We start from the raw sequence: 144,179 nt of genomic DNA on the forward strand, positions 1-144,179 counted from the left end.
TTAAAGTGTTTATTTTTTAAATTATTTTTGACCTTTTCATGATCTCTGATCATTCTGGAAAAAAAGTTTATGTTTTTGAATTGACGATGCATATTAACGTATATGAATTAGTTAAAGAGTTTCAAACGGTGTTGCCAATTGAATTTCATTTAGACTAGGCTACCTTTCGGTAGCGGCCTACAATGGGAATTCTTACCAGGTTGATGTTTTTGAAGCACAAAAGTATTTGCTTCGATTGTGCAAACCTCAGAATCGCATTAGTTAGCGTTCACACCCTTCAGCCCATTGCGAGCTGTCCTTGTTCCCCTTTCTTCATTGATTTTTTTTTGCTGCAGATTTAATGGTCTTAAGGCGAGTGTTCAGGCGATTTGTAAGCCATTCGGCTTATGTACAAGGGCAATTAATAGATGAGTCAGTGCGTGAATATTTCTACTATCTGGACCACCAGGGACAACTTTTTCTTGATGATGTGAAGTCGAAGAACTTTATAACTTGCTTTAAGGATCAGCAATTTTTGTCCTTTTTCTTCAGAATGCTGAAAAAAAATAAGTACGAGAGATACGATGAACATTTTCCATTTGTGTCTCTGTGCGGAAAAGAGCGAAATTTTTTACGATGTGATGATGTTCCAATTGTTTTTACTCACATTAAATGTGGCGATACTATATTAGAAAATCTGAATGACCTTGAGCCAAGTTCTGACTTCTATTTAATTCCAAACAATATTATAAAGCAAAATTTGTTGAATGTTCCTTTTAACCCCGCTGGCTTATGCATGCTTCCAAATTCTGGAAGATTGTACCATCCAAGCTCGGAACGGCATGGCGGAGTAGGACTAATAAAGTCATCACTTGCGATTGAATTAAGCAACCGGTTCATATATGATTCAAGTCAGCCTGAGATTGAGGTTGATCCCGGAAAAGGGCCAATTGCATTTGACTGGTTTGGAGAGCGAATTCGTTTGAATAATAGAATTCTTGATAAAATTAAAGAGACTGATGAAAGTTAGATGTATAAATATACTGAAATTAGTTGTTAGGTTGTTTGTACATAATATAGAGAAATACAAAACATGTTTTGATTGTTAGAGACTAGGTCGGATTGGATATAAAACGATCTGAGAATGCCTTTCTAACCTTAGTTAAATTCTTCGTAATAATACAAAATGAACTTATTTCAGATTGAAATGTCAGGGGAACGGAAAAGGTATGGCTTCACGCTTAGCAAAAATAACAAACCCATTCACGAGCTGCCTTCTTTTGAAGAAATAGACTCACAAGAGATCAACGTTGGCTACGCTGGAATCAAGGCCATGTCTTTCTTCTTTGCAAATTACTGCGACCGCGAAAGAAACGTGAGTTGATCGGTGTTCTTTCATCGATACTTCTTTACTTTTCTGACTTATAAGTTTTTGAAAAAAAAAGGAAGTTCGCAATTAAATTGTTTGTATCTATGATTACATCATTTAATTGACGTTTTCAATGACACATGTAAGAAGTCCCTATGTTAAAATGCTAAGATAATTCAACGTTTAAGAAGTTCACTGAAGTCAACGTTGTTAAAATATTCTAAACGAATGTTGCAGTAAGTTTATTGATCATACGAACAGTTCGATGTAAGTTTCCAAGGTTATATATGGTTTTTAGCATACGTCGATTGGAGGGCAAGTGCTTTGACTAAATTTTTCGTTTCAACGTTTAAATTCAAAAAAGTTAAAGGCGGAGTGAGTGGTGTCAGGGTTCGCCCAGGGGTTGCAAACTTGAACTTCAGTTAGAAGACTGACTATCTGACACCACCTCCAACACCCACCCGTTATCCGCCCTATGCTTTAATACACGAAGCCTCATTAATATAAATCGTAGAACTTCTTTCGCAAATTATATTCTCAAGAGCAATCATGACGTTATATGCCTAACCGAAACCTGGCTAACATCTGAGATAAGTGACTCTGAACTATTTCTTAATCAATACAATATTAACCGAACCGACTGTGAAATGAACGATCATGGTCACTCCAGTCATGGCGGCACTCTCATTGGAATAAAAAATGAACATAGTTCGGAACTAGTTCGCCTTCCTGATGAAATAGTCCACCATTGCACAGCTTGTACAGTCTCGTCCACTTCTGAAACCTTGCTATTTGTTTGTTGTTACTTTCCTCCTAGGACAAGTCCCTTTGCTATAGACCACCAATTCCTTGAACACTTCTTTATTTATCTTGAAAGTGTCTTCCCTTTATATTCAAACGTGGTTATATGTGAGGACTTCAACTTTGATATTGACTGGCGTGATTATTCTTCTACATTTCCCGACGAACAAAGATTCATTACTGGCATTGAAAAACTAAATCTCACCCAATCTGTTCAGTTTCCTACAACACGTGAAAAAACGTTAGATTTGGTTTTGGTGTCGCCTAGCACAGATGTTCTTGACATCAAACCTGTAACAGACAACATTAGTAAATTGTCAGATCATATACCTGTCGCCTTTGTTATATCTCCAGTTCTTTACTCGCCTAAGCGTACAACACCCGGAAAAGTTTTCAGCTACACCAAAGCTAATTATGAAGCTATGAGGCTCCAGATATCGCGAAATCCCTTCACAGGTCACTGTTGGTCAAACCCTAATGTTTTACTCTCGGAATGGTATGACTGGTTACAGCATATAATCTCCAAAACTGTCCCCATTCGAACGAAGCACCGCAGTGAGCTGCCTCCATGGATCACATCCTCAACATCGAACGAGATAAAGCGTTTGCATACTTTTGAGAAAAAGTTTGGTCGATCGAATCCGAAAACTACTAAACAGAATGAAAAGGTTACAGTCTTGACAGGAAAAGACAAGGAAAACTATGAGAATGAACTAGCCAGCAACAGGAGTAAAAATCAGCTTTTCAAGTATTTTCGAACATTTAAGACAACGACCATACCGTCATACGTTTATCTAGATAAACTATGTGCTTACTCAGATCAGTCTAAGGCTGATCTATTTGCTTCCTTCTTCTCTAGCGTGTTCATCTTATCATCATCATTAGATGATGAGGACTCAATTCAAAGCTACCAATTTTTAGCGCACGAATATCAAATCATTGAAACCTTTGATACTTCGGAAGAATCTATTCTTGAGATTTGCCTTGACCTCAACGTAACTAAGTCACGTGGACCCGACAATCTACCCCCAGCGCTGTTCAAAAATGTCGCCAGTGCACTATGCCACTCCCTGAGTCAAATTTTCAATAAGATCAAACAGACATGTGTCTTCCCACAGCAATGGAAAACCGCAATAGTAACACCAATTCACAAGAAAGGTGACAAGCGAAATGTAACCAACTGTAGACCCATTTCTCTTCTTGATATATCTTCCAAGATCCTCGAACGATGCATGTTTCGAAGTCTATACAATCATTTCAAGCCCTTGATACACAATGCACAATTTGGTTTTCGGAAAGGAAGATCTGTCGAAATTCAACTTTTGATATATCTCGATCACCTTTACAAAGAAATTGAGTATGAAAATTCCATTGATGTTATTTACACCGATTTTGAGAAAGCGTTCGATAAAGTGGACCACGGGATATTGTTATTCAAACTTCTTCAATATGGTGTACGTGGAAAATTTCTCAAATTGATCAAATCATATTTGAACAACCGCTCTCAGAGAATTAAAGTAGGAGACAAAATATCTGGCCCAATCGAAGTAACTAGCGGGGTTCCGCAAGGATCAGTACTTGGAGCTTTACTATTCCTGTTTTTCATTAATGACTTGCCATCAACGTGCGCTGACTCGAAGCCTCTTTTACTAGCTGACGACTCCAAGTTTATTCGGACTAATAGTTCGACTTCTTTCCAGTCTGAACTTTCTCTAATTTATAATTGGAGTGTTGCTAATAAAATGCCCTTCAACTTCGCAAAATGTACTCACATCCATTTTGGTAAAAACAACGATACTGCATATGACTTCAACGGCGAAGTGATTCCTCGAACAGATGTTCAAAAAGATCTTGGTATTCTTGTTCGTAGCGATCTTAAATGGAACAATCATTTCAAAGCAGTTGCCGCAAAATCCATCAAAGTTCTCCACATGCTCAAAAGAAACACGTCGAGTCTGTCAGTTTACAGCAAACTCAACCTCTACAAAAGCATGGTTGTTCCATCCTTGCTGTTTGGATCAAATTGTTGCGCCTTATCTAAGACAAACATATCAGTTCTAGAGAACGTACAGAAAAAATTCTGTAAGTGGTGTCTCCCTCACATGAGCTACACCAGTGCTCTAACCTTCCTAAACATTCTTCCAGTTGCTTATTACATCCAACTGAACACCTTTTTACTTCTGCGGAAAATTGTGACTGATTACTTCGATTGCAACTTCAGCGAGCATATTCAATTCTTCCATTCACCTCAGGACTCACGGGAAGGGCCTTCGCAAGGGTTTTCCCTGCAAGAACCTACCCAAACGAGACCTCGAGTATTGCGACATGGTCCTATAGTCAGTTTTACCAGCATTAGGCCCTTGAAAAGTTTATGTGAGCAAAATTTTTGGTTCCAAGCTACTAGAACAGCAAATCGCTTACCCGATGACATTGATATTTTCTCCTCCACCCTGAAATCGGACTTGTTGAAATGGTTCTGGGAATACTTCCATGCGTTTTACAATGAAAGCAATTCTTGCTCCTGGGTTACCTTTTGTGACTGCAATCGAAACAACTGTAGACTCGTTTTTAACAGAAATACCTTTGGGGGAAACCCCTTGTGATTTATCACTAAATCCAATATAATAATAATAATAATAATAATAATAATAATAATAATAATAATAAATCCTAATGTTAAAAACTGTCAGGGTACTCAGCTGAATCGCAAACCTGGTCGCTAAATATGGCTGCTGAATTCTGTTCCGTTTCCGAGGTATACCTCAGTTGAACAAGAACCTCATTTATAAAAAAAACTCTAAAAAGTAGCAATTCATTTTTCATTACGCTTGTGATTAGCAATCGTTATCAAATCGTAATAGACTTTTTTCTAGTTAACAACTAGTTTGACAAAATCATTTGAATCACTTCTCAATTTCAGCTGACATGCTCAATGCTGCTAACGTGCTCAACTTCATGAAATGTCAAATGCAGCTGACATGCTCCATTTCAAAAAAAACTCAATTTTAATCACTGTGTGGGTACTAGTTACTACAGGGCATTTTCAGGGGAATTTGAAACTTATTAAAGTGATTTACAAAATGATTTACAGCTCAACTGGCGTCTGCTCAAAAATTGTCGGCCTTGTTTTGGCTTCGTAAGTTTTGTTCAGTTGCTTATTTGAATTTAAAATTTCTTGCGTGGCATGTTTGCCTAGATCTCTTGTTCGATAAAAATAGGCTGTATAAAAATGTATGGGATTGGGCTTTGGAATTATTTATAATTTTTTTTCTATAAAAAACTACCGTTTTCAAAAAGGGGTGTGCAAAGAAAGACCGCCTACAGCCTTGTAAGACCTCATCTATAGGTTTAAAACATAGGGTAGGTGTAGGTACAATTTTTTACCGCAGTAGGCTGGGAGATTACAATTTTTACACAAAATTTAATGTTTTTTTTTTGAAGGATTTAGTTTATTTGACTGAAAGGCTCGATTATTTTGTAGCCAGATCATGCGTGTTGCTTTAAAAGCCACCCACTGCGGCGTTGCTCCTGGAGCATATTGAAGTGATTTACCTTTCTGCTTTTTGTTTTATTGAACTATTGATAAAAAAGTCAACTGTTCGATCGCTTTTTTCCTTGAATTTATTTAAATTGTTAGATGCTAATAGCTGTCATTTTGGAATTCCCTTCTGCAATTTAAAAAAGAAGCTTCACATCTTTGTATTCTAGGAGGAATTGCTTTTGAAACAGTTTTTTCCGAGTATCTCGAGAATGTTTTTTTTATTTGTTTTAGATATGGTTGTTTTTAGGGACTTTGGCTGCTTCAGCAAACGGCTCTTGGTTATCAAAGCGTATCTGAAAGAATTTTTTTGTTTCAACCAGTTGAAAAAAAGGAGGAGTTTTATATTCCTGTGTTTTTTTAGGTTTTTGTTTTCAACGCAAAATCAGGTATCCCTAAGACTTATTGAAATTGGCTGAGTAATTCATCACATTAAAGCTCTTGATTTGGACGAAATATAAAAGTTTGCAAAAAGTTGTCCTAGTATTGAGAGAAACAGGTTTGAAATTTTTTGATTCTGTCTTAGTTTGCAGAACGCAGCCATTGGTACCGCTCGTCGCTGCGCTCCCGGTTGAAATGTAAGTTTTTGCATACTTATCACCCCCGCTCGTAAGAAAGTGCAATTTTATACATTTCCTCCGGGGTTTTCGTGGCCCTACATAACTCGTTTTGAGCCTCTCAGTTTGTCATGTTGACGATGAACACTTCTCGTAGAACTCTTGCTTCCAGTGCGCCGAAGGAAGAACGCGCCGCCAGTCCACTGAGCATCGCGCGCACATGCTCTTTTGACTCCCCGATCCGTTGTTTCCTGGACAGTAGTTGGAAAACTTCGTATATTTCGTTGCGTTCCTTCTTGAAATCGATCACCCTGGATAACGTGTAGCCACCAGGTCCAGATATGGTTTCCCACTGTGAAGTTCGTCCTGTCCTTTATCACCCAGGCACAAGAACAGATTCGAAATCAGACGTTTTCCGGCAATGCGCTAATTGCGTGGCATTCAGCGTACTAGCAAAGTAAAAATTCGTCGGATTTATCGAATGTTTCGCAACCATTCCCCACTGGAAACGGTTCACCCAGATTTCCCATAATATTGGCGGATCTGAACATTTTTGCCACCAAAAAGATGTAATCCCAAGAGGGCTTTTCCCCCACTTTGTCTTGCTGGCTGCGCCATGTTATAATGCTATTTCGATACATGAATTAAAACTTTTTATAAAAACAACTTAACAGTATCTCAGATCATAAAGATAATGTTTCTGCGGTCAGCCGAAGGTGTCAGACATTTTGACGGCTAATACCTGTCAATGATGTCTGGCACCAGACAAAACCGAAATGATTGACAAGAGAAATTAAACAAGAACCAAATTACCACTCAAATGACTAATTTATCTTTGATAACTTTGTGGTAAAAAGTTCCGCTAGAGTCCATTCAAACGCATGCCCCCCCCCCCCTCAAAAAATTGTAGGTTGGAGAATGTTTTAGGGAGTGAGGTCTATGAAGAATTCGATTTTGTGCCGCTTGGGTCTCGACAATTATCTAGTGTAGAGTAGCATGGAAATTTCATACCATCTGTTCTCTGCTGCATATGTGGCGAGTGTTGCCGGTTATGAAATGTCCGTAGCTGAGACTCCAAATCTCGAGATTGAAATGTTGAATCCGACACAGTAAAGTTTTTACTAATTCGTGGCATTTTTCGACCTTTTCTTGTTAAACTTTACAGAGCTGCTTATTTGTCGTTTTTCGCTAGTGTTTGCAAAGCGCAGCAAACGTTCAGAAAGATTTTTGAGGCACCGCAGATGCGATTTATGCGCTAGTTAGTTTTGATTTAGTTTAGTTTAATTAAGTGTTTGTGTTTGATTGCTCTGAAGCTGAAGAAAACATTTAGATCTCCTTTTTAAAGAAACAATTGATGCCCAGCAGGGTTTGTGTTATTTCGCGAAGCACCTTTTTAGATACAATTAGTATCGCACAGACATGTGGATCAATTGAATTGTACTGGCGTGGTTTTGAATATATATTTTTATCATCTCCATGTTTTTAGTGTAGCAATAGGTTTCTCTAGATTGATAGTGTCTCAGAGCACCGCAGTTTTGCCGACGGTCATCAATCGTGCAAAAGTTTTTCCTAGTGGCTGAAAAAAGTGGAAACATGGTCAGGTTTACTGATATCTTGGAAGCATAGCTATGTAGAAATGTCGTGTTGTTTTTATCCTGAAAAGAATGAAATTCAAAAGTAAATATTGGACCGCGAATTTTCGGAAATTTTACATTTCGATTCGTTTGATGAGCAAAAAAAGATTGTTTTCTAAATGTTTTGAGGAGGCTTTATAAAGTTTTTACTTTCTTTCCGCATTCATTTTTTGTTTCCAGTGCTGTTCGTTCTTTCTATATTTCATTGGTATTTGTGAACTCCACTTTCCCTTAAATCCTTCTTCTTTGCTTAATCGAAATTTTCAAATTAGGAAGTGAAGAAGGACGGATATTCTGTTTGGCTTTAATTAAAAAGAAAAAAAGGGTTTCAGAACTGTTTTTGCTGCATCAGAAATTGTTCGAATTTCCGCTTAGCATCTGCGTAGTTTATAGGATTCCCTGCAGAAAAACCAAACTATTTGTACGATTTTACACAAGCCGACCCATGCTCGAAGTTTTTATGAGATTGGTTTTTACCGCTAAAAATGCACAACGCTTGAGTTAAGAGTCTGTGTTAAGTTAATGTTTGCTGTTGAGTCTCGAGTTTTCGTTTGTCTTGAATTTTTTGCCGTTGTTCGTTTGTGTTTTCCAAGAGGGTTTTTGCTTCGACGTTTCAATTGGTTAGTTTTATCATGAAGTGTCAAATATTATCCTTGTGATAAGCAAGGGTATTGAGTTCGGGCATTACAATTTTTTCAAGCAAATAATTTTGTTCCCGGGAATCTTTTCATCTGGACTCAATTCAGGGAAGCCTCTATTAGCGATAATTTTTAGCGCTGCAGGTATATATTGTGCTTATTGGTATTTTAAATTTAAGTCCAGTTCGACGTTTTTTTTATCTTGGATGTAATTTTATCAACTTTGTTTGTTTTTCATTAATTGTTTTTGATAGGTTTCGGCTTTTATTATATCGGCTTAGTGGCCTCATATTGCGTCGTTCACATATCGTTTGACGAGCGAATTTTTTGTGTTTGTTTAGAGGGAAAGGGTGATTTAATAGCTTTTAGCCTTAATTTTTTTTTAAGAACATTTGAAGGTTTTTTTTCAGTGATTTTATAGTGAATTTTTGAATTATGTGATTTTAAAAATGTTACACCCTCAGCTTAAAGCAAATGTTATTGTTCCATTAATTATTTTGTCGTTCCTCCTAACTCTCGAAAGGGTGAGGCGCAGGTTCGAATTTGTTTTTAAGGCTTTTTCCCCCTGAAACTGGAAAGTTGGCAAAATTCTGAGTTTTCTCTGCTCAAGCGACCACGACCGACGCAGTTTTTGATCATTTGACAGTTTTTTTAGAAACTTTTCTTAGAAAGTACCTTATCAAATCTGAAACAAAAGGTTCAATCGGTTCTAATTTTTTCCATGAAAAATGTTTTTTGTAAGATCCCAATTTCTCAAAAAATCATAATTATTTTAGTGGAGAAACGACTAAAATACCCATTTCATTGCGCATCAGTATAAAAAGTTCTGAAAATATCAAACAGCCACCTCCCCTAGTTATCTTTTATCGAGACATACGAACATTTCGCTTCATCCATCTTTTTTTTTCAACATTTTAATCCAGCTCATGTTTTTTGTTTATGTTGTATCGCAATTGGTGCAAAGTTCTGCTTCGCCTCTTTGTTTGTATTAATATGGCGGGGATTTTTGGTTTTTTGAACAGTAATGGGTTATCCTCTTTATCGTTTCGACGCAAATGTTTGCTGTTAAAAATTGTTTTCGGTTTTCCCAAAATTTAATTTATTTTGTTCTGGTTACTTAAGATGGGAACTTTGTCTTCGGGTGTTTTTTTTTTCGCAACATCTGGTACCACAATTAATAAAAAAAATGGGTCGAGTGATAGTGATATAGTAGCCTTTGCAGTCGTGAGTCGATCGGCATCAAAAAATTTTCCGTAAGTGTTCTGAGTGCTGAGAAAAAAGGTCGGGAAATTTTGGATTTGTCAAATTTGGAGCGAAAAGCTCATTATTCCGCTATTTTTTGTTTTTTAAAATTCCAATTTTACTTTGTTTTTGTGGCGGAAAGTTTGTTTTTGGAGCTTATTGAAGCGCTTGTCTAGCTCTAAGAGTTGAGATTTCTTATCAATTGATTTAAAAAAAAATTGGAAAGCAAATTGGTGTTTTTTTTTAATATTGATTTTCTAAAGATAACTGGAGTCAATTAAACTTTATTAAAGTTCTCGTGTGAAAAAATGTGAAAATGAAAATGTTTCTAAAATAGTTATGGTTGGAACTTGCTGTGCTACTTGCACAGCAATTAGCAATTATTCTTCAAAATTTTTAAGATGTTTTATGTCTCCTTCATTTGTTGAACTAGTTGCCGAGCTTCTGAGCGTCCTGCGTTGAGCTCATGACTATGCTCGTTGCTCTGTGAGATTATATCGCTCCCAGAAGTGATTAAAGTTTTCGGGCATTTATACGATCTCCATTTGCTGCAGCGCCAGTGTGTCGTTGTCTTCGTATCGCGTTTCTTTTGAAATTCATGGCCATCAAGAATAATAAAAGTTTGGCCTTTTTGTGAGGTTCCCCAAGTAAAAGAATTCATTTTTGACTTATCAATGAGTTAAAGAGGGAGATAATGAATGCAGAGTGTATACATTTTCAATTAAGTTGTTCTAATTCAATGCCATATTAACACTAAATTAAACACATGTTGGCACTATGTTAATCCCAAAAATGAGTCCAGTTTAAATTTAGTTATCTTAAATTTGCATTGTTTTTCAATAGCGCGAACCTAATTGAGGTATCATTACTCTAGATTTATTTCTGCTTACACTTTGATCATGATTTTTGTTCATAATTCATGGGATCTTTTTAATTGGCATGGGATTTTATGGTATGGGCGATTTTTATACAAGGGATCTTTTGGTATGGTATCTTTTGTCATGGGAGCTTTTGGTATGGTATCTTTTGTCCTGACACCATTTTTTTATCGACTTTTAAAATCAAAAGTTTTTTTTTCGATAATGACAACAGCTCGTCATAAATATTAATTAGTAAGTTAGAAATAATATACACTCCCCTGGTAAATTCTAAATTATAAAGGCATTTGTTGTGGTACTAAGCAGCAGTATTGTCCCGTTGAGTTTCTCACAATACACTCATTGACTAAATCGTAGTACAAGTTGGCCACCACTCCTGCGTTGACCGAATCTATCTGATGAAGACAACTTGTGAACTTCTCATTGCACTCGCAGGGGTGAATTGGGTAACTATGAGGGTTCACTATTCCGTATCTCTCCGAGTGGGACATGATTGCGAATTGCGAACACTTGTCGTGGTAATAACAGCAGTGATCTATTTCCGATTCGGGACTCCGATGCTCCGAAGAGGATTGTAAGCCACAGTAATGTGTGCCTGGATAAACAGTGAGCTCCAGATTTTTGGCCACTTCTATAAGCCAGTCCATAACGCTGCCAAAAACTCCTCCGCTCTCAACCGAAGGCATAAGTAAGACAAAGATTATCCCGAACAACAGAAATGAGTGCTTTGAACATGACAATGACATTGGACGCCTTCGTTTAATTGAGGAACTATAACTTGGCGTCAGGAACATGTGACTTTTTCGTTGTACTACAGATGCTAGCTTGAAAGAGCGCTGAAATTGAAGACCCATCTTCTCTTGGAAAAAGTTTCACCATAAGATCGAAAGCGTCTAATCTGTGTTCTAATTACTTGCGAACTTTTTTTTTGTATAAGTAGCCAATTTATACACGTTAAAAATGATTGTAAGTAATGAAACATTCAAAAAATTGCTCAATACTTGATATAAGAAAAAGTAAAAGAAGCGATGAAAGCAATGAGATGAAAACTATAAAAACGTTTGAATACCAACTTCATGTGGTCAATGGTACTTGCGCAACAGATGTATGTTTACATTGCACCAAGAACGGTTAAAACCAGACACCGTTTGAAAAATTGAAACTGTTTCAAAGTTCAGTACCGACCAAAGTAAGCGGGAGCCATTCAACTGTGATAGTGTTGATTCCTTAATTGGTGCAATATTACAATTCTCATTGACTAATTTCAACGCTTGAAAAGTATCAATGCAGTTTACTCGACTATAGAAAACCTCAAATCTGTTACATAAGCAAAATGCGTAGCATAAATCATTGTTCCATGAAGTGTGATCCATAAAGAAGTCGTCAAAACACGTTTGATTTTGCGCAAAACATTGTTTTCTGTTTGACTAAATTTAAACAGTTTAATCTAGTAAATAGTCGAATGAACTTCCCCTAAATTTTCTCGCTGATTTTCTAAATTGGCGGTTGATTTTTTGAAGCTTTTTATAGTTGGTTTAAGGAATGAAGGGCGAATAATGTTCTCTAAATACGAAAGTTGAAGTGATCTCGGAAGAATAATTTATTTACCTTTTGATCAAATTTTCTGTTCGTGTAAGCAGCTATTATTGCACTTGTGAGAGCAAATGTCTTATAATCGAGAATAAAATTGTGAAGTTGCTTTATTAGTGAACCTTAGCAACTTCGAGACTCCTTCTTTCGTAGCCTAGCAGTAACGTGAGTGCCTTTGTACCCTTAGGTCTGGGTTTGTGTCCCGGTCAGATCTTGTTGTTTTTCAGTATGCATGAAAGTGAAAAAAATTTTCCGGAAAAATTGAATTGTCGTAATTTCGTTTGTATGCTCATGTGTTGTCCATTTAGTTGCCACATCGGGGAGTTTTCATGTGCTGCCAGCAATTTTAATCGTATATGCAAGTTTTTTTATTTACTCCATTAAATTGTGTAATTAATAGCCTTGATGTCTTATGTTTTCCTTGATTTTCCTTTGTTTGTTCTTTTTTTCGATTAAAAACTTATTTTAATTATCAAATCAAAATTCAGACGTGCTTGCTTATAAAAATAAAGGTCAATGGTTCGAATTCGTTCAGGACGTGCTTTTTGTTAGCGTAAAAATAGCGAGTCAAAAAATTTTGTCGACTTCTGTTTGTCTGCTTTTTTGTCGGCTTAGTTGCCGGATCACCAAATCGACCTAAATTTTGAGCAGTTTTAACTCAAATTAAAAAACATTTCAGCGTTTTTCGGTTTAGGCCAACTAATTGAGTTCTAAGAAGTTACCTATTTTGTTTGCTATTTTTAGATTTTTTTCTCATGCAGTTCATTAAAAATTTATGTAAGTTGTTTTGGTAACAATAGAAACATCCATGCTTGAGACGAAAAAATTCAAAGTTTGAGTCTAGCCGGGGCTAGTTTTTTTGTGGAAACTGAAATATTTCGAATGTTTTAGACTTACTTGTCAGCTAATTTTTGTCGGCTTAGATCCTGAAAAGTTGTACGGTTTCTCTTTAGCATTTTGAAAGCTTTGCAAAGTTTCTAATGTTGCAGATAATTTTATTACAGGGATTTTTTGTCCTTTTTTACAATAAAAAATAAACATTTTTTCAAGGTTTTTTTTCTAAATTTTGATTTGTCTCTTCATTTGCTGGTAACCATAGTCATTCATTTTGCTATCGCCTCTGTGTTAATTACTTCAAAAAAGTTGAAGGCGTCTACTAGTGATGATATTTTAAATCTATTATATATTTAACTGCGGGTTTCAATATCTTGCCATGTTTAAGCTTTTTCAACGTATTTTTTTTGCATGTTTAACGAAACAATTTTAGCACGTTTAAGCTATATCGTAGGTTAAGATTTTTTTTTTCGATTTTCTAGTTTAATTATTTCACCGAGGTTAAAATAAGCAGCCCAATAATAAACTGCTGTCCGGATTCCCCAATTAGTTGCAAATTTGGCCTCCAATTTTGAATGCCCAAATCCTTTTAGTCAAGGAGATAAGACGATTTTTGTGATTTTTTCAAAAACTTTCGGAAAACTCAAATTACGAAATATTTTTAAAAAACACGAAGGTCCCAACCCTGTAGTTGGGTACTGTCAGAGTACTATCAAAGATTGCGAATGTTGCCTCCAAATATGACTGCTCAAATCTTTGTAGTTTTGGAGATATGACGTTTTATGTGATTTTATAAAAAAAAATTCGGAAAACAATATTTTTTTTCAAAATCTGAAATTCCCAACCCTGAAGTTGGTCCTGTCACAGTAGTCTCAAGGATTGAGAATCTTATCCAAATATGACTGCTCAAATCCTTATAGGTTTCGAGATATGCACGTTTTTTGTGATTTTTTCAAAAAATTTTAGAAAAATTAAAATTATTTTTCAAATTATTAATATTTTTAATATCAAATTATTATTATCAAATTAATAAATTTGAAATTCCCAACCCTGTAGTTGGGTGCTGTCAGAGTACTCTAAGGAGTTGCAAATCTTGCCTTCAAATATGACTGTTCCATTTCTAGCAGTTTTCGAGATGACGTTTTTTTGTGATTTTAAAAAAAAAAATTTCAGAAATTTCAAATATTATATTTTTTATAATTTGAAATTCTTAACTTTGTAGTTGAGTGCTGTCAGGGTACTCTTAGGAGTTACAAATCTTGTTAGATGCGACAGCTCAATTGCTTCGAATTTCCGAGTTGTGACGTTTTTTTTTTTTTTTGATTTTTTTTTCCAAATTTCTCAACTTATCTACAAAGAAATTCACAAAATTTAAAACTACCAACTTGATGAAGACACAACCTTATTGTCAGCGTACACCCAGGCGTGTCAAATTTTGGCTCTAAATATGAATGCTCAAATCCTTATAGTTTCCGAGATAAAAGGTTTTTTTATGATTTTTTCAATTTTTTTTCGGGAAACAGGTTTAAAAAAAATTCACGAAATTTGAATTTTGAACCCTATAGTAGGGTGCTCTCAGGGACTCTCAGTGGCTGCAAATCTGGCCTCCAAATTTCTCCAGAGACCCATTAAATTTTCGAGAGATCGCTTTTATGGTTTTTAAAAATGGGAATTAAAAAGTTTGAAATTACCAACCCTGTAAAAGTTTGCAGATCTTGTTTCCAATATATGCGGTTTTTCATAAGTTATCGAAAAAATTCGAAGCACCGGAGGTGCGTTAAACGCTAGATTGAATGAATTCAATATTTTAAACTGATTTAGGAGTTCATGTTGTGTCTGCGAGAAGAGAACGGAGACATGCGCCAGTGTCTACCAGAGGGCAGATCAGTCACAGCATGTGGAAAGGAACTACTGAGCAAGATCAAAGCACAGTGTGCGGATGAGTTCACAGAACACGCAGGTTGTCTGCACAGGGACAAGATGGGATTCCAGAGACATTGTAGGAAGACTCAGTGGCCGTTTGAAGAGTGCATGGTGAAGAAACTGGGCATTGAGAAGCTTGGTTTAGGCGAAGTGCAAAAGGTAAAAATGAATGTTTTTTTTTGGTGATATACTTTTAGTTATTACACTGGCGTCAACTTGGTGTATTGTTACGAACCTTCTTTTTTTCTAACCTAACTCGCAAATAAAAGTGTTCATTGAAAGTGTTCACTTATTTGGAATTTTAACTGTAGCATTGGAAATTGCATTACATCTGTTTTCTGCTTTATTTGTGACTAGTGTTTGGCTATTACTTATTAAGCTTCCGTGGCTGAGTGGTTAGGGTGTGAGGCTCTTAATCTCTAGGTCGCAGATTCGAATTTCAGGTGTTGACGAATATTTTACTAATTCGAGGTTTTTTTTTTTTACTTTTTTTTCATATCGCTTTTTATAGAGCTGCTTTTTGTCGTGTTCTGGCTAGTGTTTTAGAAGCGAAGCTTCGCCTCTGTGTATCGATTTTACTCAGTAACGCATACAGAAGTTATAACTTCAAAGCCATTCAGTTATAAATTCAAAGTAAATGCAGACGTGCCAACCAAGCTCAAATATCACTTATAGTCACGAATATATGGAAAGTTCGGAAAGAAAATTGAAGATCAAAACAGATATTGGTAAAATTAGTTTCACATCGCACGGTCATTTAGAAAAATAATGTTCATGCCAAAAAGAAACGAAAATGATCTACTGCTTTTGAAATATGTTTAGTACGCTTTTTGAGTCAATGAACCTTAAGAGTCCTATATAGGCCGTGATGATTTTTTTTCAAGAAAACGTTTCACGCTATTTTGAAATTTTGCGTTTTGACTTTTGATTTCTTTTTAAGATAAGTTCATTTCCTTTGTTGGATTGAAGGCAAACTCCACTATCGAACAGTGAAAATATAAAGTTTACGAAAAACGCGATCGACTTCTGTTTTTGAAAGTAGATTTCAATTTTCAGATTTCCCAGCGGAATAAAAAATTTACATTTTGATCAAGTTTTTTCAAATTGGGTTGTCAAAAAGTGTCAATCATATATTCTTTTTGAAATTGAAAGAGCTTAATGGTCATATATTTTTTTCTTTGAAGTTCGAAAATGAAGTTTTTTGCCAGTTTTTTTTTGTTTTCTGTTCTTTGACTGCTGACTGCTTCCAACTGTCTGTTGAATTTGTTTTGCAACAATCTATGCAACTTAGTTTCGAATTTAGTTTCATTACCCTTGCGATAAGCAAGGGTGTTGCAAGCGTGTGCTAGATTTTTTTGCTCCATAAATGTAACTATTTTTTTTTCACAAGTTTCATTCATCTTCGGACATGCTCAATATCTTGAAAGTTCAAAAAAAATACTATCATTTAAGTAGTAATTAGTTGAATCCTGTTTCAGGTTGTAATTGACTTTTCAAAATAATATCTCATTTTTTTTCGCGTTCGTAGTTTTCGTCCTAATTCTATAACTGAAAATTAGCAAATTTGTAAATTGACCAAGTCTGATTTTGAGTTTTTTGTTCTTTTTTTTTCTGTTTTTTTTCTAAAATATTTGATTAGTTTCAGTTTATGTTATATCGCCATAGTCAAGTTTTTGCTTAATTTCGACTGCAAATATATCCATATGCAATTGTGAGCTTCTCTTTGGATGAGTCGTAAAAACTTTTAAAACATGAATGTTTTTATGACAACAGTTTTGTTTTCGGCTCAACCGGTTTCGATCCGAAACAACATGAAGTTTTTCTAGCTGTAATTTTAAACTTTATACAGGTTATTTTTCCAAGTGATTTTTTCCAACTAAATTTTTCAGATTTTTTACCGCTGTCTTTTTTTCCATTCACTATCTCCTTTTGCTCTGTTTCGCCTCTGTGTTCCAATTTGACCTCTGAGAAATCTTAATGTGATTTAATATTAATTAGTTCGTATTGTGTTGTAGTATCGAGTGATGGACACAACTAGACCTCGTTTCGACCACGAATCCCTTCGGATAAATAAGAAGCCGCCTGCCCCACATGAGTCCAAATACGACCCAGACTACAAACCACCCGGAGGCTGGTGGGCCAACCCCTTTTTCAAAACCTAGTGCACAATCTAGTAGAATTTGTCTGAAACTGAACTCTAACTTGTTAACTGGGATTTATAAAGATATTAAAAACAAAACTGAACAATTTATTTTTAACAGATTTTTTTTTCAAGAAAGTTTTAAAGAGTGCGTGAAACTGAAACAGAATTAAAGTAGATATCAACGTTATCTACAATGGAATTGTCGAAGTTTCCAGGAAAGATAACGATTACAACTGCAAGAAACGTAAGTTTTTGCAAATTGATATTCTTTGTCATAATTTTTCTGAGAAGATGTTATTTACAGTCGATGAACGTAGTGAAGCTCTTTTATAAGATGTGATGATGTTGTTTTAAGAGTCGATGAACGTAGCGCAGACTCCTATTTAGGTTGTGATGATTTTTTTGTTTTTTCTAGAAAATTTTTTAAATTTTGCTCATGCTCAGTTTTACTTTTTCGCGGTTTGAAATTTGATTTTTTTAAGTTCCGTTCATTTCCTTTTTTAAAAAGAAGATAAACTCCACTATCGAACAGCGAAGGTGTAAAGGTCACGAAAAACGTGATCGACTTCTACTTTCGAAAATGGTTTTTATTAATCAGATTTCCCAGCGGCATAAAAATTTCACCTTTTGATCCAGTTTACTCAAATTGGGTTAATTTTATAAAAAAAGTGCCAATCATGAATTTTTCTTGAAATTCAAAGAGTTTTATTGCAAAATATTTTTTATTTTTTTCTCTTTGAATTTCAAAAGTTGAAGTTTTTTCAAAAAACAAGTCTTTCAAAAAACCAGTTGTTTCAAAAACTAAGTTATTTTTCTGTTTCCTTGCGTTCATTGACTCTTTTGCAACTGTCTGTTGGCTACCTTTGATTACGATGACTCTTATTGACGCATGCGACTTCATCAATTGCTAGCGGGATGTGTCTGCGGTTGTGAAATCACGATAGAAACATGGGTTTCAATGTTTGCGAGGTGGATACTGCTAGTCATACCAGGTATAGTGATAACGTCTTATTACCAGACCATAAACAATAAACGATTTATTCGGCTAGTGTTGACATAAATGAAGTGCACATGGCGGAGATGGGCAGATGCTAAGACTCCAGCAGATGCTAGACAGGTGTAGCTACCCTGACCATCAGCTTGGCCTCTGCTTAAATGAAGTGGTCAGAGACGTTTTTCGGAAAAGTGACCCGGAAAACAATCTGGAGGACTTGAGTGTGATCCAAGGATTCATGCTTCTCAGGAGGAATCAATGAGCAAAGAGACAAACTGAAGTTCTTCTTCTGAAGATAATTTGAACGCACGAAAGTGCTTGAGGGCGGCGGCAGACTGAGTTAGAACAAATTGTGGTAGGGGATTAAAACTATATGTTTGCTAGCATGGTGTGCTGTCATGCGAAAACAGTGGTGAGCTTGGCTTCAGTTATAGTAGCGGCGGAAAATGACTATTTGAATTGGCAGCAATTGTTTATTTTATTTTTGAGCCCGGAAAGTATATGCCAGATGGCCACAATAACCAAAGTTTAGAGCTCAGGCTGCTTTTTGAATAATCTGTTAATAGTGTAGAGACGCGTGAATTTCAATTTCCGGAGTAATTAATTTTTGCCTGAATTGAAAAGAGTAAGACCTATGATCTCGAGAGAAAACAGCCGAATCAGAAATTTTTGTGAGCAAAAAATTCTATGAGCGGTTGAATGTCCCACGTTTCGCCCCTCACACTTTTCGCCCCTCTTAAATCTAGTGGCACATTTCGCCGCTCACACATTTCGCTCCTAATATTTGCGTACATTTCGTCCTCGCACGTTTCGCCCCTAACTTATTGCACAGTTAATTAACGCCGCTTTCTTAATGTACATTTTAGGTGCGAAATATGGGGGACCGATCAATTAGCAGACCAATCTTTTAGCATAAAAAGTTAAAAATAATTCTTTTAGCAGACCAACGTAATAAAGTGATAGATGATTGATTGACAGACTCAAAAAGACGCTCAGTCTGGGGCCAAGCTTCCCCAATTAAGACAATTATCTCGCAATTTGTAAACAAAACTATCATCTTGAAAAACACAACAGTCTAATTTTGCGGGAAAACAAAGAGTTACGCGCATAATAATCCTCGTGTTGAGTTGAAGCGCAGCGGAGCAAGCGGTCGCTAATCGCCAATGCTGCGTTTGAAGTTAGCTATCACTTTTTATAATTGTTCTGAGTGGTGGGTATTCATTAGTACCAAAATGATAAATCAGTCCCATTTGCACCAAAATAAAAAATCAATCGCGATAGTACCAAAAATATTCAATTGGCCTAAGACTATTCAGCCGACTACTTAAAGCTCTTGGTTTAAGGTCGCCGGTGGGCGCGCTACGCGCGAGTCGTCGCTTCGCGGCGATAGTCGGCTCTAATTTTCATATAGAGTTCTACCCTCTGTTGGCAAGCTCGCCACACGTTGGCGCGACTGCGGGCGTCACTATTCTGCTGTTCAGGTTTCTTCCGTTTGAACAGTAGGCAATTATTGTAATAATTCGTTGGCTAACAATTCGACCAATCAGAAATCGAATTGAATATTTTTGGTACAAATGGGACCGATTTTCATTTTGGTACAAATGAACCTTGGTACAAATGGGACTTCACCGTTCTGAGCCTGCTAAAAAACCGGTCTGCTAAAATCCCTAGCACCCGAAATATGCCAGTAATTTATAAGGGGCGAAATGTGCCACTAGATTTAAGAGGGGCGAAATGTGTGAATACCGAGCGTTTACGAGTAGTTTTCATTGCTAAACTTGCGCTTGAACACACTAAACTTGCGCTTGAGTTAAATCTTGAACACACGTAGTCCATTTCTTTGATCTCTTAAACTATTGCAACCAGTTCAAAATGAGTAGATTCGTTACTAGGTACAAAATTCACTTATGCTTTACCAATGAATTAGTTCATTATAGGGGTGGAAAATTGTTACTAGGTTCCATAAGGGAGGATCTAGTTAAATATATCACATTTCTCTTGATTGATGTGATCGTTTTGGTCTTTTCCTCTTCAACTATGTGATCTTTTATTTAAGATTTTTATGCGACCCGAAAATGCGCTGCTCACCTCGCTTCAGCCTTGTGACATCGGGCTTAGACTCCAATTTTATAAGTTATTCTTTATGCACTGTGGCGAGTACTATCATGGGAAGTGTATTCAATTTTTATTACGTCTACTTTTTTCTTGACGTATACAAGGTTTCGCATTCCTGCTTCCAATTTTCCCAGATGATGTTTCTAGTCTGGAATGCAATCAACGATCCGCTGTTCGGATGGATTCAGGTGAGTAAAATACGAGAAAAGCGAGTCTTAGTTGCTACTACTGTTTGCATTGCTGTTGAAATAAGTTTTTTTCTCTAAAATTAACAGGTAAATTTGCAGCCTAAACGGTTAATGGGTGATGTCCCATTTGTACCAACGTTCATTTGTAACAAAATGAAAAATCGGTCCCATTTGTACCAAAATTATTCAACTCGTTCTCTGATTGGTCGAATTTGAGCCAACGAAATATTACATTAATTTTCTACTGTTCAAACAGAAGAAAACTAAGCAGCAGAGTAGTGACCGCCGCAGTCGCGCCAACGTGTTGCGAGCTTGCCATTAGAGGGTAGGACTCTAAACGAAAATTAGAGCCGACCTTAAACCAAGAGCTTACAATAGTCGGCTCACTAGTCTTTGGCCAACTGAATATTTTTGGTACTAATGCGATTGATTTTTTATTTTGGCACAAATGGGACTGATTTATCATTTTGGTACTTGTGAATACCCACCCGGTTCATGCCAGAACCTCGTTTGGTGAATGACGAAATAGGAGATAAAATAATAATTGTTTCACAGCTAGTTTGCCCTCGAAAAAAAACACCTTAATTACAAAATGATAGCTAATAACTATATTCAAGTGTAAGTTGTGCAAAATGAGTTTATTATTTTTAAACAGAATATAAGGATGTGATTAGAACAAATACTCGCAATTAAAATAAGTTTGAATTGTTTCCATGAAACTTTTCCATAGGTTGACATAGATGGATCTTCACTAAAATAGACAAAAAATGATTCTTAAGTTCAAATTTCAATGCTATATAAGTTAAGCTGCTTATGTTAATAAGATGAGAAGTTGAACTTTCTTCAGTCATCGCATGTTTTAATTGCCCATCTCTTTCAATTAATTTTATTAAGAGTAATGAACGTAGTGAAGACTCTTATATAGGTCGTGGTGATTTTTTTGTTTTTTTTTTGGAGAAAGTCTTAAAAAACTAATAACTAAAGATGTGCATCCATACGTATTAATGAATTTATGAATGCCTTATATATACATACATATATATGTATAAATATGCACTTTTTGAGCTCATTTGAAAAGTTACGTAAATAGCACTCTCCAAAAAAGAACGTGGAAATGGCGCGAAAAAAGAAAAAACGTGATTAATTTCTATTTTCGAAAGTAGTTAACTTTTTAAGATTTCCAGCTGAATAACAGCTTTAGCTAGTGATCCAGTTTTTCAAGCTGAGTTAATGTTATCAAAAAAGCGCCAATCATAATAAATTGTTCTAGAATTTCCAAAAGTTTTAAGGGCGTCTATTTTTTTATTCAAAAGTTTTTTTTTCTGTTTACTTGCGTTCATTACTCTTTCCCAACTGTCAGTTGGCTGTGTTTAGATTCGTTGTTATACAGCTTAAATTTATTGCGGGGTAGTATAAATGGCTTAAAACTAAAATGTTCTTTAATACTATACGAGTTTTGATTGTCAGCGGATTCTTTAACGATTGTTAAGTTTTGATTGCGCACGCCATTTTTTTCAAAGACTTTTGACTCTCACTTGAAAGTAAGAAACTGATAGAGAGTTACTCCTAAATATTTCACTGGTTTTTTTCTTATTTTAATATCGTCTAGTATAATGCTAATTTTTGGATCGTGCTTTTTTGATGTTTTAAACAGAATACGGTTAATTCAGTTTTGTTTGTATTGAGTTTAAAAAAGTGTCCTGTAAAATAAAGCGACAATTTTTAACAAGAGTCCCATAATCCTGTAATAGCTGTAAAGTTTTTCAACGTTGGTGTTATTGTAGAAATAATTTTATCGTCTGACTATTGCACCACTTTGTACATTTCCGCTAGATGTTCCTTCAAGTAATTTTTGTACAGGTTAAAAATCAAAGGTACCAAAATTATACCTTGCTGTACAACTTGGTGTAGTCAGATGACATAGCTTTCTGATTTAGTTACATCGGTTTTTTGTTGTTGCCTGTTGCTTTTAAAACTATTAATCATTTCTTTTGCTGTTTTAGAGAATCCTATTATGTTTCAATTCAGTCTTCAAATGTTCATGATTAAAATCATTGAACGCTGGTTATTAGATGATAGACTTCCATTGTTTTGTTTGCTTTTTCAAAAAATTTTCAAAAAGTTTTAGTTAGTGTGTCTGAAATGGAGATTGGTTTTTAATTCTCTGCCCTTTCTGGGTTATCTTTTTTGTTTTTGTAACCATAGCTTTTTAAGGTTAGATGGTAGTAGTATGCATATAGTGCGTTAGGATCGGGGGGGGGGGGGGGGGTTGTCATACATGGATGACCATTAGGTATAAATCATAATGGTCACCATGTATTAAATGATAAGCAATGGTCACCATGTAATAATCCTAATTGTTACCATGTATAATTTTATACCTAATGGTCACTATATAATAATCCTAATTGTCACCATGTATAATTTTATACCTAATAGTCCTCATGTAAAACTTCGGTATATTATTGAGTATTCCCACTGAACGTTGTGGAAACGGGAATGGAATTAGGTTTTGGTCGGTGCATGTTTTCCCTTCTAAAGTTTGGGGGTATTGGTTTGTTTACATGTAAAATGACGTTATATACCTATTATATGCGACCAAACTATATGGCATATAGGAAAGCACAAGATTTTGGCAGCGTAGCTTAACTGTTGGCTGCGGTGAACGATTTCCTTCAAAAATGCATGTTTTATTGCTGAATCTCGAAGAAATGAAAATTCGTCAAGTGCGGCGGCCGCCACCTCTATTTAGGCAAAAATTAATAATCAATTTGACCAAAATAAGAATGAAAAATTACTTTAAGCCAAATGAAGCTAAAAAATAAGGAAAAATTCTAAACACTGAAAACTCTAAAAAAATGAAATTGGCTTGAAAATTTCGACATTTCCATTTTCCGTGTCTACAGGAGACTAAAAAAACGTCTGAAATCTATGACAAAAGCTTTGATTTTATAGAAAGATTGAAAGAGCTAAAAGGTTGAAGTGGCTAAAGATCTTGAAAAACGAGAACACTGATGAAAGCCAAAAGTGCCCATTAATTTTGCTGCAACCATTTCTAAGACTTGTACCTAACTTGTTACTATAAAATTGAAGTGGAACAAAATTTCTTGGGGTCCGAGTAGAGGAAAACGCATGGCGCTCGACTCTCAGCCGAAAGGCGGCGTTTCGAAACCCGTCCGGAAATTGTACTGAAAGGAGGCAACAGTTGCTGGTATGGTGATATCCCCCCATAGATCGATTTTGTACTTTTTTTCTCACTTTGATAAAAAGCTTAACTTCTCGAATTACTGCTATTCAGTTAACAATTGGGTAAAATTTCAATTACTAAAAGAATGTATTGTTCAAAATTAAATTGTAAAATGTATAAATCAACTATATTAAATGGTTAGTTAATGGGTAAGCATGTGAGTTAGGAAACGTTTCAAAACATGATCAGTTATGTAAACAAAATCAGAAGCATCACCATTAAAGTTTTTATCAAAAATCAAATGTGCAATATAAATACAAAAAGAACCGCACATGGTAGAGTTTGAGTCTTGCATGGGAAAGTTTGTCATCAATTCAGTCACCTGATGAAAATTCTCGTTCAATCGTTTATACAGATTGGTGTACTGCCAAAGAGGAAGACCGAGAGGATCAGCGAAGTATAAAACATTTCTTCTGTTGCATATCACAATCCAATGTGTCCCCGGAGAATCTGATTTTGAAGTGTTCACAATCATAAAGATATTGTTTGGGATGTGGGGTGGAAAATTGTCGGCTGCAAATACTCCAAAAAACTTATATTTCAGATGTTTACAATTCTGAATGAGGTCCTGCAACTGGGTTTCATCCATTTTCAGACTATCGAAATGGGAAGGACGTTCTTTGTAACTTTGCGGTCGGAGGTAATAAATACATTGGATGAGCGTATACCCCAAACAAAAATTTCCAGGTTTGCTGTCAAAGCGTTTGAGAATTGAAGATCGAGTGAAACTGAGCAGTTAGTAAGTTCTGGATGCAAGAAGTCATGAGCTGCCTGCTGTGTGCTAGTGAGATCAAAACACATAATAAAGTGCTGTTGGTAGTTATCCAGAGTGATTCCCAGCCCGCAGTGCAACAAACCCAGCGCTGATAGTGTGTTGAAGAAGAGACGTTTATGATCTTGTGTACTGATTGGTGTACTTGCTATTGGTAAACCATTTCGTCTCAAAGTAACTTGCTCCAATCCAAATTTTTGATAATGAAAAGGATTCGTTCGGTTTGTTCCTAGAAATGCATTATTTGTGTTCAATGCTATGATAATTTGTCTCACCGGTTCACGAGCAAAAATATCTTCCTGTTGCCAGCTGCGCTGACCAGCTGTTGCAAGAAATGTTTTTGTAATTTCTTCTTGATATGGGTAGTTCGCAGGAGTTTTGAGCAAAGTTGATTCAATGGCAGAGAGCACATGGTCAGTCACAGTCATTTTTCTAACATATAGGTTCGCTTCGAGTATTTGCAGCTTGTAATGCTTGGCAGCATCTTCCGATATAATGAGAAAGTCTTCATGAGAACGTCTGTAGGAAAGTCTGAGGGTAACACCGCTCAACAAATGCTTGTCACATGTGAAAAAATCAACTCCAGCGGGTCCATAGAACCAAATTTCCCTCGATTCACGGACCAGTTCTCGTTGAGATGTGAAATCAGCTGCATCTATTGCAGCGGGATTGTTTTCAAAACGATATCCCTGACACTTAAGTCATGAGTCCGTGGCTCTTTGCTGTTAGAAAATTCTGTTCCAATAAAGCTTTTATGCGCAAAATTACTATTGGCATTTGAGATTTTGAGTCCATTAGCAGAGAGGGTACAGTCAGAGCAAAGGGAATACAGGGAGTTGTTTACGAGAAACGGTGAATCAGATACAGTAGGATCAGTGTTGTCGTATCGCAGATCAGCTCCATTTGTAGCCTAAATTAGTGAAGTTTTTTCGATGATTAGGTTCAATGCTGCAGGCACTACCGTTTTTGATGCGTCTATTTGAATCAATGACGCGTAACAATGGGGCCTTTGCATCATCAACAGTTTGGTATTGAATAATGTCAATATAGACAAAAATTAGACTTGTCCCACTTGATAAGTCATATAGGAAATGAGATTCGTACAGTTCGTTTCCCTCATAAGATGCATCGAAGGAGGGTATCATTTTGTAACCAATGTGATATTCACCGTTCTCATCAAGCTTTGTATTGTAGCCTAACAGACTGGGTATTTGGGGACTTGGGAATGAGATTCCTTCATTTGCGTTCATCCAAATGCTCATGCTATTCGTGATTTCTTGAGGTCTCGCATCGAAATGAATTTTGTCTTTGAGTTTTGTTTTTATCTCATTAATCAATTGTTCTATAAAAGTGTACTCTCCTGATTTGATAAAAAGTTTTTCGCCATAGTAAGGTCTGGAAATTGTATTCCGATTGCCAGCGATGGATTTACTTGCTACTACTTCGGATGCTCTGAAGTACGTAAATTCCTCATCAGTAACATTGTTTAATTTTGTGGGGAAAATTATTTCTGAGAGAGCAACTCTCCAATCTCCGTCTAAAGCTATTTCTTCTTTACAAAAATTTCTAAAACTGGCCAAAGTGTTGTCTGGGAAATAATCCATTGATGCTGTTGAAATCAAATGTACAGTAAACTCATCACTGCCCATTTTCGTTATAATCAGCTTTGTTTCCAATTAAACTAAGTTCTTTTTCATAAAATTTTCCGCTGATTTCTTCCTTTTCCGCATCAATGAGACTGTATGTTGGAGGGTTTACAGTAGGAATGGCAACTATTTCAAAAACTTCGTCTGTAAAAATCTGCTTGTAACCTTTTCTAAAAGGCAAGACAGTCTTCGCTATTCGCACATAGTCACCAACATAAAATTTTGGTTTCTGTACCAACTTCGATGAACTGTTTGCAATTAATGAAACTAAAGCAGGTACATGTTTTCTTGTGACCTTGTTTGGAGCCAATTTTGTTACTCTATTAACGCGTGAGTTAATCGTTTGAACAAAACTTTGTAATTTTTCAATATAACTGTAAGTCCATTCAAACTCCAAGTATTTGTACATAATACTTTTCAGCGATCGAATGTTTCTTTCGGCAAACGCAGATTTTTTTTCACTGTGAGTATTGTATTTGATGATTTCTCGTTTAGTACATAACTTTTCGAACTCTCCTTTAAACTCGGTGCCTTTGTCAACCCAAACTTTTTTTGGTTGTTTTGTTTTGATCATTTTTTTGAAAGCTTCGGTTGTTTCCTTAGCATATTTGGTCTTCAGGGGTTCCACTCGTAAGTAGCGAGAGAGACAATCGACAGCAACTAACAAATATCGTACCCCTCGGTTATATTTAGCCAATTTATCAACATAAGCCAAGTCAAGAGACCAAATTTCGTTGATATCGTTAACAATCACTTTTAGCCGAGGATATGTTTTACGAAACAATCCATACTTTGTATGTGATGATTGAGATCTCAGAAATTTTTTAACTTTTTTTGGTGAGAGTTGACTACCATTTGTTAAATTTTTAACGCTACCAAATGCAGCTGGACCTTTCGTGTAGAGTAATTTGAGTTTCTTTTCTTCACTGATAGTAGGATTTCCATTCTTTTGTTGACGTCGTCGCAGACGATTCTTTACTGCTTTCATAGTTTTTATCATCGTCGTCGTTGGTGGTGGGGAAAAATTCTTTTTTCTGGGTTTTTCTTTTGTCGGATTGCTTGGTTTTGGGTTTGAGAGTTGTCGATCGAGTCTTCGAAGAGGAGGGTTTAGATCTCTTCGAGTACTCAGTTGTCGGGTTGTCGTCGGAGACGAAGGAGGAAGAAGTTGAGGGCTTAGCTGCTTCGCTCTTAAGCGAGCGGAGAATCTGTTTGGCATAAGTGTTGGACACTAAGCTAGGATCAAGATTCAGTTCTTTCAAAATTTGTGGATAAAAAACACCCGCAAGTTTTTTTGTGTTTTGCTGTGTATCGTACAAAAAAGATTCAATTTTAACGAGTGTTGGTTTTCCTTGAATTAAAACATATCCGTCAACGTCTAAAGTCAAGGATTCAACTTTGAACAACTGCTTTAGCACGATGTTTGCCCTTTCCAATTTATTAGCTTCCAATAGCTCTTGAATGGATTCCATAACCTTTCGAAACACTTCAGCGGTTTTTCCATTACTTTTTTCATCGTTTTTTTCTGTTCTCTTTGAGCTTGTTTGCTGCAGTGAATTGTATGATTCAAAATTTTTTTCTGCTTCATCATCACCATCATCACTGAAATTAGTAAGTGCAGATAAATTTCTTTTTCGAAGATTTGGTACTACATTATTAGGGGTTAAAGGAATAGGAGATGTTGGGTTTATTGGTGGTGGAGAGTCACGGCTGATATTTCGTTCTCGAAATCGTTGTATGTAATTGAGTTGAGATGATTTGTCGTTAATTAATGGATTATGAAGGATTTGAGATTGTGGTGCAGTTTTTTCATCTGGAGCATATGTTTTTCGAGGAATGAGGATGAATTCTTCAGCATACATGCCTGAGGTTCTAGTTTTTCAGGTAAATGTAACACGATCTCCGATTGATTTAACCAGTGAAATATTGTTTGCCAAAACTTTTCGTTTTTCTCGGATACTAAACTTAGGGTCAACAATTTTTCCAAATGGTATTTTCTTACTCTCGATGAAACTTTTGTTAGCTGGAACATATCCCAGAAAAACATTCACAAAACAATCGCAAAGAAATCTAATAAAATTTGAATCAGCTCCTGTCAAAATTGATCTACAATGGCGACTATTCAGCATTTGCTTCAATATACATAATTCTTTCTCTTTCATTTTCAAGAGATGTGATAACTGCTTTTGAGGATGGTAAATAGAAAATGGTTGGTGATGGTGGAACTATGTTTGACGAATAACGAAGACATTCTGAAGTTTTGGGATCCAAGTCTATCAACAGATGACCGAAATCTTTTTTCGTTGCCAACTGATACGCATGACGGAGGAATTTTGCATTATTCAACTGTCTGCCTAAATAATCAATTTGTTGAATGTCTCGAGGTGATTTGAACAAAATCAAGTGAGTTGTATTCAAATCTATTGTACGTGATTGCTTACTTTGCTGAAATAAATTGTGCTTGACATAAATAACATGAACATTTTTATGTCGGCCTGCTGTAGCTAATTTAACAAAATCTTTTTCATTAAAAATTTCTTCACAGGTATCATCAAAGACAATCATACAATCCCGTAAGTTATTAACAATTTCAAAGCTGGACAATTTTATAAATTCAATATCAAATTTGTTGTGAGAAACAAAGGAACGGTATTTGGGTTGATCGTGAAGATAAAAATAAAATATCTTGTTATATGATGGATAGAATGTACCTTTGAGAAACATTTGAAAAATTAAATCAGTTTTGCCAGATCCCGAGGGACCTGAAACGGACATAAACAGACGATCTTTTGTTGAAATGATCTTATTCATTATTATAACTTGGGATTGGGTAACATGTAACCAACTGTACTGGATAGTATTGAAAGCCAAATGGCAGTCTCGTCACAACTAAGATTGTAAAAAGACAATTTTGAAATAGATAAAGAGAGCAAAATGAAAATGAAACAGACTTGTGTGAAAAAGACAACTTCTGCAGACGGAAGAGAAACAGAATTACAAAATTTCCAAGATCTGTTTTCGTGAGATAAAGACTGTTCGGCACCACCAATGTCTACAAAGTCGCAATCATTGTTCTCAACAGTGGTGGTTTCTTCAATTTCCATGTTTACTGGAAGTCTTTTTTTGCTTATTTGTATCAAGGTTGATAGTTAGAACTGCATACCAATCGCCTTTTTTTCTCTCTGATCTATTGCCGTTTGGTTTGTATTTTATTATATATCTTGCGATGTTTTTGTCTGTCAGAAGTATCCGAACAATTTTTTCTACGTTTCCGGTACTGATTTCGTCTAATAACTCTTTTGGTAAATTCTCACCTGTTAAACTCACATTTTGTGTGTTTTCTTTTGGCAAAAATATTTTTTTGAAATTTTGAATTTTCAAACACGACATGTTAGCAACTAGTAATCACACAAGATCAAAAGAAAATGAAGACAATCAATAAATATATTTATTATGATTCACAAAACTTGGTATATGTATGTGATTCGTCATTTCGGTTCAACAGGCAAATCAACTCCTCGTTCAATGAAGAAAAACTCATATTTTGTGAATTTGTCATGGTTACAATTAGATTTGAACTTTACAACAAAATGAGCAGCAACTCTGATAGTGGCTTGTACTAAATGTATTTCCTCAACGTTATCAGTTTTGACTAATTCTTTCAGTTCAGCTGGAAGCTGATGGTCATGCAAATGGATTTGTCTTCTCTCTCCCAGCTGAGGTTGCAGCCCTTCCAGGTTGAGATTGAACAACGGAATTGACTGGCGAAATTCCTGGAGTCTGGACATTGTACAGGTGAAAGTAGTCAAGAACTGTAAAAAAATTTCCGTAAATTGTCAATTTCGATATCGTTCAGTGTAATTTGTTCGAGTTTTTGCAGGAGAGGTTTTCCTCGACAATCTAATATGCCTGTCCGCGTAAGAGTAACTTTAAATCTTGGTGTTAAATTGTTTTCAGGACTCTGATTAGTCATTGAAGCGTAAACCAACAAATTTGGAGATAAGGTTGTTTGCATCATTGGACAGTTCATTTTGTAACCAATCGAAAAAAACAATGCTTTAATAATTGATGTGAGGGAAGTAAATGAGAATGTCGTTTGCAAAAATGTTTTTCTTGACCCAATAACTGTTCAATCTTTGGGCAGCCAAAATCTTCCAAATTTGTCACGGGTAATTTCAAGTATTCAGCTAATAAAACAGATTTTTGTGTACCTTTAGCAAAAAAATGGGAATTTGGGTTCCTCAAACGAATGCTGTCAAAAATTTGATCCAAGTATGAGTAAGGGTATTCACCTTCGTCCCAACGAAGCCCGTGTAGAAATTTAGATACCCAATTGTACGCTTTTTTCTCTTCTTTTGATAAATTGTTGAATTGGATTGGTGGCAGAAAATGAATTGTATCAATTGTATTAGCAGAGCAAACGGAAAGTTCCTTTATGATCAAAGGTTTCTTGCCACATTTAAATCCCTCAATATCTAAAATAATGAGATCGCTGAAAAACAATTTTTTAGTTTTCTTTCTTTGGGTTAACATGACTTCCACTCAATATTCCAACAAACGAAATAACTTTGGTTTGAATGCTTTAAGAAATAAGCAAAATCCATACCTGTCACGTGACCCAGGTAACAGTTTTTTATTGGACAAGGCAAAACATATGTGTACCCAGGACCGGTATGATTTTTTTCTTGCAAATATCCCGCTGCGTTATGCAATATAGCATGTATTCTAAGAAATTTGAAATGTTTCAAGTGTTTGTCGAGCGACGAATTGTCTATTCCAATTAAACCACCATATGGTCTGTTTTTCAAAACAAAATCCAAATTAATATCAGCATCCAAATACAAACAAGTGGCTAAAAAATACTGAAATCTGACTGATTTGTCTGGATATTGTGATTTTAAGTCTATAAAAATTTCATGAATGAGTTTTAAATCGAAAGTTGAAATCATGTTTACTGAACTCAATATAATAAAAAGGGAATAATGAAAAGTATCAATTAAAACTTAACTTTCTCTTCAACAATAAATTTCACAAATAGCACATCAGTATCTACATCAAGTTTTCCATATCCACTTTCAAAATATCCATTATTTTGCAAAAAGCGGCAGAATGGGGTCCATTAATTAAACTTTCAAATCTTTTCAAAGTTTCTGTATTCATCTCATCTGTTTGAACATGTCTGCTTTCTGTATGTTTCTTTGAAACTGAAGTCGAAATTCTTACGGATTTGTTTGACGTCGACGATGCAGCAGGCGTAACTGTATTATCAATTCGTTTCTGTCCCCCAACGGCCGGAGATTTCTTGCAAACGTTTTGATTTGGTGAAGTTTGTTTGTTAGATGATGTTGCAGAAAGCAATAAATTGGGTAAACGTTTTTTGATTGCAGTGAAATCTAACAAATCGAGATTGGCTGCAACAGGTTGTGCTGAATAAGTGAGAGCTATTTTAAGCTTGTCAAATAACTCACCGTTTCCTTTGACATCTTTAGCAGGAGAAACTAAGTATTTGAAGCAAGTGAAAATACAAGGAACACTGAAACATTTTTGGGAAGGAAAAAATTGGTTTAATTGTTCCTCTGAATCTACTTGAATCAATATATGGTAATGATTTTTTTTTTCATTCTCGACTGAAAAAGGGCAAAATTCAGATTTGAAGTGGCTTCCAAAAGCATAATTTTTAAAAGTAGATAAATTAGGAATTTTTTCAGTGATAACAAATTTGAAATTTGGTTGAAAATTTTTGAAATAATCAGGTAACACAACTTCGAACATAGCTTCTGCCATTTTGTAAAGGAAAATTAATTCGAGTCGTGCTTGAAATCGTTTGTGTTCGAGGAAAGTTGAGATTTCCTGGCTCGTTTACAGTTAGATTGTGGTTTGTCTTTGTTTTCAACAGTATCAGAAATTTCACTTGTTTGCGCTCGGATTGACTTTCCCGACTTAAGTAATTTTGAAAATTCTTCGCTGCTTAAGGAAAGTCTTTGTACACATTCAAATTCAGCGCCTTCAGTTGCTTTTTTGAAAACTTTCAGGAATACATAAGTTCCAGTTTGGTCATATGTTTTCAATGTAGCACGCACTAGTCTTTTACTGTTTTCCGAAATATCGAAATAGCAATCGCCAAAATCTTTATCTGCATTTGCTGTGTTGCTTGTTTTGGTTTTATTCATTGTAACGAGTAAATTTTCAAAGTAACTTGATTCAAAACTGAATAGAAAGAAATGAATGGTTCCGATTGATTGTATATGTCTGCAAAAGAAAGCGTTGTATCTATTTTAATTAATATACAAATGTACTTTATATCGCAAAGATATTGGATTGCAATTTAGTTCAAATGGATAAGTATTTTGTGCATGTACAACTGATAAGAATTTTAATGGGTGTTAAAGGTCACAATGTTTAAACGTTATTTTTGATACAAGCTATTTGTTTGAATGCAATTTAGATAAACAGAATACCACGCAAGGTAACATAAATACTTTACACGCCCTCCCTTATTAAACTGATTAAAAACTACATAGGAGGTCTTGAAATTTCTAATTTTAGAAGAACCAATCCCTATTTTAATCTCTTGAGGCGTTTTCACAATTCATTTCAGTTTCATTTCTCTCCGCGTTACGTTTGTCATTTTCTTCCAACTTTTCTTCAAAAATGCCTTGTTATATTATTGCCGGATATTCCAATCACGAAAGAACCATTTTTTATGAAACCGTTCACGGTAATTTTGTAGCAATAATTAACGAAGAAAAAAGTTTCAATTCTGATGAGTGGACTTGTACTCATCACGTTATGATTCCCAAAAATTTTTTACATTTATTCAGTAAACTTTCCTTAAAAATTTCAAAGAAAGACGAAGAACTGAATATAAAGTATTTGAGTTACCTTACAAATTCTGGTAAATATACGGATCCTGACGAGCCTCTTGCTCTTCAGGTTGATATTTCAACTTTATCAAAACCAGTAAAAAAAAATTTTGTATAAATACGATTGTGATTTTACTCCGATGTGTGAAAACCAGTTAGAATACTTTGAAGAAGTTGAACTTTTTGATCGTTTATGGGGAATGGAACAGATTGAATCACCATCAGTAGTTACCCCGAAAGCTGATCCTTCCCCTGTAGTATCACCATGGCTTGACGAACCGGGTTGCTCAACTCCAAAGCGTACCCCTGAGGCTACTGTGAGCAACCACATGGAAAACTTAACCCCTTCTCTCTGTCTAGCGCCAAAGAAAAAAAGGAAGTTAACAACACTAGAGAAAGCGCAGGAGTATTTGGACCTTATATAACTTTGAAACTGAGGTTGAGTTTTATTGATTTTTGTTTGTATTTATTGTGTATAATAATTTAACTTTAAAATTGAGTTTGAGTTTGTATCTTGTATTTGTTCATTAATTATCACACGATTGGGTTCTGATTAAAAATTTATTTCAAAAGCCTTTAAAAATTGAAGTTAAAAAAATCATTTATTTTTAATAAATTGACTATTTTTTTTCAATTAAAAACAAAAAAAAATCCGTAAAATTTTCATTTTTTCCACAATTAGGATTTAACTTATTAACATTGAAGTTCTTATTTACATTAGTGATCTTGAAAAAAAACTGAAAAGCATCCACATATATGCTAATTTTTAGAAAACAGATTAAAAAAACAATTTCGTTTTTTGAAAAAAGATAATTAACGTCAAAAAAAACTGTAAAAAAATAATTTTGGATGAAAACTTATGTTGTCATATGTTTATTCAAAGAGTTATCATACAAATTAAACATAATGAAAAATAGTATAAAAGATGTTTAAAACCAACTTTTTGATAAAATACTTATTTTTTTAATGTTTTTTAGTTAAAAATTTGATTTTTTAATTACAAAAAGGAAAAAAGCATCAATTTTTTTCTTTTTCTACAAATTGGAGTTACCATTTGATCATTGATACTGTTGTCTCCAAAAATGATCATGTTGAAAAAAATACAAGTATTCATCATCATGCTAAATATTTGAGAAAAATAATAAAAATCAAACTTTTTAATTGATGACTCATCGTTTTTTCATTTTTCCGAAAAAATGCGATTTTCAACCAGAAGACGCAATTTTTTATTATGAGCAAGTGGTGTTATTATGAAAGTGCATTGAGGGGCACGACTAATGAGATTGTGGGAGTAGATGTTTTTTCAATAGTCTTCGAGAAAAACGCTAATCCTCTCAATCCCCCCTAAAACAACAAACTCATTTCTCTTTACAGAAAAGTATTTTTTCGGACTTTTTTTTCAAATCGAAAGACAATTGAGACAAATTCATGATGACATGGACCGTGCAACCGCTCCGTGATTGACATCATTGATAGCAATGCGCCTGGAAAGTTAAAAAACTGTCATTTTTCAGTTTTTGCTTTACTTATTCATCATTTCAACTGTTTTTGATACTAATTTTGACATTTTTATAGGATATTCTGTCCCCATGACAACTGGGATATTTAGGATCTATCATGTGTTGTGACATGCTCAACTTTTATTCGCAATTTCGAAATTTTCATCAATTTATATTTTGAATTGATAAAATATAAAATTAAAACTTTTCTCTCTTGGCTCTAAAATCATTTTGGATTAAAATTTAGCCCAAACTTGGTTGGCTTAGATTAATTTCTATCGTTTGTAAACACTATTAACGTTTCAAACAACAATTTATCTGTTTCGTCCAATCGAATTTGAGTTTGCCAGTTATGGCGGGAAATTCAAATCTAATTCAAATTTTGGCGGGAACTTTAATTCAAATTCAAAATTACGCGCGCAAAACACAAACCGTTTTCTCTGCAATTGGTAGACGAACAGTTATGCTTCCCATTTACTGTTGTTTCTGAGTGTAATTTGAGATCACTTGATTCTTTTTCTTTCTTAAAATCAATAGCTTAACTTATTTCAAAAAATGTTCAAATGCAATTTTTGTCCACTGAAATATGCAAATAAGAGCAATAGAAGTCGCCATGAGCGTGACAAACATTTTGTTGAAAAAGGACTTATTGTTTATCGATGCAATGAGTGTTCATTCACGGCTCAAATGCTTTCAAATTTACAAAAACATATTCTTCTGACTCATGGTCAACTTGGAGGTGTTTGTGATTATTGTCATTTGGGATTTCATTCGCCCAAAAACTTATCAGCTCATTTACTAGCAACCCATGGTCTTCCTGTTATGAGAGCTGCCTCTGCTGATTTAGCCACTACAAGTGCCGCTGCTAATGCTGCTCTCGGTGATGTGCATGCTGTCGATGAAGACGAAATCAACGGCACCAATCTTCAAAAAAGTGAGTCTGCTTTTTTCGGCGTTCTTGAAACGTATGTGATCGGCGGAAACCAACCCATGGATGAAAATCAGCCGATTGACCTTTTGCAATTTATGCAAGAGAAAAAAGATGAAATTCAAAGTCTCATAATTGATCGAGTTGCAGAAGGACCTAGAAAAGTTCAGTTCAGCGCTAATTTAGGTTTGGTAAAACCTAAAGTAATAAATGATTCTAGTAAAACTGAGCACGACAAGCGGATTGACATTTATGCAAACTCTGATATGAAACCTGTGATGAGCTTAGGATTAGAAGATGATGAGTTTTTTGAAATGGTCGAAAAAATGCAAGCAGTTTTGGAGACTTTTGCATCTTATGGAAGCGGTTGGGTTTTGCAACACGTAATTCAAGTTTTTGTTAAACTTGCAAAGTTTTCACCAATCCGTGGGTCATCTTATATTGACGTGCCTTTTCGAATTCGAATGTCCCAGAATTTGATAAACATTAGAAATCACGAAGATAATAATTGCTTCGAACTTTGCTTTACCGCTGCTTATAGTCTGAAGCATGGTGTTGACCTACTTCTAACTGATCAACAAAAAGCGAACCCAGCAGCTGCGCGGACACAACCTGATACATACACTGCTGAAAGTGCACACAAAGCCCAAAGTAATTTTGATTCACCCATGAGTTTCGCTTCAATTGGAAAATTTGAACAACTTAACGACGTGCGGGTAAATGTGTTCCAGTACCACAAGGGAGATTTGTTGCCTATGTATATATCAAAACGAACAAACCAAGATAACAGCACCCAAACTGAAATATTTGACATGGACCTGCTTCTCTTGTATGAGCCTGCAAAGCATCACTATGTACTTATAATCGATTTGTTAAAGTTCATCTGCGAAATCAAAGGGTGTAAGTATCGCCCAATTGCACGTTTATGTAGAAACTGCTTTCACATTAGTTGGAGTGATGAAACTCACGAGCAACACATCCAGTGTTGTAAGGATCATGAACCTGCTCTAGTAGTCATGCCTTCAGCAGAAAAAGGTACCAACAGATACGAGTTCAAAAACCTCCAGGCCTTGTGGTTTGTACCACTTGTGATTTATTTTGATTTTGAATCATTTCTGAAACCTGTAGATTCTTGTCCTGATAATCCATCGCGATCATCTACCCGAGTTGTACAAAAACACGAAGCTTGTGGGTATTCATTGGCTGTAATTGAACACGGAAATTCACAGCCGTACTTCTTTGACTATGACAGCTCTGATCAATGCATGAAAAAGTTTCTCAATCAGTTGCATCAATTAGCGAGAGAGATATATGATCAAAAGCGACGGTTTCCTCAATTTCTAGAAAGCCAAGAATCGTTGAACAAAGAAAACACATCAACATGTTGGATTTGCTGTATACATTTTACCAATGAGCACGAAAAATGTCTTGACCATTGCCGTTTTTCTGGAAAATTTTTGGGATGGGCACATGAAAAATGCAACCTCGCAAGACGAACTGTAAATTTCACCCCAGTCATTGGACATAACATCCAGAACTATGACCTTCACCACATTTGTCTCGCATTGCATGAATGCGAGCCAACAAGTACAATGAGTGTTATACCTAGCACCGACGAAAAATATATATCGTTTAGCATTGGAGTCCTAATTAAAACTATAAAAAGGAAAAACGGATCTGAGCAAAAAGTTTTTGAATACCTCAGATTTATTGACTCATGCAAGTTTTTGAATTCTTCCCTGCAAAAATTGGTTGATAATCTACCAGCGGAAAAAATGTCAATTTTGAACAAGTATTTTGCAAACGAGACGGAGGAGCAACGGTGTCTGATACGACAAAAAGGTTTCTACCCTTATTCGTACATGACCAGAAGAGAAAAATTTGCAGAAAAAGAATTGCCTCCTTTGCAAAATTGGTCCGATGTTTTGAATGGAGGAAAAGTTGCAGTTTCACAAGCGGATCTGGAACATGCAAGGAAAGTTTATAGAGTGTTCAAATGTCAAAACTTGGAGGATTATCACAACTTGTATCTCAAGTGTGATACACTCCTTCTTGCTTGCGTCTTTGAAGAATTTCGACAAATTAGTCACCAAACTTATGGTCTGGACTGCGCGCACCATTTTAGTGCTTCAAACTTAGCTGGAGACGCCTTCAAACGTATCTGCAAAGACTCGAATGTTCAGCTTTTATCAGACCGCAGGCATCTCGAAATGGTCGAGAATATGATGCGAGGTGGTACTGCATCCGTGTTCCATAGTCGCTTTTTCAAAGCCAACAACAAAGAATGCCCCGACTTCAACCCAGATCAACCTAGCACCTACGGGTTTATGATCGATGCAAATAACCTCTATGGCGGCGTCATGCAAACGGAGAAATTACCGGTGCGTAACTTTGAGCTAATAGAGCATATAGAAGACGAGGTGATTGTGAACCAAATCCTCAACATGACTGAAGACTCTTTGATTGGATTTATATTGGAAGTTGATCTCGAGTATCCAGAAGAACTGCATGAGGATCATCAAGATTACCCTTTAGCTCCTACTAAAGAAAGTGTACCCCAGGATTGGTTGAGTCCCTACCAAACAAATTTACTCGAGCAGATGAAAAATCAAGACATTGCAAGACGTTCAATTGGAAAGACCAAAAAGTTACTGCAGACGCTGCATGACAAGTCAAACTATACAATTCATTACAAACTATTGCAATTGTTTGTTAGGTTGGGACTTAAAGTTAAAAAAGTGCACCGTGTGCTGAAGTTTGAACAAGAAGCATGGTTAGAACCATACATCACATTGAACACGACTAAACGACAACAAGCTAGAAATAAATTTGAGGAGGATTTGTACAAACTACTGAACAATTGTGCCTATGGGAAAACATGCGAGTCGAAGCGCAAACGGATGCTTGTTCGGATAGTTAGAGATTATCATGCCGCTTTGCGAGAAATTAGTGCATTCGAATTTAAATCCTACAAAATTTTTGGAGAAAACTTGGCAGCGTTCACTTCGAATCCAACAAAAATCTATTGGGATGTCCCAACAATTGTGGGAGCTAGTGTTCTTGAGTTAGCAAAGTTTCACATGTATAAATTTCATTACGATATAATGAAACCAAATTTTGAATGTCAACTATTGTATTCTGATACAGACAGTCTCCTGTACCAAGTCAAAAGTGAAGATTTATACCGAGAAATTTCCGAAAAAAGGAATATTTTGAATGAACTTGACTTGTCAAATTACCCGAAGAACCACCCTCTCTACGACCCGAAAAACAAAATGGTTGTTTTAAAATTCAAGGATGAATTTCCAGGAGACATTATAACCGAGTTTATATCCCTCAAACCCAAGCTTTTTTCCATTTTGTCCAGAGGTAATTAATTTCTATTTGCCTTATTTGTGAGCACGAATTTCAAAAAATTTTGATTTTTTGTGATTTTTTTTTTCGGAAGACAATTTTTATTTGTGGGCGAAAAAATGTAATTTTATCAAAAAAAAAAAAGAAAATTGGAAAAAACTTTTTAGGCCAAAAAAAATAATTTTTTCGAAAATTTTTGGTTTTTTTTTTGTGGGCGATTTTTTTTTTTGTGGGCGAAATTTTTTTTTTTTTGGAAAAAAAAATTTTTTTTGTTCGAAAAAAAATTTCGGGCGAAAAGTGTTTTTTGTTTTGAAAAAAAATTGGAAAAAACTTTTTAGGCCAAAAAAAAATAATTTTTTTGAAAATTTTTAGTTTTTTTTTGTGGGCGATTTTTTTTTTGTGGGCGAAAATTTAATTTTTTTGTCGGCAAAAAATTTTAAAAAAAAATTTTTTTTGTCGGGGATTTTTTTTTTGTGTTGGTCGATTGTTTTTTTTTAATGATGACTAATTTTTAAGGTCACACCTGGCCTTCATGTATTTTTTTTGTTGCACGTGGCCTTCAAGTTAACATGATCTAGCTCTTAAAAAAACATCGTATTTGGTTTTTTTTACCACCACACATTAGTGATCATCAAAAAATTGATTAGTAATCATTTAAATAAAATTTTAGACTGCAGAAAATTATCGGCGAAAGGTGTATCCAAAGCTGCTCAGAAGATGTTGAGTCATCAGCGATATCGAGACACCTTGACCTCTGGCTCGTTATTCAAAACTGAAAACAGTCGAATCGCATCCGAGTCACACAATCTGCAAACAGTGACTTCGACGAAAACATCGTTATCAGCTTTTGATGACAAACGCTACATCCTCGATGATGGTCAGCAGACTCTTCCCTACGGTCACAAAAACATCGTGGGTCAAACTGTGATTGGCATTGATGATAGTGATGACAACACAGCCGCTGTTAATTCTGACCCAACTGACGATGACGATTTGGAAAAATGGATGCCATTTTTTGAAGATCGTCAACAGCCAGTGTCGTGGGATTGTGACGATTTCCTAGATGGGGTGTCTGAAGAATTCGCTAACACTCAAAACGTTGATTGGGACCATCCGGAAATTGATGATTAATACTCTGAGGATAGTTTTGCTGTTGAGAACACACAACCACATCGCTCGCTTCGACAACTGATGGACCAGGTCAATAGCAGTTGGCAAACTCCAGACCCCGGTCTGATTCGGGCAGCAGAAACCAACGACAGTGATATTGATAGCGGGGATATCGCGGATCTGGAGGCCAATACTTCCGATGAGGACGAGTCGTCATTCTTCAACGATTCGTTTTTCGATTATGAAGCAGTTGAAGTAGAAGAACCACGGTCAAAAAATCGACGAATAGATTAAAACACAAAAAAACACCACATTAACTTTTGTATAGTAAATAAAATTCAGTTATTTAATATGAGAATTGTCTGTACATAAAATTTGACCTACCGCTATTCCGTGTTTAGTGTGTATTTAAGTGCGAGATTTTGTTCAGCTTTGGAACTCAATTAATCTGGGATATAAACAATTTCATTTAAGCGATAGTGCCTTTAGCATACTTTTGTATGTATTTGTATGTAATTTGAGTTTGAATCAAAGTTGTAAGAAGAATTGAGCAAACAGTCTATAGCGCAGTTAAACACTCCAGCTGGTTTCAGAACGAAGATTTGGCAAATCCTTTTCCGCACCAAACATGTAACCACAACGTTCAGTGGGAATACTCAATAATATACCGAAGTTTTACATGAGGACTATTAGGTATAAAATTATACATGGTGACAATTAGGATTATTACATGGTGACCATTGCTGATCATTTAATACATGGTGACCATTATGATTTATACCTAATGGTCATCCATGTATGACAACCCCCCCCCCCCCCCGATCCTAACGCACTATATGCATACTACTGATGGTAGTAGATTGATTTTTATAAAATCTTTTGTAAGAAACGTGAGGTGTGGGTATATTTCTTTGCATCCATTTTCGGAGCCCAGGCTGGAGGATCTGAAGTTAAGGGTGGCTTATTTTGCATTAAGTTTTTGGTTAGTTATTTTCCACCTTCAGCTTTGCTAACAAAGCGAAAATCAAACTCTTTTGTGCTAGTGTAACTGCTGGTTAAATTAACAGCGTTAATTGTATGTTTTTTTTTGAAAGAAACATCCATGTTTGAATAACTTGTAATTCTGTAAATTTGCTGTTTTGAAGTTGTTTGTTTCTGTTTCCCCAGAAGATTTTGCGAGGTGAGATTTTTGCAGCTGATTATTTTTTTTTTACAATTACTGGTTTCATTTATAATATTTAAATTCTATCCCTCAGTTGTTTTTGGGTTGAATAGTTTAGATATGGATTTGTCATCTTTTAGGTTGATTTTTGCCTCGTCGGTACGAATAAAGACTACTTTTATGGTACAATTTTTTTTTGGCAATTAATATATTTGAAGGAAAAAGTGATTATTTTTCACCGGGTTATTTTGCATGTACAAAAATCCCAGTTAATGCTTCAAGGCAGTTTGAAAATTAGTTTTCTGAATTTTTTAAACTGATTTAATAATTAGTGATTCAATTTTCGGCTGATATTTTTCTACTAATTGCGTGCCATGCTTTTGCTTTTTTTTGCTTTGCTGTCTTTCATAACTGGGGAACGGAAAAAACTTTTGAGTTGTTTCTGAAAATTGTCAAAAAAATAGAAAAGAAAGTAAGTGCAGAAAGCTTTATTTTTGATAGTATAAACACAAACAAATAATTCTGCCTTTTTCGATCAAAGTGTTTTGACAGCCTTTTAGTTGTCGCTTAAGCTGACTGAAAAGTCTTTGCATTTTGTTAATGGACCACAAACTCCAGGTCGGGGTTATGTTCTAAAAACTTTTGCAGTTGATCAGCTGCCTTTGTGCCAAACAAAGCTTCTTTGAACTTTTTGAGTGAATATGCTTCTCAATCATCGGCGCGTTCTTATAAACAATGAAGTGTTGACTGACTGGAGTTGAGCTTCGGGCAAACAAATTTCTGAATGGATACAATCACTCCATGAGAAATTCATATCGTAGTAGAGCTTTTTTTAACACACTGAGTGTTATTTCCATGTAGCATACCATAGTAGAGCTGTTTAAATTATATTGAATGTTATCTTTTATATGTATTGAGAGTCAGAATGCGCCATGGACAAATAGTTCATCTGAACACAGTGTTTTAACTTTGTCGAGCGCAACGTTTAGTAAGTTACTGTAGGCTAACGTTTAAGAAAATGGCAATGATATTCTAGATCTTTCAAAATTTCTCAGTCGGGGAACACTCTAGAATTCTTTTTTTTTGCAAAAGTCTATTCTTTAGACAAACTGGACTCAATTGAACTTCAACGCCAGAGAGTACATGTCCATTTTTGTCCAAGTTTCTTTGCAAGCACAGATTGATATCTGTCCAAAACGAAATAACTAGAAACAGAAACCTCCTTGCTTAAAAAGTTTATTTTTTTTTCGAATGGTTCATTCGATGAAATATTTTACAAAATAACTTTTTAAATAAATTGTCAGCTCTTGACTAGCTTGCTGAGAAAAACAGGCTTTTCGCGAGCCGATTCGCTATTTGAATTTTAATAAATCGAAGTTTCATTGCGTGATAAGCTTGCTTGGCACAAGTTTTTGTTCTTCACTGATTTGCTCTATGCAGTTATTTGAAATGTTTTTTATTTTTTTGCTTGAATGGCTTGCTAAGAAAAACTTAGTTTTTTTGCGAAGCGATTCGCGCATTACAATAACTAGAAAAAGTTGCAGTTTTATTTTTGAATCGTTTTCTCAGAAAAACCTACCTTTTGCACAATGATTCAGTAATTAAATTAACATGAAAAATTTGAAGGGCATCATCAGTTGAATGGCTTGAAGCATTAAAACACTTGACAATCTTATAATTTTTATAGCTAGATTGGCTTGCTCAAAAGTGTTGCGAACCGCTTCCAGCTGAAATACTTTGAAATTATTCTAAATTATATCGATTGAATGAATAGCTTACCGCAAAAAAAGTATGCAAGTTCATGAAAAAACTGGAATAACTTGAAATCTTTTAAGTTTTCTTTGCTTGAATAAGTTGCTAAGAACAACTTTGTTTTCGAGCCGATTGATTAATGCAGACATGCTTGCTAGTTTTTGAGAATTGCAAGGCCTCTATTATAAAGCAATTGAATGTGGATGGTTATTTTTGAGAATTAGAAATTGGATTTTTCACAAAAACGATGTTTTGAAAATTCTCTGCCGTAAATTTAAGGCAAATTTGTAGTTTCCTAGGAAAAAAAAGTATTTTCTTTTTTTTGAGCCTCCTGCTCATAATTGCCTATCACGTTCAGCCTGGATCATACCTGTCTTCTTGCAATTCATCCCTAGTTTCTGTTCCGACCATTTGAAAATTGTGGATGAACTTTGTAATCGGGTGTCTTTCAGTTTTTTCCTTTGTTTTCCACGCAAAATCAGGTACCACAAATAATCATCGAAATGGATAGAGTTGCATATCATATTAAAGCCATTTCAGTCGTGAGTTGAACTTCATTAGAGATTTTTGAAAAAAAATATTCTGTCGAGAAACACCGGTTTGAGATTTTTTGTTTTTTGGTATAATTTCGAGCGAATAAGGTTAGTTAGAATAAGGTTTGAAGTCTTACAATAACTGATTTAAGTTTAATTTAAGCCTTGAATAATTATTTTTATTGGAGCAAAGTTAGTTTTGAAGTTTTTAAGCTAAATTTGGCAATCATAAATTCAAAGATCTTCTGTAAAAAAAAATAGAAAAATATGGTAATTTTTTTCCCACAGAATCTAATTTTCAAGTGGCCTACTTGACTATGACTGTCGAATATACCTAGTTTCTTCTTTTTGGTTCAGATCTATTATCACACCACGCAGAAAAAAAGACACTAATTTGATTTTTTAAGACTATGGTTGGAACGTTCTGTGTTATTAGCTTATTAACCGGCTATCCTTGTTATAACTTAAATTGTTTTATACCCCTAGGACCATGCTTCTGCAAAATGGCTGCGTTCAAGACAACTAAATATACTATATGGTGCTCCGATTTTCGCTCTATCTTTTCTGTTTGGCTGGTTTCCCTTTTATAATTTACTATCTCTCGACAGCGAATACTGGAAGTGTGCACACCTGCTGATCACGCTGTGCTTCTGGGACACTATGTTTTCTTTTGTTCTTCTGGCGTACTGTTCGCTATTTACGGAAGTTACAACAGATCACACATCGCGAGTGCGGCTCACGCAGTACACTAGAGTGGCTGGAATTTGTGGCTGTTGGGCTGTCCCGTTGGTGGAATACGGCTATGAGGTTTATCATGATACAGGTATGATTTTTATAAAGTGTCAATGAACGCAATGAGATTTCATGCATTTAGGTCGCGTGGTTTTTGTTTTAATACAATAATCTCAGATTATGAAAAATTAAATGAAGCGAAAAACCTGAATGACTGAAAGTTTATTATAATCTCCCGGCTCTTACTTGGATGTAACTATTTTTAGTTATCTTTCAAATCTTTCTAAGTTTCATTTTTTCTTTTTTTAACTTTTTGGATGTTTTCAGTTTATTTCTGTTAATTCGCAGTTTGCTAATCCCAACTTTGCTAACCCTGACTCAATTTTGCGTCATTTGAGGGGGAAACATTTTTTTACACCCGCCTCAACTGAAATTCTCCGAGTTTCAAAATTTTTTTAACTCAACGTTTTCATGCCAAATTTTTATTTTCGACTGAAAGCTAACTGACTCAAAATCAACTTCAAAATTTTTGCACTTTTCATCAGTTTTGTTCAATTGTTTGTCTCAAATTATTTTTTTTTGTTTGATCTTAACTTTTTTTGAAATAGAAATTGGCTATTTTTTGGCATTTATTACGCTTTCGATGAGCAAGTGTTATCAAACCCGATTATAGACTTTTTTCGGGTTAACAACTAGTTATACAGAATCACTTGAATCATTTTACCTTTGGTTCATATGAAATCAAAAGTCAAACGTTAATTCGCGCATGTGGCGAAGTGTAATGCTCCTAATAAAGACAAAGGTCAGTGGTTCGAATCCGGCCAGGACCTGTTTTTTTTTTAAGCTGAAAAGTGTTTGCGTTTCAAAATTTTTTTGTCAGACTGCTGTTTGCCTGTTTTTTTTGTCGGCTTATTAGCCGAAGCCCCAAATCTACCCAAAATTTGGGCATTGCCAACTCAATTTTAAATAAATTTAGCGTATTTCAGTTTTGGGCAACCAATTGAGTTCCCAGAAATTTTGCCTTTTTTGCTTTTTTAAATTTATTTTATTGCTGCTCCTTAAAAATTTTAAAAGAAGTTTTCTCTATAATTTCAAGGATTGTTCCGTACATTTGATGGATTGGTAAACCATGCTTGAGATGACAAGTCCCGAAAGTTCGATTCCAATATCGAGATCTGTTTTTTTTTAAATGAAAATTTTCGAACATTTAAGCTATGTTCGTGTCTGCTACTTTTTGTCAGCTTAGGCCCTCTGAAAGCTTCATTTTTAAAGCATTTTGAAAGCTATTTGTAACGGTTCTTGTTTGAGAATATTTTTGTCCTTTTTTGCAATTTTTTTATTTAAAAAAATTTTTTTAAATGTTTTGTTTATAATTTTTGACTTGTCTTTTTTTGCTAGTAATCATAGTCATTCATTTTTGTATCGCAAGTGATGTGACGCTCCGCTTCGCTTCCGCGTGAAATGATCGATTTTTTCTTGTTTTCAATTGCCAGAATAATTGATTTGCCATTGCGAACTAGATTGGACCTCTTTAACTGCCCCCCACACTAGGGTACCTAACAACGAATTGCCACCCCAATAAAGAAGTAATTCAATGCATTTCGTACCTAGTAACGATTCTCCCGCTTTTGCAGAAGGGTAGGAAATAGTTAAAGAGATCTCTTAAGTTTTTCAGACGTAGTTCAGACTCTTATATAGGTCGTGATGATTTTTTAGGCTCAAATTTACTTTTTTTTGCTCAAATTTACTTTTTTTGCGGTTTGACTTTGATTTATTTCTTAGTTTAGTTCTTTTATTTCTTAAAAGGAAAGCAAAGTCGGCCATAGAATAGCAAAAGTATAAAAGTTACGAGAAACGCTATCGTCTTCTAATTTCGAAAATCCATTTCAATTATCAGATTCCCCTGTGAAATGAAAAATATACATATTGATCCAGTTTTCTCAAATTGGGTTAATATTATCAAAAAAGTGTGAATCGAAGTATTTACCAGAAATTCAAAGAGCTTCAGGGCTATTTATTGTTTGCTTTAAAATTCAAAAGTTGAGATTTTTTCAAAAGAAAAACAAGGCAGAATTTGTTTTCTGTTTACTTGCTTTCATTGAATCTTTTCCAACTATGTTTTCTTAAATTTATATAAATATGGTCCGATTTTATGTACCTTGATCTGATTCGGATTTTTTTTCAGTTTTCTGTCAGATTTAGAAATGGATCAATCGCTCATCTTCGGATCAATTGAATGAATTGTAAGGCAAGTTTAAAACGTCGAATAATACTGAACTTATTGTTTGTAAAATTTTCTTCGAATCTCAAATTACAGTTTTCTGAATCGTAAATGGTGCGAAGCCGAAATTTTGATACTGATATCTTTGCATTTTCTAATCAAAGAGCATTAAGCGCTATTTAGAAAATTTGGTCATCTGAGCTCTTCTCGTTTTAGATCATCACCTTTTTCGTATATTTAAAGTTAAACGTTATTTCTAGGTATTAGAGCTTGTCACATACCATTCCTCGACTTAAGGTAGCGCCTTTGGAACTGTCAAAAAAAATTTAAAATTTTCTAAAAGAAAGGGTAATGATTATTTCTCTGCCGATATTTTGCTTAAAAGTTATCTTAGAAATTAAAGTGTTTTTATATCTGGAGGAGAGGTTTCGAAAATGCAGCCGAAATAAGCGGCATTATGACCATTGGAGAAGAGAAAAATTTTAGAATTGTTTCAGGGTTCTACCTATGTCTATTCTTCATCGCGATTATGGCCACTGTTTTTATGTGCTTGACTGGTTTGTTCACGAGATCGATCGTCGACAGAAACGAAGAGAAGAACAAAACTTCATCGGATGAGCCGAACTTCTTTTCATGGCGCTTTGTGAAGATCAATTGTGAAATTATATTCAGTCGCAATTTCATGTCATTTGTCACCATGAACTTTCTCTCCGTTGGAATGTGTCACTTTGCATCCAACTTCACCAAGATTTTTACGGAAGATTTGAGTTTATTTCCGGACTCAAAATTGAGTAAACTTCTGTTTTTCCTCATTAATTCTGTAGGCGGTAGTTTGTTCATTCTTATCCTGTCACCTTTCATCAAGAGTTTCGGATCGCATATCATAGTATGTCTTTCATTTGTGCTGGTTCTTTTATCGAGTGTTACGCTGTACTTCTTCCGTGGCGCTGCAGTGATCATAACTCAAATTTTGGTGCTTAACATTGTACCCTCTGGCATGTTTGGAATCTACAATATTCTGGTCTCCAGTGTAATTGAAGAAGATCAAATCAATCATAAAAGAATTTTGCCTCTTTCCTCAATGGTGTTTGGCTTGAATGCACTCTTGACCAAACCTGCGCAGTCGATTTTCCCGATGGTGGCAGCTTACTTTCTGGACATGACAAAAATTGAAGTTCATTCTGAAGGCACGGAAATAACAGAAAGTAAGGGTTTTCAACTTGATATTTATACAAGTGAGCTAACGCGCGTATTATTATGGTACAAATTCAGTTTTTTAGAGTAATGAACGTAGTGAAGACTCTAATATGGGTCTTGCTGTTTTTTTTTTCGTTCTTTTTTCATGAAAAAGTCTTAAAATATTGATGCACTTAAGTATATATGCACTTTTCGAGTTCAATTGAAATTCATCTGCTGAAAGTGACTTAAATAGCGCTCTCCAAATGCGAACGTGGAAATGGCGCAAAAAAAAACGTGAACGATTTCTAGTTTTGAAAGAGGAATTTAATTTTTAGATTGCCAGCGGAATAAAAACTTACCTATTGATCCAGTTTTCTCTAGTTGGGTTCATGTTATCAATAAAGTGCCAATCATATATCGTTCTAGAAATTCAAAGAGCTTAAAGGGCATCTTTTTTTCTCCGAAACTCGAAAGTTGCGGATTTTTTTTTAACAGAGTCAATGTTTCTTTATGTTTACTTTCGTTCATTACTCGTTTCCAATCTTCGATTATGTTTTAACCTGACCCGCAAATAAAGTACTCATTTGGTGGCACTTTTACTGCATAGCATTGGCAACTTAATAGCATTTGTTCTATCTGCTTTATTGTTGGTTGGAAATTGCGTTATTTCAGGCGAAAAAAGCACAGACGGTTCAGTTCCCATACAAAGGAAAATTTTAGTTTTTCAAAGGCTTATTGTTCCGACCATTTGAAAAATAGGGAGGAACTTTGCATTCGGGTGTCTTTTAGTTTTTTGTTTTTGTTTCTTTTTTTCACGCAAAATCATGCACCACGAATATTCATCAGAATGGGTCGAGTGATATACCAAATTCAAGCCCTTTCAGTCGTGATTCAAACTACCTTAAAAATTTTCAACCAAAAGTTTTCTCAGTGTCGAGAAAAACTGGCATAAAGTTTTTGATTTTTATTTCAATTTCGAGCGAATTAAGCGAGCGAGCAGGCTACAAGAGCTTATAAAACAAGCAAAGCTTGTAGTGATAGTATGAACTCTCTTTGTTTTTTTCCAAACTAAGTCGCAAATATTAGTGTTTATTTTGAAAGTGTTCATTTATTGCAGTGTGTGCGTAAGATCAATAACCAGCTATTAATTAAAGCCAATGCTAAGGATAATATTACAGACTATTATGTTATAAATAGCACTCTAGATTCACGGTATCATAGATCTGTAGCGTAGAGGTAGGGAAGGAGACCCGCAACGAAATAAGAGGGTTCGAACCTGGGTGGGATGTTTTAATGAACTTTTTCCTATACTAGCTAAAATGCGTCCGCTCTATAAATTGAGGCATGTTAGTTGGTAAATTTCTTTGTTTATATTGACTGGTACTCCTAATGCGTCATAATTGGCTCGTGTCACTTAGCAATTTAGACTCATAACTGGCGTGCGCACCTTAAGAAATTATGTAGACTCAAGTTTCACCCATTCAGTTTTACCAGTAGCGTTATGGGTCATATTTTTGCTTGTGTATGTGAAGTGCAACTTCGCCTCTGTGTTTATGCTTAATTTAAGCACTGAAAACGTAGATTTAAGCAAAGCAAGTAAAATTAGTCTTCGGAGTTTTTAGCGCCATTTTGAGAACCAAAAACTTGCTAGAAAAGTTTACAAAAATTTCGTCTCTGCATGAAAAATTTATAAACAAAATTGAAATTATTTTTTTTTTTTGATTTTTTGTTTTTCTAGTCATTTTTCTAGTACATTTTACGTCCAATTTGTCTGTACTACTATGATTGTTGAATATGCCTACCTTATAGTTTTACGTCAGGTCTTTTTTATCACACCATACAGAAAAAAATACCCTAATTTGAAAAAAAATTTCTAGTTATTTAAAGACTGGTCAGAACATTCTCTGCTACTTGCACAGTAAACGGACAGGACATCCTTGTTTTTACCTGTTTTTTCTTTATTTCACTTTTGATCTCTTTGGGGCTACCTTTTGCCGTTTTCTCGCTTATGTTAGCGAATTTTGCCTCTCTTTCAGTACTTAATAGGAAGTCTTTTCAAGCAAATTTAGAATTTTTCATTTCAAGTTAACCAGCCAGAGGCCTAACCCGAAGTTTAATTATTTAAAATTAAAATGGTTATCTTTCGTGTTGAAAATTTCAGCTTTCAAATTCTTTGATTGAATAATTTCATCAATCTAATTTGTCTTCAAGTTCTAAAATTAGCAAAATAGTTTAGCTATCCAGAATGACAGAAAGCCAAATAAGCCAATCAAAATTCAATATTATTACCTGAGAAAGCAAATGTACTTGCAACCGCGATCTATTTTTTCCGTAAACAAATTTTCTTGCAAATCTGTAAGAAATTGGCCTTGTTTTCAACCTCGTCATCTTTTAGGTTTCTTCTCACTTGATCTAGAGGTAAAGAACGCGCCTTCGGAACACAAGGTCGAGGGTCCGAGCTTCGTCCGGACCTTGTTTTTCTTCGATATATGTAGAAATTGAATTTTTTGATGATTCTTATCGATTTTTTTTTCAAACTTTTCAAAAAGTGGAATGTTTTTCAATGCATCCATTTTTCAACCTAATTTTATCTAGAATGAAAAGCGCTCTGTAATTTGCAAGTTTACCAATTCTGTGATTTGTTAAAAAAATTTGTTTGGTTTTTCGCTTAAATAAGTGCGGGTGAAGAGTCCTCTTTCTAATCATGAACTCATTATAGACCACCCGTTCATGAAATCTTTATAAATTTATTATATACTTATATTGATCTCATTTTAACCACATTTTCCCTCTACCCTCGGTTATATTCGCGGCAACCTAATTGTTACTAATTTGAAGTTAGCGGTCTTTATTATGAGTTAATGTGATTGAACTACCAGGACAATGTTGGTAATTTAAACTCTTTCTTGTATTCTTGCCATATTGAGAAAAACTCCAAAGAGGGATCACTTTCTATTCTCGCGTTGAAACTTGCCTTAGTCGAACCAGGAAGGATTTCTAGACCTTACTACTAATTTGTAGAGCAAAATGCTACCCCTTTTTGGTTCTCAAATTTTTCCCCTCATCGTGGATATTCATGACATGAATGATCCTTTGAATGAATCGCTTAAAGAGGTGGTAAAATCGAAACTTGATAGATTGATTTACCAGATTTTATTCACAATAGTTTAATTGGCTTCCAAAAAACCAAAAAGCAACAGATTTGGAGACAAAAAAAGTTCATGCGTCAACCGTCTTGACCAACTTGAATCGGTCTCTAACTAAGCTTAGTGTCATTGTGTGGTCAAAACTAGACAAAGCTATACAAAAACTGCCAAAAAATGCTCTTTGACTTGTTTTGCTTTTAGAAACTTGCAGGCTGTGATTTCATATGCGTCGTTTGAAGTGAAATAGCAGATTGTTACGCTTTTGGGTGTTTTAGAGGGGATGGCCCTTAAATAATTCCAATTGCAAATTTTTTTTTGCTCAAAATGTTTTGTTTATGGCTCAATTATTATGGCTCAACCTTGCATTTGTAGATGTTTAGAATCGTACGCTGCGATAGTTTAATGTATCAATTGAGTGATTTTTAGCCTAATGTGAACGAATCAGGACAATCACATTTTGAAGAAAGTTAAGTTTTAACGTCATCATCGATGCTTACCGAAAAACTGACATTCAAGTCTTAATTTATGTGTAGCAACATCCTCGACCCTCACAGGAACCTAAGTAGCACTAATAAGGAGCTGCAAGAATTCGGTTCACTAGGAGTAAACAACTTCCCGAGATCTTGGAAAATCCACCTGTTGCCCATGTATTAAGATAGGCTGTTAAAAATCTAGCTAGCCCCGACAACACGGTGGTCGAATCTCAAAAACGTTGATGTCATCATCTTCCAGAGCCCTAATAATGAGCCTGTAAGAAGTCGGTGCTCTAGGAGGTTACAACTTCCCGAGATCGCGGAAAAATTTACCTGCTGCCCATGTATTACGATAGGTTATAAAAAATCTAGGGACGCAGCGAGATGTGATCAAAAATTTCAAAGCTGATCATCCTTATGGCTCGTTTAAGAAGCATATGCAACCTTAGTAGACCAGGAGATAAAAACTTCCAGATATACAGCGCTGACAAAAGCCCTTAGTAAATAGTCCCGTCCTGGACTTCCGAAAGTCGTTTCTGGGCCACTACTGAACTTAGGGAGCCAAAATTTTAGAATATGATAGATAGTGGCAAGATGCGTCGTATGTCAAAACGTGAACGGTTGGACCAGAATTCATTAGCACAATTTATTAACCTCCAGGTGCACCGACAAATGTAGTCCTGAAATTAAACATCATTAGTGACAAATCTTTGAAATTTTTGTTGATGTAGTTTTCTAGGTTTTTTTCTAATTAGTTTTTCTTATGGTTTTTGTCTCAATTGTTGTCGGCTAGCTTACAATGGTATGTTTGTAATGTATGGCAAGAATTGAAGAGTTGCGAAGCTTCGTTTAGCCTCTGTGTAAAATATTTGAAAGAAGTTTCGATATTTCATTCGAAGGATTCAACGATTTGAACTACGCGTTGGTTGGTTAACGATTTTCTGGCATTCGGACGTATTGTGATATGTATAGCCATAGATGTCCTGTTAAAAAAGTTACCCGGTTTCTAGAATGATAGAACCGATTATAATAGCGCTGCTATATATATTCTGCAAAGTGCATGCTTTCGAAATTTTATATACCTTAAGTCTCGCAAGAAAAAACACTATTAATCGGTTGCGAAAGTATTTTGAGTGAGCGGTGAGGAAAGCACGGTACGATTTTAACTCGATTAATTGAATTAGTTATTTGTTAAATTAGTTTAACAAACCATTTTATCATTCGCTAATAAACTAATTGTTAAACAAATGGTTATATTGGACATCACTGAGAGTAGTCCCCAATGTATTCAAACTGTTTTCTATTTTCAGCAGTGGAAACCCACGGACGATATCAGGATGCCATAGTGACTCTACTGTGTGTGTTGCCCATTGTAACTGCAGTACTGCAGCTACTTGTGTTTGCCCCCTTCAGAATGAGACACTACTCGATTAAGATCGGAAAAGAGAACGGCTCAAAGAGTTCTGTTCGAGGCGAGAGCAGTTTATGAAACTCTCTACAATTTAGCTACTAAGCAGGAATTAATTGTGCCATTTTGTTTTTCAATTGTTTGTATCGAATGTATATCCATATTTTACTCAGCTTACGGTGCTTAGATTTTGTAAAAATCAAATGTTAGTAGGATTACTTCATAATTAGATATGCATTTGAATTTTGTTTGTAAGTGGAAATCGGACAAAACTAAGATCGTGTAGTTGTATTTATCAAATATATTTTTATCAGTTTTATTTTTCAATGAAAGTCTGAGCTTAAACAAGAATAGCCGGTTGCTGTGCAACTAGCTCGTAATGCTCGATTTGTCCAGTTTTTGTCGTTTTTTTTGGGCATGTGAGGAGAAACTTTTAGCAAGCCTAGAAAAAACTCCCTACGGCCTCATCAGGGAATGATATTAAACTTTTATAAAACTAATGACTCTTCGCTCTACTTCCGTCTAAAAAGTGGTACCCTACCCGATTTTGCATGGAAGAAATGCAAAAAAAAAGAAAGACGTCGAACTGAAAGTTCCTTCCGATGTTCTTTTGTGCTTTTTTTGTGATGTTCAGTCGTGCAGTGGTCCAGTGTTACAGGAGAGTACTGTTTGAAGCAGAGCTCATGTGACCAAGTCAAATATTTTTGCGTTCCTGATCTTAGTTCAGTCTCTAGGCTGTGTCTATTTCAGGACCTAATGCCGCACACATTGGATTGGCAATAAAATCTCAGAAGAGTTAAATGCATTCATTTCTCTATTTAATTATTATACAAGAGACAGTATGGCCCCAGTCGTTAATTCATCCGAGTGATAAACATAAAGTTGTGGAAATGAATATAGAGCTTTTTAGTTTTGGAAGTCAATTGTATCTGCCAAAGGAGTAAAAAATTGAGACTAAATAGTTTTCAGTTTTTATTTCCCCAGTTTGCTTATTTTCTGGTGATCCTCATCTGGCTTATGTGACCTTTTCTTTGTTCATTAAGAGTCAATGAACGTAGTGATTACTTATATGGGTCGTGATGATTTTTCTTCAGGAAAAGTCTCAAAATTTGTTCACGCTCAAAAATGATTTTTTTTGCGGTTAAAATTTTGATTTCTAAATAAAATCAGTTCATTTCCTTTCTTGAAAAGGAAGCAAACCAATTTATCGAACAGAAAAAATGTAAAGTTTGCTCGAAACGTGATTGGGTTCTAGTTCCGAAAGTGGATTTTAATATGAAGATTTCCAAGCGTAATATAAAAAAATTACCTATTTATCATGTTTCTCAATTTTTCAATCATACATTGGTTTTAAAATTGAAAAAGCTTTAAAGGCGTATATTTTTTTTGTAAAATTGGAACGTTGATTTTTTTTTTCAAAAAAGTAATCATTTTTTATGTTACCTTGCGTTCCTTGATTTTTTTCCAATTGTGTTTTTGCTATGTTGTAATTCTTTTGCCTTTTCTCGCTTGTGTTCGCGCTCCTGTGTGAAAAACTTCATAGTTCTGTTTGGGCGTACTTAAAAAAACTTTTGGAATGGCATGATGCCAGAACAAAAACAGTTCTTTTCCAAAATGGACTTTCAAAATTGATTGAGATCGGCTTCTAATAGTTTTGCCAGGTGAAATCCTTTAAAATATTTCTGCAGAAAGAACATATACCTGGTGTATCTGCTTATAATGTTTCCAGCTGGCATTTTCAGCCCCGATTTTCTTGTTATCTAACTATTTTCTTGCGCTAATTAATCTATAAAGAACCTTAGTTACTTATTTTATGGATTTTATGCCCCCAAACCATTCGGTGTTGTAACATATCTCAGCTATTTTAAATGTTATTCTGAGTTCGTGTTTTTTCTTACAAATGGCACCAAGCAGAGCTTCGCACTACTTGCAAAACGAAAATTAAATATTTCGTCACCTGTGCGTTTATGTAAGTTCCATAACATTAGTCTGAGTTAGTCATTTGTAATTTCGATGCTTTGAAATAATATGGGTCGCAAGGTTTTGATATATTGCGGTGGGAGCTCGTTTTTTATTTCCACATAAATAAACTGTACTTTTGTAGCGATCTTCTCCGATGTACTCAAAATAATTGTCACAAACTTCCTTATTAGTCATGTTTTGAATTGTAAGAAAACCAGGCTTGAACTAGTAACAAGACTGCTCGTATGTCAGGTCAAAGCCCTGAATTCTCCGACTGTCCTCTTGTTCATATCGAATAGTTTTTGGGAAAAGAAAATATTGAAAACCTATGAATTTTGGACAATATCAAAGTCTGAAATGATGAGCCGAATGAAGTTAATACGACCTATCTGATTAGCTTGCCGCAATTCATTTTGGAAAAATATTTTTTGTGCGGGAAAAATCGCCACGCATAAATAATTCGCGTAACGCTCGCAGCAATATGAATAAATTCTTCAAAGCGCGCATAATTTAGTCCAGGACATAGCCAATTTAGCAATTTTCAAACCCGCGGAACTTCACAAAAACCAATCGGAGATTAAAAAAAATCTTTTTAAGTTTGAAATCAGGAGGTCGATATCTTCAATGGGGTTTGAAAATGTTATCGAAAACTATAATTTCGATCGGTGAAAATTGACTGTATAAAAAACACACCGAGCAAAAATTTTCGGTTTTCTTCGACAGTCGGAACAATAAGCCTTTGTTTTATCACGCATCATCATATCAGGCCACTCGTCGATTCAAAAGCCACTTACACTAGCTGTCAATCAAGTTAACATCTTGTTAATTGACCTTGTCCCTGGATTGGATGCTGAGTTTATAAAATAAACGAGCAGCGGCATACAATTTATCGTTACCAGCAATAGATATATCTGACGGGTGCCGGACATCAAGCCGAATCGTAAAATTAGGGACTTCAAGCCGAAAATGTTCTCATTAAGTCATGAAATAAGATTAATTTGAAAATTATTCTGAAGATATTTTCATTTTCATGATCTTTCTTCACTAATTATTGGCGTTTTCATAAAATTTATGCCTCCAAATGATGTTTCGAAAAGTTGAAAAGTAAAACATGGTTGAAGGCATTTTTCAAGTTTATAATTTATGCATTTCAAAAACCGGTTGATATTATTAACGGATGCCAATCCTAGGTAATTCAATGTCATAAATAACGCTTATTATGGACTAAACTAGCGTAAGATTTTGAAAAGCAACGTTTTACAGATGAAAAAAAACTGAATTGAGGTGCTTGTAAAGTTTAATTTTCGGCCTGAAGTCCCTTCGGCTTGAAGTCACGTCGGCTTGCTGTCCTAGACCCATATCTTACAATTATCTTTTGAGCACCCCTGTTTATCAGACTTACACTATTTTACCGCTAAGGGGTGCCGGACATCAAGCCGACGGGACTTCAAGCCGAATCGTAAAATCTGGGACTTCAAACCGAAAATTTTCTCATTAAGTAATTAAATATGATTAATTTAAAAACTTTTTTGAAGAATTTCTCAGTTTAATGATCTCTTTTCAGTAATTAATGGCTTTTTCATAATATTAAACCTCCAAATGATGTTGAGGAATTTTTAAACATAAAAAATGTTTGAAGGCAATTTTATAATTTATGCATTTCAAAAACCGTCTAATATTAGTAACGGATGCCAATCCTAAGCGATTCATTGTCATGTATAACGCTTATTATTGTTTGAACTTGCCTGAATTTTGGAGAAGCAACGTTTTACAGTTGAAAAAATAGTGATTTGAGCGCTTGTAAAGTTTAAAATTCGGCCTGAAGTACCTTCGGCAGTCCGGTCGGCTTGTTGACCTAGACCCACCGCCAAGTAGTGATTAATGGATGACAATTCAAGCAAGATGGCTCGTATCAGGGCGGGCGAAGCCCTGAATGTTCCGACTGTCTTTTATGATTTATTGAGCAGTAATAACATTAATTAAATGTATTAAATTAAAAAGAAAAAATGAGATTTTTTTTTGAAGATCATCAACCCACAAGCCATATAAAGTACAACAGGATAGTTTTCGCTCCTGGTAACAAATCAATTATGGCAAATAAATTTATTTCAATCAAGTTTGAACGATTTCTAAGTTGGATTAAATCTCCGCTTACGCGTTAATAGCGCGAAATTTATCGCGCGTTATTTGTCCCGAATTGGCCTAAATGGCAATCTTTAAACCCCCAGAACTTTACGAAAAATGATCACAGGTAAAATATTTTTTTTCTTCTTTAAGCTCAGGACAAATATACGTTTTGAATGATAAAAAAAAATTCCGTCAAAAAGGCTAGTTGAAAAGTCGAAATTTGTCTGAAGAAAAAAAGCCCACCCCGAGCACAAATATTCCGTTACTTTCCTTAGGAGAATCGAAACAATAAACAATTTTACTTATGCGGAATGCCTAACATCTTACTTGCACGGTCACACTAAATATAATTGTTCGATGGTTTCGCCTCAGCTTTTTTGTGGTTATGCTTGCGTTTAGCAAGGCTAATCAAACCGGATCATAATTTTTAAGCCGGAACTTAAATTTAAAACTTTTTCCGCACGCTAGTCGGTTAACGATATCTCTCAAGCGTTTGATATCTCAATTTTATTTAAATCAGTCGCAATGCCTGATTGTGCACATTTGGCTAAGAGGTAATGTTTACGCTTTAGTCGCCAGAGAAGAGGTCAGATTTGTATTTTTTGAGTACTGAAATTTACTGGTCGGACTATTGTTTGTCTACTCAATTTTGTCAGACTATGTGCCCGAATAGGGACTTTTCCATGGTTTTCCATTTTACTATATCTGAAAGTCGTTTTGATATTTTCTGCTACTGGCGTAGGTAATTGAAAAACAAGAGTCTTACCCGCATCGAGTGCCCATAGATTCTAATCGATTATAATGTATTCCCAAGACAAAAATAATTCATTAAAGATGTAAAATTCAGACCACGAAATCGATTATATTGCCATTATAATCAATTATTTTTGAAACAAAATAGTCCATTATAATCGATTATTTTTGAAACAAAATAGTCCGTTATAATCGATTATAATCCACTATTTTTGGCACTGAAATTGATTGTTTTTGCTAAGATAATCCACTATAATCGATTTGTTTTGAAATCAAAATCCATTATCACCAATTATAAACGATTATAATCCGTCTTTTTTTCAGAACTGAATTCGATTATTTTTGCAGAAATTTTGCAGAAAGTTTGCAAAAATTATGCCATGTCTTTTACTAAATGCTATGTCTCAACATCAACCCCTCAAGTTTTTTTAACCTCCCCCCAACTAAAGAGTTGGGCTGGTAAGATGGGGGTGTCACTCATTAGCCCCCTCCCCCAAAGTCTACCTATAAATAACCCCCCCATGTTCAACCATAAGCGGGAGAGGGCTAATGGCGGTTGCGGTAAACAGGCTGGGAGAGGGGGGAAACTGGCAGGGAGAGGGGTTAAAGTAAACTGGGGGGAGGGGGGGGGGGGTTAAAGCAAACTGGAGGGCTCAATCAGAATATATAAGACAAAAAATATATAATTTTCAATGTGAAATGTAATATTTTATGAAACGTAGTACGTAGCAACTGCGCTAAACAGGAAATGAGATAAATTTGAAGAAAGTTGTAAATTTCGTGAAAAAACTTCTAGAAAAAATCCATTATAATCAATTATAATCGACTATAATGAATTATACTGGCATAAAAATATCAGGGTTATAATCGATTATAATGGATTATATTGACATAAAAAATATTAGGATTATAATCCATGATAAATGGATTATAATCAATTATTTTGTAATTTTGTAGATACTGGCCATATTATGACATTATAATCGATTATGATCCATGGGCGCTCGGTGCGGGTAGCTAAATTTTTTTTCGAGCATTGGTTATCGAAAGGTTTTTTATTGCCCATTTTCCTCTAGATCAGACAAGCAATGAAAAGAGCCTTTATGTGAAGTATCTGAAATTTTGATTGAAACTGATAAATCGAACAAGGCAATTCAGTTTTCTAACGCAAATAGTGCAATTTTTCGTTTCGCCTGTGTGCAAAATTTTTAAAAAAAAAATGCGTTCTTAAGCTCAATAGTTAGAAGATCAATTAGATAGTCTCAGTTATATTGGAATGATTTCAGAGCCGGTATTATCGGGCTCTTAAGTTAAAAGCAAGTTTCGTCGCAGATGAATCATTTTTCAATTTTGAGATTAAGGCATCAATATCTGTCAGAATGCATAAAAAACTTTGATATTTTTGATTGTAGAACCAAGATGAACGGTTTGTTCGCTTAGCTATTACATCATTGTTGAAATGTTTTAATTGTCCCATCTAGTTACTTTGATGATTTGGTCTGCATATTGTTACGTTTTCTTTCGGACACGTAACGAAATATGGCGTAGGATGGGTTTCCTCCCGTCGATTTGACCTAGCTGAAAAACAGCTCGCGAAGAGATCAATGTGGTATCATACTGAAGCTTGAGGGTGATTCCGATTCCAAAATCACTGTGAAAAAGTAATAATATCGAGAAAAAAAACATGTCTGAAATTTTTGCTATGAAGGACAGTGCTGATTTAAATTATCCGGACAAAACGAACAAAACTTGAATTTTCAAACGCGTTTTTCTCAAATTGGGTTAAGATTAGACAAAAAGTGAAGAGAACAAAAGTTGCTTAGAATTTCACCAGAATTAATATGGTGCCATTTTTTCTCCAAAATTCTCAACCAAAATTTTACCCCAAAAATGGGTCATTTTGGCTTTTTTCAATTAATCAAGAATTACGCGGAAACAACTTTGTTAATTGATAAAACAAATTATATCACAGGAAGCTTCTTACGCAGTTCAACAAAGTTCAAGAAGGGTTAAATCTCCAAAAACCAGTATAAGAGAAAAAATTTTCTTTTGATAGTCAAGAAATGTGATTTTCACTATATAAAACCTAAAATCTCTGTTTAAAAATATACTTTAAACAATTTGCGCAAATTTTTGGAGATTTAACCCTTCTTGAACTTTGTTGAGCTGCGTAAGAAGCTTCCTGTGATATAAATTTTTTTATCAATTAACAAAGTAGTTTCCGCGTAATTCTTGATTAATTGAAAAAAGCCAAAATGACCCATTTTTTGGGGTAAAATTTTGGTTGAGAATTTTGGAGAAAAAATGGCACCATATTAATTCTGGTGAAAGTCTAAGCAACTTTTGTTCTCTTCACTTTTTGTCTAATCTTAACCCAATTTGAGAAAAACGCGTTTGAAAATTCAAGTTTTGTTCGTTTTGTCCGGATAATTTAAATCAGCACTGTATTTCTGTAGAGTTTTGGGTACTCGTTTAGAAGTATTCTCCCGTTAGAAATCTCGTTAAGAAGTATGGTCTCGTAAAACTATCAATGGTCCCATACTAAATTGAGACATATAGAAGATTTTAAATGTCGCTTCTAAGTTTTGCCAGGAAACTGATATTTTTGATAATTTCATTTCAAATGCAAAGTTAGCAGCTAATCAAACGAAGAGTTGTTTTAAAAGTGTTCCTTTTGTATTCATCCACTTGAAGTACCTCAAGTATTTTTCAAGTGGGCTGGCGGGACCACACTTCTGAACGAGCTTTTGAATGGGACTCATCAAAAACGGTGGGACCATACGTCTGAACGAGCGCCAATTTTTGATTTAATCAATTAACCGTTTTTCATTTATAGCTTAAAGTTTTTTTCGATTGTTCTTTTGCAACAAAAATTAGTTCTTGCACGGCAACTGGCTACTCTAGTTAAAAATTGAATTTTGCGGTTTGTTCCGGGATCTCGAAGGCCAGCATCAAAACCTTCACTCGTGGCCTTGAACGGGTGTCCTATTAATCCTGCTGATATCTTTGTAGAGATATTTATTGAATAAGTGAAATAAATGGATATTTAACTGGCCTTGTAATAATAATTGTGCCTATTATTCTGCGAATAAAAATTTCGTAAAAAAGATTAAGAATTTTGTCCAGTAGTTTAATAGTAATTCGGTCTCGCATCGCTGACGTATACAAGTCCTCCGTTTTCAGTTTCGACGAAGCTGTTCTTCAGAGCGCGTTCGATCATCTCTAGGTCTCTGTCAGCGGACCCGTATCTGTACCAGCCGGGCTCCCCCATCTCCTCGGGGTGGTCTCGGTTATACCTCTTCACAACTTTCCTCAAGAACTTCTCCCCCCTGTCTTGTGTGTCCTGACTCAGTATCTCAGATGGGTAGTTGAGTCCTGAAACATTTTTTAAATCAGAAAATGTAAACGAAAAGAAGGAAGAGAGACTTTGTCGGAAGTTGGTTCGCAGATTTGAAATAAGAACCCAGTCATAAAAGAGATGCATAAACAAGTCAATCATCATAAGTAGAACTCTAGTACAATAATTGGGAAAACAATTGTCCAGTATTGTAAGTAGCTACGCTACAACTACTTTTTGGCTTCGGAAATTCGAATCGAATTCCAAAAAAGTTATCTTGGACCAAACTCATCTTGGACCGAAAAAAAAATTAAATGGAAATCATACACATTGCTTTAAGAATCATCTGTGACAGAAACAGTGAATTCGGATCGGGCTATTGAACTCATCTGACCTCAGTCTAAATCTAAAGGCAATTTCGTAACGCTAACGCACCTCTGGTCCAGTCATATTCTTCGCTTTCTCTGAGTCGTCTTCCAATGTATACATCCTCATCTTGTGACGTCACCACATCAGTGGGCGACTGATTACTCTCTTCGTACAGTCTCGCAAACTCCTCGTCATAGTATTCATCGTCTCCAAAATCCACCTGCAATTTAAATTTTGAAATTAAACAATATATAAAAGGGCTGAAAATAACAAAGTTTAGATTTCACAACAGGTTCATTTGACAAGTAGTTTTTTAAGTCAGGCGGTATTTCTTTTATTGTATTTATGGAATTGATTTCTTTTATGGTATTTTTACTTTACTGGTTGATTTTGATGGATTAAATCAAAAGCCAAAGGACTGTCTTACCTTGACCAACGTCTTGTTCCATTGGGACACTAAGTTGAGGCTCCGGTTCGGTACCAACGAAGAGACCCCTTTCGGTTTCAGGATACCCTTTGGAACCCTGGATCCAGAATCCGGTAATCTCCTGGGAATTGTAAAACCATTAGTTCTCGCACCAGACTCAGGCCGAGAACTGAATATTGGTTTGGCAGACACTTTAGCTGGTTCGTAGGATGTGGATTTGGCTGTGAACAGAGAACGTGCGAACTTGTTCTGATCGCTCTTTAGTTTGATCAGCTCGCGTTGAATCTGTTCAAGCTGGGATGATTTCATAAGGTAAGCAGATCTGAAGCATAAGGTTTAACCACAGTTACCACAAGAAAAGCGCAGGTTCTTGGGCCTTTCAAAATCAAATAAAACATTCTTAAATGTTAAATCCTAATTCGTATCCTTTTTTTCTACTTTTCTTTCTTGATTTTGATTGAAATTCATTGAGACCAATAGTTCCAAATAGCTGCGTGGTAATGGTTTCTTGTGAATATCAGTAATGGTTTCTCGTGAACTTCAGTAATGGTTTCTCGTGAATGTTTTAACTTACTTGTAGTGGTCGGTTGGTTTGCGACTAGGCTCCCGCTTGAACTGCTCCCTCAAATTCGGCTCATAATTTTCCTTACTCCGCTTAGACTCAAAAGTTCCAAAGTCCATTTTTGGCTCCACTGGTTTGCTTGACTCCGAAGTGCTGTAATCTTGCAAGCCCGGAGAAGTGTAAGGGCTGGTCATATAAACACCTCTAGGAGCAAACTTTAGCATCGGTTCTTGATTTACCGAGCTCTCAATCACCGAAACTTTAGACTTCACGTCCTGGAGTTCTCTGACAAGAGTCGATAGCAAAACTGGAACATTGTTCAAATCTTCATCTCGGATTAAATCTTTGACATCTACTTGATTTTCGGAACTCGTTGAACTCTCTGTGTTGTCCTCCCCGTTTTCGTCTGATTTGGCCTCAGAGGTTTTGTTTTCATCTACCGCTGAAGGTATATCAAGTTGAACTGGGCTATCGTTCTCTTCTGTTTCTTCGAATGAAACATGCTTAACATCGTTTTCGATTGTTGGAGCGCTTTCTCGAGGTGATATAAGCGAGTTCTCAGGGGACCTTATGCTATCCAGTTGCTGCTTCAAATCAGCGATTTCTCGGTTTTTCTCGCCTTTGAGAGTCGCAAATTCGGATAGAAGAGCTTCCATTGTTTCGTAGTCCAATTGGAAAACAGGGAGAATCTCGTCTACTTTCTGTTTCACTTCATCTGGAGAAAGTTTTTCGAATTTTTTGCCCACTTCCAAAGTTTTTTCAGATTTGATCTGTTTCACTTTCGTCACTTCAGCCAAGCATTGGTCAAACAAAGATGTTTCTGATTCAATAATAATATTTATGGCTTCTTGCTCTCCTTTTTTCGGTTTCTTCTTTTTGGCTTCATTTAGTTGTTTCCGGAGCTTCGAAATAGCCTCCTCCTTCTCCTGGCATTGCTTTTTCCAGTATTTCTCCGAGTTTTGAAACATCTGGTGACTAGCAAACGCAAAACTTTCAGCTGCTTGGTCCAGTTTAATAATGACAAAAAGTGTTTTCTGTTTTTAAAGTTTACACTTGAGAGCTCGCGGCGAAACGAAACCTCTTTTTATGGTATGTTCAAGCTATCGATTTCTAGTCGTCAGAAAATAAAGCACATGTTTTGTATTAGTACTAGATGCGTTTCATCTGTAAGTTGGCTTCAAATTGCATTTGAAAAGTGAACAATCTCTGTTTTACGCTCTTTAGTTTTCACCAATTAATGAAAAATACATTGTTATTACACGCTCTTCTTTTGGATGCGTGACTTTAATATTTGATCACAAGTAGACCAAAACTTGCCTGTAAATATGTACAATTTTCATATTTTTGTTTTATATGCAAAGCAAAACCATGCAAATAATATAACTAAACTCCAATATTCTTAATGTTCATAATAAAATGTCAGTTGGCCCCGCAGGTCTCGTGGGCGCGTACTAGTTCAGCAAACACCGTCAAAAATTGACTTTTAATGGATCAGAATTACAAAGAATTTTCCTTGTTCGGCTCTATTGCTTGATTTTTTCCGCGGAAATGTGGCGCCAAAGTAAAAACGAGTCAGTGAATTGAAGTTGGTTTTCTCGAACTCATCAAAAGGGTTATTCTCTGAAGTGAGGCCAGAATATCCATCCCATTGTGAGAATACTGACACTTGGTTGGTGAATAGTTGCTTTCGCTACGTCATTCAATAGAGTTAGCTTCCATCATATCTAATCTTGCTTTTTTGAACACTTTAGTATTTGGAAAAACAATTTAAAAGACGAGGAGCAAGTCTAAGATGTGAGTTTCAAAATGAGAGTTTCAAAAAAAGAGTGATGAGACTTTAAAAAAAGCTTGTCGACTTTTTTAAGACATTTTTTTGGCGCGCGCTCCAAAATAATCTGTATCGTCGCCAATGCCGTCTTTAAAAAAATTTGAGGATCGATAAGCAAAAATTGACGGTGGTAAGGTAATACCAAAAAAGAAACTCCAAAATCTACATATTTGAATATAGAATTTTGATATGCTTTTTGTTTGCATTGAGGATATTAAATTGTTGCCACGTCGAAAAATTTTGTCAACTTTTTCAAAAAATTGTGCAAATCAAGTGGCTTAAAATTTTTTTGAGCATATTGAGTTATATCCTTTTGGTTATAACTCATAGAGTCATTTCAGATAAGGTACACCGTCTGCTCGTCACGCTATCTTATTTTCAGCCGGATAGATTCGTGAAACTTCTTAGTCTAATATCAATCTTAATCTTACTCTTATATCTCCTAGTCTCAATAGATCTAGTGTACACCGGTTTATGCGAGTTAGTTCCAGAATGAGAACAACTGTATTCTGAGTTTAATTCAAATTGCTCTGGTGTTGAAACTACAAGTATTTTCAACACTTACAAATAAGTGGGTTGTTAGTTTGATGGAGTATGATTGGTTAGTATTTAATATTTTAGAGAGATAAAATATCATAATAATAAACAATGATAAATACCAGTTTAGATCTGGTTCCACCAATCCGAGGTTTAGAGAGTTTTAGTTTTCAATGTTGTATTGTAGTAAAAGGATGGAAGATGGTGTTTTCCTTTAGAGGTTGCGAGCATATTCTTTTTTCTGGTTTGGAAGAAGAAATGTTATCACGATAGTGTCGGGAGATCGTTTATGATTTCTGATCGGTTGTGATGAGTGTTGATCTGGTTGATTTTAGAGAATAGGAAGGGTCTAATCACATTCGAGAGTGTCGTGTAGTTCGACTTTGGATGCAGTGCCTAGTGATTGGATCTGCACGGATTCCTTTGCTGCGATGCCAAGTCGTAGTTAAAATCCGTTGAGTGTAGTGACTGTAGGCAGCATATCGGGTGTATTTTGCCATTCCGTAGTTGGAGTGTGATTGGGTTGTCAAGTTCCTTGCTGCTCGTCTTTGGGCTATATGTAATCTATATACTGCATTGTATTATTTACATATACAAATCTTTGTTATATTTGTTTTTAGTTTTGATCTTGTATTAAATTTTATCGCAAAAGCGTTCTTGTTTAGTTCGGTTATTTTTCAGAGAATAATTTATCCAGTTCTAAGCTTCTTTTAATCCAGTTTGGGTACCGTGCGTTTTTTTTTCTGTGTCATGCTGTTAGGTTGTGGTTTGCGGTGTTTAGTAAGCTTGCGGTGGTTAGTTTGTATTATTATATAATTCCTTTCCAACCTGAAATGTGTTAAAACTGGTTAGAGTTGTTATCAGTGAAAGTTAAAAAATAAATTCATCATTTTAAACAATTCTTCGTGGGCGAGCTGTGCGATTGTGGATAGGATTGTGGGCGAGTGAATATTTAAAACTACAAAGAATTGTCTTTGAAAAGGTAAGTACTGCTTTAATTTTGTAGGCAACTTTTATTTATTTACTACTTTGAAATTATTAACTTTACGGCTTTATTTGGGGGGTTGAAATTATCAAATTATTTTCATTTTAAGAATATTTACTGCATATGGGAAAAGAGTTCATATATCAATTTATTGCTGTTTTGGGAGTAAGTTTCACTGCTTCATTTATTGTAATTGGTTAATCTGAATTTATGGTTCTAGAAAAAAGTTTTCTGTTTTTTGTTTCGCTTTTCTTTTTTGTAGATGATTGATGATCGTGCCTGTGAAGACTAAAGAAAAAGAGAAAACATTTATTAAGAATGGTTAGTTTTGTTTCGAATTTATTAGAATAATTTATTTAATTTGTACTTACCTTTTTCGTCGGGGAAGAATCCATGGGGAGAAACGTCGTGGATTATTTCTGATGAAGTTACTAGTTTAGCTAGTAAGCGAATGATGTATTAGTTTGGAGAAATGGCCCAAGCAATTCGAGTGTGGTCAGGTTATTTATTGGTTTTTTGGCAAGTAGGTTGGGCTTAAGGAAATTTTGGTGAGAGAAGTTTGGAGGGCTATTAAGGGACTTTCTAGTTTTGTTTTTATTTATTGGATGATCGGGGGTATTTGAGAGTTATTTGTACTTTAGGCTAAATGATCATGTCGATTTTGTTCTTTAGGCTTATTTAATATTTTAGCTTGAGGTTATTCCGAGGTCGAAGCCTGGACAATATTGTTGATTTTTGTTCTAGTTGATAGGCGAGGGTCGTAATATTGAGGTTTTGTTTATTTCAGTTGTCAAATATGAGCGGGTGGCTTATTTTTGACCTGGCGGTCTTAAAGGTATAGGTAGAGATACGCTTGAAGGTGATTGTTTGTCGGCTAAAAAAGTCAGGTCAAAAATACGGTGATGATTCGGAAAAGTTCTTATTGGCTGAAAGTGAACTAGTTTGTTCAAGTGCTTTCCAGCATGAATTTTGAGAAAATGTTCGGTCCATGAAATTATCTTCAAGAGATGAAAATGTTAACTAATTTCAAGTGGTTTTTAAAATTCAACTTTCTTTAAAATTTTAGATTGCGTGTTGAATGTTTTATAAACTTTTCGTGGCTGATTAGGAAGTCGCGATGATTGTCTATGTAGAGATTTTTCTATTTGATCTTGTGATATAATTTTTCTTTTAAATTTCGATTTTTTCTTTCTGTTTGAGTGATTTTTTTGTTGTCTAAGTTTTTTGATGTTTGTTTGGGAAGTTCTTTGTCCTTTTTTTCTAATTGTTTTTGGATGGATTTATTAAAAAAAAGTGTCACAACTAGGACACCGGAAACACTTGAAGAAAGAACCAATATCATTTGTATGAATGATATGATTGTTAAATCTCAGCTCAGTAGCTTTACTGTTTTATCGAATCTTCCGATACTTCGTCTTCGTACTCAAATTTGTTACTTGAAAAGTTTCCACACATTCGTTCAGCTGATCAAAGATCTTTTTCATTCTTTCATTCACAGCTACTTCAATATCTTGAATTTTTTTTCTCCTTTCTAGCTTACTTTGTTCAGCCAACAGCTCGAAGTTGGATGCAAAATCAATTATCAAGTTCTGTGGATCCTTGTTGTACAAAAAGATGGGTTCATCAACCAGATTCGATAATATAGAGACTGAAATAGGGACATGTTTTCCAATTCAGGTAGTAGTTTGCGTCTCTTTTAGTTCCTCTGTAGGAACACAAATCGACTCTAAGTCGAAATCTGCTAGATTAATGAAAAGCTTGTTGCCTTCAGAAACTGGAAGACTGAATCCTTCTAGCTTTTCAAACAAGGTTTCGCGAAGCTCATAGACGTTCTTTGGGTAAATATGTTTCACTCGGTCCTTGCATCTCAGAAGATGTTTGTTAAAATTGTCGGATTTATTAAAAAAAAGTGTCACAACTAGGACACCGGAAACACTTGAAGAAAGAATCAATATCCTTTGTATGAAAGATATGATTGTTAAATCTCAGTAGCTTAACTGTTTTTTCGATACTTCGTCGAGCTAGTTCTCCTACATATTCTTCTTCTTGGATATCGAAATCGTATATAAAAATGTTTCTTTGCACAATTTTCTCGACAACAGGTAAGTCTTCTACAGAAACTCCACGAAAACTTTTAGGATCATAACCAGATTTTGATATAAAATCTGTAAATTATCTAGAAGTGTGAGAGTCGAGATTATTATGTCCGTTCATGTACATGGCCAATGCGCGGAAAAGACACAACTGATCTTTGTAAGTTTCCTTGTTTTTGTTAGATAAAAGACAATTCACTTGCGTATGTCGTGATAAAGGTTCGGGTAAGACAGAGTCCGGACATCCCATGGGAATGTTTTTCAGCAAAGCAGCAAAAATTGTGACGTTAGTAATTAACTTGAATCTCCATTTTGTGTTTTGGCGTTATTGGGTACATTGCTCCACAATATCAAATTTTTCTACTTTTCCTTGGATTGTTATCAAATCCGCTTTCGTACAAAGTAAGTGGGATTTTTCACACAGAGTATTGTTTTCATGGGCGTAGAACTATCGAGATTCACCAGTCTCAATATTTCGAAGAACAAAACCCAGAGCAATGTTGATTTTGGCTGCAGAATCGAGCTTGTTGAAGACTTCTTTAAGTTTCTCGTTGATTATTTTAGTGTCTAATTTGGACATTTGGAAGTTAAATTCCTTATGTCTCCCATTTTCTATCTTTGTATCCACCAGAAAATGTTGACAAGCACTAAGTTCCTCCGTTAGTTTTTCACCATCTTCCTCTTCTTCCTCCACAATCTTGTTCAAGTCGGCCACCGTATCACTGGGTTTCCGTTGTTTTGCTCCATGTTCTTTACTCCGATGTTGTTGGAGAGAGTAGTAACTTGGGAACTCTTCAGAATGGATATGCTATTTAGCCTAGCTGAAATGAAAATCATCCAATCTAACCATGGAGTTTTCAAAAGTATCAACCACTCAGAATCGAGCATTAGTTACAAGGAAATTTTCATCTTTTCTGATATCAACTAATCAGAATTGAGCTTCAATAGTCATGTAATTTTCAACAAATTCAATGTCAACCAATCAGAATTGAGCTTCAAAAATCATGGAATTTTCGAGAAATTTAATGTCAACCAATCAGAATTGAGCTCTTCTTCGCATGATTATTTCAACAATTTTTTAAAATTTGTAGATTTTGCGGATACTTTCACAGGCATTATTTGTGTTAATAACCAATCAGAATGAAGTATTGACAGATTTTAAAAAACTTTGTAGATCAGAACCAAACTATGTTTATGAGACTTCTTAATCAATCAATTTTTTTGAATTTTTCCAATATAACTAAGACTTGAAATTTGAAACCTTAGTGGGATAAATGAGATTTCTTGTCTAGTTTATATTGTTTTTTTCGATATTCAATTCAAATTTCGAAATTTCGATCAAAATTTTTTCGATTTGTTCTATTTCTAACCAGTGAAAAAAGAAATTACCAAAATATACGTTTTTATCGTTTTCTTTTTGGTATATTGTAGTATAAACAACCGGAAGTCTATTAAATTTGGATAAACGATCAAAAGATATTCTGACAAATCTGGATTTTGTATTTGTATCAAATTCAAAACAGTAATCGAATTGATGTTCATTATCTCCATTTTTTGTTTCATAGGCTCTTCCGTTGTTTTGTTTTTTTTTTTCTGATCGACCACTCAATCTGAGTTAACTCTTCTAAATAAAAACATTGTTGATAAATCTGACAGTACTCTTCTTTTTTGTAATCTCCTCTCCATCTTTTTAACAAAACTATTGAAATTTCTGTGTTTCTATACAAGTTGAAACTAATACAGTCTCCATCAATTTCATCTGCCCACCACTCTTTTAATTTTTTGTAGTAGTTCAGCCTGAAAGTTTGATAAATATCCTTTTCAGACATTGAAAACGCTTTTGATTGAAACATAACTTTTACTGAAATATACGAAGAAACTTAAAAAACTCGAATTGTTTTATCGTTTTTGAAGTACTTTGTAATAACAATCACCGTAAATACATATTTTTTCCTTATTCAGAGTCTAATTATTTTTAAGGAAAATCATGTAGCCAATCAAAACCTCAAACTAAGGCAGAAAAAAATTAAAAACAACCAATGAAATTCAAAAAATTGATCTATAATGATAATGTTTTCAACTAAATATACGTTCTTGTTTGTAACTTTGATAAATTGAGGCAAAATTTCGCTAAATTTTGATGACAACAGTAATTAAAAAAATTTATCTGTAATTTCATAAACAAATACTGGAAAATCATTTGATAATTGGTTAGTGTTTTATGCCAATTTCGATTAAATTGTTTGTTTTGTCTGACTTTTCCTCAGATATTATAGCTCTAAATATACACTTCGGTGAGAAAAAATAGTTTTGAACCAATAATATCTCGATTACCAAACATGCAAAACATCACAAAGCTTTACTGAGGTTTAAAATTATCAACAAATATAAAGTCTCCCAATATTTGGGACAGTTCTTTGAATTCATTCAAAGTATATTTGGCATATGCAACTTGCTTCAAGTCTTCATTTTCCTTTGCAGTGAAGAGTCGAATCTGAATGTAGGGTGGCTTGCTCACGTTGTACTTCTTGATTGTGACACACACCCTCCTCATGTTGTACGTTGCTATTTCATTTACTCTCTTACAGATGTCGAGCTCCTGATCCATAGTTGATTCTTTACCAGATTTGGCTTCATATATAGGTACGAGTCCAAGATTTTCAGCATCGTGAATAACAGTATTCCGTATTGCGGATATTGCTTCGCCTTCTTTTTAACTAAGATAGACTTGTTGAGACTTTTCAAATTGTCCCAAATCATTTATTTTGAATAGTTGAAAGCACGGTTCCAAGTATATTTTCCCCTTGTAGGATTTTTGGAACCAAACAAATCTCCCAATTCTTTTTTGATTTTTGAAAATTCAATATAGTTGGGACTATCAGTTTTTCTCGAGTACCTTTTGAAGAACAAACTGCTTAGATGAGGAGAAATGAGAGAAATGATTTTGAGATTGAATGAAAATGTAAGTAAGCGGTATGAGTCATCGCGATTTCCATATATGGAAGTAGTACCAAATATGGAAGGATTTCCCTAAATGGAAACTGCGTAGGCGTTAATACTACTAATCAACTCCACAATTTTCTGAAAAAATCATTTTTCTCAATGGCAGCTGCTTTGTGTCAAGCTTTTATTCAGATCATTCCCAGCTTTTATTCAGATTATAATAGTAAATCATTGTTTATTTCTGTTTCCAACGAAATTTACGAAAAATACATAGTAACCCAAGGTTTTTGCGTGTCTACTCATGATTCTTTCTGTTCCTTTGGAATTTGCAAATTTCATATAATTTTGATTGGAACGTCTCTTAGCCAAATTCTTCAGAGATTAGACAAATATCAATACATATATCAAGAAATTGTTTGTCTTTACACTTTGTACAAACACAGATTCTTTTCGAGTATTGTCACATCAAGTGGGAAAGTCTTGAATCAGCTTAGTCGCGGAGTTCAGCATAATTTACGATGGAAAGGAGCAGAAAAAACAACAAGCGTATGAAGAAAAGATTCTTTTCGAGTATTGTCACATCAGGTGGGAAAGTCTTGAATCAGCTTAGTCGCGGAGTTCAGCATAATTTACGATGGAAAGGAGCAGAAAAAACAACAAGCGTATGAAGAAAACGACTTGTTCGGAAAAAGTTCAAAAAACATTATCTAAGTTCTAATCAAAAACTTGCAACTACGCAAACTCTTGGCTCAGTATTTTTAGACAGAATTCAAAAAGTTCAAAACTCAAAATATGAATCTGATTTGTTCAAATTAATTGATTGTTTTATTGATGGTTATGGTTCTGTAAATAGTGAGCGTGTCAGTTTTTCCTTTAATTTTTGATTCTTTCTTCATAAAAATCTAGTCAAGGTTAATTAAATTTCAATCCAAATGCTTTTCAACGAATAAATGCATGTTACTTTTTTACAAGATGCAAAAAACTATAACAAATATGCGTATTTTGTAGAAAGCTTGTTGCAGAACGCCAATTTTTTTCATTTTAAAATATATACAGTTGCAAAACCTAACATTTTTTCTTATTGTTTCGGAATTATCAGTATTGATGACTTCGAGTGCTTTTCCGTATCTTAATACACTGTTTTTCTGATATTTTTGATTTAATTATGTGCAAAAATAGATTTTTTTCTGATCAAACTTAAAAGAAAGAAACTCTTAAACTTTAATTTTTAACATTGCAAGAAAATCTTTTTACAGTTTTCTTTAAAATACAAAAGTATTTAATGAAAATTATTTTTGAGAAAATTTTCTGCACGATGCAATTTTTTTCATGATTTTTCAAAAAATATATGCAAAAACCAAACTTATTTTTTCTTATGCAAATGCGAAAATTGCAAAAGTTAATTGTAAAAAACTTGTTAAATTAATGCTAAATATTTTTCTTAATTGATAACTTTAAGTGCTATTCCCTATCATAATACATTGTTTTTCCAATATTTTTGATCAATCTACATGCAAAAAAGAGATTTCTTTATGATCAAAATTAAAACAAAGATTTTCATTTAGTTTATTTATTAACAGTGCAAGAAAATCCTCTTTCAGTTTTCTTTGAAATGCGAAAATATTAATAAAATTTTTCTTAATTTGCGAGATTTTCTTTGATTTTTTTAACAAGTGTGCAAAAAAATTATAAAAACTTTTGCATGGTGTAAAAATTAATATAAAGTTTTTAACATGCTTGCAAAAATTGGTTTAATTTTTTTGCCATCTTTCTAACAAAATTCTGTAAAAGTATTTACCAGATGCATAATTAGTTTCATTTTTAACGAAGGTTTACCATTGAAACTTCTTAATAAACTTTTCTATGATCTCTTTGTTGCTATCTCTTGAAATAAAAATTACTAGATGTAAAGAAATTAAATTACAAAGCACACGACGGTATTTTGCAAGTTCTCAATGGAGCGCAAAGCTGGTCTTGCCTCCATCACTGGTGGTTGTCTTGGTGGTTCGCTGACTGGAGTTCTTGGTTCAGAGAACCCCTCATCCTCTTCGATGGTAATTGGGTTGTCCATAGATCCCTCTTCCCAAGGAAAGAGGAAACCGTTGAATGGTTGAGCCACATATATAGAGTCAGGAGTTTCGGGGTAGTTCATTCCCACATGCTCGGCCACTTCCTCCATCATTTGCATTTCTCCAAGTTGGTTCTCTGTAGGGGGTATTCTGCGCATCACCTCCATCATTTGTCAGACTTGGATTGGGATGTCCATTCGTGCCAAAAAAACTCCACAAACTGTTTCTCGCACTTGGATTTGTACTAAATCAGCCGAAAATTCCACCGAGAACATAAGGTTGTTGTTTTGTACTGAGAAGATCATTTTGAGCAATAAGTTGAGTTAACGATAGAGTAAAAACCAGATTTACAGTTGAGAGTGAGAAAGTTGTCGGTAATTAAGTTGAAATGAATGTATTTAGAGCTGAGAGAGGAGGAAGTTGACGGTAGTTAAGTTGAAAATAAAATGATTTTTAGTTAAGAGAGAGGTGTACCTTCAACTAGAATGTGTGGGTTTAACCAATCAGAATGGATTTTCCTTATTTGGATTGTAGTCGTGTCCAAAAAGATTTTAGTTTTCTTTTATGGAATTTTATAGAAAACTCTTGTCCAATTGGAAACAAAGCTCCATTTTACACATTGTAGTTTCCAATCACAAAATTTTTGTTTTTGTTCCAGTTGTCGTATCTAATCAGAAAATCCTTTTAGGACTTAAGTCTTCCAAATAAGAAAAAAGTATACACAAAAGCAATTGGAAAAATAAATGACCAAAAGTTGTTTGAAGTAAAAATAAGAAATATTGCCGATATAAGTAACAAAAGAAGGGAAATAAATAAAAGTAGCATCTCTGCAAGTCTTCTCATCAAGTTAATTGAATTTTTTCTATATAATCGATGATAAATTGCTGATTTTTGAGCAGATAGTCAAATTCTTTGATTTTGATGTAGATTTGAGAGGATCACTCAAAGTTGATGAATTTTTCAAAGCAAATCTCTGGAAATCTGATTCCAAACCTGATCATGCAAGATTTTGAACTTTGAAAATCTTTTAAAAAAATGAAGGAATAAAAAACTTTGCTGGGGAGTTTTGACAAATTTGGGAGTTGGGTAGGGAATAAAAAGAGTCTTTGAAGTATTATCGTACGACTTTTTTATTAACTTCAAGTTTTCTAAAATAAATAAAATTTCTTTTCTAGTCAGATGTAACTCAGCAGTAAGTTTATAACTTTGATACGCAATATGTGGATCAAAAATAAACTCTTTGATTGAGTAAGTTTCCCTAAAGAGACCTTTACTTAGTCGGAGAACTCTATTTTGGATAACACAAACGTCCAAAAAATTATGAAAAAAGTAAGAATCTACATCTATTTCATCAATAAGGAAATCACACGGAATATATTTTTTTTTCTTGTAGAGTAATTCAAGGAAGTTTTTATGTTTTTTAGTTGACATTTTTCGAAAATGAATATTTTGGACACAAAGTTATGTCTAGAAACTGCTTAGTTCTGATTGGTTGAAAATTTTACTGGAAAATTCTTGAACTTTCTAATGAATGGCGTCATTACCATAAAAGGAAAATTGCGTGGGTGGTGACTTCACTTCTATTTATAGAATGACGTCATTATCATAAAAGGAACATTGCGTAGGCGGTGACGTCACTTCTATTTTGAGAATGACGTCATTACCTTAAAAGGATAATTGCGTAGGCGTGACTGCTAGTATAAATACGCTTATTTTTTCGGGTTAAATCATGCATTTTGTTAGCCAATCAGAAACCGTCAATTGAATTTTACTTCAAATTTTACATTTCGTTTCTTCACGAAAAGAAAAAAGTGAGTTTTTTTATTCAATTGGTACTTTAAATTTTTAATTTTGGAACATTTTTAAAGTCCCAATTTTTTTAGATAATGCCTACCCTTAATCGAAACGAGAAAGTAAAGTGTGGAGACTGTGAAAATATGTACATTGGTCAAAACGCAGCTCGACACCGGAAAAATTGTTCTAAGGGAGTTATTTCTTGCTCTGACTAAAAGTATTTTACTTATAATCAGCAAGAAATTAACTATCATATGGCCAAAAAGCATGCTCAACCAAGTTCGAAGCAGTCGACCGTTTGTCCTTCCTGTGAACAAGAGTTCCCAAGTTACTACTCTCTACAACAACATCGGAGAAAAGAACATGGAGCAAAACAACGGAAACCCAGTGATACGGTGGCCGACTTGAACAAGATTGTGGAGGAAGAAGGGGAAGATGGTGAAAAACTAACGGAGGAACTTAGTGCTTGTCAACATTTTCTGGTGGATACGAAGATAGAAAATGGGAGACATAAGGAATTCAACTTCCATATGTCCAAATAAGACACTAAAATAATCAACGAGAAACTTAAAGAAGTCTTCAACAAGCTCGATTCTGCAGCCAAAATCAACATTGCTCTGGGTTTTGTTCTTCGAAATACTGAGACTGGTGAATCTCGATATTTCTACGCCCATGGAAACAATACTCTGTGTGAAAAATCCCACTTACTTTGTACGAAAACGGATTAGATAACAATCCAAGGAAAAGTAGAAAAATTTGATATTGTGGAGCAATGTACCCAAGAACGCCAAAACACAAAATGGAGATTCAAGTTAATTACTAACGTCACAATTTTTGCTGCTTTGCTGAAAAACATTCCCATGGGATGTCCGGACTCTGTCTTACCCGAACCTTTATTACGACATACGCAAGTGAATTGTCTTTTATCTAACAAAAACAAGGAAACTTACAAAGATCAGTTGTGTCTTTTCCGCGCATTGGCCATGTACATGAACGGACATAATAATCTCGACTCTCACACTTCTAGATAATTTACAGATTTTATATCAAAATCTGGTTATGATCCTAAAAGTTTTCGTGGAGTTTCTGTAGAAGACTTACCTGTTGTCGAGAAAATTGTGCAAAGAAACATTTTTATATACGATTTCGATATCCAAGAAGAAGAATATGTAGGAGAACTAGCTCGACGAAGTATCGACAAAACAGTTAAGCTACTGAGATTTAACAATCATATCTTTCATACAAAGGATATTGATTCTTTCTTCAAGTGTTTCCGGTGTCCTAGTTGTGACACTTTTTTTAATAAATCCGACAATTTTAACAAACATCTTCTGAGATGCAAGGACCGAGTGAAACATATTTACCCAAAGAACGTCTATGAGCTTCGCGAAACCTTGTTTGAAAAGCTAGAAGGATTCAGTCTTCCAGTTTCTGAAGGCAACAAGCTTTTCATTAATCTAGCAGATTTCGACTTAGAGTCGATTTATGTTCCTACAGAGGAACTAAAAGAGACGCAAACTACTACCTGAATTGGAAAACATGTCCCTATTTCAGTCTCTATATTATCGAATCTGGTTGATGAACCCATCTTTTTCTACAACAAGGATCCACAGAACTTGATAATTGATTTTGCATCCAACTTCGAGCTGTTGGCTGAACAAAGTAAGCTAGAAATGAGAAAAAAATTTCAAGATATTGAAGTAGCTGTGAATGAAAGAATGAAAAAGATCTTTGATCAGCTGAACGAACGTGTGAAAATTTTTCAAGTAACAAATTTGAGTACGAAGACGAAAGCATTGAAGATTCGGAAGAAGCAGATATGTCAACACAATTCTTGCCAACTCAGAAAATTCAACTCATTGATTTGAAACAACATTTGGAGAGATATGTAAGTACTTTACCTGTTTTTGGAATTAAAAGTGGTAGATACGATTTGAGTTTGATCAAGTCCTAGTTAATCCCCTAATTTAATTGATTTGCGATAAAGAACAAGAAACATCAGTCATCAAAAAAGCAAACAATTATATACGATTTCGATATACAAGAGTTTCCACGAAGCCTAGAAATTCAAGGCTAGACATAATTGAGCTCGCAACTTTGAAAATATGGTCATGTTTTTCTATCAGGAAAAAAGACCAGCATGTAAAATTGAGAGCTTTTTCACATCTGGAAAACAGAAAAAAAATCGACTGTTTTAATGTGGACGGTTATTGTGATCACTGTAAGACAGTGTTTGAAGCAATGGGATGTTACTACCACTTCTGTTCCTGTCAAGAACTTTGTCCCTCCTTAACAGAACAGGATATTGAGCGAGGAAACAAGAAGAGAGACACGGATGATATGCGACGAGAATACATTGAAGAGAAAGGATACAAAGTGGAAGAAATGTGGGAGTGTGACTGGTGGGAAAATTTCAAAACCAATGACAAAATCAAAAATCACGTCAGAACCCACTTTCCCTATAAAAGACCTTTTTCTACAGCCTCCCTTCTAGCAGAAAAAAAATATGGATCTCTTTTTGGCTACGTTCAGTGCGACTTAGTAGTTCCAGATGAGCTAAAATCAAAATTTGCCAATTTTCCTCCAATTTTCAAAAACACTGAGGTTGGAAGAAACGATATTGGAGACTACATGAAAAACAATGCGATCGAGAACGAAATGTTAAAGCATCCTCAGAGAATGCTGATATCTAGTTTCAAGCTGGAAAATGGAACAGTTATAACTCCTCTGTTCAACTTTTATATGGAACTTGGATTGCAGTGCACCAAAATTTACCGTTTTGTTCAATATTCTCCTCGAAAATGCTTTAATAATTTCGTTCAGTCAGTGGTTGATGTGAGAAGAGAAGGAGATGAAAACCTTTTGTCAGGAGTTGTTGCAGAAACAATGAAACTTTTGGGTAATTCTTCGTATGGATAACAGATCATGGATAGATCCAGGCATATAGATCCAGGCAATCACCAAATATCTGAACGATGAAAAAACCCATAAGGCAATCAATGAGCCATTGTTCAAGACTGAATACAGTTGAAAAAGACTTGTATGAGGTGTGGAGTTGTTGAAATCAACCATTGAACACAGAGAACCCATCATCGTTGGACTTTTCATACTGCACTATGCGAAACTGAAAATGTTGGAACTCTACTATAACTTCTTTGACAAGTTCTGTGATGTGAATGAACTTGAAGAGTTAGAGATAGACACAGACTCATTTTACTTGGCACTTGCTGAAGAAAATTTATACGACTTTATCAAACCAGATGAGAGAGCTGCTTGGGAAAAAATGAGGGAAAATGACTGTAGAGACTCTTTCAAGGCGGAAGCAAAATCTAATTTCTTCCCTCGAACGTGTTGCAGTACGCATAAAAAGCATGATAAGCGGGAGCCGAGACTTTTTAAAGAAGAATTTAGATGTACAGAAATGCTATATTTGTGTAGCAAGACATTTTGCTGCTACGACAACAAGTCCGATAAGTTCAAATTTAGCAGTAAAGGATTAAATAAACGGGTTCTAGAAGATTCTGGAGACGGTCCCATGTCAAAATACAGGAGAGTACTTGATGAAGCCATTAATCTTAAATCTACTAACAGAGGATTCATAACTATAAATCATATGGTTGCTACATATGAACAGGCAAAGAAAGGACTAAGCTATTTTTGTCCAAAAAGACAAGTACAAGATGATGGAATTCATACAAAACCATTGAACTTATAAGAACTGATCTGGTGTAATAAAGTTATTCATGATGTCGGATTACATTGGTTTCTGATATAAAAATGTAAAACTTTGCGGTATACTTGTTATACAATGCAGTGATTTATATCAGTGATTTATATAATTTTTGTAATTTAATTTTTTTCTCAAAAAATTTGACTTTTTTCGAAGATTCAGTAGGTTTCAGAACAGATTCAGACAAATAGAAAAAGAAAGTATCTAATAAGTTTTTATTAGATCAAATTATAACAAATCTTATCGTGTTTTGGATATTTTGACAAATTTTTTTCATAAAAACTCCAAGTTTTTAACCAAAAACTCTTACCATTGACTTACCATGTATCGAAAAACTAATTAAAAGTCCTTCATTACACAACCTACACGTAAATAAGTTTTGATATTTACAATTTAGTTAACACGCGCCAACATTTTTGCGAAAAAACTGGACATTTCCACACAAAAACTTCGTTTTTCCTACCCTTATCTTACCATCACACAAACCATAAAACCTTACCATCGGTGTTCCCTATCTTAATGCATTGTAGACTCTATACCCAATCTTAATACATAGCTTGCAGACCAGATGCTCTATTCCCTATCTTAATACATGTGGGTCTGCAGGCCCCCCCCCCCCCCCCCCCCAACTTCAGCTCCAACATCTACTACTAAACTCAACTTGGAAACCCGGATGTTATGAGACAATTTCTTTGCATTTGTAGATAATAATGAATCTTTAAATAAGTTTGCTGTTTTGAGAGAAAAATTTTAGGAGCCGATGTGATGACTCTTATTGTTCACAAGAAATGCTGATTCGGAAATGCTCATTTCATAAGAAAAAATTGCACGCAAAATATACTTTTTTAGATCATGATAGGTTTTTTTTGAGAATTTAAAGCGATTGTTCCATGAATTGCTAATATTTGCAATATTTGTCGAAACTAAGAGCGAGCAGAGGCGAAGATAATACATTGTCCTTTTACAAGACTCGATCAACAATTATGATTGATAGATTATTTTCATCGAATTATTGTACTGTATTCTGGTAAAGGTCGTCCGGTAAAAGACTTGTACACAGAAAATAAGTATATATTTTTAATTATGTATAATAATTGACTGGTTTTATTTTAGGTGTTAGTATTAAGAGAAGGTGGATTCCGCGAAAACTTTACATTTATTAGACTGTTACTTCCACTACAAATCGCAAAGGGGAGAAAAACAGAAGAAAAGTTTCTTGTAAAAACCTCTACAAGCATTGCCTTCGCTTTGTATTCTATTGACCAAACTACGCCTGAAAATTTTCTATCAATTTTCTGCTAGGAAGGGGTAGTGGAAATGATAGTTAGTGAGTGAGGAAGAGCTCTCAGTTGACCTCCAGCTTCAGGTTTACCACAGCCTGGCCGATTTTGGCTGCAATAGTGGTATCAGTTCTAGACGCAAAAAAAAATTACCTTGAGTTGCAAAAAAGAGCGTCGCTCAATAAAAATACTCAGTCTGAATTTTGAAAAATAAGAAAAACGGACTATGCTTAGACAGGCTGCAAGGCCTTTCATAGATCCTCTGCGAATCGAAGGAACGGCAATTATTAAAAAAATTATTTAAGCGAAGCTGAAACATAACAATTAAGATATGATCAGGAAGATAAGATCACTCAATTGCTACTTAAGTATGTCACCCAAAGTTTTGTGGATCAGTTTTCGATGTAACAAAATGCTTCATAATTTTTCGAAACGAAAAGGAACCCTGTTTTCTCGAACATCATTTGCAAGATATGTAGTCGAACAATAACCGAGATCGGAGCGAGCATCGCTGAGACTATGTACGGACGTTTTCATAATAATTAAAGCAAAAAAGAGTACTGAGCCAAACCCAGCTGTCTAGAGCACATCAGCAAAATAAGTTGCAGCCCTTGAAAATTTTCCCCCAGTTTTGGACGGCTCAGCTTTCTGTGCACAATACTAGAAAGTGAATCAGTTTTTCCAAAGTTTCAATTTTGCATTGGTGCAGCTTCCTTAGGAAATTCACTCAATGTATCTTTTCAGCCACCCTGTCACTTTAGCTCCCAGAAGTGATTGTATTGGATAGATAAACCAATCATTTCAAAACGATACTTTAAACAAAGGAACATTTTATCAGAGCATTTGGTATTCGGTTGCATTGGCACCGAGATTCAAAAAAGGATTTTCAATTAGGTTTCAATAGAAGTGTCGCAATCCCGTTTCTTATAGTTGGAAACATTATCGAGCCTGGGTCATTTATGGCAAAAGAGTACTGAGAATTCTCAATGAATACCCTCTGAGAGTACTCTTTTGCACGCCGACTAGTAGGCGGTCTGAAATGGAATTGTTAATATTCAACAATTCACCTATGTTTGTATAGCAAGTTTTCTCTCATTCAGCGAACTCTGCGGAGAATCGAGTGTAAAAGTCGAGTGGTGTCGAGTAAGAATGCAAAAAAACTTAGGATGATGATGAGGTCAAAGTCGAAATATTTAAAGGAACTGATGAGACAACTGTCAACGTGCCGCGACATTTGACATTTGAACGATTTTATTTTGCGGCAAAGTATTTCACATGCAAAATTGTAAGACCGGATTTTGAATAAGGCAAGTTTTTTCATTTTTATGAAAAAACGTCATTTTCATTTTAAGGGACCAATTAAATTTCCTAGATCCTCGGCGTCATTTAGAGTTTATGGTTGGTTAAATGATGGGAAAAAATATCTTTTAGCTATATGAAACTTTCGAAGAAAAACTCGCTCATCAAAATACAAATTTAAGTACGAAAACCTTTTCCGGGACTTGAATGTTTATGAGTAAGTTTATCGATACACATGCGAATGGGCCGGTTCATGAAGAAAAACCTGAACCCAGATTGATGAAAAACTTAGGAGTGTGGTTAAATTTACCTCCGAGTTGTTAAAGAGCTGATTGCTGATTCGTGGTCGCAATTGCAATTAAAACATTTTATTCAAGCATGCAATATAAATCTAAAAGCTACAAATACAAAAAGACATTGGCTTTTCTCCAACAAACCACAGACAGGTGATTGAAGCTCTTTTATACTGCTATCCATTCTTATATGGTGAAAAGTTTACTATCTGATTAAATGTCCTTCATGCCAATCATCACCCCGCATCTACCACGCATGCTATAGTAGAATTGAATTTTGCTGAGAAAATGGAAAATTTGCATTCTGTGAAATTAAAAAGACCATTGAACTTTTTTTCGGTGAGCGTGCAAAGCATTGTCATTTTGAGTTACTAACTTGTTTTGGCTTGTCGGAGATAAGTTGGAAAATAATTATTTAGTTGAATTTTATAATAACTAAAAACGACTTCTGAACTTGCCAAATGGGCTAGGTTTGTTCATTGGCGGTGCATTTGGTCGATTTCCCATCTGACCGAAATTAGCACCGCCTGTTCCTGTCATTCCGGGAGGACGGAGTTGCGACTGTTTAAACTGCGAGAAATGATTGGCTGGCGATGCCTGATGATTTCCTGAAAAAGTGCTTCCAAGAAATGGACTTGGGTACCTCGGCTCTGTTGGGTTCTGCTGCTGGAACATTGACTGCTGTGTAGGGAAAGCTGAGTTGACTCCACTTGTTGGAAACATTCCACCGCCTGTCATTCCTGGCGATTGAAACATTGGGTTTCCGAAATTTCCAAGACTTCCAGAAGAAGGGTTATTCATACCTCCGCCTCCAAAACCGTTTCCCCAAAACTGACCCGCGTTTGGGTTTGGCATCATTGGTGGGGCACTGTTAGCTTGATAGTCCCCGAAAGCGGAAGGGAAGTTCAAACTTTTAGGAGGGGTTTGGTTGAGGCTTATTTGAGGGGGAGGGGTAGCTCCAGGATATAGCTCGTCTTCTTTTTGGTTCTGGCATGATGAACAATTGTAGTCGCATCGTTTCTGAGATATTAGCGTTGAAAATGCCTGTTTTTTGGAGCTGAAAATGCTGTTATTTAGGCTCGATGGTCGATTGTTTTGATGGCTGTTTCCATTTTGGCTACTGCGAGAATTTAGAAAGTTGTCGCCCGATTGTAATTTTTCTTCCATCACTATTCAATGGGCTTCTAACAAACCTTTTTAAACTTAAAAAAACTTAGTTGTTCAAAATTTACCCACACTTAATAAAAACAGTTTGATTAATCCTGTCTAGAAGCAAGTCAAAAGAAAAAATACAAAATATTACAAAAAGCCGCAACATCAGTATAGACAAATGAACTGCAAAACAGCAAAAAAGTCTCACCTTTCGAGGACATTTGTGGAGAATAACTCTGAGATTTCACGGTTTTCAAATGCAAGTTTCAAAGATATCTCAAGAAAGTATCAAAAATATAATCAAGTTTGCACCAATTTGAATTTGTTGTGAAAGTGTATGCAGTTTTTGGTGTGGCATACAACTGCTTTTAACTCAAGTTGATAAAATTTAGTGAGCAAAATGATTGAAAATAAAAAGAGCCCTTTGAGCACTCCATTGACAATGGTTTGTCCGGTGGATCCTAGCCTAGACTGTGGGTTGCTGTAGTCGCTGCCCCCCGACTGAATCTGACCTTGACCTCCACTAAGGTTGTTGTTGTTCAGTCCCGCAGCACTCATCACTTTCTGCTGCATCAGGGCTGCCTGCTGATTGCGATTCATTTTCTCCATCTCCAATCTAAAAAAAACGAGGATAATGCTCACAGGAAGAAGAAGCCCTGAAAATTCCGAATGCCATTTAACAAGTTTCATTTTTCGGTTGAAAAAATGATGAAAGTTCCCAAGTTTTTCGAAAAACCGCATCGTAAAGAATACTATTTATCAAGTAACTTCTGTTGAAGTTGATAAGGCATTGTTCTTTTATGTAAGCCCGGAGCAAATTGGAGGCCATTTGTTAATGCCGAGCATTTTGTTTTTTTTTTATTAGCCCCCGGCCCCCGGTCCTTAGCCCCCGGATGCCACTGGGACCCCTCCAACCTGACCGAAGTGGGATTCGACCGCATGACCTTCGTTTGGACACGTCAGCCTAACCCACTCGGCCACGGCTGCTCTCGCGCAAATTGTCGATCTCACTTGCGAGAGAAAGCGTTTCAGTAATCGAGAAGTAGACTTTTTTCATCTGAACAACTTTTCATACAAACTTGTAAGAAACATGGGGGCTTTCTCCTTCTCCCTGACCCCACAAAAGCTTCAATTTCAGGATGTAACGAGGGGTCTTGCAAGGTTAAGTATGAAGAACAATTATGTTTGGCATCGCGTGATGTGAGTCCGCGTGCCAACTTTTGTAACTATCGAACAATGTGAAAAAATAAATGTATTGCAAAAAAGTTGATTTTTTTTTCGATTCGTAGTTTTCGTTCTTTAAATTTCCATCGATTGATTTTTTAAATGCTGTCTACATTATAATGTACAGTTTTTCTATTAATGAAAATTTGTAAAAATACCCAAGTCCGATAAACTGCGTAATGTGGAAAAAATATATCCGTAAGCTTTTATGCGCTTAAGTAGGTAGGTTTGATGGTAAATTTTTTAAAATTATTGTTGCTCAATTGTTTTTTAAGACCACTGTTTTTTGGCTCAACGGAGCTGACCCAATTTAATTGGCACTCTGTAGAGGATTTACAGTGTTTTTAAGAATATTTAAGGAAATCATCCGAAACAAATATTAAAAATTGACACACTGGGGTTTATACAATTTTCTGCTACTAGGCTGGAGAGGAGCTATTGGAACGACCTTTTGAAAAACTTCTTGTACTTCGTCATAACGTAGCAAAACTTCGCAGGGTGAACGAGTTAAATAATTTAAACATATCTTTTTTGATATTTTTTCGCGGAAAACCTCGCATTTAGCCATAATAGCATGCAAAATTGATTGAAATTGGTAAATTTACAATATGGGGGGGGAAAGAGCCAAATTTTGAAATTTTCAAAGAACAATCATAAAAAAATTATGACAAGAATGATTGCACGGGGCGCTGGGCTAGAACATTAACAAATCGGTTAGCTCTAACCTTGGTCGACATTTGCAGCAGAGTGCCTCGGAGTGGAACTGCTTGTGGAACCTCTCATGATGTTCACACGAGATCAGATGCTTGTCGGAATTGCTGCAGATGTTAGTCATTTCTCCCAACGAATCAGGTGATATGCCCGAAACTTCAGAGGACGAACTTAAACTGGCGTCTGCTCCCGAATCACTATCGAAAGCACAGGTTGTATTTTTCGCACTTATAACTCTCTTAGCTTTAGATAGTTTAGTATTAACAGATTCTCCTGCAGAAACTTTTCGTGCATCCAAACTTCTGGTGCGACTTTTTGATTTCTTATCTGATGGTGGTTTCTTGTTTGTCATCACGGAATGCGTGAGCTAAGATATAAATCATTTTCGAATTCAGCATCAGATCAACCAAATGCGTTCATAAGTAGCACGAGCTTTTATATGACCGAAAATTGATTTTTCGCAGCGACTGGTCCGTGTAGATCTCAAGCATTTAATGATCTCTCCCATTTTTATAACCCCCCCCCCCCAGTCTAATAACAAAAACTATAGGCCCAACAAAAATTTGATTTAATTATTATGGGGCTATAATTTTGGCTCTTCTCCAGTTTCCCACTTCGAATTCAATTTTGAAAAGCTTATTTAGCGTTTTCGAAACGCAATGAATTTTGGTATGTTTTTGAGGTTAATAGGTTTTTGGGTAGCAGTCTTAGCTTAATGAACCCAAAGCGATTTGACAGAGAGACGAGTAACTCAGTCTTTTTTGGATCTTTTTTCAGTAGTCATGAGGGACTAATTGGAAATTTTAAAAACTTCAATTACTGATCACTATTCTGTGAGACTGTCGAGTGTAGACAGTAACAACAGCCAACAGCAATGAAGTAGATACGACACATTTAACGAGAAACTGGCTGAAACTTGAAAAATCTTAACTTAATACAGAGATAAACGAAAAATTTCTAAATACATTGACCATCGAAGCTGATATTATTAAGATTCTTTTGAATGATTTCAGAATGTTCTTGTCTAGAGCCTAAATCATTTTGTACCAAAAAAACTAAACAGTCAAGTTGGCGAAAAATATGCGTGGATATTCAATGCATTTTTTAAAGTACTGAACGAAATCAAAGGACAAAAAAGTCAAAAAGTCAGAGCAATGGGGCATTATCAGTTGAGGATTTGAATATTTTTAGTGAGTTTTTTTTATAAAAGGGTCTCAAACCACTAAATGAGAAGGATGTCTTACGTGTCTTAAATGTCTAGATGATACCGCAATAAGTACAACTACAAAGAAAAAAGCATTAAACGAACACCATCAAAAAGCTTTGAAAACAACTGAAAAATGGTTAATCAAAAACAAGCTTACCCTAAACATTGTTAAAGTAAAACAAGACTGCTCGTATTAGGGCGAAGCCCTAAATGTTCCGACTGCCTTTTAAGTTTTATGGAGCAGCAATAACAAAAAAAAATTATATAATAAAATAAAATGAAAATATTTTTTTTTCTAAAATTTGAACGTTTTTTTTTTTAAATCATCCCCCCACACGTCATAATAAGTACTAAGTGATAAATTTTGCTCCTATTAACAAATTAATTATGGCATAAAAGCTTCCTTAAACCAATTTAGAACAATTTCTAAGACGGATTAAATCTCGCTTACGCGTTAATAGCGCGAAATATATCGCGCGTTAATTGTTCCAAATTGGCCAAAATGGCAATCTTTAAACCCCCATAACTTTACGAAAAATGATCACAGGTGAAATATCTTTTCAAAATTAAGCTCAGGACAACAATACCTTTCGAATGATATAAAAAAATTCCGTCAAAAGTGGCTAGTTAAAAAGTCGAAATTTGTCTGAAGAATAAAAAACCTCCCCGAGCACAAATATTCCGTTTCTTTCGTATCGAAAGTCGGAACAGCAATATACTTCCAAAAAAACAACAAAAACCACTTGGAAGGGGAATTAGATAACGAAATAAAAGAGTGCAAAAAATGTTCGTTACCTTGGGTTGAGCCTGGACAAAAATTTGTACTTGGCAGAGCATACAAAGTTGTTAGATAAGAAAGTGTTGTGGCTTGTTTTTTTTTTGAGAAAACCAAGCATTGTTAATGCTACATAGCATTAAAGTTGAAAGTATGGTATAAACCAGTATAGTTGCTTAGCAATACCAGCTATATAGCTCATCGTATACATAGTGCGTTCCGGGGAGTTCGGCGTGGGTTCGATTCTCACCTAAGTCGTTTCATTTGAGAATCCTATTTGAGCCGAACCTGACAGAACATAAAAAGCTAATATTTTAATCGGTTAAAAATTGGTTTGCATTTGAGTTTCTGTTAATTAAACTGCGTGAATTAAGTATAAACTCATTGTGAAAAAGCACATAAATCACACAAATCAGGGCATGAACAAGCCCTCCTTTTAACTTGATACGTGTAATGTTGTTGCTAATTCCGTGCAAAACAAATTACTTAAATTCGCCGTTTATTGATTCTCTTGAATTAAACCGATTCTGTTTCCTGTTTTTATTCGAGTTATAAAAAAGCCAGAATATTTTGGTGCCGCGACTCGGGAGTCAAAAAACCAAGGACCTAAGACCTGTTTACTTTTCCGTTCAGCAACCCCCAATCTTCTGATTCGAAGCAGCTAAGGGATTGAAGACTGTAGAGGATCTTATAAAAATACAGGCTTCAGATGAAGTTTATCTCATCGGCTTTTTCAAGGAAGGTTCATCACTCTGCTTAGCTTTTGCTTCTGCTTCAAACAAATTGCGAGGTAACTTTAAGCTGGCACTTACAACAAGTGAAGAAGTAATCAAAGCAGCATCCGCGACTGCTGAGACAGTGACACTCTACAGACCAAAGAGGTTGATCACAAAATCGGAAGGAAGCTTTGTAACTGATGCTTCCGCCAATTGCGCACAAATTTCGAGTTTTATCAAGGATAAATTTTCTGGATTAACTGGACACCTTACACCAGACAATGGTCAGTTTTTCAAGAATCCACAATGTGTCGCTTACTACCAGGTTGACTATCTTCGAAATCCTAAGGGGACAAATTACTACCGCAACAGGGTAATGAAGGTTGCACAAAAAAAATTGAAGGACTTACCAACATCAAAACGAATGCGGCTGAGTTCAAGACAAATAGTGGAGAGAGACCGCCTATCAGACATATACAGAGCCTTGCCCATTGAGTGAGATAAGCTTGCGAGTGCTCCCCAAACTCTTCAAAACTTGTAAGACCGATCCTTTTTTTTGTTTTGTCCGATTCTCAACTCAAATATGCTATTACCTGACCTATGAGTGCCATGATTCATAGTTTTTTTTGTCATTATTAGGATTTGCTAGATTTCAAATTTTGCTGTAAACTTACACACGATGTTGTTAATTGCAAACCGATAAAGACCGTACTAGATACCTAATCCTAGTTCATACCGAGTACCCTATTACCCCAGGATAATCTCGAACCCATATAATTTTGTGAAAAAAAAATCCAGAAAGTTTTCCAAAAAATTTTCGCAAGTTTTTTTCAAAAAAAAAAATTTTCTCGAAAAAAAAAGTTTTCCCAAAACTTTCACTGACAACATTTTTTTTGCCAGAATTTAGAGCAAATTGGAAAACACCGTTTTCGTCTCGCCCGTTCAAACGTTTAAACCGTCAACCTTGTCGACCAAGTTTTTTGAGTGAATCCCCACCTCGGTTTCCTCCAGTGGTTGGATAAACTTTAAAAATTTGCTCGGCTCGCCCCGTTTTCGGCCGCATACCGCCGCGACCGTTACTCTTACCATTTCGCCGTAACGTCGTTGAGTTTAACCGATAAACCGTACGCGTTAACCTAAATAGTACTGAATCGAAGCCTTAGCAAAACCTTACAAAACCCTCAGCTAAGGGTTCATAAAGTTATTATCGTGATAATTTTTTTTTTCATTTCTATGTGACGACTTTACATCAAAAGACTCCTTAAATTGACTGCCATTAAAACAACCGTATCGCTTATCACTCTCAATGGTGTTCATCATTGCTGCGTGTTCTCTCCATCACTCTGTAAATACATTACCATTAACTCTACAAAAACGCCTCGACGACACTTTTAAAGCAGTTCCAGGTTTAAGCTTTAATTTGAATGCAAATAACCGGCAAAAGACTGTTCAATATCTTTTAAGCAATTCCCCAAAATGTAGGATAGAGAAAAATTTTACAATTTGCACGATGTTAAAAATAATTCATTGAGCAAGCATAGATCAAACAACGATAACCCACTTACACCAGAAAGTCTGATTGAAATTTTAAAAGAATATAAAAACAAAACATCAGCCATTATTTACGTGCACCGTCGAAATACCCCCAATGTTTATGGACGTTTGGTGGAAACAGGAATATTAATCGTTAATGTGACCAAACATTTAATCTCAAAAAGAAAAGCTAGCAACAAAGAACTAATTCGTAAGCTTAAATTAATTCATCCTCCGGCGTTTTTGAAAATAAAAAACTTGAAAATCATTCGACGTTATTTCCCCAATCTGTCCAAATTTGAGTGAGCGTCGAAGAAAGGCAGCCCTTGCAAAAATTAAACGCGAGGAAGTTGAACGCCAAGCAGAGGCTAAGCTTCGTTTGAAAAAGCAAGAGATTAAGATTCAGTCGATGAAGGGTCAACTTGATCTTGATGTGGTTGTAGAGGAAAGCCGTCAAAAGCTAGCCGAAGCAACTATCGAAGAGGCTGAATATCTGAAAGACGCCTCTGAAATTTGTGAACTTCGTCGTAGCAGATCGAAATTGGCAATGGCCAAATTAAAGTTGGGTGAACACTCAATTCCCAACTCAGGAGATAGTTCAGCCCGTGGCGCCAGTCCAAAGTGTCAATATGGAACCAGCTTCCGAGTGCTTGTCTTTTTCAAGTATTGAACAGCCTTTCAGTAGAAATCTGACGATGATTAATAACTCTCATCCAAATGCTAATTATTTCGAAACCACGTGTATAAACTCACAGAGTGATAACGTCCCTCATACATCAAATACAAGTGTCAGCTTGCCAAATTCAAATGTAAACAGTACGTATGAGCCACAGGAACAGCTACCTTTGACCAACCTATACAACTACAACCCTTTGATGAAGAGTAGTTTTCATCATTCTAATATCCCAACGAGCTCAATGCCCATTGCTCAACAAACCTTTTTCCCAAGTAATTCTGCAAATTTTGTGTACCAACCGCTTTTACCAACTAACGTTGGTCCTCTCAATCGTCCAACAGTCACTTTCTCCCCTAACTCATATTATGTCACACAGCCATCGAATGTTCAACCGTTCTCTAGCGGAGGAACAACTTTTTATGTCGGTGATCCTAAAGCTGTAGACGCCGCTATCTATTCAAAACCGCTGATGGCGACTTATACAAATGAGAACAAACAATATGGCCCATTTACGTCCTCGGGCAGTAAACGAATCACTAATCAAGATCTAGCTGAAATCTTGACACTGAGCCAGAAAGGTCCCTTACCTGAGTGGAAATTGTCTTCTTTTGACGGAAATCCATTGCAGTGGCCTGAATGGTTTGGTCAGTTGAAAAGTGCAATCGATGCAAAAGTTTTAAGTGGTGATGACAAACTGACATATCTCAAAACTCTCGTTTCAGGCAAAGCGAAGAATGCAATTGCCGAATTCGCTTACAGTGGAGTATTCTACAAGGACGCTTTGAAAACTCTAGAGAGGAAATTTGGACAACCACAGACGATTGTGGCAGCTCATCTTGAAAAACTTTCGAATTTTCCACCTTTCAAAATGCACAATTCAGAAAGCATTATCAGTTTCGCTTCCTGTATATCCAGTCTTGTCGCTGTTTTAAAATCGTTAGGATATGAGTACGACTTGAAGAGTACATCCGTTTTGAATCAAATTATTTCAAAATTGCCTCCAAATATGAAAGAGTCGTGGTCTCTCCACTCTGTAAAAAAATGTTGTAGACAGCCAACCGTTTTAGATTTTAATGATTGGCTCCGCGACAAGGCTGAGGCACATGAACTTATGCGTGTGATTCAGAATAAGTCACGACCTCAGGAGACTCCAAAGACTGGTTTCCATCAATCACCTACAAAAGTTTTTGCCGCTGCTTCAAAATTTGAAAAACCATTTTATGCTCCGTGCCTCCAGTGCAAGGGTAAACACCCACTCTGGAGTTGTTCTGTGTTTAAGGAAAAGACCCCAACTCAACGAGCTCAATTCTCCGCACAAAATAGGTTGTGTTTTGCTTGCTTTCAACCTGACCACATGTTCCGAAAATGCCCTAAAGCTCGCAAATGCACTAAGCCTGGTTGTGAAAGCACCCATCATAATGTCTTGTTGCATGGTGCTGAGAAAGTTTTCAGCGTAAGGTCTGCAAACAAAGAGTTAAACATTAGCAATAACGAAAGCCATTCAAATTCAATCAGTAACGCCCCGCCGAACCGGAATAAGCCGCAAACTTCGTCATCGAACGTAGCAAGTTCGCCGTCTTACAAGAAACTAACGGGTCTCCTTCCTGTGCTTCAATTGGAAATAAGTTCACACACAGACGTGACCACTTCTCTTGTAATGTGCGATTCCTGTTGTACCCACTCATGGGTCTCGGCGGGCCTAGCACAGCGTTTAAATTTAACTGCCTAAAAGCTAGATATTCTGGTAAACGGCTTCAATTCGACGGAATACGTTCCCACGCAGCAAGTCGAAGTGAATGTTTTTGCCAAATTCGACCACCATGAATACTCGTTTAGGGTTACGCCGTTTGTGAAAGACAGTTTGAGCGTTGGTTCCGAAACCATTGACGTTCCCATTCTCCAAGACAGGTTTCCACATCTGCAGCCAATTAAACCTATTGTCTAAAACTATTCCGACGTTGAGATGATATTAGGGCAGGATGTAGTTCATGCAATCAAGCCTCTCGAAAACTTCCAAGGACGAAATCAAAATACTCCTGTCGCTGTCCGTATGCCCATTGGCTGGGTTCTCAGTGGCCCACTCCCATCACCAATTGGTGTTCGAGCCACCATTTTCAATTGCAATGTTGAAGACGTAGCACTTGCTGACCAAGTGAAGAAATGGTACGAGCTAGAGTCGTATGGCACGTTTAAACAAGCTGATCCCCGTTCCTCAGCTGATAAACGTGCACAAAAAATTCTTGACTCTACCACGATTCATGATGGCAGCCGTTATGTTGTCGTAATGCTCTGGGCTGATGACAACATTCATCTTCCCGATAACTTTTACGCTTCATTGGTCCAGTTTAAGTCTCTTGAAAAGCGTCTAGAGAAAGATTTAAACCTGAAAACTCAATACTCATCAGATATCCGAAGTGATGTCGAGAAGGGTTACGAAGTCCCGGTTAGCCCTCACGACTCAAAAAACCGTTCAGAACGAGAATGGTACGTACCGCACCACCCACTTTTAAATCCGTATAAACCCGGCAAAGTTCGGCGCGTTTTAAACGGTGCTTCTAAGTTTCACGGCAAATCACTAACTAACTCCCTTCTCGTCGGCCCCGATCTGCTTCTGAACCTTTTATTCGTTTTAATGCGCTTCCGAGAGCACAAATACGCAATTTTTGCAGATATCGAAGGCATGTTTATGCAGGTCGGCTTACGAGAAAGCGATCAACGTTCCTTGCGTTTTTTGTGGCGGGAGGACCCCTTATCAGATGTGAATGTATTTCAATATACAAGGCATATATTTGGAGCGAAAGATTCTCCGACATGGGCTAACTATGCTCTTCGCCAAACAGCCATCGATAACCAAGATCGTTACCCCGATGCCGCTTACGCCGTGCTAAACAACTTTTACATGGATGACTACCTTGGGTCTGTGAAAAACCCAGAAACTGCTTTAATGTTAAGTCGCAGTTTAGTTGAACTGCTTAAGTTGGGTGGGTTTAATCTTAAAAAATGTATTAGCAACGTTCCCAATTTGTCATCGAAACTAAAGCCCCCTAAGACCAGCGCTAACAACAGTAAGGAAATTATTACCGCTGCGATTAATCCGGAAACCGCATCGCATATTCTCGGTCTGAAATGGGACCACGTCACCGATACGTTGGTTGTGAGCAGAGGAGTCAACCGCGTACTCAAAGACTCTGTTACGCAGCAATCGGTCCTTAGTTTTGTGTCCTTCGTGTTCGACACCATAGGTCTTGTCGCCCCGTATACCGTACGCGCACGTTTGCTACTGAAAGATATCTGGAGATTGAGTGGCCAACAGTGGGACGACCCACTGTCAATTGAGTTGTGCTGCAGATTCACTGATTGGCACTCTGGCTTGCCAGTTTCAGGGTAGCTCAAAATACCTCGTTGCTATTTTGACTTCCCAGTAGATGAGGTTGAGCTGCACATGTTCGGTGATAGCTCATTGGACGTATTCTGTTCTGTAGCACTACCAGGTTGACTATATTCAAAATCCTAAGGGTACAAACTACTACCGCAACAGGGTAATGAAGGTTGCAAAAAAAAATTGAAGGACTTACCAACATAAAAATGAATGCGGCTGAGTTCAAGACAAATAGTGGAGACACACCGCCTATCAGACATATACAGAGCCTTGCCCATTGAGTGAGATAAGCTTGCGAGTGCTCCCCAAACTCTTCAAAACTTGTAAGACCGATCTTTTTTTTTGTTTTGTCCGTTTCTCAACTCAATTATGCTATAACATGACCTATAAGTGCGATGATTCATAGTTTTTTTTGTCATTATTAGGATTTGCTAGATTTCAAATTTTGCTGTAAAATTACATACGATGTTGTTAATTGCAAACCGATTAAGACCGCACTAGATACCTAATCCTAGTTCATACCCATTACCCTATTACCCCAGGATAGTCTCGAACCCAAATAAATTTGTTTAAAAAAAAATCCAGAAAGTTTTCCAAAAAATTTTCGCAATTTTTTTCAAAAAAAAAAATTTCTCGAAAAAAAAATTTTCCCAAAACTTTCACTGACAACATTTTTTTTGCCCGAATTTAGAGCAAAATCGGAAAAAACCGTTTTCGTCTCGCCCGTTCAACCGTTTAAACCGTCAGTCTTGTCGAGCAAGTTTTTTGAGTGAATCCCCACCTCGGTTTCCTCCAGTGGTTGGATAAACTTTAAAAATTTGCTCGGCTCGCCCCGTTTTTGGCCGCATACCGCCGCGACCGTTACTCTTACCGTTTCGCCGTAACGTCGTTGAGTTTCATCGATAAACCGTACGTGTTAATTTAAATAGTACTGAACCCAAGTCTTAGTAGAAGCTTAAAAACCCTCAGCTAAGGGTTCTTAAAGTTATTATCGTCATATTTTTTTTCGTTTCTATATGATGACTTTACATCAACAGACTCCTTAAATTGATTGCCATTAAAACAACCGTATCGCTTATCACTCTCAATGGTGTTCATCATTGCTGCGAGTTCTCTCCATCACTCCGTAAATACATTACCATTAACTCTACAAAAACGCCTCGACGACACTTTTAAAGCAGTTCCAGGTTTAAGCTTTAATTTGAATGCAAATAACCGGCAAAAGACTGTTCAATATCTTTTAAGCAATTCCCCAAAATGTATGATAGAGAAAAACTTTACAATTTGGCACGATGTTATAAATAATTCATTCAGCAAGCATAGATCAAACAACGATAACCCACTTACAACAGAAAGTCTGATTGAAATTTTAAAAGAATATAAAAACAAAACATCAGCCATTATTTACGTACACCATCAAAATACCCCCAATGTTTATGGACGTTTGGTGGAAACAGGAATATTAAGCATTAATGTGACCAAACATTTAATCTCAAAAAGAAAAGCTAGCAACAAAGAACTAATTCGTAAGCCTAAATTAATTCATCCTCCGGCGTTTTTAGAAGTAAAAAAATTGAGAATCATTCGACGTTATTTCCCCAATCTGTCCGAACTTATCAATAAAGTTAAAAATCGTCGACCAAGTTCAAAGACAAGAAAAGCAGATAAGCATAAGATTTCACAATTGACAACAGTCGAAGAATATTTAACATTTGTTAGGCATTATAACTTTTGATTTGTTTTTTTTTCATTAGTTAAATTCATCTTTATTTTCAATCTTGTAGTTTGTTGTCCTTCTGTTCCGTAGGTAACGAGAATCGTACGGCGTCTTGCGAGGATCCTCTCGTTCGGTATAGGACGCGGCTACTTGAATTGATTTTAGTTTGATTCCGTCAATCGGCACTAATTTGTTTTTTTTGCTCTTATTTAAAAACAAATATTTTAAAAGGAGCTTGACTTCGGCCAGAAGCTAAACAAAATTTATCTTGCTAGGAAAGAGTTGAAAACAAATCTTTTCGAATACCATGCCAAAAATCCGGAATATATAAGTGCGAATGATAGAACAGCTAAAATTGAAACGTACATCGAAAAATCTAGCAATTGCTTACAAAAAATTATAGAGAAAATGATGAGCTTAAATCTTTGTCTATGCACAGCAACAACGCTGCTGAAACAATAAATCAACTTGAGTTTTACCTAGGATCTATCACTGCAAAAAATGACGATGTATTAGGTCTAGCTAAAAATTACTTTCAAATTAAACATCAAATGGACCAGGTAGCAACTGCACGAATCCCAACGCCCAGCGAATCCGTCCGTTCCAAGAAACCCCTTTCACAGCGTTCTAAGATTGCATCAATGACATCGAGTGAGCGTCGAAGAAAGGCAGCCCTTGCAAAAATTAGACGCGAGGAAGTTGAACGCCAAGCAGAGGCTAAGCTTCGTTTGAAAAAGCAAGAGATCCAGATTCAGTCGATGAAGGGTCAACTTGATCTTGATGTGGTTGTAGATGAAAGCCGTCAAAAGCTAGCCGAAGCAACTATCGAAGAGGCTGAATATCTGAAAGACGCCTCTGAAATTTGTGAACTTCGTCATAGCAGATCGAAATTGGCAATGGCCGTTCAGGAGAACCAAACGGAGGAAGACAGGACAAGAAGTTGGGTGAACACTCAATTCCCAACTCAGGAGATAGTTCAGCCCGTGGCGCCAGTCCAAAGTGTCAATATGGAACCAGCTTCCGAGTGCTTGTCTTTTTCAAGTATTGAACAGCCTTTCAGTAGAAATCTGACGATGATTAATAACTCTCATCCAAATGCTAATTATTTCGAAACCACGTGTATAAACTCACAGAGTGATAACGTCCCTCATACATCAAATACAAGTGTCAGCTTGCCAAATTCAAGGGTAAACAGTACGTATGAGCCACAGGAACAGCTACCTTTGACCAACCTATACAACTACAACCCTTTGATGAAGAGTAGTTTTCATCATTCTAATATCCCAACGAGCTCAATGCCCATTGCTCAACAAACCTTTTTCCCAAGTAATTCTGCAAATTTTGTGTACCAACCGCTTTTACCAACTAACGTTGGTCCTCTCAATCGTCCAACAGTCACTTTCTCCCCTAACTCATATTATGTCACACAGCCATCGAATGTTCAACCGTTCTCTAGCGGAGGAACAACTTTTTATGTCGGTGATCCTAAAGCTGTAGACGCCGCTATCTATTCAAAACCGCTGATGGCGACTTATACAAATGAGAACAAACAATATGGCCCATTTACGTCCTCGGGCAGTAAACGAATCACTAATCAAGATCTAGCTGAAATCTTGACACTGAGCCAGAAAGGTCCCTTACCTGAGTGGAAATTGTCTTCTTTTGACGGAAATCCATTGCAGTGGCCTGAATGGTTTGGTCAGTTGAAAAGTGCAATCGATGCAAAAGTTTTAAGTGGTGATGACAAACTGACATATCTCAAAACTCTCGTTTCAGGCAAAGCGAAGAATGCAATTGCCGAATTCGCTTACAGTGGAGTATTCTACAAGGACGCTTTGAAAACTCTAGAGAGGAAATTTGGACAACCACAGACGATTGTGGCAGCTCATCTTGAAAAACTTTCGAATTTTCCACCTTTCAAAATGCACAATTCAGAAAGCATTATCAGTTTCGCTTCCTGTATATCCAGTCTTGTCGCTGTTTTAAAATCGTTAGGATATGAGTACGACTTGAAGAGTACATCCGTTTTGAATCAAATTATTTCAAAATTGCCTCCAAATATGAAAGAGTCGTGGTCTCTCCACTCTGTAAAAAAATGTTGTAGACAGCCAACCGTTTTAGATTTTAATGATTGGCTCCGCGACAAGGCTGAGGCACATGAACTTATGCGTGTGATTCAGAATAAGTCACGACCTGAGGAGACTCCAAAGACTGGTTTACAAAAATCACCTACAAAATTTTTTGCCGCTGCTTCAAAAATTGAATAAACATTTTATGCTCCGTGCCTCCAGTTCAAGGGTAAACACCCACTCTGGAGTTGTTCTGTGTTTAAGGAAAAGACCCCAACTCAACGAGCTCAATTCTCCGCACAAATAGGTTGTGTTTTGCTTGCTTTCAACCTGACCACATGTTCCGAAAATGCCCTAAAGCCCGCAATTGCTCTAAGCCTGGTTGTGAAAGCACCCATAATGTCTTGTTGCATGGTGCTGAGAAAGTTTTCAGCGTAAAGTCTGCAAACAAAGAGTTAAACAATAGCAATAACGCAAGCCATTCAAATTCAATCAGTACCGCCCCGCCAAACCGGAATAAGCCGCAAACTTCGTCATCGAACGTAGCAAGTTCGCCGTCTTACAAGAAACTAACGGGACTCCTTCCTGTGCTTCAATTGGAAATAAGTTCACACACAGACGTGACCACTGCTCTTGTAATGTGCGATTCCTGTTGTACCCACTCATGGGTCTCGGCGGGCCTAGCACAGCGTTTAAATTTAATTGGCCAAAAGCTAGATATTCTGGTAAACTGCTTCAATTCGACGGAATCCGTTCCCATGCAACAAGTCGAAGTGAATGTTTTTGACAAATTCGACCACCATGAATACTCGTTTAGGGTTACGCCGTTTGTGAAAGACAGTTTGAGCGTTGGTTCCGAAACCATTGACGTTCCCATTCTCCAAGACAGGTTTCCACATCTGCAGCCGATTAAACCGTTTGTCTACAACTATTCCGACGTTGAGATGAAATTAGGGCAGGATGTTTTTCATGCAATCAAGCCTCTCGAATACTTCCAACGACGAAATCAAAATACTCCTGTCGCTGTTCGTATGCCCATTGGCTGAGTTCTCAGTGGCCCACTCCCATCACCAATTGGTGTTCGAGCCATCATTTTCAATTGCAATGTTGAAGACGTAGCACTTGCTGACCAAGTGAAGAACTGGTACGAGCTAGAGTCGTATGGCACGTTTAAACAAGCTGATCCCCGTTCCTCAGCTGATAAACGTGCACAAAAAATTCTTGTCACTGCCACGATTCATGATGGCAGCCGTTATGTTGTCGTAATGCTCTGGGCTGATGACAACATTCATCTTCCCGATAACTTTTACGCTTCATTGGTCCAGTTTAAGTCTCTTGAAAAGCTTCTAGAGAAAGATTTAAACCTGAAAACTCAATAAGCATCAGATATCCGAAGTGATGTCGAGAAGGGTTACGTAGTCCCGGTTAGCCCTCACGACTCAAAAAACCGTTCAGAACGAGAATGGTACGTACCGCACCACCCAGTTTTAAATTTTAAATCCGAACAAACCCGGCAAAGTTCGGCGCGTTTTAAACGGTGCTTCTAAGTTTCACGGCAAATCACTGAATAACTCCCTTCTCGTCGGCCCCGATCTGCTTCAGAACCTTTTATTCATTTTAATGCGCTTCCGAGAGCAAAAATACGCAATTTCCGCAGATATCGAAGGCATGTTTATGCAGGTCGGCTTACTAGAAAGCGATCAACGTTCCTTGCGTTTTTTGTGGCGGGAGGACCCCACATCAGATGTGAGTGTATTTCAATATACAAAGCATATATTTGGAGCGAAAGATTCTCCGACATGTGCTAACTATGCTCTTCGCCGAACAGCCGTCGATAACCAAGATCGTTACCCCGATGCCGCTTACGCCGTGCTAAACAACTTTTACATGGATGACTACCTTGGGTCTGTGAAAAACCCAGAAACTGCTTTAATGTTAAGTCGCAGTTCAGTTGAACTGCTTAAGTTGGGTGGGTTTAATCTTACAAAATTTATTAGCAACGTTCCCAATTTGTCTTCGAAACTAAATCCCCCTAAGACCAGCGCTAACAACAGTAAGGAAATTATTACAGCTGCGATTAATCTGGAAACCGCATCGCATATTCTCGGTCTCAAATGGGACCACATCACCGATACGTTGGTTGTGAGCAGAGGAGTCAACCGCGAACTCAAAGACTCTGTTACGCAGCGATGGGTCCTAAGTTTTGTGTCCTCCGTGTTCGACACCATAGGTATTGTCGCCCCGTATACCGTACGCGCACGTTTGCTACTGAAAGATATCTGGAGATTGAGTGGCCAACAGTGGGATGACCCACTGCCAATTGAGTTGTGCCGCAGATTCACCGAATGGCACTCTGGCTTGCCTGTTTTAGGGCAGCTCAAAGTACCTCGTTGCTATTTTGACTTCCCAGTAGATGAGGTTGAGCTGCACATGTTCGATGATAGCTCATTGGACGTTTTCTGTTCTGTAGCATTCCTTCCAGCTCAGAAAAACGCCTATTCCAAATGTCAACTAGCATTCTTCTTCGGTAAAGCAAGAGTAGCCCCGATGAAGATGCTTTCAATTTCGAATTTGGAGCTTCAGGCTACGCTTCTTGCTAGTCGCCTAAAGGATGATATCGAGAAAGCTCTGACACTGAGTATTTCCAAAGTGTTCATGTGGACTGACAGCACAACAGTCCTTCAGTGGTTGAACTCGACAAGCAAACAGCCCGTCTTTGTAGCCAACCGAGTAGCCGAGATTCTGGAGTCAACATCAATTGACCAATGGTTCCATGTTTTGAGTGGTGACAACCCCGCTGACACCGGAACTAGAGGTATTACGGCTGATTCCCTCAAGCAAAGCAGTTGGGTAAACGGCCTTTCCTTTTTGAAAAGTTCTGATTGGCCTTTGAATCCAATTAGGGAATAGGGAAGTTACTTACAAAATTCGCCTGGATGGTCCGGTCTACGATCTAAATGAGGGTTTAGGGGTCTCTTCCAATTTTCCGTGCACTGCAGTTTCGACTGACTTTGCCTTCCCTTGGGAAGAGTATAGCTCGTTCTCCAAGATAAAACGACTGGTCGCATATATGTTGAGACTCTCACCTAAGCATAGACATTTCAGATCACCAGATAACGCCATAATTGATCCAGCAGAACTTGTCATTTCAGAGGAAAAACTTTTGCAACTTTCGCAGTTAGAGTCATTACCAGCTGAAAGTAAGCAATTAGCAGCTGGAAAATATGTGAAAACATCGAGCCGTATATCATCGTATTCGCCTTTTATCGGGCCGAACGGTTTAATTAGATCTACCGACCGTATCCAACGTCTCTCCGCAACCGCATTCGAAACTCGCCATCCAATAATTTTGGATAGCCGCCATCGCCGAATCCGATTGCTTCTCCGTTTTTATCACATTAAGCACGAACATCAGTGAGTCGACTACCTTCGTTCCGTCATTCATCAGCAATTTGTTGTACTACGCTTAAGATCTGCACTATGAGCTATTGAAACACATTGCGTGTGCTGTAGAAAGCGAAAAGCGAAAAGCGAAAACCGTTACTCCAATGATGTCTGACCTTCCCGCGGAGCGTCTAGGTTACCGCCAGCCACCGTTTTCGATTTGCGGCGTCGATTATTTTGAACCATTTCATGTAACCATTCGTCAATCTTCCGAGAAACGCTGGGGTTTTCTATTTACTTGTTTAACGACTCGCGCAATTCACATTGAGTTGGTTCCATCCATGGTCACAAGTTCATGTGTGATGGCTATCGAGCGCTTTATATCTAGACGAGGAACACCCTCAATAATTTGTTCGGACAACGGAACAAATTTTGTAGGAGCCGAAAAAGAGCTTCTTCTGTGCATCAAAAATTGGAACGCAGAAGCTCCACTGTCGCTCGTACACAAAAGCATTAAGTGGAAGTATAATCCGCTTACACCGCGCACATCAAGGTGGAGCATGGGAGCGAATGGTGCGCAGTTGTAAGCGTGTGTTTTATGCAATCTTAGAGTCCAGAAAGTTGGCTGACGAGATTTTGAACACAACCATGTGCCTAGTTGAAGGTTCACTAAACGCCCGTCCTTTCACTCCCGTTTCTGACGACCCAGATAGTCTTGAGGATTTGACGCCGAATCATTTCCTCTTAGGTCAGCACAGTCTAACGTTTCCGTCTCTAAGGTCGAGTGAAAACTATTCTCACTCTAAACGCTATGCCCGTGCGCAGTCGTACGCAAACGCAATCTGGCAGCGATGGTTAAGTGAGTACGTCCCTACACTCAATAAAAGAGTTAAGTGGCATGTTCCTCCCGAATATTCTTTGAAAACGGGAGATATGGTGTGGTTAGTTGAATCCACTAGCCCTAGGGGCCAATACCCACTAGCACGCATAATGTCGCTTGCCTACGGCAAAGACAACACCGCCCGCTCCGCAAAACTATGGACCGTTTCCGGAAACTACACTCGGCCGCTCGTTAAGCTCGTTCCGGTTCTCGCTCCTTCGGGGGTGGAGGATGTTAATGCTACATAGCATTAAAGTTGAAAGTATAGTATAAAGCCAGTATAGTTGCTTAGCAGTACCAGCTATATAGCTCAGCGTATACATAGTGCGTTCCGGGGAGTTCGGCGTGGGTTCGATTCTCACCTATGTCGTTTCTTTTGAGAATCCTATTTGAGCCGAACCTGACAGAACATAAAATGCTAATATTTTAATCGGTTCAAAATTTGTTTGCAATTGAGTTTCTGTTAATTAAACTGCGTGAACTGAGTGTGAATCACACAAATCAAGGCATGAACAAGCCCACTTTTTAACTTGATACGTGTGATGTTGTTGCTAATTCCGTGCAATAAAAATTACTAAAATTCGCCGTTTATTGATTCTCTTGAATTAAACCGATTCTGTTTCCTGTTTTTATTCGAGTTATAAAAAAGGCCAGAATAAGCATCTAGTCCAATTAATCAAAATTAATGCACAACCTCTTTTTCAGAGCAGTTTTTTGGCATGCGGATCTACAAAAAAATGAAATACTAGATCAAAACTGAAACGTTTATTCAAAGAACTTCATTTGTATGAGTTAGTGAAAACAGTGTAAAATTTTTGAGGAAAAAAAATCCAGTTAATCTTCTATACGAGTGTGCAATTGAAAAAAGAAGGTTAACAGAGGCACGGTTTCAGGCTCGAAAGGCGGCAGTAGCTACGTATAAAGTCTCTACAGATACAATTCTTTCAATGATGCGGAAAATGCTGAGCTGTGCTATAAATTACCATCCAAATTATATAAATTTTATACTAACTGCAACTTGTTAAGAAAAGAACGATTTGAACCTCAGTTTTCTGGATTGCTATAGCATAGACAACGAAATATTAGCTAGAAAAATATATTTATAATTTTCCCTAGAGTTTTTAGAGTTTCAATTTTGTTCTTGTTTGTTTTTTTCCGTTTTGTTTTGACAACCTAGATAAGTTGACAACCTAGTTGGTAAGAAGACATTATTGTTCTCAAATCATGATAGAGTAAAATAAATAATTCTTTTTTTCCCGCTCAGAGATACCTGAAAACAAACGCATCTTTAGATCCAATGGTGATCTCCCAGGAGTGATTTTGTGAATTTTTATACTTTATGACTGAAAACTTTTTATTCCGATTATTATGATTTGAAGAAACTGACAATTGGGAACAGATTTGTTCTTCATACTCCACATCGTAACATCAAACATTTACCGTAATAATACGTAAAATAAACATAAAAACCAAATAATTTGAAAGGTGGGTTGCTGGAGTTGAAAAGATCTATATTTTGCTGAGGGAGGTTCTTTTTCACACCTACCACCCATGATTTGATTTTCTTATGATTTGAACTAATTTACAGCTGTCATTTTATTGCGATATTTTGAATGATGAACCAATTGACTCTCTGAAGACACAAGTCAATGTTATGAGAACTGAAGTAAAACAATGAGGAGCTGGAGAAGTTTAAAAGAAAATTGTCTTCTTCCGTTTCTGCCAACAGTTATAAACATAAATTTTATGGCGTTATCAGTGATTTTAGGAGGTTATATACAAAGACAACATGTGTTTACAATTGGGCAATTAACTAATTAGCTCACAAATCACATTTATTGACAACAGAAGAATTTCGAAAAATGCAGGCGGTTGACGAGAAACGAAAGAAGAACCGAGCCTTGCTTTCACGTAAATCCCGAAAATCCATGATTGACTTTCAATATCTTAAAAGGAGGAGTTTCACGTTTTCGAAAAACTACAAAAATAGTTGGTGGCTATTTTTAAGTGAGCTCAAAAGTGTCGAGCTTTTCTCTCGAAATTGCAAAGTATTCGCTTCCAAAATATTTTGAAATGCTATTGTGGCATGAAAATGGAAATAAACTGGCCGTTACAAGCAAAACTTCCAGTGACAAGCAAACTGTGCTATTATCTGGACAATTAACTCACACTCCACATTTCTTGACAATCGAACAACTTGAACAAAAATTAAGGAACCTAAAAATTGCAGGTTGTGGAGGGGAAGAGTCCTGCTTTGTTTTCTTTCGAATCCCAGCACTCCATGATTAATTTTCAATTACTTAATAGGAATTTTATGTTGTCAAAAAATAACACACAGAAGTGAAGCTGAGCTTTGCACCACTTGCGATACAACTAAAACTATCGAACTGAATGAAGATAGTTCCGAAAGACACATGCCCGAAAAAGGGAATGCAAAAACAGCATGGGAACAAAACTTAACAAGCGTTGACAAAACCTAAATCATCAAAGCAGAAACTCTTCAAATGGGCTTTTTTTTTTACAAAACTCAAAACTAGTTTAAAGCTTTCATGAACCCTTTTTTTCTTCATAAGACACGCAGGCACACAATTTTTTGCGGATCAAATGATGCAAAAAAAGGCTACTAAGCAGATATAAAACAATCCGAAACATATAAGTTCGAAAAAATGAAGTTTTAACAAACCGAGTGGTCAACCAACGTAGGAGGTGCAGGGAAAAATGTTTCCCTTGAACTGACCCAAAATTAGCTCACTAAGTCGTTAAAATATAGGCCGAAGTAATTTGGGCTGAATAACGTTTTTTAATGAAAAAAAAAAAAATTAAAAAAAAGTGTGATAACGTCAAGGTAAGTTGAACTACAAGTAAATGAAACACTAGAAACGCCATTAAAAATACGCGCAGCAAAAGGAAACCATTCCAAGATGTCGCAACAAAGACGACAAAAGATAAGCAGACAAATTTTTGGCCGAAAATTTTATTTGAAACAGAATATTTCCCGTTTGAAAAAAAAAACAAGATCTTGATCAAATTCGTACCAAGGACCTTTTCGTCCCAGGCGTATTCGTTACCTCCAGGCTAAAAAAGCCGAGAACGCTAAGACATTTGAAATAAATATAAAACAAGTACCAATAGCGATGAGTCCAGATGAGATGCCTCCAGTGAATAAAGATGTTTACGGGGAAAAAAGGGAAGCACGCGATTCCAAAACCCTTGCTTATCGCAAGGGTAAAAAATACCCGGTTGTCTTTTAAGTAGACTAAAAGTTTTAGCGTTTTTCTCTACCCTCAAAATAGCAAAACTTCTGTTTTCACTGCTTGTTGACAAGCTCTTATTGTAACAAGCTACTAAATATCCATAAGCAAACAAAATCTGCTTGTAACTGGGCAATTAACTTACACGCCACATTTCTTAGCGGACAAACATTTTGAACAAAAGTTAAGATTTTAAAAGTTGGCAACTTACAGAGGGAAACGATAAAAAAAGTCAAGCCTGTTTTTTTTCGAATCCCGGCGCTGCATAGTTGGTTTTCAATATCTTGAAAAAGTTTGAAGTTTTCGAAAAGTAACAAAACTATCTGTATCATATATGATAGCATAGTGATATTTTTTGTTTCTTTTGAGTTCAAGTTCCCCGCAGGGTTGATTTCCTGAAGGGAGGTGGTAGGGGGGCGAGGAGTTCCGTTCACTAGTCTAGTAATTCATTTTGCCTAAAGCTGGAGACAAAAATTTTCAAGAAATTGAAATACGTGGGCAAACAACAAGAAAAGTTTTTTTAGTGTAAGAAGGCTAGCATCTACATAATATAAAAAGTTTGCAAAGTGAAACTTGAATTGATTTATAATAACTGAAAACATAGGCAAAAAATTCAAAAGCGTCAAATTTTGAGATCTTTTAAACTAAAATTTTTTTTTTTTTTCAAATCTGGCCTACATTTTTTTTCTTCATTATTTGATAAACGGTCGGTGATCGCAAGTGTAACAACGCAGAAAGATTTTCACATCGCATTTTTGCCTATCGCTCTATGAACTGTGATCAATTTGTGCGGGTATTATAAATTAGCTGCTGTTTTGTTATGACACCAAAAACCCGCACAAATTGACAAAGCTCTAGAAAGTACTCAACTCTTTTTGACAACAAAAAATTTAACCCACTTTTGAAACAGAAAATTAATTGAAATTTCAATGCACGAGTGCGCTTTTATTTTAGTGCAAACCTTTCTTTCAAAATTGAAAAAAAACTTGAAACAACTTTGAAAAAATTCAAAATCAAACAGGAAAGAAATGTTGTGTTAAAACTTTTAAGACTACAAACCCACACAATCTGCAAAAGTTTAAGTTCAAGCATTGCCTTTTTTTAAGCACCATTTTTATATTTGACTCTTTCAATTTAAGTCTTTTGACATTTGGCTTCAAGATTTAAAAGAGCGTAGTTAACTTTAAGTAACATTTAATTCGGATCTAAGAACTTTTTCCAACTTTTAAAAATCCAATATCGATAAAATCTAGTCAACAGACGATGAGAAATAAACAAAAGGAAAACAAAGATTTTTGAGCTTTCGAACTTCGGAAAAAAGATTATATCGCATTAAACCTTGAAGATCAAAAGTTATAGATTGGCTTTTAAAAAAAATAGACGCAAAGGAGAAAATTGGATCAAAGAATATCTTGGAAACGTCCGGAAAACTTTACTTTAAAATGCCCACCAGATAGTTAGAAAAAAATTTAATGAACAATGAATTCGAAAACAAATAAATTACCAATTTTTCAATTTTTGAAGAACAAAACACCATTTAACAATTATGTGATTTAAAACAATATTAGAGAAAAAACGGTTGGGTCGGCACCTTTAACAATTGGAGGTGTCCCATTATTGTCCTCATCCTCAAAATAGTTCCAGCTACAGCGAATTGGATGCAAACTAAAATCCACTAAGGAAACTAGAAGCCGTTCACACTTTTCGCGCCATTTCCGTTTCGTAATTAGAGAGCGCAATTTACCAAACTTTGAGATGAATTTGAATTGAATTTCAAAAAGTACATATATGCAGTCATAAATTAATTATTATGTATCGAAACACTTCTGTAGTTATTAGAGCATTTTAAGATTTACCTAAAACAAACGAACTAACAAAACCATAAAAACCGATTAAGTAAAAAGCAATTCGTTCTTCTACAGTTAAAACGGCGTTTATGGATAATTTTTAGTTCAGTGGTGTTGCGTCAGAAGTATGCTGTTTTCCTTTTTCCTATCTAGCGAAAAAAAGTTGATTTGAAACAAAGTATTATTTCATTCGGACAGTAGTCAAATATCCCAAATTCTATCTAACCCAGGGTTGGTGCTGTTTTGAGTAGAACCAAGGGGTTAAAAAGCAAAGCCAACAGATGCTCGGAAAAAATTTAAAGAAAAACACCGAAAAAATAGAAAATTCTTCTTTTGAAGAGAGCATTGCCAAGTGACAGTTGGAAAAAAGAAAAGAACGCAAGGGTCCAAAAAGCTGACGTGTTTCTTGAAACTTCAACTTTCGAACTTACGAGAAAAAATTTTACAGAGTTTTTGCTGAAAAACAAAACCACCAAGACTTATATAAGAGTACTCACTACGTTCATTACTCTTAAAAATATATCAAACTCTTGTTAAAACTTTCAATTTCCAGAACAATTTATGATTGAAGCTTTTATGAAATAAGGGCCAATCAACTGGATTGATGTTAAATTTTTTGTTCCGCTGAGAAATCTTCAAACTAAAATCCACTTAGGAAACTAGAAGTCGTTCACATTTTGCGCGCCATTTCCGTTTCGTAATTAGAGAGCGCAATTTACCAAACTTTGAGATGAATTTGAATTGAATTTCAAAAAGTACATATATGCAGTCATAAATTAATTATTATGTATCGAAACACTTCTGTAGTTATTAGAGCATTTTAAGATTTACCTAAAACAAACGAACTAACAAAACCATAAAAACCGATTAAGTAAAAAGCAATTCGTTCTTCTACAGTTAAAAATGGCGTTTTATGGATAATTTTTAGTTCAGTGGTGTTGCATCAGAAGCATGCTCTATTTTCCTTTTTCCTATCTAGCGAAAAAAAACAGTTGATTTGAAACAAAGTATTATTTCATTCGGCCAGTAGTCAAATATCCCAAATTATCTCAGATTAAAATATCAAAAATAATTATAAGATCAAAATGTAGGTGGATGAGTACAGTGCCGCTACCCACTGCAACTGACAATCAATTTCCATTAATGTCTCCCAGCGGCACAATACAGATACAAACACAATGAAATGAATTCAAACGTTTGTTCACCAGTATAACACGATAAAAGTCATTTCAAGGTCAAGCGAGGAGCCAGCAAGAACATAACAAAGCGTTCACACGAAAGACATCAAATCTATTCGAAACTCACTTCACTTTTAAACTTTGAAGTCAAATTCTGCTGGTATGTATGTACAACTTTCAAGGTCAACTCCATTATCAAGAGTTAGGGGCAGTTGAGGTCAAATCTAAAAACAGTGACCTGACCGACCAGCCCTTTCCTAAAAGGAGAGATTGTGAATTAGAAGGGAAGGTTGTCTGTAGGGCGAGGACGAGACATTTAACAGGAATTTATGCGGAGGATTAGTGGGCGACAATTATTTGCGGGATAATCGGCAAGGCACGGTAGCTCCTACACAGCAAGTACGGGACAGAACTATATAATGAAACTAGATGAGAAATTGGCTCTAGATGTAAACAAACAACAAAATGAAGCATTAATAGGAAACTATTCGGTAGAAATCCAAATCAACATCCAAAAATAAATTGAACAGAATTCGCAAACTTGAACTGAAATTTTCATGGCATATTGAGTGTTCATTATTGGCCTTACAATTTCTATTTTATGATTATTATTATACACTAAAGCGACAGAACTAAGATTATAATAAGGATGTAATTAAGGTACAACACTAGACTAGTTTAATCAATGGCAATCTTAAACTAAACAATGAAAAAAAAAACACACAGAAAATACATGGTCATGTTTATATAAATCGGGTCCTAATTGATCAGCTCCTCTCATCAAAGTGTGAAAGGAAAATGTTTTCAATTGCAAAAGAGAATACAATAAACTTCAGGCTGGTATATCAGTTACAGATTACTGCATTAGCCGCTCCCTTTTTTGGATGCAGCTTAAATGGTAGTCGGTGTGTGAAATTGTTAGGAGAGCGCGCGTGACAAATTAGCATACTAATTAACTAAGTTAGTAATTCAAAAAAGCATCCAGAATTCATACACGCGGGCAAAAAAATATGATAATTGTGTTTCATTCAATCAGTTTGATGTTTTATGTTATTTCCTCAGTTAACCAGCACAAAATTGATTTGGTAAACACTTCCGAGCGGTCTTTTTTCTCTGGTGTAGGTAACAACCTTCATCTCCTTTAACTTCTGGTTATGATATACTTCATCATTGCCAATGGTTGCGATATGCGGTTCCAGCTGCCCCGCCCGAAGCCGTCGCGTATCCTCCCGCTGAAGCATGCTGGCTGTTCGCACCTCCTGGGTGCTTCTGTGGCATACCCATGGCACCCAGATTAACCTGCCCTCCCATTTTGAAAGCGGCAGCTCCGGATGCTCTTGGATCCCCGCTCTGGTGGTGTTGCATCATATGACTCTGAGCAGCTGCTGCGTTGAAATACTGTTGACTGTACAACTGCTGTTGAGTTGCGGCGGCGTTCGCAGCCTGTCCATAGTTCGTGGCCGCCAAGTGAAAAGCACTATAGGCCGCCGCCGGAGGGTTTCCAGTGTTGGCTGGACCTTGCGGGGGTGAGTTTGAGGCCAGACCAGCTGGCCCTATCCCCATCCCTGCTGCAGCCCCCGAATTTTTCTCTACCTGCCCCTGAAATTCAAGCGGTTTTGACACTTTTCCTTTCCTTTTGGCTCAATTTTATAGAACTAAGGGCTTCACAAAGTTAACTATACAGACCAAATATGTGTGTCATGGCCTAATAAGTCCGCATTCCAATTTTTGTAAAACCGGTAATGTTAACAAAAAAAAATCGGAGGTTTGGGGGGCACCGCTTTTACTATTTATCCAAATAAGTTAAAACCGAGAGAATTAGCTGATAAGTCTTTGAATATGGTCATTTCCTCGCATCAAAAAAGTTAGCTTTCTAAATATGAATTTAAAATATTCCATAGTCCTGGTTGATACAGTATTCTGCAATTCAATACGCACCTTAGTGTGATACATGCTCGAGTAATCTGAGCTCGTGTTGGCTGAAACAGAAACCAATTTTTAGTTTTTTTACAAAAAAAATAAACTGACAGCTATTAGAAAGCGCCAACTTATGTTTCCTAAACCGCGCCAAAGAATTTATCGGTATTGAGAAAACATAGCCAACTAACAGCTGGAATGAACGCAAGGAAACAGAAAAAAAACTTGAAAAAAAACAACTTTCGAACTTTAAAGGAAAAATATACCTTTATAGCTCTTTAAATTTCAGAAACAAATTTTGATTGGTGCGTTTTTGATAAGATTAGCACAATTTGAGAAAACTGGATCAATAGATGATAAAAATTTTCGCTGGCAAATCTGATAATAAATTTCCATTTTCGAAATTAGACGTCGATCACGTTTTTTCGTGACCTTAACATTTTTCTGCTCTATAGTGGAGTTTGCCTTCCTTTTAACAATGACTATACACTGAACTAAAAAAAAATTACCAGTCAAACCGCGAAAAATCAAAATTGAGCGTAAACAAAATGTAAGACTTTTTCTTGAAAAAAAAAAAACAAAAAAATCACCAAGACCTATACAAGAGTACTCACTACGTTCATTACTCTTAAACATAACAATCAGACAACAAACAACGAATGACAGACTTTTCAAATTTGTCAATTTCCATATCTCAAAAAATGCATTATCTTTAACCTATTGAATTTCGAGAATCTTTCAAGACTGGTGTTTTTTGATAGAACTAGTCCAATCTGAGAAAACTGAATCAAGAGGTAAAAATTGATCTTAGCCTTAAATCTAAACACAGCCTACAAAAAGTTAGAAAAATGTCATTGAAACCAAGGAAACCGAAAAACATGATGGACTTCTTCGGGATTCGAAGAAAAAGATACAGCACGTTTAAGCTCTTCGAATTTCAAGAATCTTTTATGATAGTGCCTTTTTTCATGTAACTAGCAATTTCATTTTGCTGGGAAACCTAAAAATAGGAAAAACCTGGATCAATAGGCCAATTTTTTAAATCCGTTAGAAAATCTCCAGACCTTACCCAATTTCAGCACTAGTTTATTCACGCTGTACGTTATTTTTACCTTTTACTAATTGGAGAGCGTAATTTCCCTTCCTTTAAGCAAATGAATGTAAATCGATTTTAAAAAGACGAAGCACAAAAAAAATCAAAATTGAGTGTCATCAAAATCACACGCCCTAAATAAGTGTCCTCACTTCGTTCAAATTAAATTTTAACTTTGTCAACCCACTAAACCACTGAGATTCAATCATGCTTCTTCGCACCATTTGAACATCTGTTATTGGAAACAGTAAATTGTCCTCAATTTATCCATTAAAAATGAATTTGAAATGTACTCAAAAGGAAATCAAAAGTTAAACAGCCAAAGCATAAACTTGAGCGACACAAAATTTTGAACACTTTTTTTCTCACAAAAAATACACAGCCTTAATAAGTGGGAATTAAGTACGCTCAATAAAACTAAACAAAGCCCTGTGCCTGGAACGTTTGGTATAACTAGGTGAGGTTGGCTCTCTTACCATACATTGCCGACTTGCCCATGCCCCCCTGGGAAGCTGCTGCTCCTCCACCTGCTGCCCTGGATGCTGCGTAGTTCTGCTGATGCTGCTGCTGACCCCCCATATTCTGCTGCTGTTGATGTGCATACTTCGTGTAATCCCCTGCCGCCGCCGCAGCTGAGTTCATGTAGTCTGACGACGTCTGCTGCTGTTGGGCTAAAATAAAGTAACCGACTAATCAAAAAGTAATTCTTCTTCAAATTTTGCTTCCTCTTCATGGACGATCATTATGATTAATCATAAGACACTCGCAACATCTACTGAATGTTTGGGATCCCAGACTTGATGTAAAAATTAACGGACACTGGCAACGAAAATAAAAAACAATTGATTTCTCACTCTGGAAGTATGAGCTGCCTTGGTATGGTGTCGGTCCATTTGAGTATGTCTGTTGCGGCTGCGAATTATTCGACGAAGAATTCAAATTTCCACCCGCGTTTCCCGACTGCTGTTGGGTCTTCCCTTGTGTCGAGGCTTGCTGTCCAGGCGCACTACCGGCTGCTGCTACGTTGCTTCCCGTCATTGAAGATACCGTCTGACCCGCTTGCTGATTCTGTTGCTGCTGCTGCAACGCCTGGAACTGTGCAATTCCAAACGGAGCTGGCATGAAACCTGGCGCGTTGAAAACAGCTGCCGCCGTAGGGCTGTAGTAGGGTGCTCCTTGTCCACCTCCCGCAAATTGGGCGTGGTAGAAGTATTGAGACATGGCTGGATTAGCACTAGCAACTTGTGCAGCTAAGTTCTGGGATCCTACGTTCATGCTTGGTGAGTTGTTAGCCTGTCCAGAAGTGTCATCCATTCTTCTCGACGCTGTCGTACCCGAACTCAATTTGGCGGCAGCATTACTTGACATTCCCAGTGAATATGCTTCTTGTCCGGAATGATTGCTAGCACCGTGGTCTAAAAACCATCAGAAATCGACCATCAAAAACTAATTTATTTCGCAGATGTTGAAATAGCAACATCTTTTCGATAAAACGGTACTCCCATTAAATTGAATATTCAAATGAAACATCTCTCAAGAATTATCAACTGATTCGATTCGCTCAAAAAGGGCAAATAAAAAGCAACTCACCCATTGAGTTGGGTCGCATGGCTGTGTTGCCAGAGTTCAAGAACTGGTTGTAGTTTGGGGGATGCACGGAAACGTTGTTGGAGATGACTTGGTAAGGATGCGACGCCGAACTGTTCGCCCCTAGTCCTGAGTACCTCACTTGCTGCGCACTAGACACATGCTGGTGAAGCAATCCAGCCGTCGCTGCGTTTTGACCTGCAGCGTCCAAAGTAGTTCCTGGAACGTATCCAATTTGGAAACCAGTCGGGGACGTTATTCCTCCTAAAGGAGACGCCGCCATTTGTTGCAGCTGGTGTTGCTGTTGTAAATGCTGGAGAACATCTCGACTTGACATAGAAGATCCCGATGCAGATACTGTGGATGCCGGAGCTCCGGAGGAACTGCCAGACATCTGAGACTGTGAGTTATTAGAGGACATTGCGGCCGCAGCTGACATGAAACTAGCCACTTGGCTGTTGATCGATGCGTGGATCTGACTAGAGGAGTTCAACTTCGTAGCAGAAGTAGAATCATCTGTATGTTGACCACTTTTGCCATCTAAACAACAACTTAAGATTACAACTAAGTGTGTGTGTCAAACATGTTCAAAATCATCATACTTTTGGCATCGTAGAAATTGTAAGAACAATAAGTATTCACACAGAGGCTAAGCAGAGCTTCGAATTAGTTGTGATGCAAAAACTATTGAAAATCTTCCTTTCAAAATCCAAAAAATTACACTTTGGAAGACACTACATATTTCACAACTCAAATCGAAATAAAACTTGAAAAATTCTTTGTCTGAAGAATTGGATAGGCAAAATCATTTTGGAAAAAATTAAATATATTGTCCTAAATTACCACAGAATTTGAGGATCTCCACAATTTTTTGTCTAAGAGTAGGAAGAACAGAGCATCCTTGCCTAAATTTATGTTGGTAATTTTTATCTTAGACAGATTTACGACTTTCTCGAGGGGGGGAGGGGGAGGATTTTCAGCTTTTATCGAACTTTTTTGTTAGTTAGGTCGACCAAATTAATTTTTCGAGCTCTCCTGAAGCACTGAAAAATCCCTGTTTGCCAAATTTTTTGCGCCACAGGCAAAATTTTAAAGAAGGCCAAATATGCCTTTTTAGGCAATTTTTGGAAAATGTTGACAAAAATTTGCATTTTTTCGGCGCGCGCTCCCCCCTCAAAATTAGTATATTTTGGCGCCAAAGGCGCCTTTAAAAAATTATTAGGGTCTGTCACCAAAAATGGATATTTCACTATGGTACAAAGCCAGCCCCCCCCCCCCCCCCATCTCCCCAAATCCGACCCTGTTCCTTTTATTAAATTTTTTTACGGAAAAGAAAAAGCATAAAAACAATTATTTCTGAAATTCCGTACTTTGTTATAGAGAAATTACTAGTAAACAAGGATATTTGGAAATCTTTCCAAAATGTAACCCTTAACTCCCAAAACTTGCGATACAATGAATACAGTAAGCACAACTTTGGATTTTCAAAAAAAAAACACAGATTAGAATATTTTGAATTTCAAGTTCAGTCTATGATTGACGAAATTATGATAAATTGGAACCAACTCGAAAAAACTGGATTAATGACCGAACTTTTTATTTCGTTGTGAAAACAAAAACAAAAACCACATTTGGAACCGGGAGTCGTTCACGTTTTTTTTCGCGCCGTTTCTATTTTCGTAATTAGAGAGCGCAATTTACCTTAATTTAAGCAGTTGAACGTAAATGGAGCTCGAAATATATATCTAAGTGCAATCATAAAAAATTAATGCATGAAATCAATTCGATAGTTGTTTAAGCAGTTTGACTTTTTCAGGAAAAAATCATAAGACCTATATAAGTAAAATCACTGTTTATTAACGAGAAAGAGAGCAGGCGAAAAAACGAAAACCAAAAATTAAGCAAGGATATTTAGTTTTTGTGACAAACTGAACAAATATTGAAAACTTAGTTGATCGAAAATTGGTCGATCAAGGAAATCACAAAAATGTATATTTCACTGTAGTAGCATATGTTGAGAAAAACATCCTTTGGAAACTCTTTCAATTTCAAGAAGCCTAAATTTCAGTTGGTAATATTATTCTTATGCATAAGATTCCTTTTATTAGCTTTCGTACGAAGAAAAAACACAATAACCTTTATTACTAAAATCCTGTACTTTGCGATAAAAGAGCTTAATAACAAGGAAAGCCGGTTACTGCTCAAGTAGCACAGATTCCGACCAGGACAAAAAAGAAAAAAGTTTTTTCAAATTTGTGTCGTTTTTTTCTGCGTAGTGGGACAAAAAAAAAGTGAACGAAAAAAAGCACCTGGGCATTTAAGACATTCATAGTAAAATCAGCCATTTGAAAAACCCAATTAGAAAATACTAGAAAAACAAAAAGAAAATTGCTAAAAAATCAAAATATTTCAAAAAATCTTTCGCAGAAAGTTTTCGAATTTTGAAAACTTTGATTCCCAGATTGGCGCCAAAAACTTACTTAACCCGAGTAAAACTGAGTTTTAAGGGATCAAAATTAAGCATCAATAAGCTCATGTAAGCCTGCCTAGCCTCACCTTATAAGCTTGCACTTAGATCGAAAATTTCAAACTGGTTTTCAAATTTTTTTATGTCATTCGAATCACTGCTGAAAGAGCTTTAATATGATATATCACTCGACTCATTCCGATGATTACTTGTGGTATCTGATTTTGCGTGGAAAACTGAAAAAAAAAAGAAAAAAAAACTAACACACCCTAACAATGTTCAGAACAAAAACAATGATCTTTTAGAAATCTTTCCATGAAACCTCCAACAAACCCCAACCAAACTGACAAGATTCATAGAGAAACGATGCAGAAACTCGCAAAACTAGCAATACAAAAACATAGCAAACGCAATTTTGGAATTTCAAAAAACAGCAGGTTAGAGCTTTTCGAAATTCAAGAAAAATGTTTGTAAAATTTGAACCAACATCAGAAAACTTGATTAATCACCGACTTTTTTATGCTGGGAAATCTTGAAACCGAAAACCACAATCGGACCCGAGAGTCTTTCACATTTTTTGCACCATTTTTACTTTGGTAATAAGAGCGCAATTTACCTAACTTTTACACAGATGAATTGGAATGGAGCTCGAAAAGATATATACCTAAGCGCATTCATAAAAGAATGAATATATATGAAATCACTTGTATAGTTATTTGAGCAGTAAACAAGAAAACTCATCACGATCAATATAACTGAAAAGGACATCGTTCTTCTAACTTTAATAAGAACTAATGAAAAAAATGAAAACCAAAAAAAATTATCAAGGATATTTGGTTATAATGATAAATTGAACAAATATTTTCTTATGCTTTTCTTTTGGTAACGGGCGGCTGAACAGGTAAAATCTAAAATAATAAATGTAAGCACAGCTTATAAACCAAAAATAGAATAAAAAAGGATAGCCGGTCGGTTACTGATCAAGCAGCACAGGAGGTTGCGACCATAGTCTATATTACAACGCAATCATGAAAAAAAAATGAAAAAGGTTGAAAACCAGGAGAACTTAAAATTTCGTATGTCTCGATGAAGGACACAAAAGGCTTGACTAAAGCTGAAAGTATGCATCTGGTATTTTTTTGAATTTGTTAGACTGATGTGGACGAAATGCGTAATTTCAAAAATTGTGCTTAGCCCAAAACCTTAGTTGTTTCTCTACTAAAATAAGTTTCCAAAAACATAAGTTCTTTTACAAAACATAAGGAGTAGCCGCTTTTACAGGGAAAAAAATTGCGCAAACGCTTCCTTCGATAGAACTTTTTATCTCAGATTTGATAGGGCACTTTTCAAGAAAATTCAATAAGTTACTAAAAAAAGTCAAAGTTCAAAAACATGATTTTCTAAAAATCGTAACTTTTTTCTGCTACAAACAGGTATTGGTCGGTAAAAAAAGAAGGTTCCTAAAATTGGTTTTCTCGATTGAACACTTAACCTGAGAATAGGCACGGCTTTTCCGAGGACGATAACTTTCTGTGAAGCCGTTATTGCAAGGAAACTTCTCACTGTTATCTCAATTGAACCCACAAACTCAGGTTTGCTATGCTAGTTTCGGGAAACGTCAAAAAGATTCAAAAAACGGTGATGTGGACGAAATGCGTATTTTCAAAAATTGGGCTCAGCCCAAAACCTTGGTTGTTTCTCTACTAAAATAAGTTAGAGGAGTGCAAACTTTTGAGAATTTGGAATTTTTCCAAAGACAACAGTTCTTTTACAAAAATTAAATAGTAGCCGCTTCTGCAGGGAAAATTTGCGCAAACTCTTCCTTCGATAGAACTTTTCATCTCAGATTTGATAGGGCACTTTTTAAGAAAATTCAATAAGTTACTTAAAAAAAGTCAAAGTTCAAAAAAATGATTTTCTCAAAATCGTTGCTTTTTTCTGCTACAAACCGGTTATGGCCGGTAAAGAAGAGAAGATTCCAAAAATCGGTTTTTTTGATTAACACTTAACCTGAAAATAGGCACGGTAATTTTCGAGTTAAGTCAAAACACAGTTAATTCGATTGAACCAAAAAAAAAACAGATTTGCGAGAGCAGTTGGAGAGACAAGTCAATAATTTTCGAAAAGGGTGAAAAAAAATAAACTTTTGATTTTCCCAAGGGCAATCATTTTTTGTGTCATTTTTTGAGGATCTCCACAATTTTTTGTCTAAGAGTAGGAAGAACAGAGCATCCTTGCCTAAATTTATGTTGGTAATTTTTATCTTAGACAGATCTACGACTTTCTCGAGGGGGGGGAGGGGGAGGATTTTCAGCTTTTATCGAACTTTTTTGTTAGTTAGGTCGACCAAATTAATTTTTCGAGCTCTCCTGAAGCACTGAAAAATCCCTGTTTGCCAAATTTTTTGCGCCACAGGCAAAATTTTAAAGAAGGCCAAATATGCCTTTTTAGGCAATTTTTGGAAAATGTTGACAAAAATTTGCATTTTTTCGGCGCGCGCTCCCCCCTCAAAATTAGTATATTTTGGCGCCAAAGGCGCCTTTAAAAAATTATTAGGGTCTGTCACCAAAAATGGATATTTCACTATGGTACAAAGCCAGCCCCCCCCCCCCCCCCCATCTCCCCAAATCCGACCCTGTTCCTTTTATTAAATTTTTTTACGGAAAAGAAAAAGCATAAAAACAATTATTTCTGAAATTCCGTACTTTGTTATAGAGAAATTACTAGTAAACAAGGATATTTGGAAATCTTTCCAAAATGTAACCCTTAACTCCCAAAACTTGCGATACAATGAATACAGTAAGCACAACTTTGGATTTTCAAAAAAAAAACACAGATTAGAATATTTTGAATTTCAAGTTCAGTCTATGATTGACGAAATTATGATAAATTGGAACCAACTCGAAATAACTGGATTAATGACCGAACTTTTTATTTCGTTGTGAAAACAAAAACAAAAACCACATTTGGAACCGGGAGTCGTTCACGTTTTTTTTCGCGCCGTTTCTATTTTCGTAATTAGAGAGCGCAATTTACCTTAATTTAAGCAGTTGAACGTAAATGGAGCTCGAAATATATATCTAAGTGCAATCATAAAAAATTAATGCATGAAATCAATTCGATAGTTGTTTAAGCAGTTTGACTTTTTCAGGAAAAAATCATAAGACCTATATAAGTAAAATCACTGTTTATTAACGAGAAAGAGAGCAGGCGAAAAAACGAAAACCAAAAATTAAGCAAGGATATTTAGTTTTTGTGACAAACTGAACAAATATTGAAAACTTAGTTGATCGAAAATTGGTCGATCAAGGAAATCACAAAAATGTATATTTCACTGTAGTAGCATATGTTGAGAAAAACATCCTTTGGAAACTCTTTCAATTTCAAGAAGCCTAAATTTCAGTTGGTAATATTATTCTTATGCATAAGATTCCTTTTATTAGCTTTCGTACGAAGAAAAAACACTATAACCTTTATTACTAAAATCCTGTACTTTGCGATAAAAGAGCTTAATAACAAGGAAAGCCGGTTACTGCTCAAGTAGCACAGATTCCGACCAGGACAAAAAAGAAAAAAGTTTTTTCAAATTTGTGTCGTTTTTTTCTGCGTAGTGGGACAAAAAAAAAGTGAACGAAAAAAAGCACCTGGGCATTTAAGACATTCATAGTAAAATCAGCCATTTGAAAAACCCAATTAGAAAATACTAGAAAAACAAAAAGAAAATTGCTAAAAAATCAAAATATTTCAAAAAATCTTTCGCAGAAAGTTTTCGAATTTTGAAAACTTTGATTCCCAGATTGGCGCCAAAAACTTACTTAACCCGAGTAAAACTGAGTTTTAAGGGATCAAAATTAAGCATCAATAAGCTCATGTAAGCCTGCCTAGCCTCACCTTATAAGCTTGCACTTAGATCGAAAATTTCAAACTGGTTTTCAAATTTTTTTATGTCATTCGAATCACTGCTGAAAGAGCTTTAATATGATATATCACTCGACTCATTCCGATGATTACTTGTGGTATCTGATTTTGCGTGGAAAACTGAAAAAAAAAGAAAAAAAACTAACACACCCTAACAATGTTCAGAACAAAAACAATGATCTTTTAGAAATCTTTCCATGAAACCTCCAACAAACCCCAACCAAACTGACAAGATTCATAGAGAAACGATGCGGAAACTCGCAAAACTAGCAATACAAAAACATAGCAAACGCAATTTTGGAATTTCAAAAAACAGCAGGTTAGAGCTTTTCGAAATTCAAGAAAAATGTTTGTAAAATTTGAACCAACATCAGAAAACTTGATTAATCACCGACTTTTTTATGCTGGGAAATCTTGAAACCGAAAACCACAATCGGACCCGAGAGTCTTTCACATTTTTTGCACCATTTTTACTTTGGTAATAAGAGCGCAATTTACCTAACTTTTACACAGATGAATTGGAATGGAGCTCGAAAAGATATATACCTAAGCGCATTCATAAAAGAATGAATATATATGAAATCACTTGTATAGTTATTTGAGCAGTAAACAAGAAAACTCATCACGATCAATATAACTGAAAAGGACATCGTTCTTCTAACTTTAATAAGAACTAATGAAAAAAATGAAAACCAAAAAAAATTATCAAGGATATTTGGTTATAATGATAAATTGAACAAATATTTTCTTATGCTTTTCTTTTGGTAACGGGCGGCTGAACAGGTAAAATCTAAAATAATAAATGTAAGCACAGCTTATAAACCAAAAATAGAATAAAAAAGGATAGCCGGTCGGTTACTGATCAAGCAGCACAGGAGGTTGCGACCATAGTCTATATTACAACGCAATCATGAAAAAAAAATGAAAAAGGTTGAAAACCAGGAGAACTTAAAATTTCGTATGTCTCGATGAAGGACACAAAAGGCTTGACTAAAGCTGAAAGTATGCATCTGGTATTTTTTTGAATTTGTTAGACTGATGTGGACGAAATGCGTAATTTCAAAAATTGTGCTTAGCCCAAAACCTTAGTTGTTTCTCTACTAAAATAAGTTTCCAAAAACATAAGTTCTTTTACAAAACATAAGGAGTAGCCGCTTTTACAGGGAAAAAAATTGCGCAAACGCTTCCTTCGATAGAACTTTTTATCTCAGATTTGATAGGGCACTTTTCAAGAAAATTCAATAAGTTACTAAAAAAAGTCAAAGTTCAAAAACATGATTTTCTAAAAATCGTAACTTTTTTCTGCTACAAACAGGTATTGGTCGGTAAAAAAAGAAGGTTCCTAAAATTGGTTTTCTCGATTGAACACTTAACCTGAGAATAGGCACGGCTTTTCCGAGGACGATAACTTTCTGTGAAGCCGTTATTGCAAGGAAACTTCTCACTGTTATCTCAATTGAACCCACAAATTCAGGTTTGCTATGCTAGTTTCGGGAAACGTCAAAAAGATTCAAAAAACGGTGATGTGGACGAAATGCGTATTTTCAAAAATTGGGCTCAGCCCAAAACCTTGGTTGTTTCTCTACTAAAATAAGTTAGAGGAGTGCAAACTTTTGAGAATTTGGAATTTTTCCAAAGACAACAGTTCTTTTACAAAAATTAAATAGTAGCCGCTTCTGCAGGGAAAATTTGCGCAAACTCTTCCTTCGATAGAACTTTTCATCTCAGATTTGATAGGGCACTTTTTAAGAAAATTCAATAAGTTACTTAAAAAAAGTCAAAGTTCAAAAAAATGATTTTCTCAAAATCGTTGCTTTTTTCTGCTACAAACCGGTTATGGCCGGTAAAGAAGAGAAGATTCCAAAAATCGGTTTTTTTGATTAACACTTAACCTGAAAATAGGCACGGTAATTTTCGAGTTAAGTCAAAACACAGTTAATTCGATTGAACCAAAAAAAAACAGATTTGCGAGAGCAGTTGGAGAGACAAGTCAATAATTTTCGAAAAGGGTGAAAAAAAATAAACTTTTGATTTTCCCAAGGGCAATCATTTTTTGTGTCAAAAAATGTGGGCTACGTCGCATTTGCAAAAGAGCTTCATACAACCCGTTCTTCTGATTGAACCCAAAATCTCAGAAATGGGAAGTTATTTTTTGTAAAATTCGAAAAATTTATAATAAAAAAACGCTCAAAAAGTCAAAAAATTGACTTTTCCGAGCACGATAACTTTCCGTGTAGCCGTTACTGCAGGGAAGCTTCTCACTATTATCTCAATTGAGCCCACAAATTCAGGTTTGCTATGTTACTATTCGGGAAACGTCAAAAAGATTCAAAAAACAGTGATGTGGACGAAATGCGTAATTTCAAAAATTCGGCTCAGCCCAAAACCTTCCCTGTTTCTCTACTAAAATAAGTTAGTGTGCAAATTTTTGAGAATTTGGAATTTTTCCGAAGACAACAGTTCTTTTACAAAAATTAAGAAGTAGCCGCTTCTGCCGGGAAAATTTGCGCACACGCTTCCTTCGATAGAACTTTTCATCTCAGATTTGATCGGGCACTTTTGAGAAAATTCAATAAGTTACTAAAAAAATGAGTCAAAGTTCAAAAACATGATTTTCTCAAAATCGTAACTTTTTTCTGCTACAAACAGGTTATGGCCGGTAAAGAAGAGAAGATTCCTAAAATAGGTTTTCTTGATTGAACACTTAACCTGAGAATAGGCACGGTAATTTTCGAGTTAAGTCAAAACACAGTTATTTCGATTAAACCAAAAAAAAACAGGTTTGCGAGAGCAGTTGGAGAGACAAATCAATAAGTTTCAAAAACGGTTAAAAAAATTAAACTTTTGATTTTCCCAAGGGCAACCATTTTTGGTGTCAAAAAAAGTGGGTTAAGTCGCGTATGCAAAAGAGCTTCATACAACCCGTTCTTTTGATTGAACCCAAAATCTCAGATATGGTAGGTTATTTTTTTGTAAAATTCGAAAAACTTAAAATAAAAAAGCCCTCAAAAAGTCAAAAAATTGACTTTTCCGAGGACGATAATTTTCTGTGTAGCCGTTATTGCAGGGAAGCTTCTCACTATTATCTCAATTGAACCCCCAAATTCAGGTTTGCTATATTACTTTTCGGGAAACGTTAAAAAGATTCAAAATCGGTCAAACAAATTCACTATTTTTCCTGATGCGCCATAATTTATGTTTAAAAGAGTTTGGGTGTAGCCAGCCACAGAGGGGAACTTTTCAAATCTGTTGTACTTAATGAAACAAAATCTCAGATTTGGTTGGTTAGTTTTTGAGAAAACCAAAGAAACATCAAAAATACCGGTAAAATATTCCCCCCACAGACATTTTCGAAGGCTTTAGACAAAGGGGTTAAAGCAAAAAGAGACCAGGTGAGTATGCAGGCACACAAGGGTGCAGGCGGTTTAAATATATGGATACCTCTTTTTACAAATTTCAAAGCGTCTAAAAATGAAAAACCCAATCCTATACTTTTTCATAATTCCTGTTTTTATCAAACAGAAATTCCAGGCAAACATGCCAAATAAGATAATTGAAATTCAAATTAATAACTAACATATCTTACGAAGCGGAAACAAGGCCGACAATCTTTGAGCAGACACCAGTTGAGCCGAAAAAAAACTGATTCTGTAAAAATTTTTTTCCAAGTTTAAAGTCCCCCAGGATGATCAAAATTGCCTATAGGATCAGTACTAATTGAACTTAAACTATACATTTTTTAACAAAAAAATAGTGTAAAATTTCAATTGGTCGGAACAAAAAGTTATTGGTGGCAAACTTCGACAATATAATCCAGCGAAAGGCGAAAGTAACCGACAGCCTTGCAAAAACATTAAGCTAAAGAAAAACTCGGGAAAATTTTAATTGAAGTGAGCAAGCAAGCATCTATTTGAACAACTTGCATAATCAATTACGTCCCATCGAAATTCGGGCTTCAAAACTAAGCAACAAAAGATTCTTCTTAAAATAGTCCCATTCCGTAAATTAGTCATATTCCGTCCATTTAGTCTCATTGCCGGTTAATGTACAGGTTTACGGAAAGTTCAGACCACAGTTGAACTTCGCAAAAATCAATCACGAAAAAAAACCTTTACTCTTTGAATCTCATCGGTGCAAGGTTAGAACAGTTGGTAAATTTGAACACTCTGATTCGACTGATAAAAACAGGTTCCTATCAAGATTTAAGCTCAGTTCAGTAGACGGGGTTACGTGATGTAACACAATATTCTGCCCGACACACCATCCAATATAATTTCAAAATATCTTTGATGCAGTCGGGTGTTTCGTGCATAAAAAAAAACTTAAACACACCGGAATAAAGTTACTCCCCTTTTAAAATGGTCGGAACACTTAAATTGAGAGGTAGAGTAAGAAACACACCCAAATACAAAACTCCTCCCCATGTTCCGAATGGTCGAAACAATTAAATTGACAGTTAAATTTAGTCTTAAATTTAAATTGAGTTAAATTTAGTCACGCCCTTTTTGAAATTTTTAATAATCTGAACAAAACTTTCAAGTCCCCCTGAAACTACCCTGTAGTAACTAGTACCCACCCAGTAGTTAAAATTGAACTTTCACGAAATTGAGCATGTCAGCTGATTGAGCAAGTGATTCAACTGATTTTGTTGAATTAGTTGTTAACCCGAAAAAAAGTCTACATTCCGATTTGATAACGCTAGCTAATTGCAAGCGTGAAAATCCATTTCCGAAACAAGAATTTGATCATTTTTTTGTGACCTTTACACTTTCGCAGTTCGATAGTGGTGTTTGCTTTCCTTTCAACAAAGGAAATGAACTGAGCTTAACAAGAAATCTAAAGTCAAACCACGAAAATAAATTTGAGACTGAGCTAATTCTTGAAAAAAAAATGGTCACGACCTAGATAAGAGTCTGAACTACGTTCATTAAAAGTCTAGTTCCCGAATATAAAACGCTTGCTATCGCAAATGCTAGCATTTGAAAGCGAACCAAGCTAAAAGCTACCAGGCATTTCTTTGACGTATTATATTAGATATCTACTTGGAAATGAGACAGTCTTAACCTTTTTTCACTTAAAATGTCCCACATGCAAAATTGTAGAAATAAACTTACAGCCACTCGTCTGATAAGCTGTGTTAACATTGCTCCTGCCGAAGATATTGTTGGAATTCTGGTTTGAATATCTGAGTTGGTCATCCTGTTGTTGCGATGCACCACCTGCCGCACTCGCTGAAGATGTCGGCACCGTGGAACCCGTAGATGAAATGATTTTGCTACTATACGCAGCATTATTGGGTTGGGATGCTGCTGCGGCAGAAGAAGCAAAGTAACTGTTACTTTTACTACTATCAACTGAATGTTTCGTTGGCGTCGTGTACAAATTAGTGTTTGCTGTTGCTTGATGCGACTTCTGATCGGCTGCTGTGTTCGAGTCTGTATGAGACACTTGCTGTGGCGGCTGTTGTGATTGTTGATGTTGCAGTTTGTAAAATACTGACTGCTCCTGCTGAGTTAGCTGATGTCTTTGCCCGTACTTCGATTGCTCGTTTGTGACACCTGTAATTAAAAAGAAAGTTTTCCAAACCTATTTAAAAAATCTCGCCAATTTCTTAAATATATAATAGAGACAGACAAATAGAAGGATTGGGACGGCAGAAATGCGTTTTTGTCAAATTTTTAACCGACATTTGAAATATTTAAAGCCTCATTTAATTTCAAAAAGAAGAGGGAACTGCGAAATTCGTTGCTGAGGGTTTTACCGCGTATACCAAAGTTATGGTGGTGAAAATAATGATAAGACGTAGACTCTATACAATTTTCAGCTACTTTCATAATTTTTCTGTTTGTGAGAAATTAGGTTTAAAAAATAGTAAACATCACTTAGATAAGTTTGGTCATGATGTGCTAGATAGTTACATCAATGATAATGAGTTGGTTAATAATGTCTTCGGATGATTATGAATAACATAGCCAACAGACAGTAGCAAGTCAATAAAAAATTACTGCCTTGTTCATCTTTCAAACTTTCAAGTAAAATAGATGGCCTTAAAGCTCTTCGAATTTCTAGAATGATTACTTGTGAGTGATTGACACTTTCTTTGACAAAATTAAAAAAAAAATTAAAAATTAAATTTTTTATTTCGCTGGGAAACCTAAAAATCAAATTTCAGTTTGCCTTCCTTTTGACAAAACAAATGAATATAATTTTTTTTAAAAAATCCAAGGTCAAATCGCGAAAAAACAAACATGAGCGATAAAAATTTCAAGACTTTTCCTGGAGAAAAAATCAAAAATTATAACGACCTATATAAGATTCTGAAAAAAAAAATTTCAAGACTTTTCCTGGAAAAAAAACGAACATTTATAACGACCTATATAAGATTCTGAAATTCGTTCATCGACTCTTCAAAAGTTAAGGACGGTCTTTTTTTCATAAAAGGTGTCTTTCGATGCTCAAAAATGTGGAACTTACCACCTGTTCACAGTTGGGCCTTAATTGAGCGCCCAAAAGTCATTGTGATTATTCTAGAGTGCTCCAAGTCTCTCAAGTATAATGAGTACTTCGAGACGCCATCGCAGACCGTGGCCGTCTCTAATACCATTGACAAAAAATTTCTTTAAAAAAACAATTTCAAACATAAGTATTTTGCCAAGTTTGTTTTGTAATCTTTTTGCTTTGATTATATTATCTGAAATTGATGTTTATAATGATGTTTAGAGGCGTAAAATCATCAAGGCCCGTTGATGCTCCTAGGTGGGCTGTAATCTTTGATTTTGTTCTATGAGTTTTTACAGATTGATTTAACTTTGTAATGCCTGCTGCAAGATAAAAACAGAGGCGAAGCGAAACTTAGCATCACTTGCGATATTCCACAAAAGCATAAAACAACATCAGTTTGAAAGAAATGTTGAAGAAACTAGGTCTACCAAAACTTGAATTTTCATGTGTGTCGATAGAAAATCAATAAAATCAAACATTCCAGACACGCAAAACAAAAATAAAGCCCTATGATTACCAGCAAAAAAAAAGACAATCAAAAAAGGTTAAAAAATTACAAAAGACAAAAATTTCTGTAACAAAATTACCTGCACCAGTAAAAATTTTACAAAGAGCTTTCAAAATGGTAAAAAGAAAATGAACCTTTCTAAGAGACCTAAGCCGATAAAAAATTAGCAGACACAAAAGGCTATAACATTCGAAAGAGATACCGACTGGAATCGAGCCTCTGCGATTTGCGGTCTCAAGCATGGGTGTTACCACTACATCACACCAAATGCACAAAAAATTCTAATTTTATAAATTCCTTGAATTTATAAAATATTCTAATAAACAGCTTGAAAAACTAGCACAAAATAGGCAAAACTTCTCATAATTCAATTAATTCCCTAAAATCGGAATACAATAACTGTTTTTTAATTTGAGTTAAAAATGCCCACATTTTAGGCAAATGTGGTGCTGCTGCATATAAACCGACAAACAGAAGTTCGACAAAAAACTTCGCGCTTTCTTGCTGGATTCTTGCCGGATTCAGTTCCTTGCCGGATTCGAACCATTGACCTTTGTCTTTATAACATGGTGAGTTAGCTCTTCGGCACATGTGTCTCACTTTTGATTTCACATGAACCCAAGGTAAAATGATTCAAGTGATTCTGTTACAGTAGCTTTTAATCCGGAAAAAAGAGTCTATATTCCGGTTTGATAAGGCTTGCTAATCACAAGCTTAATTAGCAACGGAACGAAAGCTACCAAAAGGAAAAAAGGAAACAAAGCTGACATGTATGAGCACGCACAAGTTGAGCTTAAAAAACTATTCGAACAAATCTTCAAAAAATTAAGTCCCCTGAAGCTACATTGAACAGGTGCCCTTGAAACTATCAAAAAAGTCCATATTCTGGTTTGAAAACGCTTGCTAATCGCAAGCTTAATTAGCAACGGAAAAACATAGCGAATTGAAGTTGGAAAAGAGTAATGAACGCAAGCAAACATTGATTTTGAAAAAATCTCAATTTTCGAATTTCAAAGAAAAAAGAATACCTTTTCAGCTCTTTGAATTTCTAGAACGATTCATTATTGGCGGCTTTTTGATAGCATTAACCCAACTTGAGAAAACTGGATCAACGGGTAAAGTTTTAATTCCGCTGGAAATCTAAAAATTATATTCGAATTTCGGAACTAGAAATTGTTCGCGTTTTTTCTCGCAATTTCCACGTCGTAATTGGAGGGTGCTATTTAGGTTACTTTCAGTATATGCATTTCAATTGAATTCAAAAATTGCATACATACCTAAGTGCATTCATAAATGCATTAATATATATGAATGCACATATGTAGTTATTAGAGTTTTATGTACATTTTAAGACTTTTCCTGAAAAAGAAACAAAAAAAAATCAGCAAGACTTATATAAGAGTCTTCACTACTTTCTTTACTATTAAAAATACGAAGATGATACAAAGCTGACATCTATGAGCAAACACAAGTTGAGCCGAAATAAACTATTAGGGACTATTAGAAAAATCTTCAAAAAACTAGTTCCCCCTGAAGCTACATAGAACAACACTTGCACTTGCAACTACAATCAAAGCTGCTTACAGCACCAGCAAAATCCGTGGTGTGGTGAACAGGCGACAAAACTTGAGCAAACAAACAAAGTCCGACAATTCAAATTTTACTCGAAAAAAATTTCATTTGCATACATGCTTAAAAAAAACAAGGTCTGACCAGGACTCGTGCCCCTGACCATAGCACTCAGAGGCGACGGCGTCACCTCTAGGCCAAGTATGAGCTAACCTGTAAGTTGTTAAGCTTCAATAATAAAGCAAGCATGATTTGTAAAAGTTGTTGACGAGGAAAAGTCTAGTTCTTGATAGGCAGTCAAAATACCAACTTCCTGCTTATTGCCAGTAATTGTAGCACACTCTCGAAAAAAATCCTGGCGAAACTGTCTTAGTTAATTTCAAGAGGGCATTTATGTGAAGTTTGCTGAGCATGATCTGACATTGTACGTTAGTACACACGGCAAAAAAGTATTACTAACCACTCGAAGCAGGCGCATAAGCCGATGAGAGTCGCGAGGCTCCATTGGCCGCCTGGGAAGAGATCGAACCTGCAGGGGCACCTTTGGCTGATATGCTTAAACTCTCACTCCTGTTTGAAACTCCACCGCCCTGTGTACTGCTGCCATAATGTTGTAACTCACTACCGAGCGATGTTTGATGCTTGGATGCCACATAAGCAACATCTCCACCCATCTGAGAAGAATATCTGCCGGACGCGTAGTAATCTAAATTATTCTGACCAGGTAGATGTACACCACCTTTGCCCGAATTCAGTCCCTGCGACGGTAAGTTAGTAAACTGAGTCCTCTTATGCATGTAGTTTGGATCGATCTCGCCAAAGTTGACCGACGTTTTGATCGTGAACTGAGCAACTGGTGAAGGTAACTCGACGGGTGCCGATGGCATGTTAGTCGAGTGCTGTTTCTTGTTGTAGGTGCTCTGTTGAAGTGAGGACGGAGGCTGGCCGAACTCCAATTTTTCAGAATCCAGTGTTTCGTTGAAACCAGGAGGCACATCTGGTCCATCCGTCGAAATTGTTTCCGTTGCTTTGCTTGATAAATTGCTCTATAACACAAAAACAATAAGTTACATCTCGGAAAAAAACAACGATACGTTTATCTCCGTAAGCTTTTTAAGATTTTGAAACATTCAGAACAGTGGTGATATATAAAATCTTGGAAGCCCCGGTTAGATCGCTCTAAGTTCGTAGGTTGTCCGATAGCTATTGCGTAAACGACTCGATAAACTACACAAAAATCTAAAAATATTGACAGCAATGCCCACTGCCGACAGTTAAAACAGATTAAAAAATTGCAATATTCAACTGTTTTTTGCCCGGATGCGATCACTGTTAAAACGATTAACTGTTTTTTACCCGGATGCGATCACTGTTAAAACTATTACTAAGTTAAAAAAATTGTCTCCTGTTGAATCAAAAAGGTTGCTGGTGTAGAAATAGGCTTGAGTAATTATGCTTTAAGGAATAGAAACGGTTTGTAATAAAAACGATACAGGGGAAAAATAATTTTCAAGACTTCTGAAAAAAAAGCAAAAAAAAACACCAGAACCTATATAAGAGACTTCACTAAGTTCATCGACTCTTAGAAATATTCAATTTCTTACTGGTCTGAAAACGTTGTTTACAGACAAAAAATCTTGTTCCCGATTATAAGACAGTTGCTCTCGCATTATAAGAAGAATGGTTTTCAATCGTTTCTCTTCCGTGTAATATTTTGGATTCTTGAAAATCGCAACTACGAGTACTTCTAAAATTAAAACAAAGGTGAAGCAGAGCTTCGCACCACTTGCGATACAAACACACACATGCACAAAAAAAACATAAGAAATCGAAAACATAGCCAACTGACAGTTGGAAAAAAGTAATGAACACAGACTTGTTACTTCAAAAACCTTCAACTTTTGAACTTTGAAGAAAAAAAAAGATGGCCTTAATGCTCTTTGAATTTGTAGAACAATTTCTGATGCACACTTAAATAAAATTAACCCAATTTGAGAAAGCTGGATCAATACGTAAAACTTTAATTTCGCTGGGAAATCTGATAATTAATTTCCGTTTTCGACATCAGAAGTCGACCACGTTTTTCGTGACCTTTACACTTTTGCTGTTCGACAGTGGAATCTGCCTTCCTTTTAACAATGGAAATGCACTGAACTAAGGGTACGTGCTTGATATTTATCAATCTATCATACTGATGCGGGACAAAATGCGTTAATTCAAAATTGGATTTTGCCCATAATCTCAATTGACTCTTTACTAAAACATTGCGAAAAAATTTGAGATATTTGAAGGTATTTACAGAAAAAAAAGTCTAGTTACCTTTTACAAGAAACATGATTCAGCAAGTGTAAAAAATGACTCAACTTTTTGGCTAGTAATTTAAATTTGTTCCTTTTATTCAAGTATCACTTTGATTCAGGAAAACTTCTATATCATTGACACATTTTTTATAAGTTTCGGTTTGATATCTCAATAATGAAAAACTGTCAAAAACGATTTCGTTTTCTTCCAATCAATATCAAGTTAAACTATTAAATCAATTTCAATCCATTTTGAGGGGCCTTAATGGAAATCAACAGCAAAAGAAACGTGAAAGCATTCAACTATAAAATATAGCCAACCAGCAGTTTAAAAAATGGAAAAACGAAAGTGATTAAAGTTGATTGAAAATTTTTCAACAATTTGCAACTTTCGAAGAGCAAAAAAAAGATCATTTAGATACAATTGGATCTGATCAATAAGTAATTTGTTTTACAGCATTGATCTTTCAGAAAACTATGGTCCCTCTTTGAAATAACAAATCATTCAAGTTTTTCGTGACCTTTGGTTGTTCGATGAGAGTTTGCCTTACTTTTAACAAAGGAAATGAACTAAACTTGAAAATCATAAATCAGTCCGCAAAAAACCAAATTTGAGCGTGAACAAATTTGAACAGCTGAAAAAATATCAAGACCTAAATAAGTGAAAACCAGTTCGTTTCTTTACATTTGAAATGCGACTACTTGGGTTCAAGTGATTATGAGGAGTAGAATAAGAAATAAGTCCACACTAGGACACATATGAGAGATTTAAATAAGTTAACATTAAAAAATCCTTGGAGAATACATTGAGCTTTCTACTTTCTAGTAATGCAGTCTCAAACGTAATTCAAAAATATGCCCCATTTTAAAACTTTTCACTCAAATAAAAAGTAGTGATAAATAACAAAAGATAGCCATCAGAGATTTGACATAGCGGCGAAGCGGAGCGTCGCATCACTTGTGATTCGACAACATTGCTAGAAGACAGGAGAGAAAGCCACTGAGTCCAAATAAAACGGAAAAACTTTCGAAGAAACCACAACTAAAATATTTTTCGATCGATGTTGTTTTTGCTGAAAACACGTCCAGAAACAATCGGCGCGTTAAATGAAAACTATTAAAACAATTTTCGAGCAAAAAAAATATTGTCATGAAAAATTTTAAACCATAAATTCTATTCTGATAACTTCAATGTTCTGTGCGCTCCGGAGGAAAGCATACAAACTATGGTTCCCTCGAACGACCCAAAATTAGGTTAGCAAGCCGATACAATATAAACTGAAATCATTTCAGTCGAAAAAATTTAAGGCAAATTAATTCATAATAAAATGGAAATAATACGAAGTCAAGTCAGGTAGAAAAACAAATAAAACATAAAAACAAATACAATGAAAACTGCATACAGCAAAAAAATTAACGATTTGGCAACTAAGCTGACAAAACATAGGCAGGCAAATAATACGCCGACAATTTTTTGAAACGGAATATTTCCCGTTTAAAAAAACAACAGGTCCTGGTCAGATTCGAAATCAGGACATTTACCGTCCCAGATGTATTCGTTACCTCCAGACTAAGTGTATCGGAGACGCTTGGAAATTTGAATTCATTATGAACCAAAATACTTAGTGAGTCTGTGATACAAGTTGTTAGCTCGAAAACAGGTCTAAATTCCGATTTGATATCGCTCCCTAATCGCGAGCTTTAAAATCTTTCAAATTTCCAAGAAACGAATGGGAAGGTCTTAAAGCTCTTTGAAACTCAAAACCAAGTAATGGTTGACATTTTTTGTTTAAAATTAAACCAAATTGAGAAAAAAAAGTTAAAAAATTTTTACCACCACATGTAAAACAAAAAATAAAAGTGTGGCAACAACATTCTTTGCGATCAATTCATCACCTAAAACAGCTGAAACAAATTTTTACTGGCACCTGTGCACGTCATTCCAATTGTTTGTGTGAAAAATAGCTAACGCCCATCTCGCTATCCCCCTATGCCCTATGCTTGGAAAAGCAAATTGAACAGAGGCGAAGCTGCACTTCGCAAGCAAACTCCAAAAAGAAGCTTGAAAAGGGTCTAAAAATTAACAGCAAGAAAACGAATATAATAATGAGTTTTGAAAAATAGATGGCATCTAAAGGTAATCAAAATTAATCCTCCCCATCCAAGCCTTGTAGCTGGCTGCCCTACACAACTGTACCATTGGAACTAACAGAAACCAAAAACTAGTCACTGGTTATTAAGAGAATACAAACAATTTAAAAGCCAATACTATGAAAACGTTTATACAGAAATAACTCTGTGGAAAAAAAACTTGATAAAATATCAAAAACAATTTTGAGCGACTTAACTTTTGAATTTCATTGTATAGCCCACCTGATTACAGAAAAAACGCGTATTACCATTTTTTATCCTTATACCGATGCAAAACAGGTTCAATAAACCGACAAATCAAGAGCCGCAATTATTTCGGCTGAATAAAACTTCTAAGCGAAAACTAAATTCCAAAAAAAAACGGAAGCTATCAAATTTTTACAGCATTTACAAGCAATTTAAAAAATCCCACTTGAACCTAGGCAATATGAGTTGAATAAGCCAATATAATATAAGCTAATTCCAATTAACCGAAAAAAAAATAAACACCTTTGAAAATAGTTGGTAAATTTACTAACTACAGAACAACTTCCAATTATTAAAAAAAACAGTTTGAATAAAAAAGAAGCAATGAAAAAACCTGCTTTAAAAGCGTTCACGTAAACAAATGCTTTTTTCAGTTATAAAAAAAACGGAAAACGAGCCGACAAATTAGGACGAAAAACACAAATCCGAAAAATTCAACACTTCAATAAAAATATTTGACAAAATAATTTTAACATGATCTCAAAAGTAGTTTTAATTGAATGTGAGCGTGTTAGCTTGTATAAAAAAAAATTACATGCAATTGGCGAACTATATGCAATATAAGAAATACGTGCAGTTAAATATATAAGACAAGTGATTCAACTGATTTTGTTAAACTAGTTGTTCACCCGAAAAAAAATCTATATTCCGATTTGATAACGCTTGCTAATCGAAAGCATAAAAATATTAACATCGCAGGTCTAACAGCAGCATATTTGATCTCCATGAATAAACATAGCCAACAGATAATTGGAACGCAGTCAAGGAAAGTCAGAAAACAAAAAAAGACTTACTTTTTTTGAATAACTTAACTTTCGAATTCCGAAGTTAAAATTATTTGATCTTTACGGTCTTCGAAATTCAAAACACTTTATGAAAGACTATTTTCGATATAACTAACCTAATTTAGGAAAACTGGATTACTAGGTAAAATTTTTATTTTGTTGCGTGATCTGTTAATTAAATTCCAATTTCGAAATTAGAAGTCCTACATTTTCCGTGATCTTTACATTTTTGCTTTTCGTAAGTGGAGTTTGTCTTCATTTTACAGAGGCGAAGTTTCGCTTCGCAAACAGTAGCAAGAACACGACAAAAAGCAGCTCTATAAAAAGCAATAATAAAGAAATAAGCCTCAAATTTGTTTATAACATTCGGCTACGCCTTGGATTCGATCTCCGACCGATTGCGACCAAGAGATTAAGAGTATCACACACTAACCACTGAGTTCCGGACGCTTAATTGATCGCAAACACTAGCCACAAAAAAGCAGAAAACATGCTATGAAATTCCCAATGCTACAGATCGTTATAGCATAAGTGGCACCAAATAATGAGCACTTTTATTTGCAGAAAATTGAACAAAAAAGTACATTTTTTCATTTAAAAAAACTTTGGTTTGCTTTTTTCTCATTTTCTGAATTTCTTCGGTTAACTTATATTTCGGTGGTTAGAACCTTCTGCAAAGCAATCGAATACCTAGCTGGATTATGTAAATTTTCACTAGGATTCGCTGAATGCCTTCATCACTATTGCAAAGGAGGATGAGATATTTATTAGCGCAACTTATTCTAACCTCGTCAAATCCATTTTCTTTACCTGTGAATTTGGATTGCCAATAGACATGCTGGCAAACTGCGAAGAGGCGGCGACAATGTCTTCAGTCTTTGCAGACACATTATCAAATTGACCTGTTGTGTTGGCTCCTTGGTTGAACAGCTTCAGAAGCAGGTTCTCAGATTGCCTAAACGATCTTACGAATTTTTTCATATCATTCAGGTTTTTAATTTAAATCGAAACGAAAAACGCATATGCAAATCCAGAATAAATCAAACTAATATGTCGTTATATCACACTACGTTTCGGCAGGATAATTATAGTCAAGTGTGTTGCAATTACCCATTATTGGCTAGAGAACTGTTAACATTCTGATCAAAACCAGAGACGCCGTACTTCTCTGTAGACTGAATCATCGCATTCAAATCTCCATTCGTCAGATTCGCTGTTGTGTTTGAAGACAAGTTAGCACCTGGCACTGCAGCAAACTCTGCACTTGAATTCGAATTTCCATCCGCAAAGAACGGAGGTTGCATTGAGGTCTGCTGACTCGCCTCAAGTACTGAAACCGGGTCTGGAACATCATTGATTTTGGTGTTCTTGAACTCGCGACCTCTCCAGTCACCGTCACTTTTCACGTCCCACTTTTCCTCCGCTGGCCAGAAGTTATCCATAGGTGTCGGCAATTGATCTAAATTCGGATATCTGTTGCTGTGTTCGTGATTTCGGTCGCGATTGTTGTATCTGTCCCTGCCGCCTGGTCCACCGCCACTACGTCCTCCCCGTCCAAACCTGTTTCCTCCGCGACCACCCCGAGATGATCTGTCGAAATTGCGAGTTCTGTCGTCAAATTGTCTGCTTCCGCCGTCACTGGTTACCGCTTTAGCATCAAAGGTGCTGAAACACAAGGTTTATAATTGTTATATTAACAATTCTTCTGGTTTACGCTGAACTAGAAAATTGTGCAAGCCGAAGAGCGGCGTGCGATCAAAAGTAGACATGTCATCAGCCCATCAGAATCCAGATTAAAAAACAACCGCATTAGAAATAATTTTTCTCGATTCTGATTGGCATACGACGTGTCTATGTTATAACCTGTCTATGTTTTTGCTAAGTAGCCCCTTAGAACTAACCCCACAACAAACGGTTGACTGAACTGGTTGCTGTCATCGGCGTCCTCATTGGATTGAAAATCTGAGTTATCACCCTTATTGGTTTTGAAATCCCCTCTGTTAGTGCCACCTCTGCTGCGACCTATAAAAACACTAGTTTTGCAGGCAAACTAACTGAATAAATGCTAATCAACAGTTGTCATTAAGATGAGAAGTTTCATACAATCACAGTCAAGGAGAGCATGAAGACTCACCACGTCTTGATTGAAATCGGTCCCTCTGAGAAAAGTCTTGACCGGATTCAAAATTACTTGAGTCGCCTCCGTTCATCATTCTGGCCTCTGTTTCCTGCCAGTTGCCTGTTTGAATTTCCATTAATGGTTGCACAACCTGGGAATTTTGAGAATTTGATGGATCTGATGAGTTGTTCGTTTTGTTTCGGTTACTTCTGCCATCACTTCTTTCCTTTCGGTTGTTGCTCTGCCGATTTTGTGATCTTTCGGTCTTCAGTTTTCCCTCTTTTGCTCCATCTTTTTTGCCCGATTCCTTCAGATGTGAATCTCCAGGCGCTTCATCAGCTTCCTTTTTCTTCCGTCTAGACTGTTTCTGTTGAACTTTGGCGTCCTATAAAAATAAGTTTGAAAAAATGCATAATATTTCAAGCCAAAATGCATAATATTTCAAGCCGCAAATCCATGATATATTTAAGATGAATGATTACAAAATGAAATAATGAGTGCAAATCAAACAACGTCATTAAAATAGTGATTATGACTAGCAAAAAATGACTTTCTAACCGGGAGTTGTTTCATCAACTCATCCAGCGCAAGAGTGAGCTCAAAGTTATTGTCGTTGAGCGCAAACAGTGCGTCATCTTCGGACACATTTGTAATGCTGACAATCTGAGCCACAAGCTCAGACACCTCGCCTTCTTCCTAGAATAGATTGAACACCCTTTGTTAGTAATATCAATTACTAATAATTGTTAAAAATATTCCGATAATGAGTTTTATTAAAAATAGTGTTAACACAAAGGCGAAGCGGACCACTTGCGATACAATACAAGAAAGCCGCTGAGTCGAAAAAAAATTCGAAAATATCAACAAAAAAAAACGATTTATTAAATGCATAACATTAGTCTTGAAAAAAAACAGCCAAGACAATGAATGTGAAATTGGCATCGGAAGAAAAATTAATATGCCGTAGCAAAGCCAAATTACCTAAGCATAAGCCCTTCAAGCCAAAAAATATTTTCAAAAAGACTCAAATAAATTCCCCCTCAAAACACAAGCACACAAGGACTGTTTCCACTCATCAAACAATGCAATATGCAGCCCCTCAAGCCGCTATAATATAAACCAAAACCTATTAATTAACAAAAAAATTGAAAAAAAATAAGAAACCCAATTCTTGAACATAGCCAACGTAAGGTTGGAAAAGAGTAGAAGAACAAGGAAACCATAAAAAATGACTTGTTTTTGAGCATTTTTTAATTTTTAAATGCCACTGGGAATTAATACCAGAGCCAACAGACAGTTGGAAAAAAATCGATGAACTCATAACAAAAAAAAACATATATATATATTTTTTATTTTGAAGAAAAAATACATCACGTTGAAAATACATCATTCAAAATCTTTCATATTGAAACTGACCCAATGAGACACCCAGGTGAAAAAATTACAACCATTATAAAAACAAATTTCGAACAGAGCGGATATTTAAAATGCTAACATGCTCAAAATATAAATGATGCAGTATATCCAACAGAGGGGACCAGGATGCGAGTCCTGTAAACAAAATTTTCTCCAGGAAAAAAAGTCGAGTACCCAATTCCACTACCCTTGCTCTTTCCATGAGTAAAAAACATAGCCAGAAGAGTTGTAAATGAACGAAAGTAAAAAAAAAATACTGACCTGTTTTGTGAAAAATGTCAACTTTCGAATTTTAAAAAATAGATGCACTTGAAGCTCTTTCAATTTCCAGAACAATTTATGATTGGCACTTCATTGATAAAACTAACCCAATTTGCCAAAACTCAATCAATAAGCAGAATTTTATTTCGTTGAGAAATTTAGTGCAGAAAACATCCAATAAATTAAATTCCGTAAACACATCCAGAAAATTGGTTTTTAGATGGGATAACATTGTCATTGATATGTACTCTATAACGGGAGCTGCCGTTTCTCTTTAAATCAATTCATATAAGAAACCAAAGCTTGCAGACAAAATTTATTTTGAAAGTAAAGCCAAGGTATAGTTTTAAGGTATAGGTCAAAAAGAGAAGCAAAAACCTAATGCGTTTTGAATAGTTCTCTACGAGAATTGGATTTCGTTCCTCGAAAATTTTAGTTGTCCAATTGACTGCCTTACTTAAATGTGCCATTGACGCTTGTAAAAAGCAAAGACAAGCGAAAAAGCGGCAAATAAAAGAAAGCTCCAAAAAGCAAAAAAAAATTGCATTTAATAATTTGGAATGTAACAAGCTAAAGGCAACCACACTAACCAAACTTTGCCTGCAAAACATTGAAAAATATAAAACCAAATTGTGAATAAATTATACTCTTGACACAACACAAACATACCATTACAAACTAGCAGACAGAAATTGAGACGAAATACAAAAAATTTTTAGAAACTGTCAAGAAAAAACTAGATCTATCAAAATCGTCGTATACTTTGAATTGAAAAAAAATTAATTTAAGAAAAAACAAATGGGAGAATGGAAAGTTACATTTACATCGAAACAAAGCGGTAACATTTTTGAGCAGACACCTGTAAAAAAATATTTTCATAAGAAAAGATAAAAAATCTTCAAAAAATTTAAAAAATACCTCTTCAAATGACTCACAGGCATAGGAAACTTGTTTCACTCATCCAACGATGCAATATGCTACCACTAAATTTATTAGGTATAAAGTGAAAAAAAAATTTTAAGCCAAGAAAACAAATCATACTAAACCGGAGTTGGTAAATTTAAAACAAAAACAAATATTGAATGAAACTGGTAATTGAAATGCAAAAGGCAGGATTCGAACCCAGTGCGGTTCGTTGTCTTTTGAAGCAAGTGTTACCTCTGTGTCATATGGTTGATTTTGAATTTATTATGACGCAAGATGAAACATCTGCAAAATTTTGTGATTAAAGTTGTATACGGGAAAAAATCAAACACTCGGTTGCAACTCTTGCCAAACGCGGGGGTAATGAAAATTCAACTTTCTCATTGTTATTGGCAATTAAAAAGAGTTGCAATTGACAGTAAAATTTGCCGTACATGATATAGAATTGAAAATTATTCGACATGCCTAATTGTCAAATTAAGATTACTCTACTTCTGCACTAAATCAAAAGTCCACACCTGCTGAGGCATGAACGTTAGGTTCCCGCTGGAAAATTGAACAACATGCAAATACTTGATGTGAACCTTTATTCAAATTTGGGCATCAAATTTTGAATGTTTTAAGGGCCTATGGGATAGTTAATTTTGGGTGCTATGGCCGTTGAGAACTAAATAAAATTCATCAAGATATGAAACCACTTGAAAATTAGTTTCTGAAATCAGTAATCAACATACCATTAGTGATGGTATTTTCAGATGATCAAGTTGTCGTCGAACTTCAAGCATCAATTATGTACATTGAAAACTGGACAGTATACAGAACAAAAGCTTCTAGAGAATCATAAAAAAAATCTGAAACAAACTCATTTCTACAATAAGGGTACATATTTTTATTCTCACTCATTACACTATAACTGTCACTATATCTGCAAATAGACTTTTTTTAACTAATTCAACGGCTATGTTGAATAGTAAGAATTTTTCTCCTTCTTAGGCAGCTAATTATATATACACCTTGCTGCAAACAACCATGCTAACAATGCTCTGATTATCATTGGCGATTACTCTCAATGACCAATTTATCGCAAAATGATTTTTCGGGTTGAAGAACAAACACTAATTACAATACACAGTAGTTGTTGCATTAGTAGAAACAGTGTAAAGTTATTATTAGGTTTAAAGTCAGATTATTTACTCATTTTTATATTTGCTTAAAACGAGTTAAATCATTGAACAAAATGGGATGAAATTATTTCATCATTAAAAACATCGAACTTCGAATGAAAAAAAGTTAAAAAGATTGTTTGAACACCCTTGAAATTTTTAGGCAATGTGAAATCTTACAACCCTATTAAAAACGAACCAAAAATTGCAAATACACATACGAGAGAACAGAATTCACTTAATCTTTTTGTATGAGTACGTATAGGCTTGGATTGCATTTCAGTAGTGTAGACCTGTAGTAAGATTGTAGAGAAGCAGTTGAACAATGGTCATCAAATACTATAAATATTATATGCTTAATTACTTGATTTATTCCAACATTAGCTTTCGGTAGCCTCAATTCTTGTGTAACATTCGCCCGGAACTACATATCGACGGAAAATAAGGCTAGGTTTTAAAACGACTGGCTAGCGTCTAATGTACCAGTCGGTCATATTTGGAAGTTTGACCTTGAGCAACGCAAGAAACATGATTTTGGGGTGAAATGAAATTAAACCAAAACTCCATTCTTGAGATAAAACTTGTTCGATTAAACTTATTGAACCAAACTTAATTTCCCAATTATTCTTAAATTGCTTACTAATTTAGTTACCTATAATTCTCGAGTGTGCTGGTATGTGAGTACCCAATTTAAGTTTCTTGGTTGTGTTTTATGATTGTTATGTTGAGGTAAGTAGAGTTTTAGGCAGGCATTTCGGGACCCGACATTTTTCAAACCCGAAACCCGATTACCCGATAAGCTAAAACCCGAACCCGAACCCGACGGTTTCTTCAAACCCGAACCCGACATTCATTTCAAACCCGAAACCCGGCCCGAAACCCGAAAAAGATCTCAAAACCCGATTACCCGACCCGATACCCGACATGCCCGACTTCCGCGCTTCTGTTTTCTTCTTGTCATTGAAACCGCACAGAAACTTGTCTTTCAACTTTGGATTTTTGGTTTCAAATATCCGCCACTCTTCCTTCATCGTACAATGCAATCGCGTTCAGAAATGAAATAGAAATAAAAATTAAAAAAGTAAAAAACCTCAAACAAAAGAAAAATTGGGAAAATTTTTGTCGAAACCGAAAACAGCAAACAAAAGTCGGGTTTTAGAAATCCGACATAATTGAATACCCGAACCCGAACCCGAAAATTTGTTGAACCCGAAACCCGACCCGAAACCCGAAATTTGTCTCAAAACCCGAAAACCCGACCCGATACCCGAACCCGAAATGCCTGGTTTTAGGTTGATCCATCTGAAATGGATCAAAGTTTCACTGTCTAATAAAACGTAACTGTACGGATTGTCCGACCCTGTTTTCAACGGCGTTCGGGTGTTTTAGGTATTTTGAGACCTAAGTTTGGGAACGTTCTTATTTTCTAGAGTGGTTTTTTGTTCCAAATTAGTTCCAACCACTTCCGAACTAAACTTAACCGGTTCTATCTATTGTAGTAGTGCAGTTAAAATGTAACACGCTAATTTAGCGCTTTTTTTGTTTCAAAAATTATCGATATCTCAAAAATCGCGACTTGTGGGGGGATCAAAATATTGCTATTTTGACCCTAAAAACCGGTCTGCTTTCTGTGTTTTTCACTGAAAAACGGTATAAGAGTATTAATATAGACTAAATTAGTAATAATATTAGTAATACTATACCCCTCCGGGTTTATTTAATATCCGAATTAAGGTGCTTAACTCGGATATTCGCAGTCCGGTGAAGGGTCACTACAGTGCAGCACTGTCGAGCCCCCCACAGATTACTATCTTACTTTTTGTACCAAAAGGGATACAAAACTTGTTAACGATACCCAACAGTCGATTGTTGTTGTGTTGTGGTTGAGCGCCTTCTTGTTGCTCCTTGTACTGCTTGCCGGATCAGTCTCCTCCCAAGACCCTTCCGAATTGAGCGCAAATCAGCTGACCCTTCCGGATTGAGCGCAATTTATCATTAACGTGCTTAAATGCTCAAATAACCCTACAGTACAAGCCTCACAAACGGGCTACAAAATTGATCGTAACGATCCTGACTGATATAAATGCCTGTAACAACAATATATCTATCAACAACAAACGGGAGGGTCGGATCACATCTTGTCTGGGAGAATGATTTCTACTGATTTTTTTTCTACTTTTTTACTGTTTTTGGGTTTTTGGGTTATTTTTTATGTTTTTCTGTTTTTCTTGGGTACTATACTACTTTTTGTTTGGTTTTATATATATCTTTAAGTGTTTTTGGTCACCAACCTCTCAGGGAACAACGGAATGGCCGATCCCCCCACCGTTCCTGGTTCGTGAATTTTCGGTCTTAACTAGGTTAAAAAGCTATTCACGGTAATCCGGAAGGCTTCCGGGTTCCGAACTACCCTTCCGCCCCGGCGGTTTAGGCCTATTAAGGGCGTTAATGTGAGCATCCGCTCGGCGCGGAGTGCTCGTTAACGGTTCTGCCGGTCATGATGTTAAAAAAGAATAACACCCAGGAGCGCCATAAAAACATGTATGTAACATTCGCCCGGAAGATACATATCGACGGAAAATAAAACTAAGTCCTAAGACGACTAGCTATCGTCTAAACAGAGCTTTATATGCTTTTCACCGTCTCTACCAAGCCAGTACTTTTCAGTGGTCTTTTCTAACATCGGGTCGACAAAAAACGTTACTGCTTTCGGCTTCGGTCAAAACACTCAAATTAACTTAATTACATGCAGAAATAGTGAGCTCATGGCTGGGCCTCAGTATCCCCAGACCACGAGGTCACTCCTAAAAACAGGGTTACTACTATTTACTATATTAGTATTGTTTTTGTTCAGTAGATAAAAATCATCATCTCCATCGAAGATGGATCAACCCTTTCCCCCAACTCCTAGCTTCTCATCCTTATCAAAATGAATCTAGTTGTTAATTAAATTCAACTCAGGACATGACAGGAAGCTAAAAGTTTATATAAAAGGATAAAAATCTCAGTCCCGAAACCCTTCCGGATTCTTGAATCCACTGAATCAAGCACGTTAAACTTGACTTTTCCGTAATCCGGAAGGCTGTCTTCCACCCTTCACCGTTGTTCGCAACGGCCTTGCAACTATTGTAGCGACACAATAGTTGCAACTCGGAACGTTCTCTGTCAACTCCTTGATTTGTTGTCGTTTCTTGACCAAAATTTCCGTTCTTCTCGCAATCCCTACTAATATTGTTCTGTTTCTTTTTAGCTCTCTTGCCAAAATGGACGTTTCTGACGTTTCTCCCAAATGTTACGTCATCACTTCAAAAATTTAAAATTTAGGAATTTCCGAATCCTTCAACCTTCACGTTTTGTTCAATCGTTCGAACAACGTCCTTAATCCATCAAAATCACTAACTCGGAAGGTTCACTGCTAAAAATTCGAAATCTGCAGAGATTGCATTTTGGCACATTCTGGTCGAATGTCACACACTCCCCGGTCAATGTCCTCATTGAATCACGCAATGCTCGTAAAATAGATACAGTGTCATCGAACAGAATTTATAAAATGCACGAAATTACTTTTATCTACGTCACATCGACTCACTGCAGAATATAATTGGCATCATACCACATCACTATAGCCTTCAAACTCTTTCATTAATCTGCACATTGAGGATATGACCTAAGATAAAACATATTTTCTGACTTCCAATGTCAATGTCCCGATTAAAACTTTTTCTCTTAGATTTAAAAGGTGTTGGTTTGCAGGACAGTCCTGCCAACCAACAAGCTAAAATTATCCTACTGTGCTCCTTCCCTTCGGAAATCTTGCTTGTTATTGTCCTGAATATTAAAACTAAGAAACTCTGTGGTTAGAAAGAACAATGAAACAATCTCCCTCTTCGAGAGATTACCCAAGCCTTCCACGTCACCACAAAGTGATCAGTTCTCCTAGCTGATTAAAAACAGTCATGTAGGCTGGAATACTTAAATATACTCCTTTACTTAAGCCTTTCTAAATAAATAGTAAGTGAGTGTCTCTAAAGCCACTCAACTAAAATCAAAATGCAAATTTATAAATGCAACAATTTCAAAACTCAACTAAATGTTTCAGTCTTCAATTACAACTTGGTTGCTTGGTTTCTCACTTGAGTTTTTTTTACACACATGAAACAATTCTGAGTTTTAACTTTTTCTTCACCACTCCTTTGTTTTCTTCTTTTTTCGTCGTTTAGAAGCTCTAAAACTTCTAAAGTCTTCTAATTTCATCTCTTTTTGCCTCTTGTTTTTCGGTCATTCGTCAATGTTCCATTTCTTCCTCCTGTGATACTGACTCTGCACTCTCAGTCTCCGTATCCTGCAACACGTCGTTAGCTATCCTGACGCTGCTGGAAGCCGTCCTCCAACACTTCTGCTCTTCTACCCTCTGTTTGCAACAAGGTAGGGGATCCACGTTAGATTCTCTGTTCCTGCAGAAGCTGTTGTGGAGACAAAACGTCACATTTCTCTCCAAATCTTCCTTTAACATCTCTGCCTTCTCCTTTCCACTACGTTCACTTGTCCTGGAAATTCTTTTCACAGCGGTGGTCACTGCATTCCGATGAGTCACGAGAGCTCGCTTGAAAGCTCCTGCTCCAATGTCCAACTGATATTCACTGTACACCCTGCCGTGCTTCGACATATGCTTTTTCGCATATTCGTACAACCATGCAGTCATGTTAGCTCTGAACCATGGCATCAATTGTTTTCTTGCCCATATCTTCTTCACTTCCATCGGAATGTTTAGAATTTTGCACATTGTCTCAAAAAGATCTAAATCTTTTAGACAATCTAATTTCCGCAACTGTTCTCTCGTCGGTGCCTCCTGTCTATTATTTTCTCTCACATGAGCTTCCAGCCATCGTATCGCCATCATAACTCCCACTATCACTATTGTTATGGGCTGTGATGAATCTGGTAAACCCATGGAGAGCAGCTCTCCAGAGTCCCAGATCAACATCAGATTACTACGCTTGGGATACCACCAAGTCTGCAGCAAGCAGTGGCAGGGAAACTCGTCATGTGTCAACATGATGCTCCTCCAATTACGTTTTCCCGAAGCTTCCAGTAATGGCTCCACTTCCATCATCACTCGGTTGACTTCATCATTCTCATCTACTGCATTGTAATCTGTGACAGTTGATCCCCTCTGTTTCTGTCTCTCAAAGTCACTGAAGTTCCCGCTCACATATCCCATGAACTTCTTTCCTAGTATTGACTCCAATTCTTCATTGGTTCTCTCTGGAACTGCTGAGAACATCTTACATAGCAACTCGTAAGACTTCTCGGACATTCTCGCCAGTCTCACACACTTCGGCACTGAGAAGGCTTGATCCAGGATCGTTCTCGTACTCTTTATGTCCACAGCCACGAAATGACAGGGTATCTGCTCTTGCACATTGGAGCCAATGTTGAACCCACCAAATATCGTGCTCCTGATGGTCTACAATAAGTCTCATTGTGTCTAATGTTCATTTCCGTCTCAATTGCTTCCCTCCATTTTCCTATGTATTTCTGCTCAGTCTGCAGAACTCCTGGGAATACTTCTACACTGATGGCTGTGACCATCTCATGTTTCTGTTCTAGATTCAATAGTGACTCTAAAGAACCAAACATGCTGTAGAATCCTAGTGCAGTCACTAGATTCACCTCGGTTCCTCCATGGCAATCTGCTATCAGTTCCGTTTCTAATCTTGCCTTCATCACTACGTTTCCAAACAATACCGTCAATTGCTTATGTTGTTTCTCCAGGGTCTTCACACAGTCCAGACATCCACAAACGTGACCCTCCAGTCCACAGACTTCCGCCAGACAGCTACCAGGTTTGACCCAGTCTTCTGGTCCCCAGCCAGGCAACTCCACTTTATCTTCTCCGTTGCTCTTAGAGGCCGTTATCATCACATTATATATGATGTTGAGGTCACGCAGGTTACAGTCTGCATTCAGTTCCCTCTGCACGTCTTGTGTCGCTCGCAATATCGAGTCAGCGTTGGGACTCGGACACCATGATAGCCTCATCAATTCCCACACTGCCATCAAACTCGTTCTCAGTAATTCATCTGAGAATCCCAACCCAAACTCCACTCTTTTGTCGGATTTTGGTACTGAAGGTGCAGTCACCTCTTCTTCCAAGACCAGTCCCAATTTGGCCTGTGGATTGTTAACGCTTTTAATTGTTTTAATTCTGGACGTCCAGAATCTTAGCAACACCGCCTGCTCATAATCGAAGAAGCAATCGCGTATGTCTTCACTCAGGAAAGGGTTGTACGCTATCCCTATGATCCCGGATACGTAGCTATACGATTTCTTCTTGATCGGTCCACAGTATTCACTGGATTTCGGCAATGCCCCCACAGATTCTTTAGCGAGTCTCAGCTCCTTGTTTGAGAATCTCCTGATTTCGTCTATCTTTCTCATGGGTTCTAATTCCTCGGGTTCTTTCATGTTCACCCTCATCGGTTTACTTTGCTGCATATCCAGCAGTACTAGCAAGAATAAGACTTTTGCTCGCTCATCGCCTTCCCTCAACATCTTAACACAAGTGTTTAAGGCAGGTACTGAAATCTGCTCTATCAGAAACCGAATGAAACAGAGAGCGTCTCTCCGCTTCGCACACGCTACTGCTGCTCCCTCTTGGACTATCAGATCCTTCAGGTTCGTCATAAGGAAAACCTTCTCCTCTTTTGACCTCTTCCTTT

At 36.0% G+C, this 144,179-nt stretch overlaps 5 protein-coding genes across 5 annotated transcripts in view; 3 read left to right on the forward strand and 2 right to left on the reverse strand.

Annotated features, from left to right (window-relative positions):
* Window positions 1-339: 339 nt before the first annotated feature.
* LOC134843604 (UPF0598 protein C8orf82 homolog) lies at window positions 340-1,057 on the forward strand. Its single transcript, XM_063859758.1, has one exon. The coding sequence runs from the start codon at window positions 341-343 to the stop codon at window positions 1,007-1,009; it is 669 nt and encodes a 222-aa protein (XP_063715828.1). The 5' UTR covers window position 340; the 3' UTR covers window positions 1,010-1,057.
* Window positions 1,058-1,184: 127 nt separating this feature from the next.
* On the forward strand, window positions 1,185-17,239 carry LOC134844046 (NADH dehydrogenase [ubiquinone] 1 alpha subcomplex subunit 8-like). Its single transcript, XM_063860505.1, has 3 exons — window positions 1,185-1,354; window positions 14,882-15,142; window positions 16,999-17,239. The coding sequence occupies exons 1-3, from the start codon at window positions 1,187-1,189 to the stop codon at window positions 17,143-17,145; spliced, it is 576 nt and encodes a 191-aa protein (XP_063716575.1). The 5' UTR covers window positions 1,185-1,186; the 3' UTR covers window positions 17,146-17,239.
* A 2,680-nt stretch (window positions 17,240-19,919) lies between these two features.
* Window positions 19,920-52,706, forward strand: LOC134844045 (transmembrane protein 180-like). Its single transcript, XM_063860503.1, has 4 exons — window positions 19,920-20,423; window positions 43,773-44,109; window positions 46,737-47,444; window positions 52,348-52,706. Exons 1-4 carry the CDS (start codon window positions 20,196-20,198, stop codon window positions 52,524-52,526), a joined length of 1,452 nt encoding a protein of 483 aa, XP_063716573.1. The 5' UTR covers window positions 19,920-20,195; the 3' UTR covers window positions 52,527-52,706.
* A 7,637-nt stretch (window positions 52,707-60,343) lies between these two features.
* LOC134843917 (uncharacterized) lies at window positions 60,344-63,177 on the reverse strand. The gene is made up of 4 exons (XM_063860259.1): window positions 61,995-63,177; window positions 61,421-61,742; window positions 61,060-61,213; window positions 60,344-60,662 (listed from the first exon to the last, which is right to left on the reverse strand). Exons 1-4 carry the CDS (start codon window positions 62,948-62,950, stop codon window positions 60,418-60,420), a joined length of 1,677 nt encoding a protein of 558 aa, XP_063716329.1. The 5' UTR covers window positions 62,951-63,177; the 3' UTR covers window positions 60,344-60,417.
* A 43,169-nt stretch (window positions 63,178-106,346) lies between these two features.
* The window catches only part of LOC134845160 (mucin-19-like), a 581,930-nt gene continuing 544,097 nt past the window's right edge, over window positions 106,347-144,179 (reverse strand). Inside the window, exons 2-14 of the mRNA XM_063862042.1 lie at window positions 137,029-137,143; window positions 134,252-134,389; window positions 133,709-134,078; window positions 133,476-133,596; window positions 132,685-133,239; window positions 132,385-132,529; window positions 126,553-127,138; window positions 122,629-123,072; window positions 111,133-111,669; window positions 110,397-110,957; window positions 110,019-110,213; window positions 108,471-108,511; window positions 106,347-108,131 (exon numbers count right to left, since the gene is read on the reverse strand). Coding sequence (XP_063718112.1) covers window positions 107,700-108,131; window positions 108,471-108,511; window positions 110,019-110,213; window positions 110,397-110,957; window positions 111,133-111,669; window positions 122,629-123,072; window positions 126,553-127,138; window positions 132,385-132,529; window positions 132,685-133,239; window positions 133,476-133,596; window positions 133,709-134,078; window positions 134,252-134,389; window positions 137,029-137,079 — 4,176 coding nt within the window. The 5' untranslated portion in view covers window positions 137,080-137,143 and the 3' untranslated portion in view covers window positions 106,347-107,699. The remainder of the gene's footprint in view (window positions 108,132-108,470; window positions 108,512-110,018; window positions 110,214-110,396; window positions 110,958-111,132; window positions 111,670-122,628; window positions 123,073-126,552; window positions 127,139-132,384; window positions 132,530-132,684; window positions 133,240-133,475; window positions 133,597-133,708; window positions 134,079-134,251; window positions 134,390-137,028; window positions 137,144-144,179) is intronic.

Source organism: Symsagittifera roscoffensis, chromosome 4 (assembly GCF_963678635.1).
Source record: "Symsagittifera roscoffensis chromosome 4, txSymRosc1.1, whole genome shotgun sequence".
Lineage (NCBI taxonomy): Eukaryota > Metazoa > Xenacoelomorpha > Acoela > Convolutidae > Symsagittifera > Symsagittifera roscoffensis.

Bases quoted from the DNA above. Each gene is read 5' to 3' on its own strand.
- LOC134844046 (XM_063860505.1), top strand. From the start codon at position 1,187: ATGTCAGGGGAACGGAAAAGGTATGGCTTCACGCTTAGCAAAAATAAC. The intron at 1,355-14,881 runs GTGAGTTGATCG...AAACTGATTTAG, and splicing joins ACTGCGACCGCGAAAGAAAC to GAGTTCATGTTGTGTCTGCG. The intron at 15,143-16,998 runs GTAAAAATGAAT...ATTGTGTTGTAG, and splicing joins GTTTAGGCGAAGTGCAAAAG to TATCGAGTGATGGACACAAC.
- LOC134844045 (XM_063860503.1), top strand. From the start codon at position 20,196: ATGCGCTGCTCACCTCGCTTCAGCCTTGTGACATCGGGCTTAGACTCC. The intron at 20,424-43,772 runs GTGAGTAAAATA...TTATACCCCTAG, and splicing joins CGCTGTTCGGATGGATTCAG to GACCATGCTTCTGCAAAATG. The intron at 44,110-46,736 runs GTATGATTTTTA...GAATTGTTTCAG, and splicing joins TGAGGTTTATCATGATACAG to GGTTCTACCTATGTCTATTC.
- LOC134843917 (XM_063860259.1), bottom strand. From the start codon at position 62,950: ATGTTTCAAAACTCGGAGAAATACTGGAAAAAGCAATGCCAGGAGAAG. The intron at 61,743-61,994 runs GTAAGTTAAAAC...CTTATGCTTCAG, and splicing joins AAACCAACCGACCACTACAA to ATCTGCTTACCTTATGAAAT. The intron at 60,663-61,059 runs GTGCGTTAGCGT...AAAATGTTTCAG, and splicing joins AGAATATGACTGGACCAGAG to GACTCAACTACCCATCTGAG.
- LOC134843604 (XM_063859758.1), top strand. From the start codon at position 341: ATGGTCTTAAGGCGAGTGTTCAGGCGATTTGTAAGCCATTCGGCTTAT.